General features: G+C 37.2%; 9 protein-coding genes and 1 long non-coding RNA gene across 27 annotated transcripts in view; 4 read left to right on the plus strand and 6 right to left on the minus strand.

Moving 5' to 3' along the window:
* The first annotated feature begins 418 nt into the window (after window positions 1-418).
* si:rp71-23d18.8 lies at window positions 419-33,192 on the plus strand. The gene is made up of 15 exons (XR_015522512.1): window positions 419-437; window positions 4,896-5,022; window positions 9,022-9,146; window positions 11,412-11,507; window positions 14,226-14,327; window positions 14,597-14,738; window positions 23,587-23,723; window positions 25,484-25,571; window positions 26,002-26,276; window positions 28,047-28,095; window positions 28,198-28,398; window positions 31,181-31,274; window positions 31,494-31,581; window positions 32,408-32,586; window positions 32,904-33,192. It is a non-coding gene; the product is annotated as a si:rp71-23d18.8 (long non-coding RNA).
* Window positions 33,193-48,241: 15,049 nt separating this feature from the next.
* On the plus strand, window positions 48,242-65,845 carry ssx2ipb (synovial sarcoma, X breakpoint 2 interacting protein b). 13 transcript variants are annotated; one of them, NM_001447153.1, is given in 14 exon segments: window positions 48,242-48,422; window positions 49,283-49,429; window positions 49,872-49,884; window positions 49,999-50,035; window positions 50,510-50,713; window positions 50,799-50,909; window positions 50,999-51,134; window positions 51,967-52,042; window positions 52,637-52,817; window positions 52,936-53,083; window positions 57,954-58,084; window positions 58,153-58,326; window positions 58,403-58,514; window positions 58,585-59,356. In NM_001447153.1, coding segments are annotated over 10 exon segments (1,212 nt in total). In that variant the 5' UTR covers window positions 48,242-48,422; window positions 49,283-49,429; window positions 49,872-49,884; window positions 49,999-50,035; window positions 50,510-50,632; the 3' UTR covers window positions 58,647-59,356.
* vtg1 (vitellogenin 1) lies at window positions 65,158-72,193 on the minus strand. 4 transcript variants are annotated; one of them, NM_001044897.4, is given in 28 exon segments: window positions 65,158-65,401; window positions 65,484-65,622; window positions 65,717-65,859; window positions 65,934-66,140; window positions 66,222-66,299; window positions 66,378-66,422; window positions 66,876-67,186; window positions 67,267-67,456; window positions 67,551-67,665; window positions 67,747-67,932; window positions 68,021-68,123; window positions 68,214-68,400; window positions 68,510-68,629; window positions 68,726-68,827; window positions 68,917-69,041; window positions 69,171-69,268; window positions 69,384-69,601; window positions 69,688-69,906; window positions 69,990-70,115; window positions 70,219-70,384; window positions 70,466-70,623; window positions 70,700-70,850; window positions 70,962-71,110; window positions 71,204-71,365; window positions 71,440-71,691; window positions 71,777-71,928; window positions 72,027-72,047; window positions 72,134-72,193. In NM_001044897.4, coding segments are annotated over 28 exon segments (4,089 nt in total). In that variant the 5' UTR covers window positions 72,174-72,193; the 3' UTR covers window positions 65,158-65,275.
* Window positions 72,194-85,097: 12,904 nt separating this feature from the next.
* On the minus strand, window positions 85,098-91,780 carry vtg5 (vitellogenin 5). The gene is given in 28 exon segments (NM_001025189.3): window positions 85,098-85,336; window positions 85,422-85,560; window positions 85,652-85,794; window positions 85,869-86,075; window positions 86,155-86,232; window positions 86,316-86,360; window positions 86,459-86,763; window positions 86,852-87,041; window positions 87,136-87,250; window positions 87,331-87,516; window positions 87,606-87,708; window positions 87,803-87,989; window positions 88,090-88,209; window positions 88,302-88,403; window positions 88,494-88,618; window positions 88,731-88,828; window positions 88,933-89,150; window positions 89,235-89,453; window positions 89,545-89,670; window positions 89,754-89,919; window positions 90,006-90,163; window positions 90,247-90,397; window positions 90,508-90,656; window positions 90,774-90,935; window positions 91,009-91,260; window positions 91,335-91,486; window positions 91,574-91,594; window positions 91,727-91,780. Coding segments are annotated over 28 exon segments (4,077 nt in total). The 5' UTR covers window positions 91,767-91,780; the 3' UTR covers window positions 85,098-85,216.
* Window positions 91,781-92,349: 569 nt separating this feature from the next.
* Window positions 92,350-96,442, plus strand: LOC147838509 (uncharacterized). Its single transcript, XM_087304830.1, has 2 exons — window positions 92,350-92,385; window positions 95,414-96,442. Exons 1-2 carry the CDS (start codon window positions 92,350-92,352, stop codon window positions 96,440-96,442), a joined length of 1,065 nt encoding a protein of 354 aa, XP_087160956.1.
* A 6,014-nt stretch (window positions 96,443-102,456) lies between these two features.
* Window positions 102,457-111,812, plus strand: LOC147838510 (uncharacterized). Of its 3 annotated transcripts, none has more exons than XM_087304467.1 (13): window positions 102,457-102,627; window positions 103,712-103,853; window positions 104,212-104,822; window positions 104,899-104,940; window positions 105,038-105,234; window positions 105,338-105,457; window positions 105,530-105,577; window positions 105,703-105,783; window positions 105,861-106,450; window positions 106,555-106,605; window positions 106,681-106,725; window positions 106,934-106,998; window positions 107,156-111,812. In XM_087304467.1, exons 3-9 carry the CDS (start codon window positions 104,672-104,674, stop codon window positions 105,951-105,953), a joined length of 732 nt encoding a protein of 243 aa, XP_087160593.1. In that variant the 5' UTR covers window positions 102,457-102,627; window positions 103,712-103,853; window positions 104,212-104,671; the 3' UTR covers window positions 105,954-106,450; window positions 106,555-106,605; window positions 106,681-106,725; window positions 106,934-106,998; window positions 107,156-111,812. The 3 variants fall into 3 exon arrangements, with proteins under 3 accessions (XP_087160593.1, XP_087160592.1, XP_087160594.1); XM_087304466.1 differs by lacking the exon at window positions 102,457-102,627 and adding an exon at window positions 103,442-103,632; XM_087304468.1 differs by lacking the exons at window positions 102,457-102,627; window positions 103,712-103,853; window positions 104,212-104,822; ... (3 more) ...; window positions 105,530-105,577; window positions 105,703-105,783 and having other exon boundaries at window positions 106,338-106,450; window positions 107,156-107,359; window positions 107,511-107,699.
* A 6,194-nt stretch (window positions 111,813-118,006) lies between these two features.
* vtg4 (vitellogenin 4) lies at window positions 118,007-125,494 on the minus strand. Its single transcript, NM_001045294.2, has 28 exons — window positions 125,441-125,494; window positions 125,292-125,312; window positions 125,052-125,203; window positions 124,678-124,929; window positions 124,431-124,592; window positions 124,189-124,337; window positions 123,927-124,077; window positions 123,693-123,850; window positions 123,446-123,611; window positions 123,214-123,339; window positions 122,914-123,132; window positions 122,611-122,828; window positions 122,431-122,528; window positions 122,211-122,335; window positions 122,020-122,121; window positions 121,809-121,928; window positions 121,523-121,709; window positions 121,330-121,432; window positions 121,056-121,241; window positions 120,861-120,975; window positions 119,807-119,996; window positions 119,408-119,712; window positions 119,264-119,308; window positions 119,097-119,174; window positions 118,791-118,997; window positions 118,575-118,717; window positions 118,342-118,480; window positions 118,007-118,257 (listed from the first exon to the last, which is right to left on the minus strand). Exons 1-28 carry the CDS (start codon window positions 125,478-125,480, stop codon window positions 118,138-118,140), a joined length of 4,077 nt encoding a protein of 1,358 aa, NP_001038759.2. The 5' UTR covers window positions 125,481-125,494; the 3' UTR covers window positions 118,007-118,137.
* A 3,656-nt stretch (window positions 125,495-129,150) lies between these two features.
* LOC100330641 (vitellogenin-like) lies at window positions 129,151-133,286 on the minus strand. The gene is given in 5 exon segments (XM_087304831.1): window positions 129,151-132,559; window positions 132,649-132,787; window positions 132,878-133,020; window positions 133,101-133,224; window positions 133,282-133,286. Coding segments are annotated over 5 exon segments (531 nt in total). The 3' UTR covers window positions 129,151-132,439.
* Window positions 133,287-133,337: 51 nt separating this feature from the next.
* Window positions 133,338-137,418, minus strand: LOC147838511 (vitellogenin-like). Its single transcript, XM_087304495.1, has 17 exons — window positions 137,254-137,418; window positions 136,988-137,138; window positions 136,737-136,894; window positions 136,472-136,637; window positions 136,247-136,372; window positions 135,945-136,163; window positions 135,636-135,853; window positions 135,420-135,517; window positions 135,168-135,292; window positions 134,987-135,088; window positions 134,769-134,894; window positions 134,474-134,660; window positions 134,281-134,383; window positions 134,006-134,191; window positions 133,813-133,927; window positions 133,538-133,727; window positions 133,338-133,451 (listed from the first exon to the last, which is right to left on the minus strand). Exons 1-17 carry the CDS (start codon window positions 137,358-137,360, stop codon window positions 133,369-133,371), a joined length of 2,460 nt encoding a protein of 819 aa, XP_087160621.1. The 5' UTR covers window positions 137,361-137,418; the 3' UTR covers window positions 133,338-133,368.
* Window positions 137,419-142,382: 4,964 nt separating this feature from the next.
* vtg6 (vitellogenin 6) overlaps window positions 142,383-144,179 on the minus strand; it is a 9,673-nt gene continuing 7,876 nt past the window's right edge. Inside the window, 1 exon segment of the mRNA NM_001122610.4 lies at window positions 142,383-144,179. This exon segment is cut by the window's right edge and continues 1,444 nt beyond it. The gene's annotated coding sequence lies outside the window, so the exon portion shown is untranslated.

Consider the following 144,179-nt stretch of genomic DNA (forward strand, 5'->3'; position numbering starts at 1 on the left):
ATATTAGTATATAATACAACAACAGTGACACTGGGTGATGCTTCATATCTACAAATGGATCTTTTTTGTTTTCATCATTTTAATATTTAAATGTAGAAACTATCTATAAATAACACAATATGTACAGCTTATTAAATACTTTTCTCTTTTTTTTTTCTAACATCGCCGGGTCCTTATTGAAGTTTTCTTTATAGAAATAACTCCCAGTGTGCATTGAACAATAATAATTGTCGAATTTTCTTTTGTTACGCAACCGTGAAGCCAAAACGAGCTGGTGCAGATCTCCACACCTGAGCTCCAGTCAGGCTCCTGCAGTTGCAACACAGTTTAATTACAGCATGACAAGCCTAAACTTCCAGGCGTGCTTCAGACTGTGAGTAACGGGAAACCTGCTTTTCCTGTTGATACTTTTGCAAATATGAGCTCGATGGCCACCTGTAGGTCCTCATGTCGGATGTATTCCAGCATAAACAGGATGATTTATTCTTCCGGTGTGGGCACTGATTACATACTGTATAGATAAACCACATTTGCATCACGGCGATTCAATAAGATAAACAGGACATGTACACGTTAACTTTATGTTTTAGAGACTCTTACACCATGATGAGATGTAATTAACTCTAAAAAATATTTTTTATTGCTTGTTCAATCTATTTATTTCAAATGAGCTGAAAAAATCTTAAGTGTTTAGGGAAGTACTTAATTGTTTTATTTTTAATGTGTAAAAACAATTAACTTCAAAACTTCAACATCAACCAAAAATCAGCCAATCAAAGACTGTGAGCAGTCACACAGCAGTATACATAATCAAATGAATCATTTTTAGTATTTAGTATTTTTATACATTATTCAAATACACAGGCTATAGAATTACTAAGGCAGGCATTGCATTCCACTATTTTGTTTGAATTAAGTTATAATTCAAAATGATCCTTTTTTTTGGTGTTTATTATGATTATTTGTTAGTTTATTATGCTCCAAATCATTACAAAATTAGCATCTAGAAGTTAATATTTACAGTTTCTCACATCTACCAATTAGACTCAATGATTTTTTTTAAAAAAGTCATCACAGTACACTTGATTTGCACAAGATCGTCCTATCAAACAAAGATATTTTCTAGTCTCTGAAGTGCCCTGACATGGCTGAAATCAGAGCAAATGTTTAATTTTGGTTAAACTTTCAAAGCCGTGGGTCTGGGATAGACATGAGCCCACATATAATTCTGACAGTATGATAACCTTTGATAATGCTTGTCCCCCCTCCCGTCTCCCCCATTACATTCGGGCCTGGGCACGCTTACGTCATCGTTCAGTAAGCGCTTTTGCTAAGCACAGTGGAGATTTCTTTATCGTTATATCGTTATAAGTCGTTTGATATGCAGTGACACGCTTTCAAATATTTCGTCGAACAGATCCGCTACATTTGACGCTCATAAAAAATCATTAAGTCCTCGTGCTGCAGGAATTAGGAGGTTTGCTGAAGGTGTAGCTGTCGTGCAGTGAGGGGTTTGCGTATTAAATAAACTACAGCAGTTTGCGATAACTGAACAGTAAGAATGATTAAATAATCCATATTAAACGGTCCCTTAAAAGTCACGTCTCGCTTTCAGTTTCAGGCTTAGGTGCATTTTGCACACACACACACACACAAGTACCGCGCCAAAGCCCAAGTGAACCGCGCTCAGGCACACTTCTTCCAACCGGGCCAGGGCCTGCCAAGCAAACTAAGCCCAATTCAGAGCACTCACACTTCTCAAACGATCCGGGAAATGGGCCTGGGCACTGTTCGGTTAGCATAGTGTGAGTACGCCCTTAGAATATCACTGTATTGTTGATTACTGCTCTAAAATATGTTCCTTTTTTAAATGTTGGGGTAAAAAACAACAATATTTTCACCAAATGAACACAATGTTTTTCATTTTAAGAAACATTGAAAACATTTTAGAACTGTAGCTTTTGATGTGGAGGTTCCTTTTTAGCTGGAGATATTGTTACCTTAAAAAATGAAATAAAACATGTAAAATCAACATATTCTGTAGGAATGTTATAATATAAAGTTTGGTAAACCTTGAAAACAGTTATCATCACATGCCTAGTCTGGGCCTGGTGTCACTGAAGAATCCTAGTCTATTCCGGAAGATCTGTAAAATTGCCATGGTCAGTTCTGAAGCTTTCATTTAAAATTTCAGCCAGTGTAAACTTTTTATGATATTCCCAAGCAACTTGACCCGTGGGTTCCACAGGGTTCAACCTTAGCTCCTGCTCTTTTTTTCTCTCTTTATATTTTTTTCCTAGGCTTAACTTTCAGGAAACACTGTGCATCATTATGCGGATGTGAAAATAAATGTGAACAGTTTCAATTTAGCATCTGGATATTGTCAAAATTGACTCTCAAAAAATATAAAATAAAAAAATAAGATAAAACAGAGATTCTTGTATTTGCCCATATAATGAAGGCCAGTGAGAAACATCTGACAAAAACCATGTGTATTAAAAGACTACAAATATTTTACTGCAGTAATCATTTTTTTGCAAAATATTTTGGTTATAAAAGCTAGATTGTTTGCACTGGTTTATTTTCAACCTTTTTTATACAGACTATTTACTGCATTCAGCTCCATGAACGATTTAAATGATATATTTTAGTGAATAACCTAAAATATTAACTGAAGTAGTTTTACAGACTTAAAATAAATAATTATCATCACTGATCCTGCCACCCTAAAGCTTTCTTAACAAATTAAGTTAAAGAAAGTTTGTATTAAATAATTATAAAATGATTTATATGATTATAAAATTTCAATTTTCTTTTATGTCAGGCCCTTTATACACAAGTTTTAAAAGTGACATTAATGTACCTACTGTTTTTGGAATTTTTCTTAAAGTATAGCTCACTTATTTTAGGAATGTTCCTTTGTTCAATCTATTGTGCTTTTTTGAAAATGCTTTCATCATCCAAAATAATCTTAATCATTGTTTAAGACTTCATTAAAACATATTGTTTTGGGTTTTAAACTAATATTTATTGGAAAGTTTTATATCTGTAAATGTAAATAAATAAAAAGCCCTTTTAGCAAATTTAAACAAGAAGTATTAGCCTAAAAAGTGACGTTTACACTCCTAAAATTTGTGATTATTGCTATTGCTTACAGCTATTTACATCCACTGTAAAAGCCAAGTCAACTTTATCAAATGAAATGAGTGTAGTTAACTCAAAACTGACTGAAAGTTAATTCTACTCATGTGAAAAGAGTTTTTAACTCAATGTTGAGGGTAATGTGTTAATTAAATACCTCATTACTTCAACTTAAATGGAGTAAGTTCACAGTACTCAAATAGATTACTTTTATAACTCGAATGGTTTGTAGCAATCGGTTTCCTCAAACGGTTTGAGTTGCCTCAACTCATTAAGTTTTACAATACTCAGTTGGTTTAAGTTATCTTCATTTATTGGTTATTACTATGCACAAATTGCTTTGTTTACACAAATGGATTAAGTTTACAGTACTCATTAGGATTAGTTTTTGAGTAATCTACTCAAATAGATTACTTTTATAACTCGAATGATTTGTTGCAATCTGTTTCCTCAAATGGTTTGAGTTATCTTAACTTTTTGGGTTTTACAGTAGTATTTTTTTAATGAATATAGTATCTTGTATATCCTGAGCTGCTGCTGCGCTGATGGTCGTGGGGAGTGGAGAACATGAGTCTGATTCCAGCGACGCTCCAGGGACAGACGAGTCTTCGCTGAGGCCATCTTCCAGCCTAAACCACGGCGAATGAAGCTCTGCACAAGACTTTAGGCCAGCGGAGAAATTAAAATGGTCGTGCCCAACTGAGTCTGGTTCTCTCAAGGTTTTTTTTCTTCACTCCCATCAGGTGAAAGTTTTTTTCCCTCTCCGCTGTCGCCACTGCCTCACATGGTTCAGGATTGGTAGAGCTACGCATCGATAAATTGGCTCTTCAGTGTTTGAACTCTCAGTAATGATTAAATCACACTGAACTGAGCTAAACTGAACTGAACTGAACTTAAACACTAAAAACTGAACTACACTGTTCCAGTTACTATGACCATTTATGTGAAGCTGCTTTGACACAATCTACATTGTAAAAGCGCTATACAAATAAAGCTGAATTGAATTGAATTGAATTGTATGAATCGTTTGAATAAATGATCCAATGAATCACTCATTAAGGCAGAGACTTAGCAACACTTGGTGGCTTTAGTTTCATACTTATAAATTCATGACAGGCTTTTAAGGAATAGTTCACCCCAAAATGAAAATTCTGTCATCGTTTTTTCATCACCTACTCATTACAAACCTGTTTGGTTCTCTATCTTCTGTTGAACACATATATGGCGGATATGCTGAAGAATACTGGGGGAAAAAACAGCCATTGACTTCCATAGAATTTTTTGCTCCTAAAATGTCAAAGACTTTGTCCAACATTCTTCAACATATCTTGTTTGTGTTCAATAAAAGTTTAAAATACTTGAGTGGGAAAGCTGAGTAAAATATATTTATCAGACAAGCCACAAACACACTTTCAATATGCTAATTATCATTAACAAATGAAAATCCTCACATCCCTGTATTGAGATTGATCCAGTTTACAAAATGATTAATTACTGGACTATTTTTAATGAACGATCCCTTTAAGAATTGATTATTATATCCTGCAAACACAAATTTCCAACTTAAAGGAAGTTTCTTAAACAGTAGTCCAACAAAATAGTGTTTATTTGGAAGTTGATTCAAATCAGTATTTAAACTGCTGTGGTGAGATCTCACTCAAGTGGATAAACATTTGTTTAGGATCATTTTGATATTTCCTTTCCTTCAAGGAAAGTTTAAAGACTTCACACCCACTTACACAATGTTTTCACAGGTTTAGAAATAGCTTGGGTTCAACGTCCACCAGAAAAGGTCACCGACGGGGAGGAGTTCAACGTTACTGTCACTGCCACTGATTCCTTTCATGAATACGCCGTTAAAAACAAGATTTTCCAGTTCAGGTGAGCACAACTCACAATGCCAGCCTTCTCAGATGTACTTTATTATGTTCAGAAACCGCTTTCACTCTTTTTTTAACATTCAGCATGCAGAGCTGTAACCATAATACTGCACTCCACTGTATTGTAAAGATTAACAGAAAAGCGATAGGCCATCCGAGAGCTATATGATGTTTCTTCAACAGAACTTTAAAGGGATAGTTCACCCAACAATGAATATTTACTCACCTTCATGTGCTTCCAGTCTTTCATGAGTTTATTTTTCTGTTAAACACGAAGAAGAAGGGGGGGGAAAGCATTCAGTGGTTACCGGTTTCAAACATTCCTCAATCTTTCAATCTTATGTGTCAACAAAAGAAAGAAACTCAAACAGGTTTCAGACAAGTGGGAGTAAATGTTAAAGGAGTTTACATTTCTGAGTAAACTATCTACTGAGAAGAGTTTAAGCTGAAATTGTGGTCTTTGGTAATTAAAAAAAACATATACACGCAATTAAGATTAAAAGTCTAGCTAATAATATAATATATAAAATAAACAACAACAAAAAAAAAAACATCTGGTAAAGTTTTTTGAAACCACTCTTCATCTAACTCCAAAAGACGATAAAAAAAAAACATGTTATATATTGTGTGATTCCTGTCTAAATGTGGGAAGACAAATGTTTAGCAGGGAGGCTTCAAATACGTTCTCTGTGCATACAGTGCTCAGCATATATAAGTACATCCCTCACAAATCTATCTTTTAAATTCACATTTTAATTAATAAGCTATACAATATTATATTTGTGCATATACATCAGATTAGTCAGTTCTGAAGCTTTCAATAACAGCCCAAAAACTACACTGTAAAACCCAACATTCAACTTTATCAAATAAAAAAATAGTGTAGTTAACTCAAAATTGACTGAAAGTTAATTCTACTCATTTGAAAGGAGTTTTAAATTCTTTGAAGGTAGAGTTAATTAAATACCTCATTACTTCAACATAAGTAAGTTCACAGTAGATTTGTTTTTTTAACCCAAATGGTTTGAGGCAATCGGTTTCCTTAATTGGGTTGAGTTGCCTTAACTTACTGGGTTTTACAGTACTCAGTTGGTTTGAGTTCTTCTTATTTATTGGGTTTTACTGTGCTCAAATTGCTTTGTTTACTCATATGGATTAAGTTCACAGTACTCATTAGGATTCGTTTTTGAACTTAAATGGTTTGTTGCAATCAGTTCCCTCAAATGGTTTGAGTTACTTTAACTTTTTGGGTTTTAAATTCAAAAAAAAAAAAAAAAAGAAAAATCAAAAGGAGCACAAAAAATAGCGGAAAATTTAGTTGAATTTTTGTAAAAAATGTTAAGGTTTTTTTGCAATAATTTGCTTGAATTTATTTGTATTATCTTTCAATTTCTAAATTTGCATAGTGACTAAGATATTATTTTAATAAATATATCTTTTTGATCTGTTTTGTTTAAATACACCAAAATACATTGCGTATATTTACTGAGAAAGGGATAAAAATATTCATTTTCAAAATGAGGTGTAGTCAATTATGCTGAGCACTGTATATTCAGTATTGTTGACAAATAGTTCAACAGTACAAATTGACTTAAAATATCCTGGAAAATGAAATGAAATGAACTAGAAATTTATAAGACATTTATTGCAGTATGTTGAAGTATTTCCAAAAGGCTACATGCATAGGGGGTTTTAATTTCTAATAAGCCCGCTCAGGCACTTTAGTCCATTTGAATGAATATATTTGAATTAAATTATATTATCAATGCTTTAAAAGAACTGTTAAGAAATTGAAAAAAGTCACATCCCAGCAGACACACAGTCATAAATAGGGTTGGGTACCGAAACTCCTTTGGAACCGGTGTGCGCCGGATCAAACCAGCATATTAATTTCGGTGCCTAATTTCGGTGCTGCAATAAGAACGTTAAGCAAGTCACGCACCGGAAGCGCCGCTCGGGAACGCGCATCGCCATGCATTTAGAATTCGCAAGTCAGCGACTCATGACTGTTCAATTTTCTGCCCTGCCACAGAGCGCCATCTGAATAGTTTCATTTTAAATAACATGCGAATATGTAAGTCTGGTGTGTGATGCTATCAACTTTCATGTGCGCTCTGTGTCGCGGCTCTGAGCGGTGCATCCGCTGTGTGACAAGCTTAAGAAGCATAAAGGGGTGCATTAAAGACACACATGAGTAAGAGTTGTGTCACATCATCTCTAAATGTTTAATTCTAAACAGCTTTGAGGGATACGAATGTCAGCGATGTCAGGGAAAGCGCGCAAAACGGCTCATGCGGCGAGAGACACACTTCATCAACACGCGACATGATCGCGTTCATCTAATTTGCTTAAACGAATCATTCTACAGTATGGCTATATTTTACAAGCAAGGATTCTGACACACCAACATGCAGCAGATGTTTTACAAAAGTTGCGTGTAAGAGAGAAACACGTCAAACTTATAAAATGTGAGGGCTCATTGAATCACCTTAAAGGTGAGGAATGGACCATCTCTGGCAGCTTGTGACATCATCTGACACATTATCTGAGTACATTTACATGGACACCAATACTCTGATTTTAATATGATTAAGACAATACTCTGATTAAGAGTCTACCACAAAAACAGTGATTTTTTAACATCTGAAAGGACCACAGACACAAACTGCAGAGGAAACATTTACAGGCTGGTGATGCAATGATGTTACTGATCTATGTGTTATAACATGTAGCTGGGAATCTTGAATGTAACATTCAAAAACCAACTCATGTAAACACCCGAATCATATTATTGTCTTATTCAGATTACGGCAAATCATCAGATCACTGATGTCCATGTAAAAGAAGTCACAAGCCCCAAGTGCACCCTGATTTTGATGACAGCCTTTCCACAGGTTAGTAATGTAATGTAATGCTAAGCTAATGTAATGTTTATAGCATAATGCAAATCTTGCATTTAAATGCAAATGATCAAAAGAAATGTATTAATGCAATTTAAATAAATAAAATATGAATTGATGTTTACTTTAAACTTATTATAAATAAATATTTATATTGTTCAATTATAATGATATATATATATATATATATATATATATATATATATATATATATATATATATATATATATATATATATATATATATAGTTTTTTTTTTGTTGATTAATTTTGTGGCTAAAAGGTATCGGTTCAGGCACCGTTTTGGCACCGGTAGTTTTAAAAGTATTGATTTAGTACCGGTATCGAAGAAACCCAAACGATACCCAACCCTAGTCATAAGATGTTAAAATTAGGTTAGGTTTAGGTCGCCAGCGTCTAAGGACACCGCCATTTTGATGTTAAAAAAAGTCATGAAATGACATTAATAATTTGTTGATATTTTTTTCTAGTTTTTCGGTAACCAAAATGCAACATCTGTCCAGCGTTGGACATTGACACTGGTCTGACATTGGGTTCTTATGTCAACTAGATTTTTATCTCAAAACAAAAACATCCTACGATGTTCAGGTACAATGTCAATCTGCCATCATGTTGACCTGCTGTGATCAGCTTTTCACAGAAAGCTTAAAGGTGGCAGAAAAACAGTGCATAAATGCCATGCATATAACCCACAAAAACGAAATATTGAGTATGTGTGGAGCTTTCTTTTTGTGCATCATTCCCCCAAACTAATGGTTAAAGGGGTGTGGTTAGGAATCTTGCGGCTGACATCATTGAATTATTTTTAGAAGAAGGAGCACCACTTCATACATGGAAGGAAAGTATGATTGAAGATTACTAAAACACACTTTTTTTTCCCCAGTGGATTCACTTACACAGATCAATTGTTCACCTAAAAAACAATAGGCGCAAACAAAATAAACAATTTGTGACTAATTAAAAATGTATATCGGATGAGGTTACAGTATTGCATCAAAGATTATGGTGTTCATGAGGAATGTGTAGGGATGTTATTGCGTCAGGATGGTTTCGAAATATATATTTCCCTTTCTCCCTCAGCAATGCTTCAGATGCCAGAAGATGCTGCCTGGAGCAGGAATGCCCCTCAAACTGGAACAATGTTGGCCAATGAAGAAAACTGTGTTCATCACGCCAACATCCACTCATGCCCTCTGGCTCTCAGGGTCAGTGCCATTCATGATAAAGGCTGCTCCAGATGCTTTTTGATTTTAGTCACACTGACGCTGTAAACGTTGAAGTAAAATGTAGGTTAAACATGGCAGATCTTGGCTCGACATCAGAGGCCACAAAATGACAGAACATGGAGCGATTATCATTGTCATAAAAGCCCCGTGGCGGCTGCATGTACAAGCGTGTGTCTGAGAGTTTGAGTCTTTCTGATGTGCCTGTGCTTTGGGGACAAATTTAATGGATCTAATAACATTCGTCAGGCAGTACACTGTCATGTTGTCATTTTAAAGTATGTGCTTTTTTATCTAAACATGCAGAAAGCTTTTAGGACAAGGATTAGATCTAGTTTTAATTAGAGATTTACTCAATGTAATTGTATTTAATTACTTGCTCACTATAACTCATTGTAAATAAATTTAAATTACGCTTTTTAACTCAGGGGTGGGAATTGGCCTTATTTGGCCCATCATTGGGTTATACCAACCCAGAACTTTTTTTAAGCAAAATAACAGCATTAATTGCAAAATAAAAAAATTAAATGACTTTTTAATAAGCCATATGTTTTTGTTTAGTCTAAAGAATTCTTAGTTGTTTAAGCACAGATTTGGGCTAAATGTGTAGAAACTGATCTTGTGTGTTACATTTATTAAATACGGTTGGGTTTCTTCATATTTGACCCAAAGTTGGGTTGAAAGGGCCCAGAAATGTTTGGGCTGTAGTTTTGATTGTGGGACTACTATACAGGAGTTATTATTATAAAATAGTGAAATTTAGTGTTAAGCACAGGCACGTGCACACATAGAGCTCAATCTGTGCAGTGCACATGCCCTTTTTAGTTTTTAGTCTTGGATAGAAAGTGGCCTTCCAAAATGATCTGAAGTGCCCCCGTGAGAAACCCCCCCAACCAAATATTTTATACGGCACATGCCCCTTTGATAGTCTTTGCACGGGGCTGGTTTAGCATGAAGTATAGATACGACACACGACCAGCCGGAAGTGTGATATGCACATCAATATCAAGCCCGTAGCCAAGGGGGATTTGGGTGGTTTGAAAGAATTTGTCCCATACACAAGCTCATTTGTCATATTTTGACTGCTATGCCATCAAAAAAGGTTTTAAGACCAAGTGGAATCTTCTGTCGGCTGTCTTCAGTGTGACTTGAGCTAATCAGTTTCGGCAAGTGCACACAATTATTTTGTTTAAGTGCAACATCCAGCTATGTAAGAAAACATACAATCTGATGAAAGTGGTCATCTTTTGCTACTGTATTGTTTTTTAATAGAAAAAAATATTTAGTAACTTTTATTTTAAATCTTGTAACAAAAAAATGAAAAATGAAAAGGTGTGAAGCACTAAAAGTGACCAATATTAAAATTAATTTGAATACTATTTTGGCTATTGTTCTAATCCATTAATTTTCAAATGTACTCCTTTGGTTATGTTGACCATCCGACAATCTATTTCAGTTAGAATATTGCTTAAAATGTCACTAAAATGCAGTATTGGAATCTCATCATTAAATAGTAGCCTAAATGAGGCCTAAAACTGCATAAAGGTCCACTTTTTGAGAAAAAAAGAACCACCTCTTTCACCCGGCTGGCTACGGGCCTGAATGTAGCACGATTATGACCTGTATAACAATAATTAATAATTTTACAGTACTTTGATGGTTGGGTTTAGGGTTAGGGTAGTGGTAGTACAATTCATTGGGTAATTAATTAGATAACATACGTAAATACTCTGTATAACTTCTGTTTTATGTTACTATAACTGTTGTGTTTAGGATTAATACAATAATACAATTAATGGGAAATTGAATAAATAAAATAAATTATTTTCGTTAGAACCATAACTGATCTTGCAACAACCTCGAAAATTTCCATTTCAGGGGCTATCTAGCCCTTCCCCTTAACCCTACACCTTCAAGCTAATCAGAATTGGGATAGGGGTAAGGGGAAGGGCTAGGGGTAGAATTGGCATTGTTGTATGTGTGTGTGTTTGTGTGTATGCATGACAATGAATGAGTGTCTGTGTTTGAATGTGTGTGTATATGTAAATTTATATGTGGGTTTGTTTGTGTCTGTGTAATGAGCAGACGTTTTCAGTGGAAGTGCTTGATGAGCGCTTAAACTGCTGCCATTAATTGCACAGTGTGGTAAAAGCTGTTATTAGAATTTGTATGTGAAGTTTGAGAGTCAATATTAGCCTATTAACCTTAACCTTTGAAGAGTCAGGTGATTGTGTTTTGTCTGTTTAGAGAGGTGGAGGGATTTGCGGTCTCTGGATTTCAGCAATGGCGAAATCGTCACTCATACAGTATCCATACAGTATCCAATTGCTCTGGACATCAAAGGTTTTATTATATATATATATATATATATATATATATATATATATATATATATATATATATATATATATATATATATATATATATACATATATATATATTTTGTCACCGACTCTGCCCCAGTCATTTCCCTTGCTGGCCAGCAGAGGTCATCATCACCGGACTTCTAACACATTACGTCACCCTCATTGACTGATTGTCACACACACCTGCAGCACATCTCATAATCACCTGGCACACACATATAAGCAGCACTCACACACGCTTCAGTGTGAAGTCTTGTTCTGCCCCGGCTAACACTACTGAGCGTTTCACATCCTTGCCTGCTTTCCCATTGATTATCTTGGACTGTATCTTGACCTGCCCTGAACCCTAGCCTGAATACCGACTTTGATCTTCGCTGCCTGCCTCTGACCCATGCCTGAATACTCACCTTGTGTTTGCCTGCCGCCAGCCCTTCGACTTGATACTACTGTGTTTGATGCGAGTTCGCACATGCAAAACATCTGTGTGTTTATTGTTATTAAACTCTGTTTAATAAATGTACTGCAAATGGATCCCTCTGTGTCAGACCCTTCATTGTGTGTGTGTGTGTGTGTGTGTGTATATATATATATATATATATATATATATATATATATATATATATATATATATAAGTTATTTAATCAGTAATGTTTTATGTAATTTTTATTCCAATGTAATTTTTATTCCAATTTCGACTTAGATTCCAACATGCACATTCAATACAATATAATTTAATTACTTTTTTTCTTTTTTTTATCACTGTAAAACCCCAAAGTTAAGGCAACTCAAGCCATTTGAGCAAACCAATTGCAACAAACCATTTAAGTTAAAAAACTAATCCTAATGAGTACTGTGAACTTAATCCATTTGAGTAAACAAAGCAATTTGAGCACAGTAAAACCCAATAAATGAAGAAAACTCAAACCAACTGAGTACTGTAAAGCTCAATAGGTTTGGGCAATGCAAACCATTTAAGTTAAAAATCTAATCTATACGAATACTTTGAAATTACTTAATTTAAGTTGAAGTAATGAGGTATTTAATTAACTCATTAACTTCAACACTGAGTTCAAAACTCTTCAAATGAGTGGAATTAACCTTCAGTACATTTTTAGTTAAGTACACTTATTTCATTTGAAAAAGTTGACTGTTGGGTTTTACAGTGTAGCAAGCTCAGACGTACTGTAATTTTTTATTTCATTCTATTATGCTTAAAGCGATTAATATAAAGTCAAATAACCTATTAATATTTATTTTTTTATTACAATATATTTGTTAGTTATATATTACAATATACATTTTATTTATGTCACATTATATGAACATGATGAATAACTATGCTCATTCAAGTTTGACGAATATTTTTGTTTAATATCCAAATGTGTGCACTACATGACAAAAGTCTTGTTGTTGATCTGAGTTGTAAGATCAACAAATAATAACTTAACTTCTAGTTGATCATTTGGAAAAGTGACAGAAGGTAAATTTTTCTGATGAATTATCTGTTGAACAGAAATATTGCAGAAGACCTATTAGAACCCGTATGGATTCCAGATGCTCACAGAAATCAGTCAAGTTTGGTGAAGGAGAAATCATGCTTTGGGGTTACATTTAGTATAGGGCCGTTTGAGTGATCTTCAGTGGATGGCAACATCAACAGCCTGACATATCAAGACATTTGTACTGCCCATTACATTACAAGCCGCAGGAGAGGACAAATTCTTCAGCAGGATAACACTCCTTCTCATACTTCAGCCTCCCCATCAAAGTGAAAGCAATGGAATGGAATGGAATGGTATGGAAGAGTCTATGTGGGGTGTGTTAGGTGTTCGCCTGATAGTCTGAGGGAAGAAGCTTTCCTTCAGTCAGCTGGTGTGTGACCGGATGCAGCAGAACCTTCTGCCTGAGGGTAGCAGAGAGAAAAGTCTATTGCATGGGTGGCTGGAGTCGCTGATAATTCTCTTGGCTTTCCTCATGCACCGCCTGGTGTAGATGTCCTGGAGGGAGGGAAGCTCACCTCTTACTACGCGTCCAGCGGTTCCCACAATCCTATGTAGGCCTTTACGCTTGCTGCTGGTGCTATTTCCATACCAGGTGGAGATACAGCCAGACAGGATGCTCTCCACAATAAGTCATCAGACATGAACATTACTGAGCATGTCTTGAGAAGATGGAGGAGGCATTGAAGATGAATCTAAAGTATCTTGATAAACTCTGGAAATCCTGCAACAATACTTTCTTTGCCATTCCAGATGACTATTGATAAGTTATTTGAGTCATTGCAGAGATGTATGGATGCAGTCCAAGCTCATGGGAGTCAAACACAATATTAAGTAGTTTTTTCACTGCACCATGACTATATTCAACACTGTATATTATTTCTGTTAAGTGACAAGACTTTTGTCTAAGCAAAGTCAAACCTTACTGTCCAAATTAAAGGAAAAAAATAAAAATAAAAATAAAAAAATCAAGGCATGATCATATTTTATTTTTGTATAAGCTTAATCTAATGGCCTCTGCCTTTCTTATAAGCCACTTCTGATACCAAATGATTAACTAGAAATCAAGTTATTATGTGTTCCTAATACTTAGATAGGCGACAAGACTTTTGTCAGGTAGTGTACATCTAAAGCACATTTATTAATTGTATTATTAGTTATTTTATTAATTGTCATTGAAATAATTTTCACCCAGGTGGTGCTTGTCCATTTAGGAATCACATCATTCATCGCTCATACCAAAGTGGGACAGATGCATGCATCGCTGGAGTCCAAAGTGTTGTAGTCAGCGCTCAAGGTTAGCATAGCATATTAAATGCTTAAGGGCTTTACTGAAAAATATGTGTGTAAACAACTGATAGAACAAGGATATAGACATATATAATACACCTATGCAAAACTAAGTATTTGATCAAACAAGGGTAATTGTTGACATTTCAACACTGGTCCAGGAAATCATATGTCATGTGACAACAAAACTAGCTTTGTCTAGGGATGTTTGTGTTCTGTGTGTGTGTGTGTGTGTGTGTATGTGTGTGTGTGTGTGTGTGTGTGTGTGTGTGTCAGTGTGTGGTGATGATGTCTGTGAGCTGGAGGAGAGCTGTCTGAAACCCCAATCTGTAGGGTTTGTCCAATACCTACATCCATTAAGGCAGCCAGTGGGCTTCCTGTGGTCTTGTTCTGCAGTGGTTTCATCTTAACGCTGGTGGTGAGAATGCCAGTTCAATACCTCCTCTTGTAACAAATCCAGTCAATAAACCTATAAATAAAGAATGAAATAGACCAAGAGAATTCCAGAAACATACACCGTAGTGCATATATAGGCCACAGTTCACTTCCAGAATGAATAATTAGTCATTTGAATGGTTTATGGTGACCTTCGACTTCCATTGTGGAAAAAAGAAAGAAAGCACAAGTCAATGGTGACCAATCATTGTGCAAGTGAATTGATCCTTTTTGGGATGGAATGATCTGGGGTGCCCGAACCTGCCCCTTGGTGGCCATGGGTGCAGCAGATGCAACGATTTTACACAATGCCTGAAAATTGGATAAAGTCACAAGGAAAAGTAGCAGGCACATTGAAATGTATGCGGTCATTTGGACACCTACTGTAATTAAAGGTAGTAATACTCGGAAGTTTTCTGTTAATTTTAATTAATAAAAATGCTAAAAAGAAATATTCACATATTTAGGAAAAGTAAGGGTATTATAGATATGTTGGTTTTATTTTAACAAAGTTATTCAATTACAAAATTTAAAACAGTCAAAATGACTGCCTCTGTACTTCTGCACAGTAAAACCTAACCGTCAAAATCAGTTAATCAAATAAACTAGTTAAATTAGAATTTTTTAAAAGGTTACTTTGACTCAATGAAAAGTAATTCATTAATGGATTATATTAAGCAGAACTCAAAACAAGTGAGTTATTAATCGATTCATTATTTTTGTGTGCTAACTAGAAGCAATACCAAATCATTTAGGTAGCTATATAGTTTTTTTTTATAATAATTTTTTTTTAGGGTTTTTTCACCTTTATTGTGATGGGACAGTGGAGATTTAGAGACAGCAAAGTATGGGGAGCAGAGATAGGGGAAGGATCAGCAAAGGACCTCGAGCCGGGAATCTAACTCAGGTGGCCGCAAACACCTCAGTGCTATATGTCGACACACTAAACACAAGGTTATTGGCACCGACAAGTAGCTATATAGTTGTTTGGACTTAATTTGTTGAACTCATAACTGAACTTAAATGTTTAAGTTACTAATACTCTAAAAGTTTGACAACACAAATGATCAACACAAATAATATATCTGTATATGACTCTATATTTATAGTCATAGTCAATGGTTTGCTGCAATCAGTTAACTGTACTTATCGGATTTTACAGTGTATAATACATTTATGAGTTACAATGACTCTTTTTTTATTGAGTCAAAGTAACTTTTTTAATTTTATGTTATCTAACTTATTTCGTTCACTTATTTTCGCTGTTTTGCTGTGTAGCAATAGGAAAATTATCACAACTCTTAAGTCTTTTTAATTAGGATGCTAATGGTCTAATCTGATTCGATAATTTATGCTAAGCTAAGCTAAAAATGTTCCCGCCAGACCCAGAGATTGCCTGAAAAGATTAAAATAAATGGTAAAACTCAACTGTTTAACTCTAGGGGAGTTGTAAAATAAGTGAAGTATTGAGTGAATATAAGTGAAGTAGTAAATAAAAAAGTGAAGCATTTAACTCCTGCTTTTTACTTGTAAAACTGTTTCCTTGAGAATTTTTGCTTGTATCTCATACTTTTTCTGTCACCATGTCCCCTTAAGCCCAGATCACACTGTATCTGCTTTTCAAATATTCCATAGAGAGACCAGCTCTAATTCATCATGTTCAATCTGCTAAAATCAGCAGAGGCTGAAACACTAATCTGACAAAACTAAAACACTGATCCAAGAAAAGGGTTTGGTTGCCTTCTGTCTGTGTCTCATTTTGCAGTGTGAATTGGGCTTTTGAACCCAAATATCGATCGTAAAATTGAATGTATTTGATAACACATGCAAATTTGTCTTAACACATGCAAGTAGAGAAACATAGTGCAAATAGCGCAGATCGCTACAGAATGTGCTGGGGGACCCCAAAATTGATACACCTCTGAAATCTGAGATGTGCATTTTTGTTATTGTTTATTTTAATGTTTTGCTGTATATTTTTATTTTATCTAAATGTATGATTCCTTGTTGTTTGAATATATATTCATTTCCAATAATCTGACGATACAATATAATAATAACTAACAGTTCAAGAGTTCACACTTAGATAATGCTCAACTATAATAGCAGGTTTGGCATGCTGTCCCGGGAGAGAACCCTGAGCTCGGGCATAGATGAGCAAAAGGTTCCTGCCTGGTCAATTAGCATTAGGAAGGATGCAAGATCAGGTATTTCTCAAAAGCCCCGTTTAAACATTGGCTAATATGGTGGTTCTGATTGATTTAGTATGTATGTATGCGTTAAGTGCTTGTGACTGTTATTACAATCCGTTTATGTACATATTTTTAGACAGTGGGAGGAAATTGGAGTACCCGAGTGAAAATCTATGCGAACACGGGGAAAACATGCTAACTCTGTGCCCTTCTGTTGTAAGGCAGCAGCGTTAGCCACTAAGTCGCCGTGTCACCCGATCATAGAATAAGGAGGGAGAAGAGATGGATAGAGGTTTTTTTTTTTTTTTTTTTCCAAAAACGAAGGTAGGGAGTGAAGTTTCAGCCGGAAATTTATAGTAGTTTGAGAATGATCTGATAGGCTAGCTAATGATTAGCGATAAGGTACAGCTGTAGTCAATCATATTACGTGCTCCTCTCAAAATTAGTTTGTGAAACTTCACTAAGCAGCCAGGCTTGTCACCTTTTTAAGGTCCTCAACGCATTTCTGTTGTAGTCTACGCGAGTTTCCCAACCCTGTTCCTGAAGGCACACCAACACAACACATTTCAACCTCTTCCTAATAGAACACACCTGAATCAACTCATCAGAACATTTGAAGAGATTCCAAAACCTGAAATGAGTCCAAAGGGAGACATCAAAAATATGTACCGTTAGTGTGCCTCCAGGAACAGGGTTGGGAAATACTGATCTATACTATTTGCAGCACATTTTTGTATTTGCATGCGTTATTAGAATTTGCGTGTGTTATCAAATTGACAATCTTTTTTTTATTTGTTTGTCTACAAGCGTGTTTTTTCTTAACTAGCAGTGCATTTGAGCTCTTTCAGCCACCCTTAAATGTTACCATCACTTGTTACTTAACACTTTTGTTCATTTAATATGACGCAATAATTGACATGAATTTTGTTCCATGGTATATTTTATTTTTGAACAGCATCTTTATCACAAAAAGGTCACAGAAATAAAACTGGTTAAGAACAATTTGCTCATTATGTATAATTGCACTTCAACTGAACTGAAGCTGTTTTGGGACCTGCAGGGAAAGTGTGCAACACATATGGAACAAAATCAATACTAAAAGTATTGAATTAAAAAGCTTGTTGAGTAGCACAAACTGAAAAAAAAGTAATACACCATATTATACAAGTTCTTGCATTTTAATGATTTGAATTCCAGGGTTTGTATTTTTAGGTCCTGAAATTTAACATATGTGTTTATTTAAGCTGTGAATATTTCAAGGAAAGACATTTTTAAACACGATTTCATACTTATAAATTCAAAAATTCATATTCAATTTCCAGATTTCACTTACAAAGTATTCAATACCCTTTAAAAATATGATGTAAAATATTCAAAAGGTAATTTTCAGTTAATTTTATTTAAAGATTCGCTTCCATAAATTCAATGGTTCAAATTCGACTGTTAAAATTCAACATTACATCCGGGAACTGCAGGAAAAGCAATAGATTACAGACTGAAGATCGCCAGCTGCTCTAGCTTTCACCAGCAGGTAGAGATGGTCCAGGATCAACAGTAGTGAATTTACTCTTTATTTAAATGATGATGATGATCCAGGATCAACAATAGTGAATTTACACTGTATTTAAATGATGATGATGATCCAGGATCAACAATAGTGAATTTACACTGTATTTAAATGATGACGATGATCCAGGATCAACAATAGTGAATTTACACTGTATTTAAATGATGATGATTCAGGATCAATAATTGTGAATTTACACTGTATTTAAATGATGATGATCCAGGATCAACTATATATAGTGAATTTACACTGTATTTAAATGATGATGATGATCCAGGATCAATAATAGTGTATTTACACTATTTAAATGATGATGATCCAGGATCAACTATATATAGTGAATTTACACTGTATTTAAATGATGATGATGATCCAGGATCAACAATAGTGAATTTACTCTTTATTTAAATGATGATGATGATCCAGGATCAACAATAGTGAATTTACCCTGTATTTAAATGATGATGATGATCCAGGATCAACAATAGTGAATTTACACTGTATTTAAATGATGACGATGATCCAGGATCAACAATAGTGAATTTACACTGTATTTAAATGATGATAATCCAGGATCAGCTATATATAGTGAATTTACACTGTATTTAAATGATGATGATTCAGGATCAATAATTGTGAATTTACACTGTATTTAAATGATGATGATCCAGGATCAACTATATATAGTGAATTTACACTGTATTTAAATGATGATGATGATCCAGGATCAACAATAGTGAATTTACACTATATTTAAATGATGATGATGATCCAGGATCAACAATAGTGAATTTACACTGTATTTAAATGATGATGATTCAGGATCAATAATTGTGAATTTAAACTGTATTTAAATGATGATGATCCAGGATCAACAATATATTTCCAGATTTCACTTACAAAGTATTCAATACCCTTTAAAAATATGATGTAAAATATTCAAAAGGTAATTTTCAGTTAATTTTATTTCAAAGATTCGCTTCCATAAATTCAATGGTTCAAATTCGACTGTTAAAATTCAACATTACATCCGGGAACTGCAGGAAAAGCAATAGATTACAGACTGAAGATCGCCAGCTGCTCTAGCTTTCACCAGCAGGTAGAGATGGTCCAGGATCAACATTAGTGAATTTACTCTTTATTTAAATGATGATGATGATCCAGGATCAACAATAGTGAATTTACTCTTTATTTAAATGATGATGATGATCCAGGATCAACAATAGTGAATTTACACTGTATTTAAATGATGATGATGATCCAGGATCAATAATAGTGTATTTACACTGTATTTAAATAATGATGATCCAGGATCAACTATATATAGTGAATTTACACTGTATTTAAATGATGATGATGATCCAGGATCAACAATAGTGAATTTACACTGTATTTAAATGATGATGATGATCCAGGATCAACAATAGTGAATTTACACTGTATTTAAATGACGATGATGATCCAGGATCAACAATAGTGAATTTAAACTGTATTTAAATGATGATGATGATCCAGGATCAACAATAGTGAATTTAAACTGTATTTAAATGATGATGATGATCCAGGATCAACAATAGTGAATTTACACTGTATTTAAATGATGATGATGATCCAGGATCAACAATAGTGAATTTACACTGTATTTAAATGATGATGATGATGATGATCCAGGATCAACAATAGTAATTTACACTGTATTTAGATGATGATGATCCAGGATCAACAATAGTGAATTTACACTGTATTTAGATGATGATGATCCAGGATCAACAATAGTGAATTTACACTGTATTTAGATGATGATGATCCAGGATCAACAATAGTGAATTTACACTGTATTTAAATGATGATAATGATCCAGAATCAACAATAGTGAATTTACACTGTGTTTAAATGATGATGATGATGATCCAGGATCAACAATAGTGAATTTACGCTGGATTTAAATTGTGATGATGATCCAGGATCAACAATAGTGAATTTACACTGTATTTAAATGATGATGATGATCCAGAATCAACAATAGTGAATTTACACTGTATTTAAATGATGATGATGATCCAGGATCAACAATAGTGAATTTACACTGTATTTAAATGATGACGATGATCCAGGATCAACAATAGTGAATTTACACTGTATTTAAATGATGACGATGATCCAGGATCAACAATAGTGAATTTACACTGTATTTAAATGATGACGATGATCCAGGATCAACAATAGTGAATTTACACTGTATTTAAATGATGATGATGATCCAGGATCAACAATAGTGAATTTACACTGTATTTAAATGATGATGATGATCCAGGATCAACAATAGTGAATTTACACTGTATTTAAATGATGACGATGATCCAGGATCAACAATAGTGAATTTACACTGTATTTAAATGATGACGATGATCCAGGATCAACAATAGTGAATTTACACTGTATTTAAATGATGATGATGATCCAGGATCAACAATAGTGAATTTACACTGTATTTAAATGATGATGATGATCCAGGATCAACAATAGTGAATTTACACTGTATTTAAATGATGATGATGATCCAGGATTAACAATAGTGAATTTACACTGTATTTAAATGATGATGATCCAGGGTCAACAATAGTGAATTTACACTGTATTTAAATGATGATGATGATGATGATGATCCAGGATCAACAATAGTGAATTTACACTGTATTTAAATGATGACGATCATCCAGGATCAACAATAGTGAATTTAAATTGTATTTAAATTATGATGATCTTGTAATAATAATAATAATTCAAATAATGAAAATATATAACCTATCCCAATCCTGACATAGCTGCATTTAAACAGCTCAAACACTTAGTCTAATAACCCCTTATGGTTATGCCATTTATTAGACAGTTCTGTATGAATAACTGAAGATGCTCCTTTAATGCACTCGCAGGTTATGTTAAATTATTTTCAATTACACGTCCCATCCATACACAACCTTAAATCATACCCGAACTCTCTGTTTACAGTTCCAAGTAAACTGTTTTGTGTGACGTTCTCATAAAACCTCTTTTGTATTTGTTTGTTCTTAATTGTACTTAGCCCTGGCAATGTTTGTCTATTTTGTATTATTATAATATGTCCTCTCCTGTTTCTCTTACGTTTATAACTTTAGCTGTCAATATAATACTTCACGTCCATGGAAGAATGAGTTAATAAAGATAGAATGTGTAACATCATATTCATCAAAAGACGGTTTATGTGCATGTAAGCAACCGGTCAGAGCAGGGAGTGAGCCGGCGATACCGGCATGGGAGACAAATGCTCAGAGGATGCTAAAGATTGCAGAACAACGTCTGTTGCTGGATCCAAGGAGTGAGATTTACACGATCACCAGCTGGCTTCCGTTACATAAGGGCAAATATGGATGACCAAAACATTATTTACTCATTTTACTCATACTCCTTTTATTATTTATAATGTCCAAGACATTGATATTAATATTTAATGCTACTTTTGTGCCTTTATTAGCTTTTTTCTAGCCTGTTTACTGGGTTAAAAATCTTAAATAGTTTCAAATCTCATACCACAGCTATGCTGATGACACTCAGATCTACCTAGCCTTACTGCCTAATGACTACAGCCCCACACCCTCTACCAGTGCATTGATGAAATGAATAGTTGGATGTGCTAAAATTTTCTTCAGTTAAACAAAAAGAAAACTGAAGTCATTGCGTTTGTGAACAGAGATGAGGTTCTCAGGGTAAATGCGTACTTTGGCACTAAAGGTCAAACAACAAAAAATAAGGTCAAGAATCTTGGTGTGACTCTAGAGTCAGATCTAAGTTTAAATAGTCATGTCAAAGCAGTAAGTAAATCAGCATACTATCATCTTAAAAACATTTCAAGAATCAGATGCTTTGTTTCCAGTGAAGACTTAGAGAAACTTGTTCATGCTTTTATCAGCAGCAGGGTGGATTACTGTAATGGACTCCTCCCTGGTCTTCCTAAAAAGACAGTCAGACAGTTACAGCTCATCGAGAACACTGCAGCCAAGATTCTGACCAGAACCAGAAAATCAGAGCACATCACACCTGTCCTCAGGTGTTTACACTGGCTCCCAGTTACATTCAGAATAGATTCTAAAATATTATTATTGGTCTATAAATCACTAAATGGCCTAGGACCTCAATACATTACAGATATGCTCACTGAATACAAACCTAACAGATCACTTAGATCTTTAGGATCATAAAAAGAAAATTCCAAGAGTTCAGTCAAAGCAGGGTGAATCAGCTTTCAGCTACTGTGCCACTCGCTGCTCGAATCAGCTTCCAGAAATGGTCAGATGTGCTCCAACATTAGGCACATTCAAATTAAGACTAAAAATACATCTGTTTAGCTGTGCCTTTACTGAATGAGCACTGTAACGTCCGCCAGATCGCACTTTTATGTTTTTCTCTTCTTTTTCATTCTTTTATATCACATTTTATCTGTTTTTTTAATCATTTTTATTGTTTGTTTTTATTTTTCTGATACTTGTTTCTTTTATTCTTGTTTATGTAAAGCACTTTGAATTGCCATTGTGTATGAAATGTGCTATATAAATAAACTTGCCTTGCCTAAATTATTCCATCTCCACCTGCTGGTGAAAGCTATCAGCTGGCAATCTTCAGTCTGCAATCTATTGCTTTTCTTGCAGTTCCTGGATGTAATGTTGAATTTTAACAGTTGAATTTGAACCATTGAATTTATAAAAGCGAACATTTGAACTGAAATAAAATAAACTGACAATTACCTTTTGAATATTATACATCGTATTTTTGAAGGGTATTGAATACTTGGTAAGTTAAATCTGGAAATTGAATGAATTATTGAATTTATAAGTATGAAAACATGTTTGAAATATCTTTCATTGAAATATTCACAGGTTAAATAAACAGATATGTTAAATTTCAGGACCTAAAAATACAAACCGTGGAATTTAAGTCATTAAAATGCCAGAACTTGTTAATACGGTGTATTATTTTTTTCAGTTTGTGCTATTCAACTAGCTTTTTAATTAAATACTTTTGGCATTGATTTTGTTGCATATACACAGGTTTTTTGTAGCACCACAAGCCTTTAGACAGCAAAGAGGAACTCAAGTGTGAGTCGAGTAACAGACGTGACAGTCTGCACTGCAGTGAACATCAATGTCAAACCTCTCTACCTTTAGGCTGGCATCTTGTGCGTGTTTGTCCTCTCTAATCAATAAACTTAAGCTTACTTATTTGTTTATGTTTTGATCAAGGTTCAGCTTGATCTTATGATAAAACATAACTAATTTGCATTTTGTCAGATATGAAAGTGTACGATATTGAAAAGTAGCCATGGCACTAAAACCCCTACCCTCATTATGGGATGGGAAAATTTTATGAATAAGATTCATACGAAGCCAATAAATCAAAAAGTTAGATTGCCATTATAATGTTGCTTGGTTTGTTTGTTTGCTTCACTTTTTTTATTAGAACATAACACATCAGAAATAGTCACCACCACCACAACCAGCCTTAACCGTTGATATAAGGATACAAATGGATACTTAAAAAAAATAGGGAGAAAGGAAAAAAAAAGACATTAGTACAGTTTTATTTTAAAACAATATATATTGTGTTGCAATATATATATATATATATATATATATATATATATATATATATATATATATATATATATATAAATTAATTAATTAATAAAAAATAATAATAATTCAAAAGGAAAAGGGGGGCGGGCAATTGGGAGATGTCTCATATGCTTATTGTGTATGTAATGTAGCTGTTTATTAAATCTGTTTTTTGTTTAAAGTTTGGTTCCAACTTGCTTCAAATATATTCATCTGAAGTTTAAGGCAAAATGTATTCTTTCCATTTCACAAATTTTTTATTTTTTTGATCCATTGTTTACACATAGGTGAGTCTGATCTGAGCCAGTTAGACGTAATACATTTTAGTGCTGCATAGAGCAGTATTTGAAATAAATAAATACTGCTTCTTTTCCCCATGCTCTCAGGCGTCATAGGACTGCCACAGTTGGATCAAAGGGAATATCAATACAAAATATGTCTCTAAGTACCTTATAGATTTCATTCCACAATGATCACCACATTCTCTCCAGCATCTATTAAATGAGCCTTTTCTTATCTTTACTTCAATTTGTGGGATGGGGAAATATCTTGTAATGATTTTCCACTTGAATTCTCTCCATACATTTGAGTTTGTGACTCTATGGGCTTCTGAGCATTTATCAGTCCAGTTTTCTTGTGTAATATCTACCTGCATTTCAGCTTTCCACCATTCTTTATATGCGAAAGTATTATATATAGATGATATTATAACAGACTTTTATATAGTTTAGAAATAATTTGCTTGCCAGTAGCCCCCATCTGTATTTTCATCATTAACTTCTCTATTTCATTTGGATTGATGATATTCTCCTATTCTTTATGTTTTGTAAGATAATCTCTTATTTGTAAATATCTGTAGAAATCTGTTCTTGGTAATTGGAATTCTTCTACTAATTATTCGAATGATTTTAAATGATTTTTGTCGATAGGCTGATATATGAAATTTAGTCCATTATTTGACCATTTTTAAATCCAGTATCTGATACTGATGTTATGAATGCATTTATTGTACTTATACTAGATAATGGGGAATTGATTGATGGATTTTTACATTTGCTTTACTTTTGTGCTTTTCTGTTTTGTTTTGCCTTGCTTTCATTTTTGTTTTTCCTTTCATTTAGTTTAGCTTTGTTTAGAGTTGCATTGTTTGCATTTTAACTTGAATAGCTTGCTTTGCTTTTTAACTTTTTTTTGTTTAGTTTTTTCTTAACTTTTATTTTTCTTTTCTTTTGCTTTGTTTTATTTGTGTTGTGTTGTGTTTTGCATTATTGGTTGTGCTTTTCTTTGCTTCATTTGTTTTGTGCTTTGTTTTTTTTTTTTTCAGAAATGGAAGAACTGTAGCGGTAAAACACGTCCAGAAGAAACACTTCACTCTCAATAAAACAATCAGAAAACAGGTCAAGGAGGTCCGGTAATACCCACAATATCCATATACAACTATACCCACAACTCTTAAAAATATTGTATACGCATATGTAAAATTATATTTAAAATGTATAATACAATGTGCAAGTGAATTTAAGGCTCAGTATGTCATTTTTGCTGCATATTCACAACAAACAAAGGTGTAGTTTGATGATGCTTGGAATCATGTGGAAGTTGTAGTCTTCATTACATTCTGGACTCCTGCAAAAGTGAGCTAAAGTATTTAAAGCATATTAATAATATAAACAGAAATCATGTGCTGAAGCAATTGCTGATGAGAGATGAGCACAATGCTTTTTTTTATGCCACAGTCCACCGCTGCCAATTCATCATTCATGAATTTACATTCGAGTTTCTTGAATGTAAATTTATTGTATTTAAATGTATTTACATTCGTAGTTCTCAAGACCTACCTGAGCTCAACTTCCCTCTCGCCCTGCAGATGGAAGGGAGCCCAGGGCTCCAGGATCTTATGAGCTGAGAGGAAGGCTTGTTTATTCAAACATGAAATATATTCTCAGTTATGAACACGTATTTAATAATACAGACTATGGGTTAATGGCGTACAAAAAAGAGGACTTTGAGAACATGAGCACCAGTGACCAGTGCCAAAACATCTATCGCATTTATTGTGCTCCTGAAGTCCTGTTGAGAATCAGTGCAAACTTCACAGCTGCAGCTGATGTGTACAGGTGGGAGAAATTAATGAATAAATAATATAATAAATTATAAATAATAAATTAATGAATAAATAAATTATATATACACTACTGTATACACTATTGTTTTTTATTTGTTATTCTGTTCATTAAGACGACATTTATTAAAAGTAAAAAAAAAATATTGTTAAATACTTATTAAATTATTATTATTAAATAATTTATTAAATATTTATTTTTTACTTACTGTATTTAGTTTCTTATTATTACTCAGTCATTATTGTTTTTATTACCATTAATAATAATAATAATAATAATAATAATAATAATAATAATTAGCATTAGAATTATTTCTAAAGGATCATGTGAAGACTGAAATTTAGCATTATAATCACTGGAATAAATTATTAAATTGAATTGTAAACTACTTTTGAACAGTGCAATAAATATTTTTATAGTGCAATAACATTTCACAATTTTTACTGTCTTTTTTATTAAATATATGCAGCCTTGGTGAGCTGGAGAAGTTTATTTTAAAACATTTAAAAGTCCTACTGACCCCAAACAAGTTTTGTGTGTGTCTTTGTGTATGTGTGTGTGCGTGTGTGACGAAACAAAACACCATTAAAACACCATTAAAATAAAACATTGATAAGAAGAGTTAAATTAATTTAAAATAAATGCAAACCTTTACATATTTAATTTTAGCTAATTAGTAACAAAAAACATTGTATATTTGATTTATTATTATTTACATAAGAAGTACTGTAAATAGAAGTATTTTAAAAATGAATATAGGACCTGAATTTCTTTTGACCACTAATAGTGACTATGTGATGATATGGTAAAATTGGGGATAAATGGTTGATCTTTTTTGCCATCTTTTAAAGTGTCGATATTATATCATATATTAAACAGCATATATTTGGAATATTTTTAAGTGAGTTATTAAAAAAAGGTACTTGAAAGGCGCTTACAAGGAGTGTAAATGTTTAAAGTCTACTGAATTTTGTGTTAAGTTAATTTAGGGAAAAATTAAATGATATTAACATATAAAGACAGACTTGGGTTATTAGTTAGGAAAAACATTTAAAATAAATTTGTACTTATATTTACATTTACATGAATTAATTTAGATGCTTTTCTCCAAAACAACTTGTGAATGTAATACTAAAAGAGGAATGTCAAAACGAACAAAAACATTTAAAACCTTTATTAAATAAATGTTAACTGAAGAACTTATTTTATTTCAGCTAATTGGCAAGAAAATATTGCTTACTTCTGTTTATTAATCCTTGATGTTTTAAAATAACTGATAAGCACCATTTGCAAAACTATACAGAAATTACAAAAACAAAACAAAATTGCTAAAACTTTACAAACAATTAAAATAACATTTAAAAAAATTAACACAAATTAAAACTTGCTCTGAAAATGGTGTAAATAGTTCTAATATTGTTTTTTAAAATGTATTTATTTATTTGGGATCATAGTACTATATCTCTAAATATGTTACTACATAACGCCTTAACCACCTCAAAGAAAGACGAATGAATGACCAATGCTATTAAGGTCTGAAGTTGGTTCCACTATAATTATATGAGTGAAAAAGAAGTGCAGAAGAACCATTTTCTGTGTGCGTTTGTCTTAATAAAAGCGACATTATTATCTCTGCAAAACCAGAATGCCCTTGCTCTTATCTTCATGCACATGCAAATGTTTTGTATATTTTACAGAAGCGTCCCAGACAGGCAATTTGTGGAAGCATGAAATAAACATTTGTCTTTTCTTGCCTTTCTCAAGCTACTCTATTATCTTGCTGGAAATCGCCACTCGCTGCAACCTGCTTTTAGTAAGTACACAAGGATCAGGAAGATTTCAGAAGATTTAGATGTTTTTGCATAAGATGTGATGATTAGACATGCAGGACATGCGTATTGTGTGTTTTGTGCAGGAACAGGCAGAATCAGTGAAGCTTGATGTCACATGGCGTCCATCACTTCTCAAACTGAAGGCTGGGAAATCAGACAGTGATTGTCCAGATCCCGATGATTACTGCGAGGTCTGTCCTTCCCTAATTGATGCTAATTGCTGTTTACCTAAGCATGTTTCCTTTTGTGGCTTCATTACTTCAGTGATTGTGAACATTTACTCTGCTTGATTAAGGCAGGACACTGGGGGTGAATAGGGTAAAATTAACTAATGTAGTTCTTAAAACTACAGTTGACGGATGACATGAAGAACTGCAAACATTACATTACATTCTCAACTGTTATTTTTAAATATTCACTAGTTTTATGTCCATTTCTACCTTAAAAAAGCTCAACATTGGATAGTCTGGTTAAAATTCGGGTTAAGTCGGGTTTTGACCAGAATTTTAATGTTGAGCATTTTGGCACTCACCGGCCACTTTATGGTACACCCTACTACCGGGTTGGACCCACTTTTGCCTTCAGAACTGCCTTAATTCCTTTATGGTACAAATTCAACAAGATACTGAAAATATTCAGCAGAGCTTTTGGACCATATTGACCTATTGCATTGAGATCTGGTGACTGTGGAGGCCATTTGAGTACAGTGAATTCATTGTCATGTTCAAGAAATCAGTCTGAGATGTACATGGTACTAATAGGCCCATAGTGTGAAGATAAAATATCCCCCACACCATTACACCACCACCAGCAGCCTGAACTGTTGATACAAGGCAGGATGGATCGATGCTTCATGTTGTTCATGCCAAATTCTGAGCCTACCATCCAAATGTTGCAGCATAAACTGAGACTCATCAGACCAGGCAACGTTTTTCCAATCTTCTATTGTCCAATTGTGGTGAGCCTGTGCCAATTGTAGCCATAGTTAGGTCTTCTACTGTTGTAACCCATCCTCCTCAAGGTTTGATTCGTTGTGCATTCAGAGATGCTCTTCTACATACCTCCTTTGTCACGAGAGGTTATTTGAGTTATTGTTGCCTTTCTATCAGTTGAAACCAGTCTGGCCATTCTCCTCTGACATCAGCAAGGCATTTGTGCCCACAGAACTGCCGCTCACTGGAAATTTTCTCCTTTTCGGACCATTCTCTGTAAACCCTAGAGAGGGTTGTGCTAGAAAATCCCAAAAGATCAGCAGTTTCTTAAATACTCAGACCAGCTGGCACCAACAACCATTCCACATTTAATGTTACTTAAATCAATTTTCTTCCCCAATCTGATGCTCGGTTTGAACTGAAGCAGATCGTCTTGAATATGTCTACATGCCTAAATGCATTGAGTTGCTGCCATGCGATTGTCTGATTAGAAATTTGTTTTAGCGAGCAGTTGGACAGGTGTACCTAATAAAGTGGCCGGTGAGTGTATATACTCTATATGATGCAGGAATATAGGGAAAAATATATATTTTTATTAGAATAGATTGGTATTTTTTGATATATAAATATATTTTAGTATATTTTTATAATATACAGAAATTAAACATGACGAAAACAAATTTCCTAAATCTTGAACTGAAATTAAGATAAACTGAAAGTTTAGTTAGTCTGGAGTTCTTGAGATCTACCTGAGCTCAAACTCCCCTCTCGCCTTGCAAACTTGAGCGAGCCCCGGGGTTGAGGATCTTATGAGCTTAGGGCTCTCTCCCGGGACAGCATGTCAAACAAGCTTTATAAACAATCATCAGCTAAGTGTGAACTCTTGAAATAGGCAATTGATTTATTTAAATATCAATTATTGTGCATGCATTTCTACCATAAAACTCTGGATATATAACATTCATGTTTCTTTTGTTTTATATATGAATGGTATTTATATTTAGACATATTTTTTGACTAGCAGTTTTTAACTGTTTTTTTTGGAATCTCTTTTTATCACTTCATCATTAGTAAAATGTTGTAAATAATCAAATTATGATCAACCACATTCTTCTGTAAAACGTTTCAATATGAAGATATGAATAAATATGAATAAACTTATATAGTTTCTTTGTGTATAAGAGAAGTGTAGATTCAGGAGAAAAAAATCATTTAAAAAATCACCTTATATATATGTATATGTACCTTATCTAGACAAGTCTTCATACCAATTTTGCTGATTTGTTTTATTAATTAATATATATTAAACTATATATTATATTATATAATATAACTACTATTTGAGTTTATTCAGGTCATATATATATATATATATATATATATATATATATATATATATATATATATATATATATATATATATATATATATATATATATATATTTATGACCTTACAGGGTCCCACTTTATAATAAGTGTCCTTAACTACTATGATTACTATGTACTTACATAAAAAAATAAATACAATGTTACTGTGTTCATAAAGTATTTGAGAACACTTGTGGTGCTCTTGAGTTGGGATAGGGGTTAGGTTAGAGACAGGTTTGGTGGTGTGGTTAGGTTTAAGAGTGGGTTAAGGTGTAGGGAATGGTCAGCAGTGTATTTGTAAATGTAATTACAAATGTTAATTATAGATGTAATTACATACAGGTATTTAATCAAGCATAAGTACACAATAAATATATTTGTACACATGTATTATACAAAATAAGTACATTGTAACAAACTATTAATTCCTGTGTAAGTACATATTAGTTAAGGTCACTTAATATAAAGTGGGACCATATACGGTATTATTAACTTCGTTAATAACTTTAGATTTAGATGTATTCTGCTTATTAAAATATATCAAATTACAAATATTTATACTTGCACAATATAATTCGTAATATGTTGTTGAGATGTTTAATTCAGAGATTATTACTTTTTTACAATTACACAAATATTATTTTGATTTATAAATGTAGTTTTATACAAATTAAATATATTTAAATGTGTGTACATGTAATATTGAATGGCATAGCATGTTAAATACAATATATAGTTAATTTTTTTTAATTTAATTTTTAACTAGATGGAAAAGTACAGTAAACATCTGCAAAGCATTGTAGCTGAGAAAACACAGGATCGTCTTCAGGAAAAGCAGAAGACTGACCATTTACTCTATGGTATGAACGTGTAATTACAGACTGATAACAGTGCTCATGAGTTCATTGTTTATAATCAGCACATGGACAGAATAAACACATTTATTGTTATTCAAATGGTTCCACCTACTGGACGTATAAAAGCATTAGAGACATTGAACTTCCAGCTTGAAACTTTGGTGCAGTTTCCATTGTACACAATTAATGTTTTTATTAATGAATTTTTACTCTTTGTGTCAGGCATGTTGTCGAAACCAGAAGCTGATGATCTTCTTTATTGATGCACAGCAGAAGTTCAGAGTTACTCCAATGCCACTGTACATTTTAGGCAAGATTAGAGAGAGAGAGAGAGAGAGAGAGAGAGAGAGAGAGAGAAAGAGAGAGATTTTCACTAAAGGAAAACCCCAGATGTGCTTTTAATGTCCCAATAATTCAGTACTGTGTTGCAAGCCTTTGTTTATATATTTTTTTGTCAATTAATATAATTTGCTGTTCATTAGTTTTAAAAAATGCACCCTTTTCAACCAAAACAGTCAGGTTCTTTTTAGCTTGATCACCACTAAAATGATCAGAAAATAAAATAAAAAATAAGAAAAGTCTATAAGAATCCACAAATGATTAAAGAATAATAGAATTGATCCTTCTTTATAGATATAGATCACCCAAAACTTAAAAATCTGCCAACGTTTACTCACCCTTCACTTGTCACAAACTTGTATGAGTTTGTTTTCTCGTTTGAACACAAATTTTGGAAACCAGTAACAGTTGACTTGGTTGTTGGTTTCCAACTTTCATCAGATTATCTGCTTTTGTTTTTAACTGAAAAAAAAAAAAAAAACTTGATGATGATTAAATTGTGAGCAAATTTTTATTTTTGGGTAAAATTTACCTTTAAACCACAGGTATCGAAGTCAGTTCCTGAAGGGCCACTGCTCTGCATGGTTTAGTTACAACCCTGCTTCAACACACTTACCTGTATTTTTGAAACAAGTCTGAAGGACTTAATTAGTTTGATCAAGTGTGTTTAAATAGGGTTCAAACTAATCTGTGCAGAGCTGCGGGCCTCCAGGAACTGGCTTTGACACCTGTGCTTACAAACATGTAAAGCATCAGACCTTAGGAACACTCCTCATATTGTAAATTAGTCTTTTCAGTTACATACAAAATTCAGTGAATGCTCCAAAAGTTACCAGTAATGTTATAAACAGTCCTTTACAGTACTGTATGTTTTTAGGACCTGTTGTAGCTGGAGTGGTTGGCACCAAAATGCCCTGACATTGCTTGGTTGGTGACACTGTAAACACAGCATCCCGTATGGAGTCGACCAGTGAAGGTATTCAGACAAACAAAGCTGTTTACTCAGCGTCAATTAGTAACAGATCCTGTCTGGTGCTTCCGGGCAGATGGAATCTTTCAAATATTTGTCTTTGAGCACTGTTTTATTGGCTATAATGGGGTAAAATTGAATGCTGGTTATAGTTAGTATGCAAATATTTCCTTTTCAAGACCTTCTGTGTAAATCAAAATATGCCAAAGCTATCAATCTACTGTTTTATTATTAAAAGTAGCTAGAGTGTCATGGATCCCTATAAAACTACAAAACATTTTGGGCCTCCCTATTCCTATCCAAAAAAATTACTTTATTTACAGCTTTAAAGATCCAGTGTAGTGACTCTACAGCAGATCTTCTGCAGACTCTTGCTGATGTGTCGTGGGTCCCTCAATCTGAGGGTAAAACGGTCAGATCACTCTTTATACAGCACATGTCTGTGTATGCAAATAAGCCACCCGCAGAGCTATTATTTAACCTGTCGTAAATCTTATGTTACAAAATAGCTTGTTCCCTCATCATGGTTTCCACGGAGAACTCACCAGTTTTAGCTCAAAGCAATGAAAGAGATGTGATTGTGAAAAATAAATTTGGATTTTTACTTTCCCTTGCAAAACTTTTGCGATGAAAGTAATACAAGGTGAGAGGAGAAAGTATACTTCAATGATTTTTGCAAACAAAAACACAAAGTCTTCCAGAGGGACACTGCACTTTAGCAAAAGAATGAAAACATTTTGCAGAGGATACAAAGTTTCACAGTGTAACAAAAATCTGAGAAAGGACAGTAAGTTTCTCAGGAAAAGGCTATATTATTGTGAGGGAATGCAGGTTTAAAAGAGGAACATAATACCGTTGTGAGAAAACAAATCAAGGAAATAGGAGTTTACGAGAATTGACAATTTTGTATAAATGTATTATTTTTCATGCAAAACATACTGTTTTTTAGGAAAAAGTTAACTCAGGGGCCTGCATAACCAAGATAGGCAATGACTGTTATACAGTATATTTTAAATGAATTTCATTGTTAACAATTATTTTTATTATATTAAAGGCACAGTATGTCATTTTTGCCACTAGGGGGCTCATATTTATAACAAACAAATGAGTAATATGAAGAAACCTTGACTAAGTGTGGAATCATGGGTAATCATTCATTAAATCCTACAGTATTTGCGCAGAAAAGCAGCAGAACTTTTTATGCCAAAATCCAGCTCTTTTGCTCATGATCACATGAAGAAGTAATGCTGTTTTATCATACTAAATACATTTTAGGGTTCTGACATAATGCTGCTCTGTGTTGTTTATTAAAATACACAACATTGGACTTCCGGTTTCGATATGAGCGAGTAGCACGCACGTCAAGACAGCTCCGTGAAAAATCTAATATAACTTTGTCAGAACATCTTGTACAAGATAGTGAGCACTAATATACTTATAGTCTCACATTCTAGAAACTACTAACCGACATCAGGATTTAATTTGTCCAGTTTTCTTATTATGCCGGCAAAATCTCGAAAAAACCCGGACCAGGCCGCGACAGCCTCCGGCTCTTGTGTGGAAGAAACGCCTGAAGAGGATGCTCCAGAGGCGGCCAGCTCAGTCATCCTTAATGCGATATCTTCTCTCCGTGCAGAACTTCACTCAATTAAATCAGACATTGGGGAAATTATAGATTCGAAGATCGAGCAACTTGCTGTCACTATCAGAGGAGAACTGTCAGCATTTAAAAACGAGGCCAACTCGGCAATTTCGGAGATTAAAGCTACGGCGGATGATCATGCCGCGAAATTAACAACCCTGGAAAGTTACGCTTCTACTTCGTCGGACACAATGGTTAAGATGGAACAAGATCTGGTTAAACTGAAGCTCACCGTGGAGCAACTTACTGAAAAATGCATAGACCTCGAAAGCCGCAGCAGAAGGCAAAATATACGCATACTGAACATTAAAGAGGGTGCTGAATTCGGAGTGAAGCCTAGAGATTTCGTTGCTCAACTCCTGACAGAAGCCTTGTCACTTGAGAAACCTCCACTTGTGGATCGTGCCCACCGAGCTCTACGCGCCCGCCCTGGAAATGATGAACCACCTCGCGCTTTCATTTTGCGCCTGCATTATGTCCACGAGATGGAAGAAATAATGCAAAAAGCGGCTAGGATGCAACAGATTGTCTTCAAGGCACAAAGAATTAATATCTTTCCGGACTATCCACCTGCTGTGGTAAAACGACTTTTCAAGCGCGCGAGGGAGTTGCTGAAGGATAAACCAGGAGTGAAATACGGACTGCAATACCCTGCTAAACTGAGGGTATCACACAACGGCAAAGAGTTCTACTTTACCGACCCCGACAAAGCGGTTAGGTTTGCTGAAAGCAACTTTGAAATACCAGGAACAGTGTAAAGGATGTCAGACTCAAGATAAGTCAAGATAAGAATAACGTAACTGTTGAACTTTAATTTTGAGCATTATTCTCTAAAGGACTCTTGTTTCGTTATGTTATATTGAGATGTTCTTCAAAACTCTTTATTACGGAGCTGTGCTGCTGATGCGAGTTTGTTTTTAGAAGTTTAAGGTTTGATAATTTTGAAAGTAATTGTCTGTTTTTGACTAACGTTTATTGTTTATTTTATTTTATTTATTTATTTTTTTCGTGTGTAATTCCGTATCGTGCCGCGAGTTCTGGTTTGTCGGTTAGATGACGGGGTTAATGTTTAAGTTTCGGGAAAGGAGCCTGTTTAAGATACCTTATAGTAAACGAACAGTGAAGATTATTGATTTGATCTTTTTTAAATCAAGAAAAAATAACAACTAAATGTAGTAGGAAGGGTCTCAAATTTGTCTCGTGGAATGTAAAAGGATTAAATCATCCGGTTAAGAGAAGCAAAACAATAGCGCATTTAAAGTCTCTTTCCTCAGATATAATATTTTTGCAGGAAACTCATCTAAAAAAAAGATTCCAAAAATAAACTGAAGGGTAGCTGGATAGGACAGATATATCAATCCAATTTTTCAGTTAAATCTAGGGGGGTTGCTATTTTATTTAGAAAAGGGGTTCCATTTAAACTAAACAACCTGGAAACAGACAGGGAAGGACGCTACATCATTCTATCTGGTGAGATCTGTGGCTTACCAATTACGTTAATAAATTTGTATGGTCCAAACCATGACGAACCAGAATTTTTTAGAAAAATATTCTCTTTAATCCCCAAACTGTCCCAAACCAATCTTGTCATAGGCGGGGACTTTAATTGTGTCCTTGACGGATATCTTGATAGATCCTCGATTAAAATTGCCCCACATTCTAATTCAAGACATTTTTTGAATGCTTTTATCGATAATTCTAATTTGGTTGACATATGGAGACTTATGTACCCAACTGAAAGGGATTATACATTTCACTCACATGTGCATAATGTATATACCCGTATTGATTTTTTTCTAGTCGACAGCAATCTCATTTCTAATGTTTTAAACTCTAAAATTCATGACATACTGATTTCAGACCATGCCCCTGTTTCATTTGAAGTCATTCTTGATCAAACATCTTTTACTCGTCCATTGTGGAGGATGGACCCTCAGTTAACAGCTGATCCTAAATTCATAGATTATATGAATTTGCAACTAAACATATTTTTTGATTGTAACGATAAGCCAGAAACATCACCAGCATTACTCTGGGAAACGTTAAAAGCGTATATAAGAGGTTGTGTTTTATCATATCAAGGGTCCAAGAATAAACTATACAAAACAAAACTAAGTGATTTAGAAAAACAAATCCACCAGCTAGACATTGAAAATGCAATAAACCCCTCATTAGATGTTTATAAGAAAATTTTACAGTTAAGGTACGAATACAATAATATAGTCTCTGCTAAAATTAATAGAACTTTTCATTATGTAAAACAGAAATATTTTGAATTTGGAGAGAAACCCCATAAATTACTAGCTAGACAGTTGCGCAAAATTAATAGTGAAAGAACAATCCATAAAATAAAAACCAAACATGGGACTCACTGTATCTCAAATAAAGAGATAAACAAATGTTTTAAGGAATTTTATTCAAAGTTATACTCCTCAGACACTGAGTTTGACTCACAAACAATGGACTTATTTCTACATAAATGTAATCTCCCCAAGTTATCTCCAGAGGACAAAGCATGTCTTAATAAAAACATTACTTTGGAGGAATTAAAGATCACTATAAATACTTTAAAAAACTGTAAAACTCCTGGTCCAGATGGGCTGCCTGCTGAACTATATAAAAAATTCGGCCACATACTTACTCCATATTTGCTTAAAACCTTTCAACAGGCATTAAAAACTGGACTACCTCCAACTTTCTCTGAGGCTATTATTACAGTAATTCCTAAAAAAGATAAAAATCCAGAAGAAGTTGAGGCGTATAGACCTATCTCTCTCCTCAATGTTGATCAAAAAATATTGTCTAAAACACTCGCTAATAGGCTCTGTAAATTTATCAATAAATTGGTTAACGTAGATCAGAATGGATTTATTCCAGGAAGAAGCACTATCCATAATATAAGAAGATTATTTAACATAATTTATCACCCTAAGGCAATCCGAGACAATTTGATTGTAATATCATTAGATGCCGAAAAGGCATTCGACCGAGTCGAGTGGGGTTACTTGTTCGCTGTCCTGGAGAAATTTTATTTGGGTGATGATTTTATAACTTGGATAAAAATTTTGTACAATAGTCCATTAGCACGTGTTTTAACAAATAGAACAATTTCAGACTCTTTTTATCTTAAAAGAGGAACCAGACAGGGTTGCCCTCTCTCGCCTCTTTTGTTCGCATTGACGGTAGAGCCTCTTGCAGAAGCCATTCGATCCAATTCTTGCATACATGGCTTTCATACTTCAAATACTATTAATAAAATATCATTGTATGCAGATGATATTTTGCTTTATATCACCCAACCACAAGTGAGTCTCCCAGCTGTACTCAAGATTATTAATACTTTTGGGAAGTTTTCCGGCTTTAAAGTTAATTTAGAAAAAAGTGAACTCATGCCCATTGGTTTAAAAGACCTATCTATAATACATACTTCTCCATTTAAGGTGTCCACAGAAAAAATTGTATACCTTGGAATTGTAGTTACCTGTAAATACTCTCTACTCTTCAAAGCTAATTTTAACCCCTTATTGTCTAAACTACAGAAGTGTATAGACTATTGGAAGACGCTCCCAATCTCTTTAATTGGCAGAATAAATGCGATAAAAATGATTTTTCTTCCTCAAATATTATATTTATTTCGTAATATTCCAATACTATTATCCAAGTCCTTCTTTAAGCACTTGGACTCCATTATTCTTCCGTTTCTGTGGAACTACAAAAGTCATAGAATTAAAAAAAATCATCTTTGTAAACCCAAACAGGAGGGGGGTTTAGCCTTCCCAGATTTTCGTCTCTACTACTGGGCTACACACATACAAATCTTCACATTATGGTTGGAACAATCGGCTACTGCCCCAGACTGGCTTCAGATAGAGCGAGATTACTGCCATCCTTATGATCTTGGAGCAATGTTATTATCTCCAGTGATAACAGACCAAACAGTAGTTAATAGTATTGTTACAAAGAATCAGTTACGAATTTGGAGACAGATAAGAGAATATCTTAAGATAAAATCACTTTCTCTCCTAATCCCAATTGCAAATAACCCATCATTTCTCCCTTCAAAATTAGATACAACCTTTAATCAATGGAAGAAGTTGGGTATAAACACAGTTAAGGATCTTTATATAGATGGGGTTTTAGGTTCCTTTACTCAATTACAACAGAAATATAACCTTCCAAAAATACATTTTTTCAGATTTTTACAAATAAGAAATTACCTGCGCACACATAATGTTTCCCTAGAGGAGGTGCCGCCCTCAATTGCTGATGACTGTCTCACACAGTGCAGGGGACAAAAACATCAATTATCTCTAATTTATGAAAGGTTATTTGCAGCTAATGCCACCACTACAAAGATGATCAGAGAATGGGAACGAGAGTTTGGCATCAAAATTTCAGAAGAGATTTGGCAGAATAGCTTAGAGGACATTGATAAACAATCAATCAACACTAGATTATGCCTCATCCAGTTCAAGGTCTTACATAGGCTACATTTCTCCAAAAAGAAATTACATAGGATTTTCCCCAACATATCTCCCATTTGTGATAAGTGCAAATCAGAAGAAGCTGATTTAGCTCATAGTTTTGTATTCTGTCATAAAATACAGGGATTCTGGAATGAGGTCTTTAAAGTGCTTTCAGATGTTCTTGACCAACATATAGATCCTGACCCAATGCTTATTATATTAGGACATTCTGATTATACATATTCATTGAGCAGTCCACAACAGAAATTCCTTGCATATTGTTTGATTACAGCCAAAAAGCTGCTATTATTGTATTGGAAAAATGTTAATCCTCCAACTGCCAAACTATGGCTTGAAGAATTGACATCTACTCTGCACCTGGAACGAACCAGATTTATTTTAAAAGGCAACATTGGACAATTTCAGAAAATTTGGGGCCCTTTCTTTTGTTACTTCATGGGGAATTCTTCCCCCCAAAGCAATTTCAAGAGTTCACACTTAGCTGATGATTTACAAAGCTTATTTGGCATGCTGTCCCGGGAGAGAGCCCCGAGCTCAAGGGCTCCTTGAGCCCGGGGCTTCCTCCCGTTGGCAGAGCAAGAAGGGAGCCTGAGCTCGGTGGATCTCAGAACTCCCCTGCCGCTGTAGCTAAGGGAACGTAAGGAATTAGACCAGCTTGATTGTTAAGTATGTTGAATGTCTTTGGATGGTGGGAGGAAACCGGAGAGCCCGGGGAAAACCCACGCGGACACGGGAAGGACATACAAACTCCCCACAGAAACACTCACCGGTCCTATCGAACTAGGACCGGCAGTATTCTTGCTGTGTGGTTCACAGTGCTAACCACTGGACCGCCGTGCCGCCCAATTACAGGTAAAGGAGGAGAATAGGGGAGGAGGGGGGTTTCTTCCAAACGAAGATAAAGTGAACTGAAAACTTAGACTATTTATGGTGCCTTAGGGCTCATATGATTGGAAGATTAGTGATTAGCAAATGCGAGACTGGACGTGATAAATCATAAGCACGTGATCCTCTCGAAATTAGTTTATGAATAAACTTCACTTCAAGAGTTCACACTTAGCTGATGATTTACAAAGCTTATTTGGCATGCTGTCCCGGGAGAGAGCCCCGAGCTCAAGGGCTCCTCGAGCCCGGGGCTTCCTCCCGTTGGCAGAGCAAGAAGGGAGCCTGAGCTCGGTGGATCTCAGAACTCCCCAAAACGCAGAAATTAATCGCTCGGGACAGCAGCCGCGTATTCGAAGAAAAAACCCCCCAAAAGGCAGGAAATTTAGAGCTATATCCGGCTGCTGGATATAATAGAAGGAAAGAGGTTAAATGCATGGGCATTAATTAGATAGGATTAATAAGGGTGAAAAGAGGATTCTAATAACTCTTGCTGGAGTTAGAGTTTGAAGGAACCCCTGCGGGGTTCATGGTTTTCGGGGTTAAGAAGAAGGGGAGAATAGGTGGTTTGAAGCAGTGAAAAGAGAACTTTGAGTGAATCTTGTGGGAGTTGGAGCTCTAAGTGACCCCTGCGGGGGCCAGAGTAGAGTGAAGGTATGGAGCAGAGAGTGGAGGAGAGTAGCTCTTACGAAAGATGGAGCTTTTGTGAGAGTTTGAGTTTAGAGCGGCCTCTGCGGAGGTTAGAGCTTGAGGGTAGGGTGTAGATAGGAGTGACCTCTGCGGAGGTTAGAGCTTGAGGGTAGGGTGTAGATAGGAGCGACCTCTGCGGAGGTTTGAGCTTGAAGGTAGGGTGTAGATAGGAGTGACCTCTGCGGAGGTTTGAGCTTGAGGGTAGGGTGTAGATAGGAGCGACCTCTGCGGAGGTTTGAGCTTGAAGGTAGGGTGTAGATAGGAGTGACCTCTGCGGAGGTTTGAGCTTGAGGGTAGGGTGTAGATAGGAGTGACCTCTGCGGAGGTTTGAGCTTGAGGGTAGGGTGTAGATAGGAGTGACCTCTGCGGAGGTTTGAGCTTGAGGGTAGGGTGTAGATAGGAGTGACCTCTGCGGAGGTTTGAGCTTGAGGGTAGGGTGTAGATAGGAGCGACCTCTGCGGAGGTTTGAGCTTGAAGGTAGGGTGTAGATAGGAGCGACCTCTGCGGAGGTTTGAGCTTGAGGGTAGGGTGTAGATAGGAGTGACCTCTGCGGAGGTTTGAGCTTGAGGGTAGAGTGTAGCTGGGAGGAGCAATGAGTGGGAGGGAGTAATTCTTGTGAGAGTTTGAGTTTAGAGCGGCCTCTGCGGAGGTTAGAGCTTGGGGGTAGAGTGTAGCTGGGAGGAGCAATGAGTAGGAGAGAGTAACTCTTGTGAGAGTTTGAGTATAGAGCGGCCTCTGCGGAGGTTAGAGCTTGAGGGTAGGGTGTAGATAGGAGCGACCTCTGCGGAGGTTTGAGCTTGAGGGTAGTGTAGATAGGGGCAACCTCTGCGGAGGTCATGGCTTGGAGGTAGCGTGTAGATGGGAGGTGCTGGTTAGCGGTGAGGTAGGGGTTAGCCGTGAGAGGTTTTAAGGGTAACTCTTGCGAGAGTTGGAGCAAGGAGCGACCCCTTCGGGGGTCAGAGCTAGGGGGTAGAGTATAGATTAGGGGGATAGGGAGCAGTGGGTGGAAGAGCGGTTTTAGGGTAACTATTGCGAGGGTTGGAGCTTGGAGCAACCTCTGCGGAGGTAAGCGCTAGGAGGTGGTAGAAGGCGGTGGGTGGAAGAGAGTAACTCTTGTGATAATTGGAGCTTGAAGCGACCTCTGTGGAGGTCAGAGCTTGGGGGTAGAGTGAAGATAGGGGGAGATAGGTAGCATTGAGTGGGAGAGAGTAACTCTTGTGAGAGTTGGAACTCGGAGCGACCTTTGTGGAGGTCAGAGCTTGAGGGTAGATTGCGGATAGGAAGAGATAGATATCTGTGAGTGGGAGAGAGGATTTGTATAACTCTTGCGAGAGTTGGAGCTCGGAGCGACCTCAGTGGATGTCCGAGTTTGGAGGTACTCTGTATAGCAAATTGAGGTTGCTGAAATGCTAACTGTAATGGCCTTTGGGGGCGTCCTTGGCAAAACCTGTAGGGGTGCCATGGGTGGACGATTAGGCTTCTGCTGAGTTTGATTAGGATGACTCTAGCGAGAGTTGAGGCTCTATTAGGTACCTTTGTGAGTTGGAGCCGTGTGAGGAGTTGCTTGGGGGTTGGTTAGAGCCTGTTGTGCTTCCTTGAGGTGGTATTTACTGAGGCGTATGTAAGATTTGAAAGCTTCAGAAGACCAGCGACCAAGGACCTGGATCTGATTGTGTGAGAGCCCGTTAGAGGCTGCTGTAGTGGCTGCGCCAATCCTGAATGAGTGGCTGGAAAAAGGCTCTGGGGAAAAACCTGATAGGCGAAGAATTTCTTTAAGGTGTTTTTGGAACCAGAATCGAGATACTGGACGGTTAGCGTCATCAGTAAAAAGCGGGGCCATAGGGTTAGCTACTTGAGATTTTCTTGGATTAAGATAGGCTAGGAGGGTTTGGAATGGGCCAGTAGGTGAAGGTATATCGAAAATGAGGATAGAGTGTCCTTTCTGGATTTGATCTGTTTTGCTTAGTTTGATAAGGAAAGAGATAGTTTCCTTATCTTGCAAAGCTAGATCTGAGATGGTGGGGTGGAGTAGAGGGTTAAATTTAGATGTTCCGAATTAACAGTTACATCTAAGAAACCCAAAATGCTAGATTAAACATAGCATCTAAGGTGCGGGCTGTATAGGAGGAAATATACCCTTTACGAAGGGTGTAGATGCATGAGGTAAGGATTTTGAGTGTGATGGGTTGTCTAGCATCAGGGCTGGTGGGGTGGTTTTTCTGAATACCCTTGATAAGAAGGGAGGTTTGCGAATTTGTGATGGCGTCGGAAGGGGACCCATGGATTAATTTGTGAAAGAACTGGATCCCGCTAAGGTAGCTCTTTATTGAACTGGCTAGTAGGTGATTTGCGGTGTGAAGGTGGGATATAAAGGAAGTGATAGAGAGAAGAGAAAAATCAGGGAAGGGAAGTTGGTGTAGAATATGGAATTGTTTGAACGAATTCCATGCTGTGAGGTATGCATTGAGGGTTCTAGGAGCTATTGCTTGCAGGATGAGAGATAGAGAAGTTTGGTGAAGATTATGAAGTGGGTGGTTTATGGCAATATCGTTTCTGAATACGGAGGTACAGGCGTTGGGTGAGGGTCTGCTTCCGAGGCCAGTTGCCAGAATTTCTGTAGAGAGAAGCGAGAGAGAGAGTCAGCCATTTGGTTTTGCAACCAGGTACATGTTCAGCAATCATGATAAATTGTTTTTTAGCAAATATCCAGATAAGGCGTCTTAAAAATGGCATAAGTGCTTGGGAGTGAGAGCGCCTTTTGTTAATGCAATGCACTGTGGCTTCATTATCGCAGTGAATGAGAATGCTAGACGTAGGCCTTTCGTCCCCCCACAAGATGGCTGCTGCGACAATGGGGTAGAGTTCAAATAGGGCTGAAGAACATTGGTCTTTTGGGATGGAATTGAATTGGGGTGGCCATGTTGAGGCAAACCAGTGTCCTTTGTAGTAGCCGCCGAACCAATTGAGGGGGCAGCGTCTGTGTATAGGTTAATGTCGATGGGGGATGTTGTTAAGTCGCTATAGAAAAAGGAACAGCCGTTCCATTGCTTAAGGAAAGATATCCATAAGCAGAGTTCATCGCGACTTGGTTTAGAGAGAACAATTATTTCTTCTAAACCTTGAACTGTGGTAGATAGTTGAAGGAGGTGGGAAATAAAGGGGCGGCCCTGTGGAATGATGCGCGTAGCGAAATTTAGATGACCGAGAATTGATAGGAGTTCTCGTTTTGTGCACATCTGTTTTTCGAGGAAGATTTGGGATAGAGAAATGATCCGATCGATTTTCTCTTTAGGGAGGGATGCTTGAAATTTATGCGAGTCTAGATTAATGCCCAGAAATTCGATTGAAGTACTGGGACCTGAAGTTTTTTCCTCTGCTAGAGGAATTCCGAGATCAGCGAAAACTTGTTGGGTGATCGCTAAGTGTTTGGCTGGAGGAGATGTCGGGGGAGCATAATGAGAAAATCGTCTAGAAGGTGGATGAGGTATGGAATTCCGTAATTATTGTATAGAATCCAGCATAATACTTCTGACATCATGTCAAATATTTTTGGGCTGCTTTTGCATCCGAAAGTTAGTCGGACTGCAAAATAGAATTGATTGCGCCAATAAATGCCAAAAAGGTGCCAGAAGTCTGGGTGGATTGGCATGATTTTTTAAAGTAGAGGAATATCTACTTTGGCTAGCCAGGTGTTACGACCGGCTATCTTTATATGAGAAAGAGAGAGAGAGAGAGAGATCACTTGATCAATGTCATGGTAGTTAAGCGAATATTCGTCCGATGGGATTGTGCTGTTAATGCTAGGAAAAGAGCAATTGTGTTGGGACGAAAGGTCGACTATAAGGCGTTTTTGCCAGAAAATTTTTGAGTAGCGACACCAATGGGCTAATGCGCGAGATATTAAATGAAGGAGCCTTGAATGGTCCAATCATAGGGTTGTTGTCGATTTCTTTTTAATAAGATAATCGACGGTTTCAGGTTCGGAGATCGCAGACTGCGGGTTAGTATAGATTAGATAAAGTGAAAATGGAATGTATCCTTTGCGAAGAGGATGTAGAGTGTAATAGGTTGGATGAGGGTCAGCTTCTGGAGCCAGCAGTCATGATCTCTAAAATAGAAAAACAAAGAGAATCAAAAATTAAATCTTTGCAACATAATACAAGTATGGCAGACATGAAAATGTTTTAGTTGATATCCATGCGAGGCATCTTAATAAGGTCATGGGCGGCTGTAAATTGAAGCACTTTTGTTAATGCATGGTCCGATAGCTTCATTGATACACTGTGCAAGGATGGTAGGGGTGGGTGTTCGTCTCCCCACGGGATGGCAGATGAATGGAGAGCTGAGGATATGGGGTGTAGTTTGTCCTGTGGTCCTGGAAAACTGGTACCTCTTGAAGACTGAGCATGTGAAGTGATAGTGAAGTTTAAATTTCTATTTATAACAGTCAAGTGGGAAGTTTGTATCTTTGCCGTTTTCACATCCGACTGGCTTGCTATATAATCTTGTATGACGCTTTGTATATCAACACATGAGTCGCTGGCATATTACAATTGGACTTCTGTGCTTGATGGCATAATGTTTTCCAATAGCTGTCTAATATTTACTAGTTGGGTAATAATCTTTTCAAAAGTAAAAATTTTTTTTTTTTTTAAACTTAACTGAATTTACAAGCGTGTCTGGCCTATTCATTCATAAGGTCTTTGCAACAGACTCAAGAGAGAGGGCGGGACCATCTCCAGTCTTTTAGCTCATTGGATGGTGACGCTTCTCTTTACAGCTATTGGCTTAAAGGAGTTTCAGTCAGGCCATGCAAAAGGTGCAAAAAGCCTGGCGGCCATTTTGTTGATCAAATTCAACTTGTTTATGGCTGGAGCTGCTGCTCTGCTGAACACATTCCAGCAAACAATCTGTTAAACGATGGATCGCATGTGTACTGCTAGAAGAAGGTGAGGGTTCAGTTTCATTGCAATAGCTTTGGAGTTTTGGCTGATATCTTGCTGGGAACTAGGTTGAAGACACAACAGATGCGTTGTGGATGCTCTTTGAAGTGGAAGGTTTTGGTGTTGTTGTTGTTGTTGTTGTTGTTTAAGCTGTTGGAGTTGTAGTTGTTTGAAATAATAGTAATAGTAATTGTTGTTGTTGTAGCTTGTATATTGTAGCATGTAGATTGAAGCTTTTAGATTGTATATTGTAGGTTGAAGCTTGGAGCTTGTAGATTGAAGCTTTTGTAGCTTGTAGCTTTTGTAGCGCTTGTAGCTTTTGTAGTTGATGAGCAGAGCAGAGCGTTCTTCCAAACGAAGATCCTGAAGATTGTAGCTTGTAGCTGCTTTGGTTGTCCATGCAGGTTTAGAGTTGGTTCTTCAATGGAGCTGGCTACGGTGAAGCTGCTTCTTCCAAACGAAGATAAAGTGAACTGAAAACTTAGACTATTTATGGTGCCTTAGGGCTCATATGATTGGAAGATTAGTGATTAGCAAATGCGAGACTGGACGTGATAAATCATAAGCACGTGATCCTCTCGAAATTAGTTTATGAATAAACTTCACGTATTGTAACTAAAAGTTGTTTTGATTATCACTGTAGTGTATACTTACAGGCTGGGCTTGGGGTGTTTGGTTTTTTTATGTTTGTTTGTTTGTTTGTTTGTTTTGTTTTTGTAAATGTATGCATATCAGAAAACTAATCCTGTGATTATTGTAAGTTTATTCAACGACCAAATAAAAAACTTATTTGACAAAAAAAAAAATATACACAACATATTAAAGCATCTTGGTGTTTCCCTCTTTCCAGTTGACCTTATTCTTAAATGTGGAAGTGTGTTTGTTTTTGTGACTGTCTTGGAACTTCTATTCCAGTTACCTATGGGAGAAAAGACTAGGAATAATAAACACACAAAACGGTCAAACTACTTGCATAAACTAGTGTTTGCATGACTATACAGACAAAGAAGAATAATGTAATAAGAAATAATCAGTTTGCAGCATCAAACAGCATAATTGGATGTTTTGATGTCTAAAAATGAATGGAACCAAAACAGCAGAATTTCTCTGGCCCAGCTTTGGCCCACACAATCAGGTTTTGCTTGTCCTACATCGCGCAGTGAATTACGGTGCATGACTGGACCAAGTCTGGCTTCCAGACAAGGGCCAAACATGGCAATAGTATCTGAATGCAGCCTTTATGATGCAAGCTGAGACTGCATCACTCAGCGATGCAATGTCAGACACAATGCACTCAAATGGAGCTAGTGACATCACTGTGATAGGTAGGGTTAGGGGTGGGGTTAGATGAGCCCATTAAAAGCATTGGATGCAGCTCAGATTGCACTGCACCAGGTCTGCAGCCAGACCCCTCTCAAACATGGACCTTATCTGGGTCAAGTCATAACTGGGCCAGATACAGTAGGTTGGTGTGTCACAATTGCAAAGAAATTGATAAACCCATGAAGCATTGACGACCTGATTTCTTTACTCAAAAAAAATTATATTGTATTTTAAATGTGGGTCAAGACAAGCCAAAATGACAAAACCCACATATCAGTTTTTATTATCTGGACCAAATACTACATTTTATATCTGGCCCAAATCTTTTGTGCAACCTTAAAGACAGTGCCACCTCTGCCAAGTTTGGCCCACATGCTGTATGACAGTGCCGGACAAATGCCTTCTGTGCCAGCTTTAAGCCAAATCTGGGCCAGAATTATTTGCTACCTGGAAAGTGAATGAGATTGGAAGTATCAGGCTAAAAAGATTCAAATGGCTGTGCCTGCAAAACAGGTGAGTAAAAACCAGACTGGGAATCGAGGGTGTATGGCATTATAAGCATGGCCACAGAGGACATGATCTGTGTCACTAAATGGCTTATTTCTCTGTATTTGAGTATTAGTTCAAATATTGGTGAAAATGTAGGCACATAAGTCAGCAAAATATATACCACTGTTCTAGTGATCTTCGGATATTTTAATGATTATTATTATTTTTTTTTACGTATTGTGCCGTTAAGTCATAATATTTGTAAAAGCGTATGTAATTTTATTCATAAGCTGATCCCGTGTATTACACACCCTTCAACCAAATCGATCCACTATTGATCTTTTTCTCCCTGAAATGATTGTATAATCCCTAGAGAATGAACTCAAGAGCCCAGCTCAGCTGTGCATGTCTCAATTAGGACTCGGCCTCAGCTGGCTTTTGCGTTTTCACTTAAGTGATGTCTGTTCATTATGCACAAGCAAATACACACCTCTACTCTGTCGCTCTCTCCTCTGTTCCCTCTTTCTTTCTCTTGTACAATGCTGTCTTTCAGAGCATTGTGTTTAGGATAGGCTGAAGAAGATTTACAGATTGGCGCTCTTTGTTAAACAGGGGAAAGGTGAAATGACTACTTGGTGGCTGGAGTCAAAAAGAGGACAGACAGACCCCTTCAGCAAGACAAATCGTGGGACTTTCCTATTCCTGTTAGCAGATGACAGAAAATAAAACAAATGATAACTAACTGCAATGAAGTGTTTGTATGCTATTCAATTTAATTGCTGACATACTTAAATGTTTGCTGCTCATTGCTGTGTATCAGAAAAAAAGACAATAACAAAATGTTGAATATGTAAAAATGGTCTTTGTGACATGATGCATTCATAGTATTTCAGTCTGTAGGCTATAAACGTATTTCAGTCTTTTATCTTTATTCTTCAGTCAATATGTGTTATTTGAAAGATATGCTGTAAAATGTACTTGACTGAAATATTTGCTTGTCAATTTTATAAATATTTAGTACACTAGATCAGTGACAGCCGACATTTGGTATATTGATGTTATAAGAACTAGCCTGTTTTGTTTTTCTACTTAGCACCTGCATTGACTGCGACGAGTCTTATTGGTTGATTTCCGCGGAGGTGCGTGAGCAGCAGCCAATGACACGCCCTCGTCTTCGTATCCAAGCAACGCATTTGCTTGAGACTGTTTTTTCGTTCAAGGTTGAGGGCTGAGAGGAAAGCGCCTGCATCAATGTAACGTCGTGCCAAGATAAGAGGCTTTATTACGCAAACTTCCCGGATAAAATGTTTTAATTTTCGCCACATGTCGGGAAATGAAGCTGGCAAACCTCACGTACGAGTTCTCTTAAATGCCAAAAGATACGCAGTAAGTAAACCTCTGGCGCTTTACAAGTTTAAGGCTTAATTTATTGAGCACGAAAGATAATTCTCATTACAATATATGTAAACATCCCTGTTATGTCGCATTATCATTATGTAAATGTGTAAAAATCAGCCTCACAGGGTAGACATCCTTCTGTTCACCTTAACCTACTTTACATCTTATCTAACGTTAGGTTTTAATAACAGGAATAGAGCTTCCTCTTCTTCATCTCGTTGTTTTCGCAATATTGCATGTTTTTAGAATCTTATTTCTATTTATAACTAATTCACATATATTATATTAGTTGTATAGATTTATAACACTCTATAATCTGCCTGCTGTGCTATTATTTTATTGTGTTATTTTTACAGTAATGTCTTGGGAAAACAGAATATTCCAGAAAAATGTTTCTTTTGGAGTGTTTTATCTATGATATTTTACCTTCCAAAATAATGGAAATTTCCATAATGATTTTAAGCCAATAAATATATATGTTATAAAAAGTAACATAATAATTGCTGTCTTTTTAAATAATGCTTAAATAATGGCAGGTGTTTTTCTTTCCAAAATATGTCTTTTAAATCAGCTTCAGTGAGTGCATTATTCAAGAAGTAGGTGATAGAAGAAACAGCATTAAAGCCGTTGCTCCAGATAACCGAAATCTCATGGGAAAAGGAAAGATTATGTGACTGAAAATACTGTGGAAAGTTATTTTAAGGACAAGTTCTCCTCCTAACCTCATTTAGAGCAGGGTTCACTTTTACTCGTAACCATATATATAAGACGACTTTACATTTATTAACACTATTGCTTGTATTATTTTATATGCAGCACACATATATGTTTTTAGCTTTATTTTCCAGGACGTTTAGGCATTGTTGATTAGAATGTCTCCTTCCAGACTATACACAGCATCTGTGGTGCCTCCTCTACCATTAAATTCTTTCAATCTTTCAAGCAACTTCTGCACAGAAGAGAATATCTCAGAGTGCATTCAATACATCAATCAGGTAGGTGCTCTCATATGTTTATGAAGCTTGATTTGTGGATAGTAATGCAACGATTCGCTTATTTCACAGAGCAATATGATTTTTTATGATTTTACGAAAATATTTTTTTATGATATTTTATTATTTTTTATGCTTTATAAATGATGAATTATTGATTTAATATTTCTCTGATTAAATGCTGCACATTTTTACTCAGCTGACTAAGTGTGATATGATTTTCTCATTTTTCTTTGTCACATGAGTTTTCTGATTATTTTCAAAATGGTAAAGTGTTTGGTTAATGTTTCTCGGACAACATGCTGCACACTTCTTTCTAAAACTGAAATAAATGTCAAATAATACATTCATTCATTTATCTTTGGCTTAGTTTTTATTTATTTATTTATCAGGACTCACCATAATGGAATATATGCCTAATTATCCAGCATATTTTTTTTCACAGCGAATGCCCTTGCAGCCGCAACCCAGTACTGGGAAACACCCATACTCACTTACATTCACCCTCATACACTATGGCCAATTTAGCTTGTTCAATACACCTATAGGGCATTCCTTTGGACTGTAAGGGGAAACCGGAGCACCTGGAGGAAACCCACGCGAACATGGGTAGCACATACAAACTCCACACAGAAACGCCAGCTGACCCAGCTGGGATTCGAACCAGCAACCTTCTTGCTGTAAAGCAACATTGCTAACCAACCTCATATAATACAACCTATATAAGTATAGCATTAACAAGTGTAAACACACAAATCCGATTAGTCACAATTGAAAGAATATGTAAATGTTGAATGTTCAAAAAAGAAAATCTTATACAAGCATTAAATTGGAATTGGGCATCAGGACTTGAAGAGTAAACAAGGCCTTTCATATGTGGTATTAAATCTAATCAGATGTTTTGCAAATCAACCACATTGAACAGTTAAGTGTGTCAGAATTCATCAGACTTTTTGATCATTTTCAATGGACATTCACCACCAATCATCATGCAGCGTGTTCTTCAAACATCCTCTTAATCCTCTTCCTGCCTGTATAATAATTGTGTCATCTGTTAGAACATTTTCCACTTTACATTCACAGGAGTTGTCGTCTCTGTGCTTCCCGCCAATTTTCCGTAACTCAGATGACATCCGTGATCTGGATGCTGTGGTTGCTTTAAACAACATTTATGACTTGCTTCAGCTACACCGTCGTGCTGTGGGAATGATGGAGGAGCTGGAGGTGGAGCAGCTCAAGTCCAGCAGTGACCTCCATTACCAGCACCTCACCAACTCCAGACTGAAGGTTAGGCTTTTTTTCCCCCACATATAAATACATAGATTTTCCAATAAACAAAACAAAACTACTATAAATTCTCACTTGTTTGTAGGACCAGCTGGAACTTTCTAAGAAGGAAAACATGCGCTTGCACGAAAGAGAGCGTCAGCTAGAAACCAACTTAAAGACTTTGCAAAACAGCCTGAAAGATGCAAAAGAGGAAGTATGTACAATGATTTTCTTTGTTTTGTTTCAGCAGTGAACTTAATTCTCAGTTTTTTGTCATATGCAAGGTCATTTTTATATTACTAGGTACAAAGGCTGCAGGGTATCATTGCGAGTCGTGCCACACAATATAATCATGATATTAAGAGGAGAGAAAGGGAGCACAACAAAGTAAAAGAACGCCTCAGTCAAGTGCTTATTGCCAAAAAGGATAACAAACAAGGTACTGTGTATTACTTAAATATATCAACTAGCATAATGAATGTACTATCTATAATATTCTTATCACATCCTGCCCTCATAATTTTGATAGAAATGTTTATTGTGTGTTTGCATAAAAATTATCTATGAAGACCCACAAAAATGTCCTTTGTGTTTTTGCAAGTTTCATGTACAGATGGCAGTGTTGTCAAGCTGAATTTTAGTAGTCATTGCTCCAGTTATGTCACATGGTTCAGAAATCATTCTAATATTTTGATTCGAGATATGATGTAATATATACTTTTTTGTTAAACCATTGCTTTTTTGTAAAGAACAGCATTTTTGTAACAATGTATGAATGTTTTATTGTCACCATTTCAGATTAATACATTCTTTCTGAATAAAAATAATGATAACAAAAAAAAACCTTTTTAATTCATCATAGTTGTTTGCTAATGTTGAGAGAGAGTTATGTCCATAAATATTTGGACATTGACATAATTCTAATATTTTCGTTTTTTGTTCAGTTGTTTCCGTGGTCTTCTCAGTCTTTTGGTGTTGCTGAGCTCACTGGTGCATTCTTTCTTTTTAGGAATGTTCCAAACAGTTGTTTTGGCCACGCGGAATGTTTTTGCTATCTCTCTGATGGGTTTATTTTGTTTTTTTAGCCTGATGATGGCTTGCTTGCTCATTGGGTCTCATCTTGAGAGTTTACAGTGACAGATTCTAAATGCAAATAGCACACTTAAAATGAACTCTGCACCTTTTATCTGCTCATTGTAATTGAGATAATGTGGGAATAACACACAACTGGCCATGGAACAGGAAATGCTTTACTTTGTACTCTATTTCAGGAATGGATGTTTTGAATTATGTTGGAAGGTCGGATGGGAGAAGATGTCTTTGGAAAACTGGAAAAACTGAATCCAGGTAGTAGAGATACAGTTAAAGTCAGAATTATTAGCCCCCTGTTTATTTTTTCCCCAATTTCGGTTTAATGGAGAGATTTTTTCAACACATTTTTAAACGTAATAGTTTTAATAACTCATTTCTAATAACTGATTTATTTTATCTTTGCCATAACAACAGTAAGTAATATTTGACTAGATATTTTTCAAGATATTTTTCTACAGCTTAAAGTGACATTTAAAGGTTTAACTAGGTTAATTAGGGTAACTAGGCAGGTTAGGGTAATTAGGCAAGCTATTGTATTACGATGGTTTGTTCTGTAGACTATTGAAAAAAAAATGGTTAAAGGGGCTAATAATTTTGTTCTTAAAATGGCGTTTTAAAAACTAAACACTGCTTTTATTCTAGCCAAAATAAACAAATACGACTTTCTCCAGAAGAAAAAAATATTATCTGACACACTGTGAAGTTTCTTTGCCCTTAATTTGGGAAATATTTAAAAAAGAAAAAAAAATCAATAATTCTGACAATTCCTCAACTGTACATTATGACTGTTGCAAATGAATGTTTTAAATAGTTTCCCTTCATAAAGACTTAATATATGTTTTTTTTCAGACATGAGGGAGAAATGTACAGAATACTTCTCAATGAGTTTGATAATCGTCAGAGAGAACTAATGCAGGAAAACATAGAACTGAAGAAAGTGCTTCAACAAATGAAACGAGAGATGGTTGGACTTTTAAATTCTAAGAAGATATGCCAAAAGGAAGAGAAACAAAGCAATAATATGGATCAGGTTAGGCTGTAATGTCATTTTACACAACAAATTTTACCTTGTATTATGAAGCAGCATGCTTTGCTGGATATTTGAAGATACAGTATTACAATATTATTTAATTACTTTTTTTATTCAGATGACTTTACAGACAAATTCAGATGATGAGGACCCTTCTAAGGGACCTCCTGAAATGTCATGTGATCATGCTCGGGAGAAACTCACAAACAGCATTCGTCAGCAGTGGAGGAAACTCAAGCATCATGTTGAAAGACTAGACAGCCAAGGTATAGGATGTCACTCACATACGTTTAAGACAACATATACTTATGTTTTATACAAGAGTAGAAAAGTCATCCTAGCATTGATGCTGCCATCTTTTGAACTGGAAGTCTAAGGGGTCATTCACACAGAACGGATCTTTGCATCTAAAAATGTGGGATGCAACCCTCAGAAATGTTTTAATGTTGTTATTAGCTCATCCGCTTGTTAAGTGTGACGTCACGCGAAGCGGCTTCCGGGTCCAAGCGCTCTATTCAACTGATTGGGGAGACTCATGAAATGGTAATAATAAACGTTTACAAAGCGATTTAATACTTTCGAAAATCACAATCGCAATATATGTATCCATGCCTAATATCCAATGACCAGAAAGTGATTCATTTTTTTATAATTTGTAAAAATGTTGGTATTTGTTATGCAACAAGCCCAGAGATTGTTGTGTACACTATGACTTTATGTAAAATTAACTTTAAAATGTGATATGAATAAAAAGAAATCATAAACGAATAATTTCTCAACTCAAATGAATGGCGGCTTGGACCCGGAAACAGTATTACATACGTCACCATTTAACAAGTGGATACAGTTAGCTTATCTAATTGTATAATTATAGGCTATGAAAGACTAAAGCAAAAACTCTTTCTCAGGAAAAAACCTTGCTAACTTTCATTAAATGTAAAATTTGCTAAGATTTAAGTCTATTTAAAATTGCATACAAGGATTTTTTTAATGGAAACGCAGTAGCGCAGTAGGTAGTGCTGTCACCTCACAGCAAGAAAGTTGCTGGTTCGAGCCTCGGCTGGGTCATTTGCCGTTTCTGTGTGGAGTATGCATGTTTTCCCTGTGTTCGCGTGGGTTTCCTTCGGGGGCTCTGGTTTCCCCCACAGTCCAAAGACATGTGATACAGATGAACTGGATAGGCCAATTGTCCATAGTGTGTGAGTGTGTATGGATGTTACACAGAGATGGGTAGATTAACTATTTAGGCATATAGTTTACTCAGCAGATGCCCTTTAAGCCAAAACCCAGTACTGGGAAACACCCGATTACAATCTTAAAGATGGTCAGTCAAGAGGGAGGAGAGTAACATTAATTTTGGATGAAACACATAAGCAAACACACAATATCAATGAGTAAAACAAAATACCATGACTAACTGAATGCAATAAAGTGAGTTTTATTTACAAAAGAAAGTGATAATAAGTGCAACAATATGTATATATAAAGAACAATACATTTAAAATATATATATATATATATATATATATATATATATATATATATATATTGTAAATCACAAACAACAAGTAGGACATAAAATGTTTAAACAGGTAGATGGGCAAGTTGGAGAGGTGAGATGCGGGCGGTCTCCAAACAATAGAAATAGATAAAACGAAACAAGCTATTCTATTGGCCCAACTTCTGCCTTAACTATCCAAAAAAATGTATATATCAAAATAGAAAAGACAATATTTGCGTCTCTGATGCACTACCTTACCTACACAAAGATTACAGAAAAGCAAAAGTACAGCGGGTGGAGCGGATGTATTGATTCACAGATACACAACACAGAAATTCAAAGTGTCCCAGGGCTCGCGAGTAGTGTCCTGTCACCACTTTTATGCTACGGTGGCAGTGGCTGGATAGGAGACAGTGTGATGACGTCAAAGTGGGACATGGCAAACAGCTGGGCAAAGTGAGCCAATAGGAACCAACTGTAGGAATAGAAGGGGGAGAAGCACGAGAGAGACTGGCAAAAGAAAAAAGAATTCATGATCACACAACACGAGGAGAACATGCAAACTTCACACAGAAATGCCAACTGGCTCACCCAGGACTCGAATTAGTGACCTTCTTGCTATAAGGTGACAGTGCAAACCACTGAGCCACCGTGACGCCCCAAGGCTTTTATAATAATAATAATAATAATAATAAACAAAACAATTAAAACCTTTTTGTCAAATTACAGTGAAAGTAAACTCACAATGACTTTAACGGGTTGTTTTCAAGACGGTTTATTTCACTATTTAGTTGTACTGTTTATTTGAACATGTATTCATAGTTTTTTCATGTTTATTTTCAATATAAAGCACTCGCGATATAGGGTTACATTCTAGTAATTTCGGCCTAATGGGTTTTTAACTGGCCACACTCACAATAGACGGACCAAAAGTTTGTTTCCTTCATATAGTTCATATCTTCATTTATATTCTGAAGATAAGTGTGGTTCATTTATAAACAAATTTTGAGAGGATCACGTGCTTATGATTGACCATGGCTGGTAACGCATTAGCTACGTATATTGCACCAATCGGATGAATACTGACACACTATAAATAACCAGAGTTTTTTTACTCTAGTCATCTTCGTCTTCAATAATAATAATAATAATACATTTTATTTAAATGCGCCTTTTTGGCAATTCATGGACACCATACAATAAAGGAGGGCAATAAAACAACAAGAAAAATAATAAAATATACACAGCAATAGTGCAGATAAAATTAATTAAGTATTAAAAGCCATCTTAAATAAATGGGTTTTATGTCTTGATTTGAATAGTGTGAGGGAGTCAGTGTTTCTGATGGCAGGTGGTAGTGAGTTCCAAAGCCGCGGAGCAGAGCGGCTAAATGCTCTGTTGCCCATGGACAGACAAGTGGAGGGAGGAAAAAGATTGCAGGGTGCGAGAAGAAACAGTAATGTGGATGAGGGCAGACAAATATGGAGGGGTGAGACAGTTGGTTCGGCCCCTCAGCAAGCTGGTCTGCATTTCTGTGAGGAGTTTGCGTGTTCTCCTTGTATTCGCATGGTTTTTCCCCGGGGTTTACTGGTTTCCTCCCACTGTCCAAAGACATACACCATAATTAAACTGACTACTCCAAAGGAGCATCTTAAGACAAACTCTTAGCCAGCTATACCTCAGCACGTTCACAAGCAGGGGAGTTCTCAAGACCTACCTGAGCTCAAACTCTCCTCTCGCCCTTTAAACGGGAAGGAGCCTCAGGCTCAATGGTATTCTGAGATCAGGGCACTCTTCCGGGACAGCATACTAAATATGCTTTACTATCAATCATCAGCTAATAGTGAACTCTTGAAACAGCAGTCCTATGGACATGAAACAACCTCAGGCAGAGCAAATGATTGAGTATTATTTTTGGGTGAATTAGTGTTGGTACTTAACTGAACTGAACTTAAATTTTTAAAATTTATCTGACACTGTTTCAATTTACTATGATCTTTTATGTGAAGCTGCTTTGACACAATCTACATTGTAAAAGCGCTATACAAATAAAGGTGAATTAAATTGTTTCAATTTGATTATTTTTTTCTGATTTATTCCATGTGCTTCTTTAGCATTCAGTTTGTATTATATGATACATTTACAGTTTTTTACAAAGGCTATGACAGTTTTTTCAAAATATTTAACAAGTTTGCTAAACTCTTAACGCAGGAACACACCTAAAATACACAATTAGCAAAACAGTTAATTTCATGCTCAAAATCACACATTGTAAACTAAACTTCTAAACTTCTTTTCAAAATACAATAATAAACTAACACAATACACCATGTTTAACAAAACACTGCAAACATGTTCCAAAATGACATAATTGTTCAAAACACTAACACATGTTCTCTTTCAACAGAAACATTCAGTCAATCAGAAAACACTGACAATAAAAACACTATCATCAGCTAAAATTACAGAAACTGCATTAGTTTATGTGTCAGCTCTGTCCTTATATTTTAAGACTCTCTACATTTTCATTTTGTTTTCTGGCATTTTCTTTCTTTTACTGCAAAAATTCAATACAAAAATAAAGAAATAAAATGCTTTATAAAATTTACAGTTGATGTAAAAAAATACAGACACAGAATTTTTTATATTTGCAAAAGGACATCACTGCAAGATATACAAACAGAAAAAGCATTGCAATTATAATAAAAAAACAAAGTAATTTTCTATTCTGCCTGGTCTTCTGCATTTTCCTGACTTCTTCTCTGGCCCGGCATGGTAACGATGGCCCTTTGGCCTATTATGTTTCTCCTACGGCAATGCCTTTTCGCCAAGTTGAAGCCAGTCTCGTCACCATAGATCATTTCATGTGGGACTTGATTGACCTCCAACTTCATGACTCTAAAAGTAATTAGACAGTGTAAATGGTTCACTGTACTATAGCTAATGTATGTACTAATGAATGCCAGGTTTATAGAGTCGTTTACTGCAAAACACACTGTGCATAAAGTAATCACTGTATTGCATAACCTTATCTGGACGTATTAGTGACGGAGTTCTGCAATGTGCTCACTGTTCCTCAAAAACCTCATGAGTCCTTTTTTAGAACATACAGTATGATCACGTGATTTGAAAAATCTCAACACATGAGTGTGCTTTCTAGATGAGAATCATGTTCATATGGGAGATGGGAGCTGCCATATACACACACACACACACACACACACACACACACACACACACACACACACACATATATACAGGGAATATATTTGTGTTTCAATTGACAGTATGAACAGCTGTTCACTTCGGCTTGAGCCTATATAGGTTCTGTTTAAAACATGATGTTATCTGTTCTGACATACTGTGTGAAAGCATTGGTAAATTGGACTGTAAAATTACATTGTTTTGGTTTTGGTTGAGTTTGTTTGTAAAAGAAGTTCAAGCATTTTAAATTTGTGTTAACTGGATGCATTTTGTGTCAAAGCAACAAGAAATGTGTAAATTGTATAGCCCACGAAGACGGATGTTGTGCTAACCATGTTAAGAGTTTAGGAAACTTGTTAAATGTATTGAAAAAAGTGCCATAGCAATTGTAAAAAAAACTGTAATCAAGGCTTATGTGTTTTGTGTTGCAGCATCCTTGGTGCAAGCTGGAGAAACTGAAGAGGTGATCCCCAAACAGCTTCATGAGGAGGAGACAGAGAGGCTCAAAGTAGAAATACAACAGTGCAAAGAATTCATTCAGACTCAACAGCAACTTCTGCAAGTGAGTAGAGGCATGATTTCACCCGTAAGTCCACTCAGAGCAAGAGAATGAGAAGTTTATGTTTACAGCAACAGCTCAACACCCCATGTGATGAGGAGACAGCAGCAGTCCTGAATGATTCCTACATGCTGGAAGAGAAGGAGCGCTTGAAAGAGGAATGGAAAGTGTTTGGAGAACAGAGGAAAAACTTTGAAATGGAAAGGAGAAATTTCACGGAAGCCGCCATCAGATTGAGCCATGAGGTTCTGCCTTACAATTGTTTCTTTTTGTAGACGTTTCTTGATCTTGGTTCTTAACCATGCTTTTCTTTTCTTTCAGAGGAAATCTTTTGAGGACGATCGCGCATTGTGGCTCAAACATCAGTTTCTGAACACAACATTTGCAGACCAGATGAAACCACAAAGTCGCATGTCTGATGAATTTTCAAAGCGTAAGTGATCATTCATTCTTGTTGAATTTTTTGATAAAATAAACTTCAGTTTTGTTTTTTAATGTTGCAGACTCTGGTCATGAGGAGAAACTTATCTCAATTTCTGGTAAAGTCAGCAAATCCCATCTTTAGTCTGTCCACTCATGGAACTGCTTACCGATGAACTTATATTCTTCCACCTGGAGTCAATATAAACGAGTGTCCACAAGTAAGAATGTCCAACATGCGCACATGTATGTTAAGCAAAATAGTGTCAATTTGTGATAAGTCTGGCTGCTAAATCTTAAGCCTTCAGATTTTTTAATGTTTTATAAACCATGCTGGCATTTTCTAACATTTTGCATTATTTTCATTTAGAAATTACATAGAGATATTCATATGTTTGTTTTTGCACAAAGAATTGAACTGTTGTATTGGTGTAGCTTGTTATGGTTTACTTTTAGCTATTGACATATTATGCATCACTTTCAAAAGTTACACTTTTTTATTTATTAACATAATTTTTGTCACTGAAAGAAATGTCTAGTCCCTTCATTCTGAACTGTAAGAAATAATGCATTTTATTTATTGTGCATTTGGATCTTTTAGACTTTTCCTAATCAGTATTACCACCATTATAGTTTATATCAAGTTTAAACCAAGTTAATATGGTGCATATGAAAAAGAGCTTATTATATACTAAAATAGATTGACACCAATATGCATTTTAGATTGAAAACAACTGAGTGTGCTTTATTCATTTAAAATGGCAAATATGAAAAAAATGGAATAACACTTTAATAAGAAAGTTTGCAAATGTTTTCTTTTATATGCATATTCATTAAAATAAACCAACAAGTGTAGTTACTGTATGAATTTATTCTTGTGGAGATGATTAGCATCATGCTGTTCTTACATTGCAATGGCCAAAATTTAATTCAATACTTAAATGAATAATATAACTATTATGTGTTTTTATTTATTTATTATCTGACACACAGTTGAAGTCACAATTATTATCCCCCCTGACTTATTAGCCCCCGTTTATTTTTTTCTCAATTCCTGTTTAACAGAGAGATTTTTTCCAACACATTTCTAAACATAATAGTTTCAATAACTCATTTCTAATAAAAGATTTATTTTATTTTTGCCATGATGGAGTAAATAATATTTTACTAGATATTTTTCAAGACACTTCAATACAGCTAATTGTGACATTTAAAGCCTTAACTAGGTTATCGATTAACTAGGCAGGTTAGGGTAATTAGGCAAGTTATTGTATAATGATGGTTTGTTCTGTAGACTATCAAAAATATATATAGCTTAAAGGGGCTAATAAAAAATTAAAAACTGCTTTTATTCTAGCCGAAAAAAAAAAAAAAAACAAATAAAATTTTCTCCAAAAGAAAAAATATTATCAGACATAACTGTGAAAAATTCCTTGCTCTGGTAAACATAATTAAAAAAAAAAAAAAAATCAAAATAATTCTGACTTCAACTGTGTGTGTGTGTGTATATATATATATATATATATATATATATATATATATATATATAAATATATATATATATATATATATAAATATATATATATATTTTTTTTTTTTCATTGATTTTCTTTTTGGCTTAGCCCCTTTATTAATCAGGGGTTACCACAGTGGAATAAACCGCCAACTTATCCAGCAAATGTTTTATGCAGGGTATGCTCAACACTGGGAAACACCCATACACTATCACATTTACACACATACACTATACATTCACTTATAGTGCATTTCTTTGGACTGTTGGGGAAACCGGAGCACCTGGAGGAAACCCACATGAAACACGGGAATATATATATATATATATATATATATATATATATATATATATATATATATATATATATATATATAATATTATTATGTCCATTTATATATCATCTTTTATGAATTATTTGTTTTAACATGGATTTATTTCTACATTTCTTTGTCGACTAATAAAGAGCGTCTTTTACCTCAGGAATAGTAATCAAGCCAGAGTTTGCAATGATGCAATGACACCTTGTGGTGCATAAATGAAACACAAGAAGTGCAGCTGCTTGCATAATATAATGTGCCAGTTGATAGTAAGATACAGTTTTTCTCGATTGCTTGGATGCAGTTGTCAACTGAAACTCCACCTTTTCAAAACAGTTAACACACAGGCCTAAACACCAGCACTCATGGTCAAAATGACACATTTTGCTTGCAAAAGGCACATATCGTGTCAAAACATTTAAAATATGCAACAAAAGCTAGTTTTACCTTCAAGCAACACAACTTGCAAACAGGTATATGAGCTCTTTCAATTAATTATTACACAATGGACAACAAAATACAAAATGCAGAAGTCAGTGCAGCACCATTGCTTGTCATTGTAGCCTATTGCCAATGCCATTTGTTGTCTTTCTATTTGGGCTGTAAAATTAGCTTTTTTGCAAAGAATTGGATCCAGAATAAGAAATGCTTTGATTAAATTTATATTGAATTCATGACAATTTTCAAACTGTGGCTAAAAACTGAAATACTGTAAAAACAGACAAAAGCAATAAAATACTGCAAATATTAAAGAAAACACATTTAAACCAATTTACAGTCAAATCTATTGGGAGTATAGGACATAGCCACTATTGACCTCCTCCATCCATGCTGGCACAGAACTACACAGACCTTCTATCGTTTATATAAGGTTTGCAGACTGATTGCTAATTGAAGATTTGTGTAAAGGAGTGTCAAACTGCTGCTTCAGTGAATTCAAACTGATCTTGGTAGTGTCTAATAGTTGGGAATAGATAGTTTCTGTTTGGTTACCATAGCTAAACAATGGAGTTTGGACTGCTTGAATGACATTCGTGTTAACTGTTTTGAAAAATGGTGAGGAAAATGTGTCAACCCAATGAGAAAGGGTTTACACATTTGCAAGACCTGTCTTCTGCTCTGCTGGGATAATGAAAATGAAAATGAAGTAGAACCTAGTTTATTTAACCAGGTCAAAGCAAACAAGAAAAACTGTAAATGATTTTTACACCCAATATGGCCAGAATCTTAAATTAGTTAAGTCATTTTAACATCACCCAAACTGTAAAAGTATACAGAGTGAGATATAGTGGACAGGGTTAAGATTTTTGCATTTGATTAAAACTTTAGACCAGATCAACACACGGAGACGAATCACATTACAGTCCTACATAGCAATTTTTTTTGTCCCAGCATTGGGCCAAACAACCATTTTTTCCTCTACACAAATAATACATAAGAATTATTTCTTTGCAGTAGGCAAGTTCTAGACTTATTCAGAATATATTCAGAACTTACTCGCAGGTCTGTTTTTTTTTTTTTTTTTTTTACTTTTTTAAACTTTGTTTTACCTTGAAATCATATTCTTTCATCTTCAGGTCATCCTTAATTAGAAAATTGCTTGTGCTCTCTGCGAAAAAATTCTAGTGATGAATGAGATGTCAACCAGCATTAACTACTGACAGAAGCTAAAATATTGGGGTGGCAACCTGGGTGGCCAATTAGATGCCTGGACCCCCTCTGGCTCTGCTTTTGACATTTGTAAATCAATGTAGAATACATGTCTGCATTACAATGGAATTAAGAATCACACTTTTTCTCTGCGTCCTGCTTATAGTAGGAATATTTGTGAGAAGATGGGGTAGTGGGGGGAAGCTGGAAAACTGCTGTGTTTATACAATATACAACTATGAATTAGGTTGATACTATTTGTGCTCATCTTGTAAGTAATAGTAATGTCCTGGTTAAATCCATGATTCCACCTGAAGGGCAACTAATGCACATTTATATAGTGCATTTATATATTTCCATACACTTGAAGTGCTTTACAAATCTACCCACCACCACCAGTATCCACCTATATATATGCAGTACATATATAAGACCTCTGAAAGTGTTATCACACATTATAATGCAATTTGTTTCATTTATACTGTATGCTAAAGGACGCCCTCACACACAAACTCCCCATTTAATGCAATAAACACATCATTGTGGCAAAATCTTGATTATTTCTATTCTTCGAGCTATGCTATTTAATAAGCAAACTTCAATGAGAGGAGAGAAAATTGGGAAATAGGAAATTATTTGAAAGGTGGGGAAAGCAGAGAAACATTGCTTGCAGTTGTAGGTCATGGAAAAGGGATGAGGTATGTGATGTAGTGATAAACTTGTGTGGCTAGTGTAAGCAGCCTCTTGCTAAAAGGAATAGGGAGGAAAACTTTGAGAAAACTTGTAATGCAAGCAGAGGCTGTAGGCCAGGGGTGGGTGTTTTGTTTTTCCAAGGGGCTACATTAGAGACTGGTGGTTTTAGAGGGTCGAACCAATACACTTAGCAATTCTGTTCAAAATGTTAAAAAAAATAATTGTAAAACATTTTAATGAGACAATGAAGTCACTAATTAATAATTCAATAATTAGTAAAGTTAATTATATTTATTTATACATTTTCTTTTTGGCTTAGTCCCTTTATTAATGTGGGGTTGCCACAGCGTAATGAACCGCCAACTTATCCAGCATATGTTTTACACAGCGGATGCCCTTCCAGCTGCAACCCATCCCTGAGAAATATCCATGCACACTCATTCACTACGGCCAACCAAATTCACCTTCAGGACATGTCTTTGGAGTTGTGGGAGAAACTGGAGCACCCGAAGGAAACCCACGCAAACACAGGCAGAATATGCAAACTCCACAGATAAACGCCAACTGACCCAGCCGCGGCTCAAACCAGTGACCTTTTTGAAGCCCTAATTATGTTTATTAATTGATAATTAATTAGTCTACTCTTGTTATTATGTGTATTCCATGCAAAGTATGAAGCTGCTTGGTTATTCTTGTCACATGACTCTTGGTACTCTGAAAATTTGAGATATTTTCAATTCACTGCACCTGGAAAACTAAAGTGTGTCTTATCACATGTGTCTTCCTACTTGTGTGCGCAAGCTGTTTGTCTCTGTTTGAAATGAGGAGATTCAGCGCGTCAAAGACACGTGAACAGCCCCTTACTGATTTACTTGTTAAATCATACCTGTGCATTCCATGGCACCTGTTACATGTGGTTTTAGCTCCTGCCCTGAATTATTACTTTCAATTGATCTTGTTTTGTTGTTTTAACTTTAATTTTCTATTGGTTGAATTAATGACGTCAGGCATTAAGAAGCAGAAGGAAGAGGATCTCTTGCACTCTTGCTCATTTCTCCAAACCAACCATAGTCTCCGGTGGCTATGTTGCGATTTTCTCTTTTGTGCTTTCTTTTTCTACTTTAGTTTGGAGTGGGTAGTGTTTGATCTTATGTCACGGAGGGCAGCACAGCTCAGTGGATAGCACTGTTACCTCACAGCAAGAAGGTCACTGGTTTGAGTTGTGACTGAGCCAGGATGTAAATTAGGTGAACCAAACTGGCTGTAGTGAATGAATGTGTGTGTGAATGAGAGAGCTTATGGGTGTTTCCCAGTGCTGGGTTGCATAAAACATATGCCAGGGTAATTGGTGGTAACAAATTAGGGATTAAGCTTAAGTATAGTAAGTAGTGGAAGGAAAAACGGAGAGTCTAACTCATATTATGCTATCTAAACCATGCTTAGACGTGTTTCCCGGTTTGTTTGAGAAGAGTGAGTGCTCTAAATAGTGCTCAGGCAGGATTCATTTGGCTGCCAATGGCCCAGTTGGAAGAGGTGTGCCATGGCGCGGTTCACTTGGGCTTTGGCATGGTACATATGCCATATATGACGTGAAGTCACTTTCTAGGGACTGTTTCATATGGATTTATTATTCATTCTTAATTTCCAATAAACGCAAACTGTCGTACTGTAGTTTATTAAAGACGCAAACCCTACACTGCACGACAGCTGCATCTTTAGCAAACCTCCTAATACCTGCAGCACGAGGACTTTTTTGATTATTTATGAGTGTCAAAAGTGCCTGATATCTTTAATCTCTTCTCATCAAATGACTAAAATGATATAACTAAAAAAAAATCCACTGTGCTGAGCGATAGCGTTTCTGATCTGTTAAACAGCGCATTCTCAGTGACATAAGCATGCTCTGGCTCAGATGCATTGTGAGTGCAGGCCGTCTGGGGAGAGGGGAGGGGGGACAAGCGTGCTATGGCACAGTTCCAAGGAAGCACTGGCAGGCTCTGTGCTGATGGCAAAGGAGGAGGGCTGGATCTTGAGTAGGAGAATGCAAGCTTTGCTTGTTAATTTTGAGATAGAAATGCTTGTCCTTTTAAAAAAAGTGCGGCATAATACCATCATATGCATAATACATTGCATAATAATAACATGTCAAAACTTATAATCTGTTAATGGTGATATCCTATTTACTTTTAAATCTAATTTAGTTTTTAAATAACATTCTAATCTTGTTAGTTAACAGTGACGTAATTCTTTCTGACAGGAAAATGAGCAGCAATGCACACTGCTAATACTCCTACTACAAATTTTTATGCATACACAATTTTAATTCATTTTTATCTTAGTTTTACTCTTTTGTAATTAATAGTAATGTGCAGTCAACTTTTACTTAATAATGTGTTGAGTATTTCTATTATTACATGGATTTTTTTTTACTAAAAGATCACTAAACCTTAATAACATCACAAATAAAAACAATTCACAAATTAACTTGCAGGAAATTTATTGTTAATTGCAGTACAGCAGTGGTCTAATTAAAATGTCAAAATTCCACATGAACATAGGCCATATTTTCTTGTGGAAATTTAGAATATAATTCATTTCTTATTCCTCCTTGATATATTTCTGGATCCAGGCGAGAAAGTCTTCATAGGTCTCAATGGAAAAAGTTCCGTCTGGATTGATGGGAACAGCGACAGGAAGATAAATATCCCTTTTTGACATTGTGATCTAGAGAAACAAATCAAAAGAGTTAGTTGTATTTTCTTAATATACCTTTGTATGATTTCAGATTAGAGAAAAACAATATCACCTCTGGAATCCTAGCAATGATATTCAAGGACCTCTGAGATGGCAAGGCTGCAGTCAGTTCAATCTCTTTCTCGCTGTTCGTTGCTCGTTCAAACCTGAATCCTGTGTCGTAAGCTGCTGTAAGGATGTGTTTACCCAGCCTAATTGCAAGGGCAAGAACAAAGAAGAGCAGATAATTAAAGCACTAGCATTTTGTACATTATAAATGTGTTGTTCAGTGCTGATAAATATTACTTTTTGGCATAGGTGGTGACAATTATTGGCAGTCTCTCCCATTCCACTTCTAGACGTGCAGCAGGGAATTCACCCAGGACACCAGCTTCAGCTTTAGCAAAGACTGCATACTGTTTGCACTCCGCACCCCAAGAAAACTTGCCCTGAAAAGAACATTTTTGTTCAAAGCATACCAAAGGTACTGAAATTGAGAAATTAATTTTTCCAAATGTCTTACAGTAACTTTGTGCTTGCTCAACAGAGCACCATCAGCACAGATCTTCATGTTGTCGTTTTCAGCAATGGAGGAAACTATCAGTTGCACTCTTGCAGTTGGTTTGTCAAAGTAAGCAGCCAGTTGGTAGCCCAGAAGCTTCTGGTCAGCTCTAACAGCACGGGCGATGATAGCAAAAACAGGTGGAATATCATTTCCAAGGAATCTATTCTGAAAGGATAAAACGTAAAACATGAAGTTTGGCATATTTCATATTTGGGTTTGCTTCAGGGGCAAATAGCTGAGACTAACCTGTTTCTGCATTTGTTCAAAGCTAGCTGCAGCACTTCCACTGCTAGTATCCTTTGTGGCGCTATGGTGTGCCAAGTACTGCAAGCAAAACATTTTATAAGTTTTGGAAAAGAAAAAAAAGTAATTATAATATAATTATAGGTTTATTAATGTTACCCGATCTTTGTGGAATTTCCTGAAAGGCTCAATGATGGTGGCAGTCTGAAAAAAAATGTTTAGAATTCATTCATTCATTTTCTTTTCAGCTTAATCCCTTTATTAATCCGGGGTCGCCACAGCGGAATGAACTGCCAACTTATCCAGCACGTTTTTACACAGCGTATGCCTTTCCGGCCGCAACCCATCTCTTGGAAACATTCACACACACTCATTCACACACATTCATACACTACGGACAATTTAGCCTACCCAATTCACCTGTACTGCATGTCTTTGGACTGTGGGGAAAACCGGAGCACCCGGAGGAAATCCATGCGAAAGCAGGGAGAACATGCAAACCCCACACAGAAACCCAGCCGAGGCTCAAACCAGTGATCCAGCAATCTTCTTGCTGTGAGGCGACAGCACTAACTACTGCGCCACTGCAGTGCCATGTTTAGAATTTTCAGATGCATTTTGGCTACTTGAATAATACAGAACTTTAAGTGTTTTTACCTTAGACATACGAGAGCTGGACATAGAGGAGCTTGAGCTTGAACTTGAACTTGAACTTGAGCTTGAGCTTGAGCTGGTGCTAGTGCTGGTGCTGCGGCTGCTGCTGCTGCGACTGTTACGACTGCTGCTGCTTTCAGAAGAAACAGGTGCATTTTTAGCTTCAGTGTCCAGGATTTCCCTCAGTTTCAACAAGAAAGCCTGTCCTTCTGGAGTATCATCATCAATGATGTTGATTTGCTTAACAAGCCTCTCAGCAGCTCTAGGACCAACTTGAACTTCAAACTCCAGTCTTTCAACTGCAGGACCTTCAGCTACAGCCAGAACAACAAACAAATTATTTAAGTTTTATCTGAAAAAATAAAAACAAGTTTTATTAATGTTGTTGTCTTACCTCTTGCCACTGCAGCACGGACTGAGTGGTGTCCAATTATGTAGAAAAGAGTGGAATTTCTGATAAAAGCAGCATTGTGAGAGTGCACCTCAACACATCCCTTGATTTCAATGTATGGGACAGCATAACAGAGGGTTCTGTCAAATGGAGCAGGAGCTCTTACTGAAGCAACAGATGACATCTCAGATGACTGAAAAGAAGAAGAAAAAAACATATTTACACTTTGTAGTTTGAAACAAATGTCTACATGTTTCCATATGTCTATGTGTGCATTCAAAGCCTACCAAATCACCAGCATAAGATGCCTGGGAGTTTTGCAGAGACAATTCAGGTACCAGGGGAACAGACCTTTCAGCACTGTGATCTTCAATGTTTCTGACCACGGCATAAGTCTCAAAGCTGTGAGAGCATGATAGTTATTAATAATTTCATGAAAGGGTGTTAACAACAACAAAAATATTGTTACAGATATGTCATTACCTTGCAGAAGCAATGTGTTCAGGAAGTTCAACAGGCAGAGCCTCCACCTTGTAGTTGCCCTTGAGAATGTCTGCTCTTGCTGCCACTTTTCCGGGTGCAATTGTACGGATCTTTCCTCTTGCCATAACAGCAGCTTGGATGAAGGCAGTGTTAACTCCCATCACAGCAAATGTCTGGAGAGCAACACTGAAATAAGACAATAAGGAGATTCTTTGTAGAATTGTTTTTGTGTACATTAAATCTCATCTGAATGAATTTAGCTGTAAAACTGTACCTTGGTCTAGCTTCAGCTTGGAACTGAACATCAGTCTTCTTTAGTTGCTCATAAGTCATGGACTCCAATTTCTCAGGGAGAGCAGGTGTAATGGTGGCCTGAACTAAAATAATCAACAGAACAACATTAAACCTAAGAAGTGACCCCCATATATTGGAAAATAAGATATGGAAATTCAAAGGCATAGCCGTACCATTGACACTTGCAGCAGCAACTGCAGCAGTGTACCAACTGAACTCCATGGGCACACCAACTGCAGTTGGCAAGATGCGACGCACTTCAGCTGCAAGCAAAGGTTTAGCATACTGGAAGGCAACTCCTTCCTGCAAAGCTTTAAGAGCCTCCTTCAGCAGTGCACGTGGTTTGGGTCCAGTAGCCATCTGAAGAAAGTGTTTATTAGAAGCTTAATTCCAATTGTGAGTATCAGTCACAGTTCAAGTTCTTAGACTTCAAGCATATGGTAGGAAGAGATAAATGACAACACAATACCGGTATGGCTTCTTCAATGATGGTCTTGTCAAAGTTGACATAAGCCACTTCTTGTCCAAATACTTTGAGATAGGCTGATGCTAGTGGTTTATCGGTTGGCAAAGCCTTCCAGTTTGTGAGCTTGAAGAAACAAATCATTTTTAAGTCAGTTTTTTCTTTTTCAATTTTATAATTAAAGTGTAAAATTAAGATACTATGGACATAAAAAAAACTTACTGCTCTCAGTGTACGCTTAATCTTTGTGATACGGTCAGCACTTTCATCTGCAGCAGGAGATTTTAGGAGAGCTTCATGGATTCCTCCAGTTCTCACACCAAACTGTTTTAGAGGAACAATTTAGTGATGCATTTTAAAATTGATTTAAATAGTAAGTCAAATATCTAGTAAGGAAATTTTAGATGGTTCACCTCAATAACATCAGCAGCAGCTCCAGCCAGGTAAGCACGAGCTTTAGCTACAACAGCTCTGGGCAGGATGGTGGCAGCATCATTGATCATATAGGCACTACCAGCAGCTCCAATCATAAGAGGAGCTTAATGGACAAATTTAAAAGATACATTTAAAGAATAAATTTGCAATACTGTATGTCAGACAAATTTTAATGCAGTTTAAGAAACATCCGATATAATTTCTTAGCTCTTAAGAAATTAGAAATTCTTACTATAATAATAGTCCATCTGAAAAGCTCTGCTGTAACGGTAGTTAAGTCTGTCCAGTTTGCGGCTCATAAGCTTGATTGCAACATTAGCTGCACCAGCACTGAAAATAAATAGCCATGATTACCTAGGCTTGTACTCGTTTCATGTGTAAAGTGTGAAAAACATGGAGAATTTAATGTAAAAACACAAAACTGAAATATATTGGCTTTTCTTACACAGATGCCATATCAGGAGCAGTGATTCTGGTCAAGGACTTGATGTGGGAATAGGCAAAGCTTGCAACATGCATGTTTGGCTCAATCCTTAGAGCTCCAGCAAGACTAGAGACAAGTGCCACTGAAGGCTCAGCCTCAAACAGCACAATACAAGCAACCATGCGCACCTCGGGGTGGAGAGCTCTGTCCAAAACAAGCTGCAGGGCAACAGGCTGAACCTGATACAGGAAACAAAGTTTTTTTCATTGGAAGAAAACATGCATAACATTTACAGCAGTTCATATCTAAAATACCTGAATCTTACCAGTTTGGGCTCTTTCTTAGCAATGTTTCTCAGGGCCAAGATGGCATCAACCTGGACTCTAATGGGCAAAGCATTAGCTGCAGTTCTCAGTCCAGGAAGGAGCTTCATGATTGGCTTAAGACTTGAAGGGTGACCAGCATTGCCCATAACTTTCAGAGCCAAAGTGATTTCAGGAATGTCATTCTTAGAAATGGCCTCTGTGGCGATCTCGTGGATGGGCTGAGGAGTTTGAGATGCATACAAATTAGACTTGTGAAGAACAATTTAATTGTATAAGTTTTTATTTACTAGATGTTTTTTACCCTGAGGAGCTCAGCAGGGCAAGTGGGAACTGCAACACAGTATTTGGCAATCAGGGAACCATATCCAAGCATGACAACTTCACGCAGAGCTGGGATTGTGGCAAATTTCTCATGAGTAGCCAAACTCTGTTCAGTGGGATACATAAAAATATTAATTTAATGCAAGCCCTTTGAATACAGTTTGATTATTGTTTAGTATATTTGATGAACAGCACTAAGATATACCCACAGCTGTCATTTTAATGGTTTCAGGATCAGCAGTGACCATTTGCAGAGCAATCACAAGAGTCTGAATGAACTCGGGAGTGGTAAATTCACCAGCCAGGAACTTCTCCTTGATGAATTTTATAATGACTGGTGTACCAACAGCAGGAAGAGCATCCAGAAGCCAGCGCCTAATACATTCATTGTTTAAAATATATGCACAATAACAAATTGTGCTTAAACTATATTAAAGTATTGCTTACAACTTGTACCTGTAAACTGGTTTGTCCTTGAACTGAGACCAGATAGCCTCAATTTTCTCCAAGGAGGCAACACGCAAGAGCTGGACAAGCTGAACAAACTTGAATGGAGCATCATCATGGACCATGTCTTTATTGTTTGAAACCAAGTGCTTCAGGACCTCGACAATCTAGGAAAATTACAAAAAGGATCATATATCAAGTGCATTAACTAAGAAATTAAGCATTTTATGCTGTGAATTATACCTGGGCAGGTGCATCACTGATCTTCATGAGTTGAATGGGGGTCTGAAGAATCTCAGTTGCAAACTCGTACTGCAGGGATCCACGGGGCATGTAATCAGCTTTGATTGGAACGACAGGGGTCTTCTCAATCTCAACAAAAGCCAAGGTTTGTCTGAAACAAATCATTAATTTTGAAACTTTGACTTAATTTTCTAGTTGAATGTGTCTAGAGTGTTGTTACTTTGCATTAAAAAATGAGATCTCAATAATCACTCAATCATACTTTGCTTCCATCATTGCAGCACCATGAATCTCATTGAAGGGTGAGAACTGATACACTTCCTCAACTGTTGCCTCAGCGATCAGTGCACCATTGTCAGCTGGTTTCATGATGTAGTTATAAGTTGCAGTTTCAATCAGACTCTTGACCCTCTGTTGAGAGAAAGTTAAGTTATTTGAGTCTTGACATTTAAATTGGGTAAATTTCTGAATTCTATAAAGTGACTGCTATCCAGTCCTTATTACCTCTGTGCATTCAGCACACCTCTCAGTGTATGCCAAGCCAACATCCTTCATGATTCTCTCCTGGCAGTGGCTCAGATCTTTAGACTTTGTCACAATAATGTGGTTGGCCTTTGGATCCTCATTGATGACATAGTGTGTTCTGCACACTCCCTGAGCTCCAGCCTTGAGGAATAAGTCAAACGATAAGATTGCAGAACTCAAAACACCTCAGAATTGTCCTAAGGAAATTTTCTCACCTCTTGCATCTCGTAGATGTTCTGGGTCTTCTTGAGGTTGAGCTGAAGGATGTTGAGGATACCTCTGTGCAAGTTCATGACTGTAGGAGAGACTCCTGCTGGGGCAAAAACCTTGCCAACCACACCATTAGCATACTCAAACTTGATGGGAATCTGAAGCTGAGCAGCCAGTGCTGAGGTGAGCTTAGTAGCAGGAACAAATGGATCCTTGGGCCAAGTGCCAGCATACTCGTAGAGTAGAGGATCCATAAGCTGTAAGAGAAATATAATTGCTTTTAACAGCCATTGCTTATTAAGTGTTGCTTCAAAATATTTCTCTGTTCGTAATAGTCATTACCTTCATCAGGTAGGTATTCTCTGTCGTGGCACTGATGAGAACCTTGCTGCTGACTTTAATACCTGCTCTGGCCAGACCTTCTTGAGGAAGACCTCCCAAAAGCAGAGCCTCATACTTGTACACATAGGTCTTATCATGGGCAAACTCAGGAACTGGAATGAATGCATTGTTTTTTAGTGGATTTTGTTGTAAATTTCATTACTTTCAAGCAATTACAACCTAATACCTGTTTGCCATTTATATTACTTACCAAGGTTGAATTGTTGACATGCTGAAAAAAAAAGGGTTTTTAGATACAATTTTTAAAGCTTTCCTAGAGAGATAAAGAATTTAAAAATACATATATATTTGACTTACCCACGAGGGCTACAGTCAAGGCAAGCACAACAGCTCTCATGGCTGGTGGTTTGTGAAGAACTTTTGAGAGTATCGGGTCTTTTATAGTGATTTTCTTGCTGACCAAGTGTTAGTTCTTAAATTAATTATTAACATAAGTCTTTAAACAAGTAAAAAAAAAACTGCACACAGGTTAAGACTTGGTTATTTGAACAAAAATATCTCCAGAGGTTAGGTTAACCTGGCCTGTCATGATGTCATTATTTTTGCCAATGTACACAGTAAAATGATCGCCAATCTTTTATATATAAAAAGGTGATTATTTTTCAGTAATAAAATAATACTGATGCAGTAGATGTTTTATACATAGATACTTATAAATAGATGTAATTAATTAAAAAAATATTTTTATGTATACATTTAAGGCCAGATTTAACTAAACAGGCAGATTTACATAATTTTTGGTGCATTTTTTGTTTTTAAGTTTTGGTGCATGATTTTCTGATAACAAACAAATTAAAGAACATGCTGTAGATGTAACATCTCATTTACATAGCAACCAATGCATAAATCCCATTGATGGTATGGGTATGGAACCAGGCACTGTGCAATTATTTTTCTACCAGGGCTAAGGCAAATATGTATGAGTTTTAAGAAATTATTTTTTATAAGTGATGTCAATGTTAGCCTAATATTTTTTTATTACTTAATAATTGGCCAAGGTTTTGGCATATACACAAAATAGGCCTAATATAAGTAACAACAAGACAACTACAATAACCTGTTATAAGCAAAGGTGAAAGAACACAGCTGGGCAGCATGCCTTCTTTACTTTTATTTACACCAAGTCATATTTGACTGTATTTATAGTCCACATAAAGTACATTTTGACAACTGTTTGTGTATTTGGAAAAAATAAAAAAGGGGTGTAAATGGTTTGGTAGACCTGGTATTTTGTGACTGACCCTTGTTGTTTGTTCCAAGTTGTCTTAAGTATGATCTTTTAATGGCATGCAGGTAATTAGTATGTGCTGGTTTTGCTGGATATTAGTGTAGATTTTGACAATGTTGATCACTGCACTTTAATAAAGACATTGCATTCTCTGGTGGGAATAGTGGGACAGCTCTGGTTATCCTCCTATCTTGGTGACAGGAGTTTTTCTGTGTCCATAGGAACTCACATGTCAGACTCTGTTCCTCTGTCCTGTGCGTGCCTCAAGTTTCTGTGCTAGGCTATCTTCTGTTTCATTTGTATACACTTTCTCTAAGCAACAATACTAGCAGCTTTAAATTTGTGTCTTATCATTGCTATGCTGATGATATGCTATTGTACTTTTCTTACAGTTCTTGCAGGATTGTTTAGTCACCATTAACAAATGGATGGCTGACAATTTTCAACTTAATCCTGACAAAACTGAGATGTAGATTTTTGCATTTTTATAATGTCATCCCAGAGATTGAGTATTATTGGATCTGTCACCCTTAAATTGCAGTGGAAACAGAAATCTGGATGTCATCTTTGATAAAGTTCTATGTTTTAATCTGTGTTTGCAAGTGTTTTCCATCTTAGGAATATTGCAAAAACTAGAAATATGGTTTCATAAGAAAAGATGGAGATGCTTGTCATTCCTTTATCTCTTCACGGTTGGACTATTTAATGTTCTGTACACTTGTCTAAATAGTCATCTGTAGATTGATTGCAAGTTGTGCTGAATGCAGCTGCAAGGCTTTTAACCAGTTGGTTGCACATTGCTTAAGGTCCTTCGTTGGCTTCCTATTAGTTTTAGAGTTCATTTTAAGAATCTGGTTATTACATATAGAGCTCAGCACGGTAAGGCTCCTCCTTATATCCAAGAATTTTAACACTATTGTGTATTTGGTCTATTAATGCAAAAGTTGACCGTGCCTTGTGGCTCAAACGCTCTGGAACTCTCCCCCTCAGGCATCGACAATTCTGTGCACAGTTAAAACTAAGACCTCTCAGTTAAACCAAGACATTTAAGACATCTTTTTGCACAAGCTTTAACAGTATGGTGATTTAATCTGTAAATAAATTCCTCTCCTCCCTCTTTAGCGCTAATTATTCTCTTTGTGTGTTTAGTGAAAACCAACAGTACTGTTTTGGAGCAAAAAATACATTTTGTGCTGCCGCACAACTAAATCTGGTCAATAGTGCTCTTTGTTAACAGTTCTGCCATGAAGGCAATTCTAAGCTATCAGTTTTGGGTTAGGTTGCCCTGCCCCTTAATCTAAAAACTTGTTAAAGTCCATATTAGCTTATTTATTTTAATGAAAGACTGATGTAATAACATTAAATGAACTTTGAAACTACATGTGGAGTGTCTGTTGAAAGTTGGAAAAATGTTCACACATGATTGTAATGTAATTAAACTGTTAGCAAGTGTTTTATTCTTCATTGCATAAACAAATCGTCACCTTAGAATTATAAGGTTGTATCTGCATTCTGAATGATTCTGAGATATTGAGCTTCAAAGTTTTTGCATTCCATAGCAAACAGTATGCGTGTAACATTTTGTTTTTTAAATAAAAGTTCTTAAAATGTAAACAACTTAAAAAAAAAAAAAAAACTTCCCATAATGTAAATAAGTTGTCAGTTAATAAGAATATGTCAATAACAAAATTTTAACAAAAATCAGATAGTACCTTATAATTCTAAGGTGACAAAATGTTAATATCCAACCAACAAAGAAAAACTAAAAAGTATGGTGCCTCACATTTAAAAACATATGTAAATGAATTGAAAGTTTAGTTTTTTAGATACTGAATAATATTTTTCATCTTTAATAGTTTGAAATCAATTGAGATTAATATACCATATAATGGGTTCTTGAAAAATGACTTTTCATGCTTTAAGTGAATAAAAACATCCAGCTGATGATTAAATGTTCACAGTCAATGTTCATAATAGTTTTTGCGGCTGTGTCAATTAATGAATATCGAATTTATGTCATTGTGTCACTACATTGCTTTAATAAGTTCTTGCTTTGGGCTCACATATACAGTTGAAGTCAGAATTATTAGACCCCCTTTTGAGCTTTTATTTTTAATATTTACCAAATGATGCTTAACAGACCAAGGGTATTTTTACAGTATGTCTGATAATATTTTTCCTCTGCAGAAAGTCTGATTTGTTTTATTTCGGCTAGAATAAAAGCAGTTTTTAATTTTTTAAAAACCATTTTAAGGTCAAAATTATTAGCCCCATTTAGCTATATTTTTTGATAGTCTGCAGAACAAACCACCATTATACAATAACTTGCCTAATTACCCTAACCTTCCTAGTTAACCTAATTAACCTAGTTAAGCCTTTAAATGTCACTTTAACCTGTATAGAAGTGTCTTGAAAAATATCTAGCAAAATATTATTTGCTGTCATCATGGGAAAGATAAAATAAATCAGTTATTTGAAATGAGTTATTAAAACTATAATGCTAAGAAATGTGTTAAAAAAAAAATCTGCTCGCCGAAATTGGGGGTAAAAAATAAACGGGGGCTAATAGTAATAAGCCAATAATTCTCACTTCAACTGTATACACTGTACCATATCTGCTGTTGCTTCAACACTGTCTAGATTATCCATGATGGGTGTTTTGTTTCCTACACGCGCTGTGCATCACATCACATCACACATTTCACCACAGATTAGCTTCACGGAAAGGAAGGGTTTGGAAATATTTATTGCTGAACAAATCAAATGAGAGTCAAAGGGCCTGTTTACACTTGGTCACTTCATGCGTTCTGATTGGATAGTTTTCTGATTTGTGAAAATAGCTTTTTTGATGGGTTGTGAAGTGCTGAGCTGTGAGTTCCTGGATAAAAGTTCTAGATGTTTCATGTGAGTCTCCTAGGGCAGTTTCTAGAAAATTACACCTATCTCTAGAGAATTGATAGATAGAGGTGCATGGATTTTCGGAAGGAGGTTTACTTTGGAGTTTCCTTTTTTTAACCATACACCTCATTTGCAGGTTTATAGGGGTCTGAGATTGTTCTGTAGTTGCCAGAAGCATTAGTCATGTCCTGAGTCAAGCTATGGTCATGTCCTATGCACCATTATTCCGAAATTATATATCGGGTTTCCTCTCGCTACAGTCTGTTTACGTTGAATTTTATTTGGGCAGTGCAGAGTGTGAGACAGAGTTGAAAAGCATGTACAGGGCTTGAAATAACTCTTTTAATTGGTAGAACTTAAAAAATTTAAGAGCACCAACCAAAAATGAATGAGCACCACTGCAAATTGTATAATACTGGGTTTATTGCATTTGAAAACAGCAATTAGGACTAACAAAAATCAGAAACAACTAACACTAATTCTGTGATGACTTATTGATATTTGCGTATTAATTCCAAAATGAATTTCTAATTATAAAGTATTAATCGTGAAGATGATGTCAATAATACTTACAATGAATAACATTTCTGATGATCATACTGCCTTAAATGTGCTTAAATGTGAGTTATATAGTGATTATGATTTAATTATGAAAATGAAGCATTGCAGTAAGAACTGTCGATTTTGCACTATTGTTTGTATACGCATGTCAATTTAATAAACAAATAATATTTCTGTTACAACAATAATGTAAGATTTATAATAAATCATTCAATTCAATGCTGAAAGCTGCAAAGCAGTCATCAGTAAAAAAAAAAAAATTGAAAAATAATATGCATGTCAAGAAAGAATGGACAAAAGGAGGAAAAGTCTCACTTCTACCACTCTTTAACAGTTTTGGTTTCGGTTTGTGTCATCTTAAATACTTAGTCTCATTATGCTCTGATTTTCATTTTTCTGTGTTTGGAAAAAAGCAGGTGAGACAGCCAGCCCAATATATGAGCGGGGCAGAGCAGGATTCTCGGTGCAATACTGTTCTTTGGGATGAGTCGCAGTTTTACGTTTTTTTACGTTTTTTTTAAACTTAAAGGTGAGCTTCTTTGGCGATGATGTGTACAGTGTTAAATAATAATAATAATAATAAACTTTATTTGTATAGCACTTTTTCAACATACATGCAACTCAAAGTGCCTCACAAACAACAACAAAAGCATTAAAATAGACCACAAAAACTTATCACATATACTGAAATAAAAGCATTCATGTACACAAAATGTAAGTATATATCCACATGATCACACACACAATAGTCCTTACATATGCAGGCACACACCATACATTACATACATAAACCTACAACAAAATAGATAAAATGCGTACACCTAACAAACTTGTTTAATCATACGCAATTTTAAAAAGATGTGTCTTAACACGCTTTTTAAAAACATGAATACTTGGGGATTCTTTCACTTCAAGGGGGAGACAGTTCCAAATTTTTGGAGCATAATGGCTAAAAGAAGTGCCGCCAGATCGCATCAGGTTTACAGGATAAAATTCTAAAAGTCCAGCACTAGAAGAGCGTAGTAAACGGTTTGGATTATATTTTGTTAAACAGTCGGAAATGTAGGAAGGTGTCATATTGTGTAGTGCTTTAAAAACTAATAAAATAACCTTAAAATCTATCCTTTGGTGCACAGGCAACCAGTGTAATTCTATTAATACTGGTGTAATGTGCTCTCGTTTCTTTAGTTTCATTAAAACTCTGGCTGCTGCATTTTGTATCAATTGCAACTTCATTGTAGAACCCTTAGGTAGACCAGTATAGATAGCATTGCATTAATAAATCCGAGAGAAAATAAAAGCATGAATTAATTTCTTGGCATCATCAAAAGATAGGAAAGAACAAATTTTGGCAACATTTCTTAAATGATAAAAACATGTTTTTGTAACTTGATTAATATGAGATTTAAAATTAAGATCACAATCGAAAATAACACCCAGTTTCTTCAATTCTTTTTTTGATTGTAAACCTAAAGAACACAGTTCTGCTTCAATCCTCTCTCGCTCAGGTTTTTTGCCCACAATTAGAATTTCTGTTTTATCTTTATTCAACTTTAAAAAATTTGCAGTCATCCATTGCACAATATTATACATGCAGTTGGACAAATTTTCCAATGCAGCAGTGTCTCTTGGCTCAACAGAAATATATAAGTGTATGTCATCAGCATAACGATGATAATTCATGCCATTTGTTTTTTTTTAAAGTGGCTTTACCACGGCTTTTTTAAAAGCATTAGGAAAAATTCCTGTCATTAATGAATAATTTAATATGTCAAGGAAATAGTTAATCAAGCAATTTGAAACCTTTTTAAAAAATTCTGTTGGAATAGGTTCAAGACAGCTAGAAGAGGACTTTAACTGAGTTATGATTTGGATAATATTTGCTTTACTAATATTTCTAAACCTTTCCATTTTATTTTGTGGATAACTTCCCAATTCATCTACAAAATTTTGGTCAATCTGTATAATATCGGTTCTAATCTGCGTTATTTTGCTATTAAAAAGTATAGCAAAATCCTCACACATAATAACAGAAGCCTGGTCAAAATAATTAGCTGTTTTTTTGTTTAAAAGACAATCTATAGTAGAAAAGAGAAATACTACATTTAGCTGCCATTTGCGCTGAACATGCAGTGAATGCAACGCATCGAGATTTGGGCCATTAAAACAGCTGATCCACTTCGAGTCTTTCTACACCCTCTCCGAAAACACTTGATTGATCTCGGCTGGCGGATCAACATTCACAGCATGATCGCTCTCATCAGCCCATAATTTGTAACTTTAGTAGGTTTGTACTTTTCATCTTCTCATCGCGTCTTTCTCAAAATTTGGCTGTTTGCATTTACCGCGGTCATAAATGCTCCCTGTCATCTGACAGCGTAAAGCCTTGAGTGATTGACAGCTAATATGAACCAATTTAGCAGCAGGGAAGAGCGATTTAGCACGTATTTAGAAAAAAAATCAAAACTGGTCACACTACAACCATTAAATGCAATCGTACAAATGCTCCCAAATATATTATAGGATGGTATAGATTAAATTTCGGATGCATAATGGTTGCAATTTCGAGCTCTCCATGCGGTTGTGTAAATAAGATATTACATACAGCTATGTAACTTATTAAAAGTTGCGATTTGGCTCGAAAAAAATACTTTCACTTGACTTCAAGGGGGGCAGGGAAAGCCATTACGAGGGTGCCCCTCTACTATAATGGTAGAGGAAACACTGAAGACTTCTGAGTAACCAGTCTTGTAGGCTAGAATATTTATTTCCCAATAATGTGAAAATGATTCTGTTTTCTCAATTAAAGAAAACATTATAATGAACAACAATTTAAGTTTGTTTTGGGTGATTTCAGCTCTATGCGTGAATGACAATATGAATAATTGACTACCTTGAGATACAAAAGACACTGCCCCACTCACCCATCAAGGTAAAGCAATGTCCATCTGCAAAAGTTAGCCCAAACTAAATGTTTGTAGAAATACTTGCTGTATGACTATGTAGACACTCTGGGTAAACAATTTTCAGTGCTCAACATATATAAGTACACACTTCACTAATCTCTTATAAATTCAGATTTTTTAATAGAAAGCTATACAATATTATATTTGTGCATATACGTTAGATCTGTCTGTACTGAAGCCAAACCTGGAGCTTAACCAACATCTATTTTGATCTATTTTTATCCCCAATTTCTGTTTAATGGAGAGAATTTTTTTTAACACATTTCTGAACAAAATAGCTTTAATAACTCATTTCTAATAACCGATTTATTTTATCTTTGCCATGATAACAGTAAATCATATTTTAATAGATATTTTTTCAAGACACTTCTATTCAGCCTAAAATGGCATTTAAAGGTTTAACTAGGTAAATTAGGTTAACTAGGCAGGTTAGGCTAATTAGGCAAGTTATTGTGAAATGATTGTTTGTTCTGTAGACTATCGAAAGAAATAAAAAACAGTTAAAAGGGGCTTTTTGTCTTTAAAAATGGTGCTTAAAAAATTTAAACTGCTTTTGTACTCAATGGAATGAAACAAATAAGACATTCTCCAGAAGAAAAAAAAAAATTATCATACGTACTGTGAAAATTCCCTTGCTCTGTTAAACATCATTATAGAAATAGCTATAGCTATAGAAATAAAAATCAAATAATTCTATAGGGCTAATAATTCTGACTTGAACTGTAAATTTTAAATGGTATAAAATGTGTTTGTAAAACTGTTGTAATAAAAACTTTCTTGTGCATTAAACCAGCATTTAATAATTCAAGAGTTCACACTTAGCTGATAATTGATTATAAAGCTTGTTTGGCATGCTGTCCTGGGAGAGAGCCCTGAGCTCATAAGATCCTCGAGCCTGGGGCTCCCTTCCATTTGCAAGGCGAAAGGGGACTTTGAGCTCAGTTGGATCTCGAGAACTCCCCTGCTCTTGTAGCAAATGAACAGATAGTGATTGCTCTTAATAGATAACTACTAAAGGCTGATTTATACTTCTGCGTCAAACACCTGCGTACAATACGGCGCTGACGCATAGCCCTTCGCCGTGGCCATCGCCGTCACTGACGTGCACCTCTCAAAAAATGTAACTACACGTCGCAACTACACGTAGCGCAAGCTCTGTGATTGGTCGGCTTGGTTAGCGCTGACGAGTCGAGGCGGGACCGAGAGCCGCGCGAATGGCGCAAACCCAATGTAGCGATTGTTTACAAGTGTGGAGTCCCGTGAAGGAGCTCCGGATGGAAAGTTTTGTTTTGTGTTTACCTCATAGTTAAAGTTGCTGCACGTCCGCCAGTTCCTGCCTCAAAATGAGCGAGTTTGAGCTACTTGTACATCCCAGAAGTGCTCAGGAAAAGCAAAAAAGCAGCAAAGAAACTCGAAACAGAGGAACATTAACACCTCACTGCCAGCTAGCGTTTCGGAAGTGTTAATGCAGACTAACAGAGACAGTGCGCAGAAGTATAAATGCACAGCCACGCGCGTTGCCTGCACTGTGGGTTACACCAGTCACTTGACGCAGAAGTATAAATCAGGCTTTACTAGTAGCATGTCTATGGTGCCGATTTGGATTAGTCAATTAACTTAAGTTGCATGTTTTTGGACAAGGAGGAAACCGGGGAACTTAGGGGAAACCCACGTGAGCACAGGGAGAACATGTAAACTCAGCACAGAAACATTGACTGGCTTGGTAAGGACTAGAACCAGTGAGGTTCTTGCTGTGAGGTAACAGTGGTAACCACTGGGCCACCGTGCCACCTATCTAAGAAAGGAGGAGGAGTAGTGGTGGAAGGGGGGATTCTTCAAAATGAAGATGGCTGTAAGGTTTACTTGCTTTATTCGCACGTCAAATTCACTTCACAACAGATGCCGATTTGCTTGATAGGCAGGGCTTCGGTCTGTCCAGTGATCCTAGCTTTGTTGCTAAATGGTTAACATGGATTTTATTGAGAAAATAACTGTTTATGTGTTTTATGAAGGCTGTAAAACAGCGTCAATACGTTGGGGGCAGCATCTGAGTTCACTAAATCCTTTCAGAGGTGCACCCAGATCTTTGAGCTCATAAACTCCTCCAGAAACTTAACCTGGATGATGGCAGTGCTTCTGACTGAGCCGAGCTTAGTTTAATGAACTTCATTCATTTCCCACCCGGGACACCAACAACAGGCACCACGTCATAATCACGCCCCCACAAGAGCAAGCTCCTGATTGGTTAATGCCATTTGCGTCATTCGCGCCGCAGGATGTCTATTTATGTTTTTGCATTGACTTAACATGTAAATCACCCGCGCTTGACGCTTCTTCCTCATCTGGTGTGAATGCAGCATTACAGGTTTGATTGATGTATGGCTCTTATCTTTACGCTCAAAACTAAAAATTGTAATGTAAGTTTATTTAGCCGTTTTCAGGAGAAGACGCCTTAAAACGCGTCTACGTGGTCTTCAACCCCTGGGGTTTAAGCAATGTGTGCCTGTTTTTGACCTGCATAGGCACATAACTAACACGGTCTGTGCTGGACTAGAGACCAGGTTTTATTTGGTCAATTCATACATCATAAGTCTCCCTCAAATGCATAGAGACTCGCGGTTGCCCGTAAGTTAATGATAATCTCCCAGAAATCAACTCACCTCCACTGCTCTTCAGATATGTCGCTTGCAACTCACCCCCTCCGCTCTTCAGGTATGTCGCACGCAACTCACCCCCCCGCTCTTCAGGTATGTAGAGCGCACATTCAGATACGTCGTTCACCATCATGAAACAACCCCATTCCCCACTCTCCCGCAAATCAACTGTCTTTTTAAAATGACTTTGCCCAACTTGGGATGTCTGTCAATGGCACAGTCTATTTCAGTTCTTCGAAATAGCAACATGCAAACAATGTGCCTTAACAGACCTCCTTTTTAGACCGGAGCATCCACAAGTCCACAAAGTGGTGCAAATAGGTTTGCTATTTAAACAAATTTAAACAACAAAGAAGGGTTGCATTGGTCTGAAAATAGCAACAAATCACGCCAAACACGTTTTGTGCCTTATTGTGAAAGGTGGAAAACAATAAAATATATTGTAACAAATGTGTAGTTACCTTGTTAAATATTTTAACTGAAGTTTTAGTGAGGTTTATTTTAGCTTTAATCCACTATCTTTAATCCACTAGAAAAAAAGTTATTTTTTTACCATTAGTCTAAGTTGTAATTATACTCAACAATATAAGGTCAGCGATGTAAGGATGGTGGATGAAGGTTCACTGCGTGTTTGACTTTTCCATTGCATAAGGTTGTTTCAGTTTAACTTTAACCCATATCTGACCCCAATTTGAATATGAGGTGGTTTAGAATATTAATATATTTATCTTTTGTTTTATCTGACTCCAATCATAAAGCATTAAGAAAATTATATAAATATATAATTTAGATAAATGATTGAACCTTCAGTCTTCACACATAACTACTACATTTGCTCATCCCTCATACCAGGCATCCCTCCTGGTAGAGCTCTCGTCAGTCTTGATTATTAAACAGAGGTAAAAGACTAATACTTTTACATGGACGCTCCTATTCTTGCTCATTCTAAAATATTTTTGATTAGTCCCTCTTAAATGTACACCCTTGAGTGAAGACAAAATAATTTCTACTCAGAGGTCAAGGCCATTATTATAAAAGTAACCAACTACTGTACTCTATAATAATTTAGTTTTAGCCAAGCCCATGGTTTCTTATGTACACTTTATTTAGAATAATATTACTTTCCAACAAGGTTTGGGTACCCTATCTAGGTTAGCTGTGCAAGGCCTTGTTGCCCTGAATGGAATTACCCACTTTCCACCTATACACTTGAATCAATATCAAGAGTCAGTCGAATCCCTAATATACAATTAGTGTGCCCAATGCTCCATCTCAACTGGACTTAAGTTCGTCTACTGACCTGACGCAAAAAGTGCGGAAACAAGGATACAGCATAATCTACTAAAATGAATAATTACAGAGGAAGCAGAACGCGTTTAAACATAACAATGCAATAGTTAGGTAAATATGTATTATGCCAACTATTCCGTAAATTCATAAACAATCAATACAAGACATTAAATTCTCAAAGATAGACCCAAGATTAAAAGACGCATACCTGACTTCAAAATATACAAAGTATAGAGCAGCGGACACCAATTTCTGTCCTGGAGGTGCCTGGATGTTTTAAGTATACTTAGGAGACCTTGATTAGCTTGTTCAGGTGTGTTTGATTAGGATTGGAGCTAAAAATCTGCATGACACCGGCCCTCCAGGAACAAGTTTGGTGACCTCTGCTATAGAGCATAAGAGCTCCACATTGAGGGCTGATCTGGTTACAAAATTGTCCCGAACATCTTGTAACTGTCCCTTAAGTAGTCAAACCAAGAATCTACTCGAGGAAGGGTGTGTTGAATAAAAAAAAGCATTTACATTTAGTGGCATGTTAGATCTGAAGAGTTTCTGCCTATAGGGAACAAACAGTCATTTAAATAGAAACCACCTACTGTAGGTAAAGGCAGACCCTTAGCAGTGGCTCGAAAAATACCTGAAGTTATATATCTATTATTTTAATTATGTCTATTTCTGAGGGAATGAGACCGTTGTACCAGTCGCACTAGAACATTTAAAATTTTATCAAAAATGATGCAAAAAATCACTTGGATTGATACAGAATATTCATAGTTTAAGATAATCGATCTCTGTGAGTTAAGATGACCTTTCTGTGAGTTTGGTGAGGGTAAGGCAAGAGAGTGCGGGAGAGAGGTTCATGGGGTGTGAATGTAGATGTTTGCTTTGTGTTTGCATAAAATAATCTGAGGCAATAAGCTTGTAACTACTGTGAATTTACACCGTGGCCATATTAATCTATGTAAAAACAGCATTAACATGTTGTGGGACTACCATACAAGAGTTATTATTAGGGACTATATTTAGCGAAATTTAGCTTTTTTTTTTTTTTTTTTTGCTGGTTTTCCTACCCCTTGGTTTTGAGTATGGTCCTGAAAAATCCCCCTTCTGCCTAGCCCTACGCCTTCGAGCTAAAGATAATTGGGACACCCCTACCCCTTCATGTGAATGCGCAAAACGAGGGGTGGGGGTAAGAGAAAGGGCTAAGGGGTGGAATTGGGATTGGGCCTTGTACTCTTTATTAGTCATTTTTATAACAAGGGGCTCTTTGAAGTAGCCAGTTCTAAGCACTTTAATTTGAAACCCTTTTTTTTTTTTTTGGTGCTAGTTCATGGATTGATAAACTGTTGCCTGTGTATTTCTACTTTCTTATTTTTAAACTTCAAATACATTTACTTGCAGCTTCTCATTTGTTGTTATTTTTAGTTTTTCAGATATCACACGAAGGCAGAATAAAACAGCAGATGAGCAGTTAATTTAGTTTTTTTTTTTTTTTGGAGATGGCGGATCTATAAACAATCCATGGATAGAGACAAAAAAAAAACTTTTAAGTAGGATATATCTTGTATTTCATTAGTAATCATTGATAATGGTAATGCTGTTTTGCCTATGAAATATATTATCTTTACATTTTTATCATGAAATTAAAGCTATTTAACACTGCATTTACTTGCTGAAAGGATGTTTATTGTATTTACATTATGTTCAAGGATTCAATTAAACATTCATCACACATGAACACAGCTCATATTTTCTTTTGAAAATGTAGAATGTAATTCATTCTTCATTCCTCCATGATATGCTTATGGATCCAGGAAAGAAAGTCCTCATTAATGGAAAAAGTTCCATCTGGATTGATGGGAACAGTGATGGGGAGATGAATATCCCTTTTTGACATTGTGATCTAGAGAAACAGTAACACAAAGAGTTAGTTATATTTTCTTTCAATATCTTTGAGTGAGTCATAATCTAGAGGAAAACTGTTTCACCTCTGGAATCCTAGCAATGAAATTCAAGGACTTCTGAGATGGCAAGGCTGCAGTCAGTTCAATCTCTTTCTCGCTGTTTGTTGCTTTTTCAAACCTGAATCCTGTGTTATAAGCTGCATTAAGAATGTGTTTACACACCCTAATTGCAGGGGCAAGAATAAAGAAGAGCAGATAATTAAACCACTGATGTATTGTACATTATAAATTTGTTTTTCTGTGATAATCATTACTTTTTAGCATAAGTGGTGACAATTTTTGGCAGTCTCTCCCATTCCACTTCTAGACGTGCAGCAGGGTATTCACCCAGGACACCAGCTTCAGCTTTAGCAAAGACTGCATACTGTTTGCACTCCGCACCCCAAGAAAACTTGCCCTGAAAACAACATTTGTGTTCAAAGAATGGTACTGAAGTAGAGAAATACATGTTACCAAATGTTCCAGTCTTACAGTGACTTTGTGCTTGCTCAGCAGAGCACCATCAGCACAGATCTTCATGTTGTCATTTTCAGCAATGGAGGAAGCTATGAGTTGCACTCTTGCAGTTGGTTTGTCAAAGTAAGCAGCCAGTTGGTAGCCCAGAAGCTTCTGGTCAGCTCTAACAGCTCGGGCGATGATAGCAAAAACAGGTGGAATATCATTTCCAAGGAATCTATTCTGAAAGGATAAAACAAAACAAAAATTGGAACTACATCATATTTTAGGTTTGCTTAATGGGCAAAGAGCTGAGACTAACCTTTTTCTGCATTTGCTCAAAGCTAGCTGCCGCACTTCCACTGCTAGTATCCTTTGTGGCACTATGGTGTGCCAAGTACTGCAAGCAAATGTTTTTGTAAGGTTTGAAATAATCAGAAAATTAAGTACAATTAAAGTATCAAAAGATTATTTAATGTTTACCCGATCTTTGTGGAATTTTCTGAAAGGCTCTATGATGGTGGCAGTCTGAAAATCAATATATATATATATAAAAAAAAAAAACATTTAGAATTTTGAGACACATAACGGCTACTTGAATAACACACTACTTCCAATGTCTTTACCTTAGACATACGAGAGCTGGACAACGAGGAGCTTGAGCTGCTGCTGCTGCTGCTGCTGCTGCTGCTAGTGCTGGTGCTGCTGCTGCTACTGCTGCTGCTGCGGCTGTTGCGACTGCTGCTGCTGCTTTCAGAAGAGACGGGTGTATTTTTAGCTTCAGTGTCCAGGATTTCCCTCAGTTTCAACAAGAAAGCCTGTCCTTCTGGAGTATCATCATCAATGATGTTGATTTGCTTAACAAGCCTCTCAGCAGCTCTAGGACCAACTTGGACTTCAAACTCCAGTCTTTCAACTGCAGGACCTTCAGCTACAGCCAAAACAGCAAACAAATAATTTAAGTTTAATCTAAAAAAAAAAAAAAAGAACCATAAGTGTTATAGTCTCTATTTTCTCACCTCTTGAAATGGCAGCACGGGCTGTGTGGTGTCCAATTATGTTGAAAAGAGTGGAATTTCTGATAAAAGCAGCATTGTGAGAGTGCACCTCAACACATCCCTTGATTTCAATGTATGGGACAGCATAACAGAGGGTCCTGTCAAATGGAGCAGGAGCTCTCACTGAAGCATCAGGTGACACCTCAGAGGACTGAAAAAAATAATCAAATGATATTTTTCCAACTTGGAGTTTGAAGCAAATGTCTGCATGTTTCCTTATGTCTATGTGTGTATTCAAAGCTTACCAAATCACCAGCATAAGATGCCTGGGAGTTTTGCAGAGACAATTCAGGTACAAAGGGAACAGACCTTTCAGCACTGTGATCTTCAATGTTTCTGACCACGGCAAGAGTCTCAAAGCTGTGAGAGCAAGATAGTTATTGAACATTTTAGGAAAGGGTTTTCATAACAACAACAAATCTTTACAGAAATGTCATTACCTTGCAGAAGCAATGTGTTCAGGAAGTTCAACAGGCAGAGCCTCCACCTTGTAGTTGCCCTTGAGAATGTCTGCTCTTGCTGCCACTTTTCCGGGGGCAATTGTACGGATCTTTCCTCTTGCCATAACAGCAGCTTGGATGAAGGCAGTGTTAACTCCCATCACAGCAAATGTCTGGAGAGCAACACTGAAATAAGACAATAAGGAGATTTTTTTGTAGAACTGTTGTTGTGTACATTAAATCTCATCTGAATAAATGTAGCTGTAAAACTGTACCTTGGTCTAGCTTCAGCTTGGAACTGAACATCAGTCTTCTTTAGTTGCTCATAAGTCATGGACTCCAATTTCTCAGGGAGAGCAGGTGTAATGGTGGCCTGAACTAAAATGATCAACAGAACAACATGAAACTTAAATGACCCCACATATCTGCCAAAAAAATATAGAAATTATATAGAAAATGAAAAAAACCTTACCATTGACACTTGCAGCAGCAACGGCAGCAGTGTACCAACTGAACTCCATGGGCACACCAACTGCAGTTGGGAAAATACGACGCACTTCAGCTGCAAGCAGCGGTTTAGCATACTGGAATGCAATTCCTTCCTGCAAAGCTTTAAGAGCCTCCTTCAGCAGTGCACGTGGTTTGGGTCCAGTAACCATCTGAAAAAGTGTTTATTAAAAGCTTAATTGTAAGTTCAACAGAGTTAAAGATCTTAGATTTCAAGCATATGGTAAGAAGTCATAATCTACTGCACAATACCGGTATGGCTTCTTCGATGATGCTCTTGTCAAAGTTGACATAAGCCACTTCTTGTCCAAATACTTTGAAATAGGCTGAAGCAAGTGGCCGGTCAGTTGGCAGGGCCTTCCAGTTAGTGAGCTTGAAGAGACAGAAGTCATATATATTTTTGTCTATTTCAAGCTTGGAGTAAATGGGTAACAATCTTTGATACACTGCACAAGAAAACTTACTGCCTTTAGGGTACGCTTAATTTTTGTGATACGGTCAACACTTTCTTCTGCAGCAGGAGATTTTAGAAGAGCCTCATTAATTCCTCCAGTTCTCACACCAAACTGTTGAAAATTAATGTTTTAGTGATACAATTTTAAATAAGATTTAAACAGTAATTCAGATATCTGGAAAAGAAATGTTAAATGTTTAACCTCAATAACATCAGCAGCGGCTCCAGCCAGGTAAGCACGAGCTTTAGCTACAACAGCTCTGGGCAGGATGGTGGCAGCATCATTGATCATATAGGCACTACCAGCAGCTCCAATCATAAGAGGAGCTTAATGGACAAAGGATACATTTGCAATGTTAATTCCAGAAGACATTTTACTTCATTTTAAGTATCATCAGATACTATTTCTTAGTATTTTTAAGAAATTCGAAAGTCTTACTATAATAATAGTCCATATGAAAAGCTCTGCTATAACGGTAGTTAAGTCTGTCCAGCTTGCAGTTCATAAGCTTGATGGCAACATTAGCTGCACCAGCACTGAAAATGAATGACTGTGATTACCTCTGGCTTGTGCTTGTTTCATGTGATGGTAAAATAAAACATGAAACTAAAATAAATGAGAAGTGATTTGTTTTTCTTACACAGATGCCATATCAGGAGCAGTGATTCTGGTCAAGGACTTGATGTGGGAATAGGCAAAGCTTGAGACATGCATGTTTGGCTCAGTCCTCAATGCTCCAGCAAGACTGGAGATGAGAGCCACTGAGGGTTCAGCCTCAAACAGCACAATACAAGCAACCATGCGCACCTCTGGGTGAAGAGCCCTGTCCAAAACAAGCTGCAGGGCAACAGGCTGAACCTGAGACAGGGAACAAAGTTTGTTCATTGGAAGAAAACACGCATAACAGTTTCAGCAGTGATCTCTACAATACCTGAATCTTACCAGTTTGGGCTCTTTCTTGGCAATGTTCCTCAGAGCCAAGATGGCATCAACCTGGACTTTAACGGGCAGAGCATTAGCTGCAGTTCTCAGTCCAGGTAGGAGCTTCATGATGGGTTTAAGACTTGAAGGGTGACCAGCATTGCCCATAACTTTCAGAGCCAAAGTGATTTCAGGAATGTCATTCTTAGAAATGGCCTCTGTGGCAATCTCATGAATAGGCTGAGGAGTTTGATGCATACATTTAGTCTTTTTGGAATTTTAAAGAGCAAAAAAATGGTAAAAATTTAGATATGACTAGATGTGTATTTACCCTGAGGAGCTCGGCAGGGCAAGTGGGAACTGCAGTACAGTGTTTGGCAATCAGGGAACCATATCCCAGCATGACAACTTCACGCAAAGCTGGGATTGAGGCAAATTTCTCATGTGTAGCCAAACTCTGTTCAGCAGGATACAGAATCTATTAATTTATTGCAGATCCTTTAATATTATATTTGATAAACAGCACTAAGATATACCCACAGCTGTCATTTGGATGGTTTCAATATCAGCAGTGACCATTTGCAGAGCAATCACGAGAGTCTGAATGAACTCAGGAGTTGTAAATTCACCGGCCAGGAACTTCTCCTTGATGAATTTTATGATGACTGGTGTACCAACAGCAGGAAGAGCATCCAGAAGCCAGCGCCTAAATAATCAATTGTTTAAAATATATTCACAATAAAAACTGCTTATGAATTACATCACTATTAATTTATTGTTCACAAATTGTACCTGTAAACTGGTTTGTCCTTGAACTGAGACCAGATAGCCTCAATTTTCTCCAAGGTGGCAACACGCAAGAGCTGGACAAGCTGAACAAACTTGAATGGAGCATCATCATGGACCATGTCTTTATTGTTAGCAACCAAGTGCTTCAGGACCTCAACAGTCTAGGAAGATAAAGGAAAATGTTGTTTTTTTATGTGTCATGTGCATGACTAAGAGATTCATGATTTATTGCTGTGAATTATACCTGGGCTGGTGCATCTTTGATCTTCATGAGTTGAAGGGGGGTCTGAAGAATCTCAGATGCAAACTCGTACTGCAGGGATCCACGGGGCATGTAATCAGCTTTGATTGGAACGACAGGGGTCTTCTCAATCTCAACAAAAGCCAAGGTTTGTCTGAAAAAAAGGTATTTTTTAATTACTATCATCATTTTCAAGTTAATGACTTGTGTATAGAATATTGTTAAACAATTATAACTGAAATCTCAATGATTGCTCAATCATACTTTGCTTCCATCATTGCAGCACCATGGATCTCATTAAAGGGTGAGAACTGATACACTTCCTCAACTGTTGCCTCAGCGATCAGTGCACCATTGTCAGCTGGTTTCATGATGTAGTTATAAGTTGCAGTTTCAATCAGACTCTTGACCCTCTGTTGAGAGAAAGGTAAAGTAGTTTGACTCTTCTATATTTTTTTTTCTATACTTTTATAGTGGGTAATTATTTTTTTTTAAATTCTATCATGTGGTCATTATCCATTCTTCATTACCTTTGTGCATTCAGCACACCTCTCAGTGTATGCCAAGCCAACATCCTTCATGATTCTCTCTTGGCAGTGGCTCAGGTCCTTAGACTTGGTGACAATAATGTGGTTGGTTTTTGGATCCTCATTGATGACATAGTGTGTCCTGCACACTCCCTGAGCTCCAGCCTTTAAGAACAAGTCAAATGATAAGATTGCGAACTCGAAATTGATCATAAATAAAATAACCAGATTTTCTCACCTCTTGCATTTCGTAGATGTTCTGGGTCTTCTTGAGGTTGAGCTGAAGGATGTTGAGGATACCTCTGTACAAGTTCATGACTGTAGGAGAGACTCCTGCTGGGGCGAAAACCTTGCCAACCACACCATTAGCATACTCAAACTTGATGGGAATCTGAAGCTGAGCAGCCAGTGCTGAGGTGAGCTTAGTGGCAGGAACAAATGGATCTCTGGGCCAAGTGCCAGCATACTCGTAGAGTAGAGGATCCATAAGCTGTAAGGGGATATTAGCATTTAAAAAAAGCTTTCCTTCAATTTGGAAGACCTACAATTTCCTCAGTTCATTACCTTCATCAGGTAGGTATTCTCTGTCATGGCACTTAGGTGAACCTTGCTGCTGACTTTAATACCTGCTCTGGCCAGACCTTCTTGAGGAAGACCTCCCAAAAGCAGAGCCTCATACTTGTACACATAGGTTTTATCATGGGCAAATTCAGGAACTGCAATGGGTAGAGTATTTAATTTAGTCCGCAAGGATGCAATAAATGTAAAGTTACACCACCAAAATGTCAAAGGGCTTTACTTACCAAGATTCATCTGTTGACTCGCTGAAAAGAAACAGAATATCCTTTTATAATATTTTTCATTGTTTAATTAATTTTAGGAGGTTTTAAAATAACCTTTTACACAGAAATCCTTTAAGAAACAATAAAGTATCTTAAGTTCAAAATGAAACTTACCCACAAGGGCTACAGTCAGGGCAAGCACAACAGCTCTCATGGCTGGTGGTTTGTGAAAAACTCATCTGAGAATCAGATCTTTTATAGTGATTTCTTGCTGACTAAGTAATCATTCGTAAGTGAATTATTAACAGCTTGGTTACGTGTGTGTCAAAAAGTACGTACAGTACATTGTGGCTTTTTAGAGTCAACTGTGAACATCAGTATCAATTAGAGGTTAAGTTACCCTGGCCTATCATGTCATTTTCCTGAACACTGTCCAATGTCACTTTTCAGAAGAAAAAAAATCATCCTTTAAACCTTTTTTTAATCCTTCAAAAATATCCTTTGACCTTTTGTCAGCAAGTTTTAAATGTTAAAGGTGTTAAATATATATATATTTTTTTTACATTAACTACTTTTAAAACATATTTTACTAAGTTCAGGTCAGATCAAGTATGAGGTTTAATTATTAAGTGTTTATATCTTGGTAAACATATAACTTAATTTTTAAAATGTATATAAAATCACTTTTTGTAAAGTGCCAAAATAGGATTACAAAATTAGTTGTCAAAAATGTACACATATATAGTATATGTGCATTTATACATTATTTGATCAAATGTCACGCTGTCTCTTCAGCCATGTATGCCGTCATTGCTAGACAATGGGATTGCTATGTTTTTTTTTTTTTTTTTTGTAGCAGCCATTTTGACACTGTCACCAAGGTGTGCAAATGAATGTGAATGGTCAAAAATACAGCCCTAAATAACCTGCTACTAGTAAATGAAAATAAAATAACAAAATAAAGCATCAAAATTCCTTTATAAATCATTATATACATGGTCTGGTGGGAACACTTTTAGCTTAGCTTAGTTTAGATCAGGGGTGCCTAGTCCTGTTCCTGGAGATCTACCTTTCTCCTGAGTGTAGTTAACTTTATCCGTTTTAACTTCATCCTATGCATTAATAGACTAATCCTTGCATTAATAGTTTAATTCTGTTTATAACTAAATACATGAACTTATGCTGATGTGTCTGCATGTTCTCCCGTGTTCGCGTGGGTTTCCTCCGGGTGCTCTGGTTTTCCCCAAAAGTCCAAAGACATGTGGTATAGGTGAATTGGGTAAGCTAGATTGGCCGTATTGTATGTGGGTGAATGGAAGTATATGAGTGTTTCCCAGTGATGGGTTGCATCTGGAAGGGCATCCTCTGCATAATATGCTGGATAAGTTGGCGGTTCATTCCGCTGTGGCAACCCCAGAGTAATGAAGGGACTAAGCCAAAAAGAAAATGAATGAATGAATTTTGCTGATGTGTTTATCTTCATTTAACCTTATGTGCTTAACCTCATATAATTTTGACCTATAACAGCTGTGACTTTGTGTGACTGATAACCAAGAAGTTAACTCCTCAGTACTTGTTATCAACGGAATTTTACATCTCTTCTTCCAGAGTGTGCTCGTTTACAGGAACAATCACTGACAGGAGGGGCTCAAACTCACTCTCTTGCAGGCTGATCATGAGGCTGTTTTTGTGCCCAGTTTGAAGTAATCGATCACAGAACAGGAGAAAGTGCATTACTTCGTTAATTTTATATGGCATATTAATAATGAAATCCAAAAATTATAGTATTATATTGATAATTATATTATTATATAGTATTATATTGTATCTCGTGGCCCACCTGTAGGATCACTGAGGCCCACTAGTGGGCTGCGGCTCACAGGTTGAGAATCCCTGCTCTATCAAGTAGGGTGAGGCTGCAGGCCCGGAGACCCAAATGCACGATCAGACCTGCACGCTCAGACCAGCACTTCCAGACCTATCATTTTCTCAGACAGTGCCACCTGCTGTTGGGTTGGGTGAAGCGGCAGGTATCGAGACCCACGCTCAGACCAGCACTTTCTAGGAAGTAGCAACATCGGACTAGTGAGTAAGGTTATTCATTTTATTAAAGCGATTCTTGAAATTAGCAGGTTTTATGGCAAAAATCAATGTGACATCTTATTACACTAACAAACAATATTTCAGTGTTTGATTTGAATTAGTCAAAATATAGCATTATTTTATGATATTTACAGCGTGCTCTTATTTTCTGTTATTGTACCATTCTGGGACACTTTTCTAGCAATGATTTCTGGCAAAATAAAAAACTTTAAAGTAAAAATGTTAAAATAAAATGTATTGTGTATATAAAGCAATTATTAATTGTAACATATTAAAGTGCTATGTAGGTCTACTCAACGTATTACTGTATTATCTATCTGAAAGTGGTACAGACAATAACAGTAACACAATAACAGTTAACAATTGTAAATAAGATCTCTGGAAATCAAAATATCAATTAATCTGCATAACATTTACATTGTGAGCTCTCTTAGGTTAAAACAAATATAGTTTGCTTGTGACTTGTGTATTTTTTTCCTAGATGGATATTACAATTCAAAAAGGGGGGTCTCTGCCAGTACCTGTACAGTGCACCAAATGCTGCACATATTTTCATTGTCCATTTTGTGACGCCTCGGTTTTCCAACCAACACGATTAAAAAAAGTGCAATCACATCTGCAGGCACATTTTAATAGATCAGTCCAGCATGAAGGTAATATTTGAAAATGTACATCTTATTATAGTGAAAAATTGTAAGAAAACTTAAAGTGCAATCTTATACTGCTTTTTTTTTCAGAATTTACAATACACAGATGTGGACGCCTCTGCAGAAGTCAGCCACATTATCACTGCCTCTTCTGCAAATCAACCATTTTAAGAAAACCTGATTTTGTTAAACATTTAGGACTCTGCAAACAAAAACAACAACCACCATCCCCTCACACTAAAGCCACCACAACTTTTGCCACGGCTCTGCCCGCCACACATGTGCCTCTCTCCACTGCCACGGCTCTGCCCGCCACACATGTGCCTCTCTCCACTGCCACGGCTCTGCCCGCCACACATGTGCCTCTCTCCACTGACACGGCTCTGCCCGCCACACATGTGCCTCTCTCCACTGCCACAGCTCTGCCCGCCACACATGTGCCTCTATCCACTGCCACAGCTCTGCCTGCCAAACATGTGCCTCTATCCACTGACACGGCTCTGCCCGGCACACATGTGCCTCTCTCCACTGACACGGCTCTGCCCGCCACACATGTGCCTCTCTCCACTGCCACAGCTCTGCCTGCCAAACATGTGCCTCTATCCACTGACACGGCTCTGCCCGGCACACATGTGCCTCTCTCCACTGACACGGCTCTGCCCGCCACACATGTGCCTCTCTCCACTGACACGGCTCTGCCCGCCACACATGTGCCTCTCTCCACTGACACGGCTCTGCCCGCCACACATGTGCCTCTCTCCACTGACACGGCTCTGCCCGCCACACATGTGCCTTTCTCCACTGACACGGCTCTGCCCGCCACACATGTGCCTCTCTCCAGTGACACGGCTCTGCCCGCCACACATGTGCCTCTCTCCACTGACACGGCTCTGCCCGCCACACATGTGCCTCTCTCCACTGCCACGGCTCTGCCCGCCACACATGTGCCTCTATCCACTGCCACGGCTCTGCCCGCCACACATGTGCCTCTCTCCACTGACACGGCTCTGCCCGCCATACATGTGCCTCTCTCCACTGCCACGGCTCTGCCCGCCACACATGTGCCTCTATCCACTGACACGGCTCTGCCCACCACTTCTGGCATTTCTAGGCCCTTAAAAAAAATTGTCGGAAAAAACCAAAGGAACTAAAGAAATGTCCCAAATGTGATTTGATATGCCACTATAAAAATTTAAAAAGACATATAGAACGTAAACACACCCCAAAAATGATAGACATCACTTCCTCATCTCATCTTAACAGTGAGTGCATAGACCCTCAGAATGGAGTCTATATGGTCCACAAAAGTTTTCATGGAGCTTCTACTCCACTCCATGTGCAAATAAAAATATGGGGGGAACCACATCGTGTTTCATGTGAATTAAATGAGTGCCAGACTAATATGGAGTTGGCTTGGAGAAGTGGACTGCTGTCATACCAATGTGTTCACCTCCGGTCAGTTTCATACTGCAAAACATTTTTAACCTCACCTTCACTCACAGAAGAAAGTTTAAAAGAAATGGTTAAAAGCAAGTGGTTTGGGCAGGACAAAATAAAACAGTGTGTAAATCGTCAAAAACTAGCCCAAGAAGAAAATGCACCACTGTCAGTTGAATCCAAGATTGGAGTCCCACCAACAAAAAGGTTCATATCGGTCTACGAGCCTAATATATCATATTATAGTAGACTGGGCAGAGTCATGGTATCATATTACACCAAGAAGTATTCATGGCACTGTCCCTGTGCAAAAACCCAGAGATCATGTACCCATAAATGCATAGCAAAATGGCACCTCTTTCAAATTCACCCTGAACTCTTCCGAAAAGTGCGGAGCACTGAAAGCGCTGAAGAATTTCAGGCAGCAGCGATGGAGGAAAGTGATGAAAGTGAGAATTACCCTCCAAAGGACATTACTAAAGTAAAGAGCATGGTAGAATACATCTTAATGAATAAAAAGCTACCATCTACTATTCCCAGTCATTTGAGGCTTTCTTCAGACTATAAGGACTTTCCAAAACACCTAATCCCTGATGAGACAATGTGCTACCACTGCTCAGACCGCACATTGCTCAGTGATCCTGTCTGCATTACACGTAAAGCGAAAATTCTTACAACTACAGGAATTGTCCAAGGTGGATAATTGTTACTTACATATTTTATTTTATTTTAAGTATGAAAAAGATACTAAACCATTTATTTTACATTCTGTATCTGCAGATATTTCAACCCATTAAAAATTTTGTCCTTTCTGTGGAATGGTGTACCGTTACCAAGAGTGGGCTAATGGTTTGCATAACTTCAATGACCATGTCCTCCTTGAACTCTCTCTCTGCCTCACCATAAGAAACCTGTTGCAGGTAATCGTTATACAATACATATATTATATGTTATACAATATATTATTTTTTACAACAATAGGATTTCTTCATAGTGTTGATTTTACGTTAGGCAACATTAGGCACCATCAAATCAAGACTTAAAACACATCTGTTTAGCTGTGTCTTTACTGAATGAGCACTGTGCTACGTCCGACAGTTCACACTATTATGTTTTTAACTGTTTTTTAAATCATTTTTATTCTTTGTTTTTATTTACTTATACTTGTCTCTTTTATTCTTGTTTATGTAAAGCACTTTGAAATACTATTGTGAATGAAATGTGCTATATAAATAAACTTGCCTTGCCTTGCCTATATAAGTACTGATTAACTGTGATTTCTTTACCATAGGTGCATACAGCAGTCAGCAGAGTAGTGGAGTACTTGGAGGTAACTACAGGTTTTCCCCTCAGCAGTTACTCTTCTCCACGGCTATCTGCATTTTGAGGCCCTAACTGACCATGAATACGAGTATTCATGTGTATCTTGTGGTGACCATCCACCTGTGGTCATAATGGACCTCCACAAGAAGGCATCCTTTCATCTATCTGGTAAATATCTTTCCTTTTTACTGCAGAGAGGTAAGTCTTATTAGTAAAACTATTAGTAAGTTTATAGTATGTATTTATTTTCTTTCAAGAGTTCACACTTAGCTGATAATCAATAAAGCGTATTTGGCATGCTGTCCCGGGAGAGAGCCCTGAGCTCGTAATATCCTCGAGCCCGGGGCTCCCTCCCGTTAGAAGGGCGAGAGGGGAATTCGAGGTCAGGTAGGTCTCGAGAACTCCCCTGCTTGTCACCGTGAGAAGTGTAAACTCAGGTTGTATTAGGTGATAATTTGTTTTAGTCGATTGCTATGGTTTATGTTTTTGGACGGTGGGAGGAAACCGGGGAACCCGGGGAAAACCCACGCGAACACGGGGAGAACATGCAAACTCCACACAGAAACACCAACCAGCCCGATGGGTTGGACTAGCGGTGTTCTTGCTGTGAGGCAACAGTGCTAGCCACTGGGCCACCGTGGCGCCCGATCAGAAAAAGTGGGAGGATGTAGGGGTGGAAGGGGGGGAGCTTCAAGACGAAGATAACTGGAGTGGAAAACTCAGGTTATTTATAATGCTTCCGTAATCATCTAATAGGGCTGATTACGGAGCTAACAAGGAGCCAGCCGTGTTTATTATAAGCACGTGATCCTCTCGAAATTAGTTTATGAATAAACCACACTTCAAGAGTTCACACTTAGCTGATAATCAATAAAGCGTATTTGGCATGCTGTCCCGGGAGAGAGCCCTGAGCTCGTAATATCCTCGAGCCCGGGGCTCCCTCCCGTTAGAAGGGCGAGAGGGGAATTCGAGGTCAGGTAGGTCTCGAGAACTCCCCAAAAGGCAAAGGTTTTCATCTCGGGACAGCAGCCGCGTATTGAAGTGCCCCCCAAAAGGCGAGAGGTCAGTGCCATATCCGGCTGCTGAATGTCAATTGAAGTGAGATAGGTTACTGCAGGAGAAAGTTGAAACTGATTCTTAGGAGAGGCTGGGGACTCTGTTGGAGTTGGGTTCGGGGAGGCAGGGTTGGGGAGCTTAACGGAAGAAAGGAGAGTAGCAGAGGGATTTGGTGCTAGAAATAGGAAAGTAGCGGAGTAACTCAACGCTGAAAGAAGAAAAGTAGCGGAGGAACTCAACGCTGGGAAAGGGGAATGTAGTGGGTAGGGGAGAGGGGTTGTAGAGGGGGTGGAGAGAAGAGCGGAAGCATTCGACGCTGGAAGGAAGTAAAGAGGATGCGGAGGAACTCAACGCTGGGAAGAAGAGAGCATGAGATGCGGAGGAACTCGACGCTGGAAAGGTAAAGAAAAGAAACCTATGGGGATCAGAGCTCTGGGTCAACTCCGTGGGAGTTAGAGCTGTAGGATTGGACTACTACAGGAGTCTGGGAAGGGAGGGAGAGGTGGAGACTCCTGTAGGTGGTGGGCTGAGCAGGACTCCGGGGGAGTCAGAACGTGGGAAGACTCCTTGGGAGTCAGATTGGTGAGTGATGTTTTTGAAATATAGAAAGAGTAGCGGAGGAACTCAATGCTGAAAATAGTAAAGTAGCGGAGAAACTCAACGCTGAAGAAAGAAAGTAGCGGAGAAACTCAACGCTGAAAGGGGGATTGGGAGTTAACGGTGGGGAGAGGAGAGAAGTTGTAAGAGGGGGGAGAGGAAAGAGCGGAAGCATTCGACGCTGGAAGGAAGAGAAAGAGATGCGGAGGAACTCAACGCTAGGGAATATAGGACAGGAGATGCGGAGGAACTCAACGCTAGAAGGTAGGAAAGATGCGTATTTGGCCGGGGCGAGAGAGAGAGGGGAGGGGGGACTCCGTGGCAGTCTTAGCTCTTGGGGTAACTCCGTGGGAGTTAGAGCTGAAAGATTAGGCTCCTACAGGAGTCTAAATGGGGAGGGGGTGGTGGAGACTCCTATAGGAGGTGGGCTGGGCAGGACTCCGGGGGAGTCTAAGCTTAGACTGGAAAGGTAAGAGTAGCGGAATACTCAACGCTAGAAGGAAGTGATAGTAGCGGAGCAACTCAACGCTGAAAAAGAAAAGCGGAGAAACTCGACGCTGGAAAGGGGGTAGGGAGTAAAAGATATTGAGGAGGTGGGGGGAGAGTGGAAGGGGATGGAGGAAAGAGCGGAAGCATTCGACGCTTGAAGGAAGGAAAGGAGGTGCGGAGGAACTCAACGCTTTAGAACATAGAATAGGAGATGCGGAGGAACTCAACGCTAGAAAACAAGAAAGTTGTCGATTGTGGAGGGGGGGGGGTTTGGGGTAAATGATTGACTCCGGGGGAGTCAGGCCTTGAATGGTGATACTTAGGCTGAAGAGATGAGAGTAGCGGAAGAACAACACTAGAAGGAAAAGATAGTAGCGGAGCAACTCGACGCTGAAAAGAGAAAAGTAGCAGAGAAACTCGACGCTGGAAAGGGGGTAGGGAGTAAAAGATGTTGAGGTGGTGGGGGGAGAGTGGGAGGGGATGGAGGAAAGAGCGGAAGCATTCGACGCTTGAAGGAAGGAAAGGAGGTGCGGAGGAACTCAACGCTTTAGAACATAGAATAGGAGATGCGGAGGAACTCAACGCTAGAAAACAAGAAAGTTGTCGATTGTGGAGGGGGGGGGGGGGGGGTTTGGGGTAATTGATTGACTCCGGGGGAGTCAGGCCTTGAATGGTGATACTTAGGCTGAAGAGATGAGAGTAGCGGAAGAACAACACTAGAAGGAAGAGATAGTAGCGGAGCAACTTGACGCTGAAAAGAGAAAAGTAGCCGAGAAACTCGACGCTGGAAAGGGGTAGGGAGTAAAAGATGTTGAGGTGGTGGGGGGAGAGTGGGAGGGGATGGAGGAAAGAGCGGAAGCATTTGACGCTTGAAGGAAGGAAAGGAGGTGCGGAGGAACTCAACGCTAGAAAGGAGAAGAAGGAGGTGCGGAGAAACTTGACGCAGGAAGGAAGTGAAGACTGAAAAGATTTTATACTGGTAGCCTTGGGGAAAAAAGTTTTGCTCCTGTTGGGGTCGGGGTTCAGGCACTCTTGGGAGAGAGATAGGGGGAGATTATTTGCTGAACTGGGAGCGCTGAAAGGGGGGGGGGGGGAACAGGCAGAATTAAATTTCAGTCCTTGTATTCAAGATAGTGGATGTCGTGAGTGCGAGCTGTGAGAATGAATTGATATCCTCTCCAAATGTATACATGCATCACGCTGAGGCTGTTACGTGTAATTGGGCTAGACGATAATAACGAGTAAACGCTTTTATGGAGGCGTTTAAACTGTTGTGAAGTGTCAATAGTGGTATGTTGAATGGAAGTGTATGTGAGCTCAGGCAGAGCGTCACTGCTGCGACAGTGAAGCGGGGGGGAAAAGAAGCTCTGCAGCTTCTCTGCTGTTGCAGAGGTGTGGTGGAAGTCAATGTCGGGAGGCGGGTACGCTTTCCCGAAAATGTATAACTGCTGTGCAGTGTTGGGGAGTGGGAAGGAAAGGAGCTGCGCTGTGACAGTGGTGCAATGGGAGAATAAGGCTTGGCTGAGCATCTCTGCTGTTGCAGGTACGGTGGTAATCAGAATTGGAGCATTATAGGTGCTCCCACAAAAATATTAAATATCAGAAGTGATGTGTGGAGATGAAAGTAAGTAGGGGCTCAGGTAGAGTGTCACTGCGGTTGTTGTGATGCTATGGTGAGTGAAGCTCAGCGGAGCGCTACTGCTATTGGATAGGTGCAGTAGTGATCGGTATTGGAGAGTTTTGAATGCTCTAGCAAGAATATAAATACTGTTAGTAGTGATATGTAGAGAGGAAGTGAATGAGGGCTTAGCTACAGGTGCAATGGGTGAGTATGGCACAGTGGAGCGATTCTGCTGCTGCAGAGGATCAGTATGGAGACAATGTGTGCTCCTGCAGAAGCATTTACTGCTGTATTAGTGCAGGGCAGTGTGACGAGTGTTATTGGACTTGTAAGTGTATAGAGCTTGCTTAGAGCATCCCTGCTGCAGTAATAGAAAAATTTAGGCAACCCCTAAATAAGTTGGAACTGTGGTGAGTGAAAATGTATGGGTGTATGGGATAGTTTAAGTTGTGCTTACACTTAAAACATTTGAATTGTGTGAGTGGGGGAAGGGATGTCGAAAAATGTATATAGGACATGCTTTGCCGAAATAATCGGTTTGCTTGCTTAATGGAGAGAGATAGTGTTCCTCCAGTCAGATCAGATATGGTGAGGTGGATTGTGGGATTGCAACTGATGGTAATTCAGAGAATCTCAAAACCCGAAGACTAATGTGAATATGGCATTGTGGATGTGGGCTGTATGATTGGAAATGCATCCTTGTGTAGATGGTGATTGCATTTGGAATGGGTGTGGAGTGTAATAGATTGGATGAAGGTCAGCTTCTGGGCCGGCTGTCCTAATGTCTGGAATGAGAAACAAGAAAAAAAAATCAGAAATTTAATTTACAACATGATACATGTGTAGCAAACATGACAAAATTGTTTTAGCTGATATCTAATGCAAGGCATCTTAATAAGAGCATGGACAATTGTGAGCTTCGTTGTCGCAGTTTGCGAGGATGATCGAGGTGGGCATTTGTTCCCCCACAGGATAGCAGGTGGATGCAGAGCTGGGGATATGGGGTGTAGCTTGTCTGGTGGTCCTAGAAATTCTTCTTGAAGATTTATTTATATGTCCTATTCATGCAGTCAAGCGAAAAGTTAGTTTCTTTACCATTTTCACCTCCAGCTGGCGTGCCATTATAAGTTACATATGGCACTGTATATGCAAGTATGGGTCATTGACGTATTACGATTGGACTTTGTGTTAAATTCTCACTGGTTGGGTAGTAGTCTTTACAGAAGTTAAATGCTATCATATCTGGCAGAGGTTTTTATTTATTTTATTTATTATTATTTATTATTATTATTATTATTAATTCATTCATTTATCATTATTATTATTTGTCAATTTATTTATTTATTATATCAAATCCCAACATCAAACGCTTAATACACTACTTAGTGGAAACTGTATGAATGGAATGTTAGTTATGGGCTTTACTTAATTTGTTTAAATACATGTTAGGAATCTTAACTTCTAAAATTCTTAATCTTAACTTAATTCGCAAGCATGTCTGTCTCAGTTCATTCACGAGTCTTTTATGGCTGGGTTCATTCATGAATTGTTGAGAGGGCGGAACCATATCGAGTTTTAAAAGCGCATTGGATGAGGGCGCTGCTCCTTCGCTATTGGCTCGATGGGGCGTCAATCAAGATCGGAGGCCAAGTTTGTTTACCAGTGTTGTGTGAAGACACTGCGGCACACCAGCGACTAGTTTGGATAATAACAGCGCGGTCCATCGATGTATCAATATGTCGTGGATTAATGTCGTGATCTTTGCAGTGATTTACTTATGGATTTGTGGACGGGCTTGAAGGGTGAGTTCTTATGAATCTTCTAATCACGCAAGTCTTGTTTTTAAAAGATTTGTAAATAGGTTTAGTCTTTGATGGAGATTAGTTGTTTCCGCGATGCTTCCCCTTAAAAGCGTACTATACGTTACCGAGGGTGCACCGCTAGGAAGCAGTGAGTTAGGCTTTTGCGATGTTTTGGATCGTCGACGCCTAGAGAGTTTAGGTGGAGTTGTGGACTGCGTTTGCGTGAGGCAGTTTGAAGTGGAGATGGAAGAGCTGGTGGGCAGCACCGGCGTTTTTGCGGGAATTCAGGCTCGATTTTGGCGAGGCTACGGCTGAATTCTCAGGGAGAGTGGAGCTCTGGCTGGAGTTGTTGTTTGTTGTTGTTGTTGTTGTTGTTGTTGTTGTTGTTGTGTGTTCTTCCGTATCGATAGGTTAAATGGTGCGATGCTGGAGCGTTTTGTAGCGGGAAGCGAGCTTCAAGACGAAGATAACTGGAGTGGAAAACTCAGGTTATTTATAATGCTTCCGTAATCATCTAATAGGGCTGATTACGGAGCTAACAAGGAGCCAGCCGTGTTTATTATAAGCACGTGATCCTCTCGAAATTAGTTTATGAATAAACCACACTTAGTGAGTGATCTTTCACAGCCTCCACAAGATTTTAATGGAGAGGTGGATTTAGATATGTTTTGGAAGGCACTGACAGAAGAACGAATTGCTCGAATATAAATTTATTATATCAGGAATGGCTTGTCATCATTATTTATTTTCATAAGTGTTTTCAGGAGTGCAATCTAAATCCACTAATGTACTAACATGTTTGTTTGTCCTAAAGGTCAAAAAAACATTCCATTTTGTGTTACACCTAGTTACAACTTTTGGGCACCCTGGATCGGGAGTAAGACTCGCATAGCGAATGTTGTTCTCAACACTGAATTTGAGAAAGTGCACAAAGCAAAAACTGCAGAACGAACAGAAATAACTGTCTCTGAAGATCGCTTAAAGGACGTACTTTCAAAACAGAAAGTAAAATATTTAATGCTAATTATATGTATTATTTGTCAGTGTTGGCATTTCATTTAACATGTGTTTTTTTATGTGATAGGTGGGAGTGATAAGAAGACTGTGTCAAGAGTGTGGTTTAGATGCCAAAGGCTCTCGCACAGATCTACTCCTGCGACTTTCGGAGGAGATGAGATCAAGGCAGGCCTATGACAAGGTTTTTGAAAAGATTTGGGCTGCTTCAGGTAAACCTCAATGTTGCACATTAAAATATTACAAATAAATCAGAAATGTACAAAGTCACATAGACATAATGGGTCCTGTTTTCTGCTTGGCACTGATTGGGGAGTGACTGGTGGTGTACAGCTCTGGGGGGTGTTGGAGGTGGCCTCGTCTGACACCAGGGTGTATTGATGCTTTCCGTGTGGGGGAGTGTATTTACATCTCTGAGGCACTCCATCTTTAAATTTTTTAAAAGTATACTTTGTTAAGGTTAATGCCACTGCCCTCCATCATAACCTATGGTCATTTAAGTCGCAATGTCATTAATGGGATTTGATTATGTTTTCTTAACTATTTGCTTATCTTTTTTGTCTGTTCCAGGAGGTTGGGCTGTCATCATGTGTCCTTGTGGCATAGTTTACAGTATAAAATGTAATCTGCGAGCAGAAAGTCCACGGGATTTTGCAGATATGCTTCTGTCTTGGAAGCATCTGCCTAATGTTGTTATTTATGCCTTTGCCCGTGGACTGTCCACCCACACAAATTTAAGGCAACCCATAACTTTCACACCTTTCGAGGGAAGGTTACTCGAACCAACCACTGAAAATATTGCAAAAGCAAAATCAGGAAAATTACAACTGCAAAAAAGCCAGATCCGCATGGTCATCCAATAACTGGTTCTGCAGAACACTATGTTCTGTATGACCGCTTTCACGAAGACAACACAAAAGATCCTCGTGATTCACTGAGGAAGCTTCGTCTTGTGCCTCAACTAGCTGGCAAAGTTAACAGTCAGGCTGCAGAACAGCTTTTTTCAAAGCTAAAGAAAAATAACTACTTTATGAACATGGCATTGCCATCCACACATGTTTTCCTCATGCGAAACATCTTCCACCATTACAATGTCAGAAAAAACGAGAAACGTCTTCATGACATAAAAAAGGAATTCAACAAAAACATTCACATGAATGACCGTAGCCAGGTTGTGTTAGGTAATGTTTCCCTTACTTTGTAACAAATACATCACTATATCCATAACTGTACTTATGTGTATATTTGTATTTATAGAAAATCCATCCTCCACAGAGAAATGCATGGACATGTCACTTGGTAATTTGACTGTTCTTTCCAGTTGCTCAGTGTCAAGTTTCTGTTCTCTAATTATTATGTGTTATTTTCTAATTTTGATGCTTTAATGTACTCTAAGGACCACTGACAGCACTGCCAGAAAATATTGTGACTTTACAAACGACCGCTGCATCACCAGGCATAACATCACTCACATCTCCTCTGTCATCAGTACCAATTACAGAAAAAACAGCTTGTGAACCTACCACTCTTCTGAATTTTTTGAAACCTACTAAGCCTTGGGAGAGGGACTGGCATCTATTACAAGAGAAACTGGTGAACAATTACCATTACATACAAACGCACACACACACACACACACACACACACACACACACACACACACACACACACATATTTATTGTTATTATTATTACAGCTTGATTATGTGCTGGACCGAAATTGCCCTGGCAGTGAAATAATTGTGAAGGAGGGGCAAATGTGCCTTATTCGAGAAGAATTTTGGAGCCTTGGATTGTTGAGGGACATGGACTCCCATGTAAGCAGTCTGTTTTTTTATTATAACTTTTTTTTTATTAAAAACATTGACTTATCAAAGTATTTATTGCAGATTGGAAACGCCTGCATGAAGCTTCTTTGTGAAATGGCTCGACAAATTGTATGTACTATAAAACATAATATTTATATACATTGTTTTAACTTGATCCAAATTTAAAAAAAAAAAAATCTAAACTGTGTGAAAATGTTCATGTCATTGTCAACAGTTTCTTTTTATTCATGTAGGGCAAGGACATATACATTGAGGACTTTTATGTTGTCCCTGTGTGGAAAGAAACTCCTAACAACATTGTTACTGGATTACCGGTGCGTGTATGTACTGTATTTACTGTGTGAGAAGTACAACCTAAATTAAACGACATAACTGTCCTGATCAATTCTAGGAAGATGCAGACTTGAAAGACCTGTTAACCTTTCCAGCATGGACAAATGCCAATGGATCAGACCACTTTGTTGTCTGTGTAAGAAAATATTGAAATGTCTAGTGCATACATTGATTGGTATTGCAATGTGTGTGTTTCTAAAATAAAACACTGAAAAATCTTGGAAGAAGCAATAATGTTCAAATGAAATATTTTTACACCTTTAACATTGTAGATAATGATGCCGCTTCGAAGAGAGATGGTGTTTTTAGACTCTCTGTACGCAGAGCATTAATCAGGATTTGGAGATGAGGAATACAGGGCAATTTTTAGGTCTTAGGTCAGCCTTTATGTGATATATGGCTACGTTCCTATAGCCATTTCTATTTATTTCCTAACCGTGTATTATAGTTCTGTCACTTTTGGCTACGTTTCTATAGCCGTTTCTTGAACTTCTGGCTATGTTCTTCTAGCCTTTTATATGCATGGTGTTCTAGAGTTGAGGTGAGCTGTAATTGTTAGTATTACTACTAATATGTTTAGTTTACAGGAAAATTGCTTACCAAGTGGATCATGGGACATGGACTGAAAAGACTGGATATGATTTTTCAGTGAGGAATCAACTTTAAAAAAAAATATATTATTTGGCTTTTACAACAATTAAACTTTTTGTACATTATTCTAAAATAAAATTGATTTGCTTTGCCTATTTTAGGCGTTGCCACGTCAGACAAGAGGGAATGATTGTGGTGTTTTTGTACTCATGGTAAGATATAAATTGAGTTAATTGATTTAAAGATTTTGTAAACATTGTAAATGACTGTGGCTTCTCTCTTTTCAGTACACCCTCTCAATGGTGTGTGGCATTGGGTTTCAATTCCAGGAGGTATTATTTTATTATTTATGTAACTTTATTTTGTTGGTGCTTTTCTTAATCATAGCTAAAATGTAACTATTTTAGTGTATATTATCTTGCTTTCTTCTAAGCAACATATCTTTTAAAAAAAGGGGCATGGTTATTGCAAGCACACCCAACATCATGTATTAACAAAAACATGTTGGTTAACTGTCAGACTAAACAGTCTTTCTTTCAGATGGACATGCCTATCATCCGTCAGTGGTGGTGCCTTCTACTCATGGAACAATTTCAAATTGATGGGTATGTCAGTATTTTTTTTTTTTCTTGTAAATCTGTAAAATTTAAAATTTATATTGTGTCAATACAACAACTTGTAACATGAATAACAAAACATACTTAAAATCTCTCTTACCGGTGACCAGTTGTTATGGATTTTGTCTTGTCTTGTTATTAAAAGCTACAGTATGGGCACAGATTTGCTTTCTGGACTGAGGAGGCAAGAAGTGTCTTGGATGGAAAGATTCTGCCCCTTTTTAGGGTGAAAAGAAAAACCACATCCAATCTTCCAGCACATGTCCAAGCAGTTCAAGATCGGGAAAGGAATGACAAAAGATTAGTGGACTTGATTATCACATCAAAATCAGCAGAGCAGCATTTGGTGGTACAGATGGTTCCACTTTAAATTACTCCTCTAGACTCTGAGTATGGTTGACTTAAATATAGTCAAGTGACAATTTAACTATTATTTGCCAAATATAATTAATTACTTGTGCATTTACATATGAAATATAATTTCCTTCTATGGCCCAAAGGATATACTCGGTGGGAAAAGGTCAAATTGGTTTCCACTAAAACCCCGTTCTCAAGTGCCTGTCTACATTAAGAATGAGCAGTCCCAGTCAATCATTTGTGACTACATCAGAGGAATTCTTAATAAAACCAAAACACAGCTGACCTTCAATGATGAGGTGGAGTTCATTTGTGGATGTCTCCTCCCAGAGGTAATCACAAAACATGTATGTACATGAGCATGCTTATGTTCTGCAGTGTGTGTTTTATTTTATTAATTGGTTTATCTGTATATTTGTACAGGCCATGCCAACTCATGCGGGTTGGATTGATTAGACAGAAGATTGGTTAGATAAACAGGAGCTAGATTATTTAGAGCTTTATAGGTAAGAAGCTATATTTAAATTCGGTAACACTTTACAATAACAGTACATGAATAATGATGTATTAATATGTAAACTAAACATTACTTTGTTATGAATTAATGATGAGTTAAGGTATGCACTAATCATGAATTAACTTTAAGTACAACACGAGTCACATAAGTTCATGTGTGAATAACGACTACCTTAATTACTTGTTAGTACATGTTGTTAATTAATGTATTAATTAAAATTTAAGTTTAGGCTAAATGTAAGCAACATGAACTCATGAGCTGTTAATGTATAGTTATGTCATGACTTTACTTGGAGGGGCACATCACTATTAACTCATCCTTAACTACTTATGAACTCCTGTTTATGTTGATGTTGACAGAACACTTTTCTATTGTTATTCAGTGTAAACTCACTAGTTGGACGTGCATGAGGAGTTCATAAGTAGTTAAGAATCGGTTAATGATGATCTGCCCTCCAAGTAAAGTCACAACATAATTATACATTAACATATCATGAGTTCATCATGGTTAAATTAAGCATAAACTAATGTGGTAATTAATACATTAACAAACAATCATGAACTAACAAGTAATTAAGGTAGCCATTATTCACACATGAACTCATGTGAATCATGTTGTAGTTAAAGTTAATTCATAATTAGTGCATACCTTAACTCATCATTAATTCATAATAAAGTAATGTTTAGTTTACATATTAATACATCATTATTCATGTATACTGTTATTGTAAAGTGTTACCTTAAATTCAATACGAAACTGAACAGGCAGCCAGTGTAAGGAGGATAAAATTGGGGTGATATGATCATATTTTCTAGTGCTGGTAAGAACTCTGGCTGCTGCATTTTGTACTAGCTGAAGTTCGTTAATAGAGGATGCTGGGCAGCCAGCAAACAGAGCATTAGTTATCCAGTCTTAAAGTCATAAAAGCATGGACTAGCTTTTCTGCATCTGAGATGGATTGCATACTTCGTTACTTTGCAATATTTTTCAGATGAAAGAAGGCATTTTTTTGACATGGGATGTATGCTGTCTAATATGACACTCAGATCTTTTATAGTAGAGCTATAACTATTATAGCTATAACTAACGTAAAAGTAAATGTTGCTATTTTCTAGGCAAAAGATCAGACAAAATACACAAACAAAATATATCTAAGGCACTGCAATACAGTACTGATAAATAGTGAGACCTAGTTTACAGACAAGTAGTTTATATGTTCACAAAACAACTCTTGAAGTATTATTTATGTATTGAAGTACTTAGCTGTTATTAATGTGCAAGATTGTCAGCCTGTATATTGATGAACAAATAATTCCTCAGGAATAGCATGCCAGAAACAATATCTGATGCACCATAATGCAACCATGTACTCTAGAAGACTTCCTGCTTGAACTGAAGACAAAAACTTGAATAACTACAAGTTGGCAGTGTACCAATATAAAATTATTTCAATATAAAAGTCCTCGGGGTGACGTGGTGGTGCAGTAGGTAGTACTGTCGCCTTACAGCAAGAAGGTCGCTGGCTCAAGCCTCAGCTGGGTCAGCTGGCATTCCTGTGTGGAGTTTGCATGTTCTCCCTGTGTGGAGTTTGCATGTTCTCCCTGCATTCACGTGGGTTATCTCCAGGTGCTCCAATTTCCCCCACAGTCCAAAGGTTAATTGGGTAAGCTAAATTGTCCTTAGTGTATGTGTGTGAATGAGAGTGACAGTGGCTGTTTCTCAATTCCAAGAACGCAGAGAACGGACTTGCATTCTTGTGGAGACCGGTCTTGCCAGGTGTCCTCGGAAGAACTAACTCACGAGACCGCGAGGGCAGAGAACGCGTCCTTTGAGAAATGGGATGCTGCGTTCTTCCTGATGGTCACGTGACCTTCATATGTTTTAAATGGAAATTATTTAAACATTACAGCCTTCATACACCGATTTATTGTTTTCCCCCTCTTCAAAATATATACTTTGCATAAAAACATTATAAATATACTCTGCATAATATAAATAAATCAAATTTTAATATGAATTTCAGCAAACAAACAACCCTTATTGTGTTTATTCCTTTATTAAGATATTTATGTTAATGTTTACTTTCACCGTTTCATTTAGGGAAACTCCTGAGGTAAATAAGTTATATCTCTGAACTTTAAGAATAAATCTAAATAAAATGCTGCGCTTCCCACCTCCAGTCGCAATGACTTCTGGGACTTCCAGAGCAAGTTCGGTGCTCAAGTTTGCATCAGTGCGTCCTCGATATCAAGATCATATCCGGGAAGTTTCACGCGTCCTCCATACTTGCGGTCTTGAGTATTGGAACTGAACTTAGGCAGCTGATGATGACGTTGCACGAGAACACGAGGACGCAAGACCGCTGAAGAACGCATATTGAGAAACAGCCAGTGTATGGGTTTCCCAGTGATAAGTTGTGGCTGGAAGGGCATCCCCTGCGTAAAACATATGCTGGATATGTTGATGGTTCATTCCGCTGTGGCGACCCCAGATTAATAAAGGGACTAGGCAGCAAATTAATGAATGAATAAAAGTCCTCAAAGAAGGCAGCACACTTTGGATGTGGCTGACAAGATAGCTGAGGTCTTTGGTGTGGCACCCCTGACGATTGTTACAAGCATAATTTTTTGTTCAGGTTGTGATGCAGTCAAACAGCATCTTTAAGAAATCTATGTGAGTCTGCATGAGTCTAATTTAGTCTACACAAGTTTAAATTGAGCAGAGTTATCCTGTGTATATGTTATTGGGAGGGGGCAGTGTTAAGGTGGAGATGGCAAATCAAGTCATGCAAATTCAATTAATCTTCATTTCTATAGCATTTTTACAATCTAAATTGTGTCAAAGCTGCTTAACATAGAAGTTCTAGTAAATTTAAGCTGTCAGTCCAGTTTTCAGAGTTGAAGTTCAGTTTAGTTCAGTTCAGTGTGGTTTAGGGCATACTCACATTAGGTATGCCTTGAAACGTGCCAACCGTGATTGTCCACTATCCCCTCTCCCGCTCGGCCTGTACTCACATTGCATTTTTACCTACTGGACCTGAGCACACTTACATCATCGATGATGTGACTGTTCAGTTTAACAGGAAGAGAAGCGCTCTTAGCACAGTGGAGACTGCTTTAGTTATATTATTTTGTATTATTTTTAGTCATTTGATATGCAGTGCAGTCAAACACTTTGCTGAACAGATTCACAAATTTTTAAGCTCAGAAATTATCATAAAAGTCCTCATGCTACAGGTATTAGGAGGTTTTCTGAAGGTGCAGCTGAAGTGCAGCGAGGGGTTTGTGTCTTTAATAAACTACGACAGTTTGCGTTCATTGAAAATTAAGAATAATCATTAAATTCATGTGAAACAGTCCCCTAAAAGTGACATTGCTTCTTCAGTTTCGGGCTCAGCCCTGCTTTGCATTCACACAACAAGCATACTGCGTCAAAGCCCAAGTGAACTGCTTTCTGGAAAACCTCTTCCAACCGAGCCAGGGCTGGCCAACTGAACTGCGCCTGAGCGCGATTTGGAGCACTCACACTTCTCAAACAAATCGGGATAGCATAGTGTGAGTGTGCCCTTAATTGTCCCTGCTGTAAGTCCAAACATTGAAGACCAAGTCCATTGATGCACAGCTCCACAAGTCCCAAACCAAGCAGGCCAGTGTCGAGAAACTTCACCAACTGACGAAAGTGAAGGGAAAAGGCTATTTATACACAGGCTAACACGGCAGAGAAGAAAGACAATGAATTTGCACTGGAGCGAACAGGGAGATGGCATATGGAAGCAGATCATAGTTTTTAAATATATTACTTTACTTAAATTTGCATTCTCCTTGACATATGTGCAATATGAAAACAATAATCAAAATATTGATTTGACACCCCATTTGTAAAATGCTCACGTACTATTTGTATGCAAAATGACATTAAAATGTAACACAGAAATAGAATTTGATTTGTTGAATGTACAAGCAGAATAATAATTTTTATGTTCTTTGCCTGAATTGCATTTAGACTCACAGTTGCATTTTCAACTAACTGTGGTTTGTAGCAAAATCCAATGTGTATTTCAAAATGCATTCCGATGCCAAAAGAATAGCAAAAAGGTAGCAAATTGGTGAGTTAAATGTATTGTTAATACATTTACACTCACACCATTGTCAATTACTACAGCATATCACAAGTCAAAAAGGTTTTGAAAAATGAAATCTCATTTTTTTATATTTATTTGTTGAGTTTTTGCATTTACATATAGTTATACACTATAGTTATACAATAGTTATACACATATACACATCATTCCAGAGTTCCTGAGTTGACAGTGAGAAAACAGAGTGTACCATATTTGTTCAGTCCATATGTTGCCATTTAACATGAGAGGCTTGATAACATCTAAAAGAGGGAATATACAAAAGAGGTGCATCTTAATACAAAAAGAAAAGAAAAAAATGATGAATAAAATGGGAGAAAAAAATCAAATTAATTAATAATAATTTTAATTAAAAAAACAAAACAAAAAAAAAACTGTCGTATTCTCTTGAATCACAAAACCTTCCAGATATATCAAAGTTGACAGTGAGAAAATGCATTGTCTATTTTTAGTCAATATTATCTCATTTGACATGAGGAGTTTAGTAACATCCAAAGAGTATAATAGAAATAACGTATGAGAAACTAGAGAAACTTGCGTTTCGATCCTCGAATCATGTATTTAATCTTTTCAATTGAATGTAAGACATCACTTCCTTTATCCAGCCAGCATGCGTTGGGGGGTCTATCTTTTTCCACTTGAATAATATTAAACGTCTTGCTAGTAGTGTAGTGAAGGCAATAACTGAAAGTAAGTCTTTACTGAGATCAATATTCTTAGGCACGACACCCAAAAATGCCCATCAATGGATCCGGGTCTATTAAAAAGCTATATATCTGTTCGTATGTTTCAAAAATCCCCTTCCAAAACTCTTCTAACTTGGAACAAAACCAGAACATATGAGCAGTGGTAGCGGGTGATTGTGAACATCTACCACATGCAGGGCTAACATTTGGCTTAATTTTGGCTAATTTAGAGTTAGTAAAGTGTAGCCTATGGAGAACTTTAAATTGAACTAAACCATGTCTACCACATAGTGAGGATGAATGCACCTGAGTTAAGGCACCTGCCCATTCTAGATCTGAAAATTCTCTATTTAAATCACTTTGCCAAGCTTCACGAATAAACTCCAAGTTCTGTGGGTTTATAGATGTAATAATTGAATAAATGCTTGAGATGAATCCACTGCTTTGTGCGTTCAGCTCAAGCAAATTCTCAATGGGTGATCTAGGGGGTATTTCTGGGAAGGAAACAAATACCTTCTTGATGAAACTCCTAATCTGCAGATACCTAAAAAATTGAGATCTGGGTAACGCAAAATGTCCTACAAGCTCTTCAAAAGAGCAAAAAGTATTGTTTAAGTATAAATCTTTTACAAACCTAATGCCCCTTTCCTCCCATGTAGAAAACGCAGAGTCCATGTAAGACGGTGGGAATAGAATGTTAGAGACTACAGGACCCAAAATGGAAGCTGAGTGTAGACCAAAATGTCTACTAAACTGGGACCAAATTTTTAAGGTGTGAATCAATACGGGATTAGGAGAGGAGAAATAATTATTTCCCATTAGAGAGAGTGAAGAGCAAACCAGGGAACTAAGTTTGAATTTAGAGCAAGATTGTTCCCCTTGTACCCACACAGGGGTATTTGGGGGATCCACACTAGGTAACCAGTATATTACTTTCTGAATATTACTTGCCCAGTAATAAAATAAAAAGTTAGGTAGTGCCATCCCTCCCTGACTTTTTGATCTTTGCAAAAAAGCCTTCCTGATGCGAGGAGTTTTGTTCCACCACACAAAGGAGGAGATTAAACTGTCTAGCTTAGAAAATAAATTCTTCCCAATAAAAATAGGTATATTTGAAAACAAATATAAAAACCGTGGTAAAACAGACATCTTTATTAGGTTATTACGACCCGCTAAAGATAGGGGCAGAGAGGACCACCTCAAAAAGACTTTTTTACAACGATCCAAAAGTGGACAAAAATTGACCTTAAACAAATTATTAAATGATCTGGTGACTTTTACACCGAAATATCTAAAACTCTCAGATACAATTTTGAAGGGGATAAAGGAAGAGTCTGTAAAGGAAGGTGGAGTGATTGGGAAAAACTCGCTTTTGTTAATGTTTAGGTTAAAACCAGAGAATTTGCCAAATTCTTTTAATAATGACACAATTTTAGGTATGGAAATTACTGGGTTTGATACATATAGCAAAACATCATCGGCATATAGGGAAATTTTATTCTCTGTACCATGTCGCATAATACCTTTAAAGTCAGGGGACTGGCGAAGTGTAGCAGCTAATGGTTCAATTGATATTGCAAATAACAGCGGTGAGAGGGGGCACCCCTGTCTGGTGCCCCCATGCAATGGAAAATATTCAGAGTGTACATTGTTTGTGCATACTGAAGCAACCGGAGAGGCATATAACAGTTTGATCCATGAAATAAAGTCTGTAGGAAAGCCAAACTGTTTAAGGGTGTAAAAAAGGTATTCCCACTCTAGTCTATCAAATGCCTTTTCAGCATCGAGAGATATTATTGCTTCTTGTTCACCTGGGGTAGAATGTGTGTATATAACATTATATAAACGTCGTACATTGTTAAAAGAATTACGTCCACGAATAAATCCAGTTTGGTCATTAGAAATTACAGAAGACATGAAAGGTTCTAAGCGTAATGCAATAATTTTTGATAAAATTTTAAAGTATACATTAAGAAGTGAAATTGGCCTGTATGATTCGCAACAAGTAGGATCCTTGTCTTCCTTTGCTAAAAGAGAGATAGAAGCCTGTGTAAGTGTAAAGGGAAGTGTTTCAGCAACAAAGGACTCGTTATAAACTTCCACAAGAAGAGGGCCCAGTAAACTTGCAAACATCTTGTAAAACTCTATTGGGAAACCGTCAGGTCCTGGAGCTTTACTGCTTTGCATTGCTGCAATAGCCTCCAAGACATCTGAGACTATAACAAGTCTTCCCAGATCAGAATTAAAGTCAGAACTTATAGTGGGTAAGTCAATTAAAAAAAAAAAAGAATCTAAAAATGTATGATCATTGGGATATTCTGAGGAGTATAAGGTAGAGTAAAAATGGAAAAAGCTATCATTAATATCCTGAAGAGTATATGCCATAGATCCAGAAGGAGCCTTAATGCTAGTAATCATCCTTGAATTACTTAATTGACGAAACTAAATAGCCAATAGTTTACTCGCTCTGTCCCCAAATTCATAAAATGTATGTCCCATGAGTTTTTAATAACCTCTTCTCTTCTTGTGATGTTGATAGCAAATTATATTCTGCTTGAAGACTAACTCTTTCCTTATATAAATGAGGGCAAGGAGAGATGGCATACCGTTCATCCAACGTATTAATAGCCTCTGAAATATACCTAAGCCTAGCAAGTTACTTCTTTTTCACATATGAAGAGAAAGCAATTATTTTGACACACAGGTAAGCTTTTAATGCCTCCCATAATATAGATCAGGATACATCAGGTGTGTCATTTATCTCCAAATAAATCTTAATCTCATTGGTTAAATAATTAATAAATTCTTCATCTGCCAAAAGCAAAGAGTTTAGTCTCCAGGGCGTAAAGGGGGAATGCTTAATTGGTATTTTAAGGACAAAAGAAGAGGGGGCATGATCAGATATAATAATGGTATGATACATACTAGATGAGACCAGGGGAATGAGACTCTTATCCACTAAACAAAAGTCAATGCGGCTGTCCGAGTGATGTACCGGAGAAAAAAAGGAAAATGTTTTGGAGGAAGGGGAAAGAAATCTCCAGGGGTCTAATAGTCCAAATTGATCACAAAGATTCTTGATATTTATAGCTGCTTTGGAGGGCTGTATAATTTTAGAAGAGTACAGGAGTCCAGGAGTGCGTCCAAGACGCAGTTGAAATCCCCACCTATAATTAATTCGTAACCATCAGCTATTGGAATAGATTTGAACACTTTATTGAAAAAATTGCTATCGTCAAAGTTTGGGGCATAAATATTAACAAGAATCACTTGCTTGTCTAGCAGACAACCTACAACAATCACATAGTGACCATGAGGGTCACTGATAGTCTTTTCACTGGTGAAATTAATATTTTTCCTGATGAGAATAGCCGTACCTCTGCCCTTTGCATTGAAGCTAGAATGTAATTCTTGTCCCCCCCAGCTCCGCCTAAGTTTAATAATGTCTGACTTTAGAATGTCAGTTTCTTGGAGAAAAATAATGTCACCTTTTAATTGCCGTAAGTGAGAAAAAACTTTACCTCTTTTTAAAACATTGCTTATGCCTCTCACGTTCCATGTTATGAAATTAAAATTACATTGATTAAACCTAGATATGATACAAAAAAGTAGTTGTAGATAAATGACAAATTACCGAGTTTATGGCAAACAACACAAACATTTTGACTCCTTTCATGATGTGATCAGTGCAAGGTTCAAATATAAGAGAGAAAAACACCGTGTAACCACAACCCCTCCCCCCACCCATGTCACAACCCACATTGAATAAAACCTGTCTGCTGGTATACAAACAACCATAACTCACCAGCTTGTGTTTCTGCTCCAATGAGACAATTTTTTTACAAATAACAGAAACAAGGGACATTTGAACTTGAACTTAAACAGAGTGTGTGACAGAATAAGCCTAAATTTAAATTAACTTAAAGTTAGTCTTTCCAGCTCTCCATCCTCTGGAACGATTAGGTATATTTAACTCTCCGCTGAGACTGGATGAGTAAATAAATATACCCATTTCCTATCACGATGTGCCTCTACTCATTTGGTGACGGGGGAAGAATTCCTTTAACAAATCCCATAGCCTGCTGCTGACAGTCAAAGAAATGTCTTGTTCTGTCGTGATTTATCCATAGCCGTGCAGGGAATAGCAAGCCGAATTCAATGCTCGCGCCTCTAGTTAAACGCCGCTCTCCGTTTCGCTACCTCAGCGCTGACATCGGGGTAAAAGTGAATGTGCGTTCCTTTGTACAACACATGTCCCTTTTCCCTGGCCAAACGAAGAATTAATTCCCTCGATTGGTAGTGATGCATTCGCACGATGAAGGGCCTGGGGGCTTGATTAGGTTTCGGCGGGGGTGCTAGAGAACGATGGGCTCTATCCACCTCCGGTTTTCTAGTAAAGTTTTGCTCTCCGAAAACCTCGAGTAACATAGTTTCAATAAATGCAGACGGCTTCGGGAATGCCAATCACACGTATGTTGTTCCTCCTGGATCTGTTCTCCAAGTCGTCAAGTTTGGTCTTCAATTTATCATTTTCTTTCGACAGCACTGAGCACAAAGATTCCAGGGAAGTAATGCGGCCGGCAACGTCGGAAAGGGTTTTTTCCACATCCTTCAGTTTCTGTTCTTGCTCTAATAGTGATGTTTTTACCGCGGAGATAGATGATTTAAGCTCAATTTCCACTCTGAGCACGGCTTCCTCTGATCTAATACCGCCGAGGAGTTTTCTGATATCTCCCTGGTCCGACATGGCGCCGTCACCACTCTGCGTGTTGCTCACATCCTCTGTAATATCAGCTGCTTTTTTTATTTCTCGGCATGTTGTTTACTAAGGATCGAAAATGGGATTTTTCAAGTCACTTCACTCAATAAGTGCAAAGAAACTTTCCGACCACTCACGCCGCCATCTTTACTCCTCCGAAATCTCATTATTTAAAGAAATGAAGTTGTTTGGGGTAATTGTCATCAGAAAACACTGCAAGTTAGATGTGAATATGGGTTAAAAAGAAAACTCGCACCTTCAAGGTGATATTGTTTATCTTTAAATCATATATTTTGAATATGTTTGAATCTTATTTTGTAGGACAAAAGAAGAAAAAACTAAGAGTGAAAATTGTTTGGTGCAAAATGAAAGCAGTTCATTCCCAGTGATGGGTTGCAGCTGTAAGGGTATCCGCTGCATAAAACATATGGTGGATAAGTTGTTGGTTCATTTTACTGTGACGACCCCTGATAAATAAAGGGACTAAGCAAAAAAAAAAAAATGAATAAGTGAATGAATAAAAGCAGTTCACACGATTCTTACACTTGCAGGGAATTTATTAGCATCATGTTACAAACATCTCAACAATTAGCAGATATTAGTTAAACTGACAGTTCTGCATCAACACATCTCATATTTTCTTGTGAAAATGTAGAATGTTATTAATTTTTCAATCCTCATTGATATATTTGTGAATCCAGGAGAGAAAATCCTTATCAATGGTGAAAGTACCGTCTGGATTGATGGGAACAGTGACGGGGAGGTAAATATCCCTTCTTGACATTGTGATCTAGAGAAATAGTAACACAAAGAGTAAGTATTTTCTTAATAAATCTTTAAATCTAAATCTAAATTTTGAGTAAAACTTTATCACCTCTGGAATCCTAGCAATGACATTCAAGGACTTCTGAGATGGCAAGGCTGCAGTCAGTTCAATCTCTTTCTCGCTGTTCGTTGCTCTTTCAAACCTGAATCCTGTGTCATAAGCTGCATTAAGGATGTACTTAGACACCCTAATTGCAGGAGGAAGGGCAGAGAGGAGCAAATAATTATACCCAAGACATTTTCTACACTATATATTTGTTGTGCAGTGCTGATAATCATTACTTTTTGGCATAGGTGGAGGCAATTTTTGGCAGTCTCTCCCATTCCACTTCTAGACGTGCAGCAGGGTATTCACCCAGGACACCAGCTTCAGCTTTAGCAAAGACTGCATACTGTTTGCACTCCGCACCCCAAGAAAACTTGGCCTGAAATCACATTTGAGTTCAAAGAATGGTACTGAAGTAGAGAAATACATTTTGCCATATGTTCCAGTCTTACAGTAACTTTGTGCTTGCTCAGCAGAGCACCATCAGCACAGATCTTCATGTTGTCGTTTTCTGCAATGGAGGAAGCTATGAGTTGCACTCTTGCAGTTGGTTTGTCAAAGTAAGCAGCCAGTTGGTAGCCCAGAAGCTTCTGGTCAGCTCTAACAGCACGGGCGATGATAGCAAACACAGGTGGAATATCATTTCCAAGGAATCTATTCTGAAAGCAAAAGCAAAAAAAAAAAAACATTAATATAACATAAAATGGAGCATACATATTATTTGGGTTTTGTTTCATAGACAAAGAGCTAAGACTAACCTTTTTCTGCATTTGTTCAAAGCTAGCTGCAGCGCTTCCACTGCTAGTATCCTTTGTGGCACTATGGGGTGCCAAGTACTGACAGAAAAAAAAAAAAAAACTTAGTGAGTTTTGAAGAAACCCAAAAATTAAGTATCAATAGTAACAATAGAGTTTTGAACAGTTACCCGATCTTTGTGGAATTTCCTAAAAGGCTCCATTATGGTGGCAGTCTAAAAATACATACAATTTTTATTAATTTATTTTATTATTATTGTTTTTTTTTTAAGACAGATTTTGGCTGCTTTATACAATACTTCCCATGTCTTTACCTTAGACATGCGAGAGCTGGACATGGATGAGCTTGAGCTGCTGCTGCTGCTGCTGCTGCCGCTGCTGCTAGTGCTGGTGCTGCTGCTACTGGTGCTGCGGCTGTTGCGACTGCTGCTGCTGCTGCTTTCTGAAGAGACGGGTGCATTTTTAGCTTCAGTGTCCAGGATTTCCCTCAGTTTCAACAAGAAAGCTTGTCCTTCAGGAGTATCATCATCAATGATGTTGATTTGCTTAAGAAGCCTCTCAGCAGCTCTAGGACCAACTTGAACTTCAAACTCAAGTCTTTCAACTGCAGGACCTTCAGCTACAACCAGAAAAACAAACAAATTATTTAAGTTTTATCTAAAAAAAAAATAAATAAAATTTTAATCATAAGTGTAATAAGCTCTATTTCTCACCTCTTGAAACGGCAGCACGGGCTGTGTGGTGTCCAATTATGTAGAAAAGAGTGGAATTTCTGATAAAAGCAGCATTGTGAGAGTGCACCTCAACACATCCCTTGATTTCAATGTATGGGACAGCATAACAGAGGGTCCTGTCAAATGGAGCAGGAGCTCTCACTGAAGCATCAGGTGACACCTCGGAGGACTAAAAAAAAATAATCCATTGATATCTCTCCACCTTGGAATTTGAAGCAAATGTCTGCATGTTTCCATATGTCTATGTTATAGATATATACACTAGATATCGCACACGAACCCTAAGCATGCATAAATAGCACCGCCACATTTGTACAGTGCTCCCAGGACAAATGTCTTTTAACCACACTAGTCAAGACAGTGTGACAATGTGAAGATGCTGCACTCTAGCGCTGTGTACGGGTGTGGTATTGAGCAAACAAGAAAAACATAGCTCAAAGGCATATTTCATAGGTAAGATTTAGTTTCATTTCGAACTTTTAAGCTAAACAAGTCACGTTATTGATGATAATACAGTCAGTTACTGCATTCACCATATGGCAAAGTAGCACCAACTTGCACTAAATTCTAGGCTTTTGCTAGTTTTGTTGAATAAAATAAACAAACAATGAAAAGGACATATGACAATTAGACACTGCTGTTCCAGAAACCTGTATTATTGTTGGCTAAGTGAACGAGTCATTCATAACAGGGATTCATTTACAAACAAATAGCTCCATCAGAATGGATTATATTAAATTTAACAAGGAGGGTGGATAATACATTTCCATGTACACAAACACACACTCTTTGTTGGAAATGCCCACTGACGTAGAAAAGTGATGTAACGTGATAATTTTTGTTATTAAAAAAAATGTTTGAATATCGATAATCGGGAAAATTCCCAGTCATAGATATATGTAGATATGTGTATATATCTCTTTCGTTGGTCACAGTACAAAAATGTCGGCTCTATTGACACATTCCTTCCAATAGACAACAACAGTGTAGGCGACATCTAATGTGAATATCTATGTGTGCATTTAAAGCTTACCAAATCACCAGCATAAGATGCCTGGGAGTTTTGCAGAGACAATTCAGGTACAAAGGGAACAGACCTTTCAGCACTGTGATCTTCAATGTTTCTGACCACGGCAAGAGTCTCAAAGCTGCAAAAGCATGATAGTTATTGATCATATCAGGAATGGGTGTTCACAACAACAACAAATCTTTACAGAAATGTCATTACCTTGCAGATGCAATGTGTTCAGGAAGATCAACAGGCAGAGCCTCCACCTTGTAGTTGCCCTTGAGAATGTCTGCTCTTGCTGCCACTTTTCCGGGGGCAATTGTACGGATCTTTCCTCTCGCCATAACAGCAGCTTGGATGAAGGCAGTGTTAACTCCCATCACAGCAAATGTCTGGAGAGCAACACTGAAATAAAAAAATAAGGAGATTCTTTGTAGAATTGTTGTTGTGTACATTACATCTCATCTAAATGAATGTAGCTGTAAAACTGTACCTTGGTCTAGCTTCAGCTTGGAACTGAACATCAGTCTTCTTAAGTTGCTCATAAGTCATGGACTCCAATTTCTCAGGGAGAGCAGGTGTAACGGTGGCCTGAACTTAAAGGGTAAACAGAATGACATCAAACTTAAGAAGTGACCCCCACATATTTGACAAATTAAAATAGAAATTCTAAAACAAAGCCTTACCATTGACAGATGCAGCAGCAACAGCAGCAGTGTACCAACTGAACTCCATGGGCACACCAACTGCAGTTGGCAAGATACGACGCACTTCAGCTGCAAGCAGAGGTTTGGCATACTGGAATGCAATGCCTTCCTGCAAAGCTTTAAGAGCCTCCTTCAGCAATGCACGTGGTTTGGGTCCAGTAACCATCTGAGGATAGTGTTTATTAGAAGCTTAATTCTAATTGTGAGAATCAGTTAAAGAGTTAAAGACATCAGATATCAAGCATATGGTAAGAAATTACTATACCGGTATGGCTTCTTCAATGATGGTCTTGTCAAAGTTGACATAAGCCACTTCTTGTCCAAATACTTTAACATAGGCTGAAGCAAGTGGTTTATCAGTTGGCAAGGCCTTCCAGTTTGTGAGCTTGATGAGAGAGAAATCATGTATACTTTTTGCCTAGTTCAAGTTTATAGTAAAAGTGTAAAATTAAGATACACTGGAGCTTAAAACTTACTGCTCTCAGTGTACGCTTAATCTTTGTGATACGGTCAACACTTTCATCTGCAGCAGGAGATTTTAGAAGAGCTTCATGGATTCCTCCAGTTCTCACACCAAACTGTTTAAAAGGAGCAATTTAGTGAAACTGTATTAAACAGATTTAAACAGTGATTCTGATATCTGGAAAATAAATCTTAAAGGGTTCACCTCAACAACATCAGCAGCGGCTCCAGCCAGGTAGGCACGAGCTTTAGCTACAACAGCTCTGGGCAGGATGGTGGCAGCATCATTGATCATATAGGCACTACCAGCAGCTCCAATCATTAGAGGAGCTTAATGGACAAAGATAAGAATAAGTTTGCAATGTTTTATATCAGAACAATTTTAATGCATATGTTAATTTCCTCATAGAAATTGAAAGTCTTACTATAATAATAGTCCATCTTAAAAGCTCTGCTGTAACGGTAGTTAAGTCTGTCCAGCTTGCAGTTCATAAGCTTGATGGCAACATTAGCTGCACCAGCACTGAAAATGAATAAACATGATTAAATCAGGCTTGGGCTCATTTCGTGTGATGCCAAAATTAGAAATTATTTGTTTTTCTTACACATATGCCATATCAGGAGCAGTGATTCTGGTCAAGGACTTGATGTGGGAATAGGCAAAGCTTGCAACATGCATGTTTGGCTCAGTCCTCAAAGCTCCAGCAAGACTGGAGATGAGAGCCACTGAAGGCTCGGCCTCAAACAGCACAATACAAGCAACCATACGAACCTCTGGGTGGAGAGCCCTGTCCAAAACAAGCTGCAGGGCAATAGGCTGAACCTGAGAAAGAAAACCAAGTGTGTTTATTGGAAGAAAACATGCATAACAATTACAACAGTTCATATCTACAATACCTGACTCTTACCAGTTTGGGTTCTTTCTTGGCAATGTTTCTCAGGGCCAAGATGGCATCAACCTGGACTCTAACGGGCAGAGCATTAGCTGCAGTTCTCAGTCCAGGTAGGAGCTTCATGATGGGTTTAAGACTTGAAGGGTGACCAGCATTGCCCATAACTTTCAGAGCCAAAGTGATTTCAGGAATGTCATTCTTAGAAACGGCCTCTGTAGCAATCTCATGGATGGGCTGAGGAGTTTAAGATGTATAAAAATTAAGCTTTTGAAGAGCAATTTCATGGTACAAATTTAGATGTAGAGATGCTTTTACCCTGAGGAGCTCGGCAGGGCAAGTGGGAACTGCAATACAGTGCCTGGCAATCAGGGAACCATATCCAAGCATGGCAACTTCACGCAGAGCTGGAACAGTGGAAAATTTCTCGTGCATAGCCAAACTCTGTTTAGTAGGTAACAGAAATTATTAATTTGGCCCAAGCCCTTTGAATGCAGTTTGATTATTGTTGAGAATATTTAATCAACAGCACTTAGTTAGAAATACATACAGCTGTCATTTGGATGGTTTCAAGATCAGCAGAAACCCTTTGCAGAGCAATCACAAGAGTCTGAATGAACTCGGGAGTTGTAAATTCACCAGCTAGAAACTTCTCCTTGATGAATTTTATAATGACTGGTGTACCAACAGCAGGAAGAGCATCCAGAAGCCAGCGCCTGAGGAAATTATTATTTAAAACATATTCACAATGACAAATTGTGCTCAAACTGTATTAATTTATTGTAAACAAATTATACCTGTAAACTGGTTTGTCCTTGAACTGAGACCAGATAGCCTCAATTTTCTCCAAGGTGGCAACACGCAAGAGCTGGACGAGTTGAACAAACTTAAGTGGAGCATCATCATGGACCATGTCTTTATTGTTTGCAACCAAGTGCTTCAGGACCTCGACAATCTAGGAAAATTACAAAAAGGATCATATATCAAGTGCATAAACTAAGAAATTAAGCATTTTATGCTGTGAATTATACCTGGGCAGGTGCATCACTGATCTTCATGAGTTGAATGGGGGTCTGAAGAATCTCAGTTGCAAACTCGTACTGCAGGGATCCACGATGCATGTAATCAGCTTTGAATGGAACGACAGGGGTCTTCTCAATCTCAACAAAAGCCAAGGTTTGTCTGAAACAAATCATTATTTCTGAAACTTTGACTTAATTTTCTAGTTGAATGTGTCTAGAGTGTTGTTACTTTGCTTTAAAAAATGAGATCTCAATAATCACTCAATCATACTTTGCTTCCATCATTGCAGCACCATGAATCTCATTGAAGGGTGAGAACTGATACACTTCCTCAACTGTTGCCTCAGCGATCAGTGCACCATTGTCAGCTGGTTTCATGATGTAGTTATAAGTAGCCGTTTCAATCAGACTCTTGACCCTCTGTTGAGAGAAAGTTAAGTTATTTGACTCTTGACATGTATAGTGGATAGATATTTGAATTATTTCAAATGTTCATTATCCAGTTTTCATTACCTTTGTGCATTCAGCACACCTCTCAGTGTATGCCAAGCCAACATCCTTCATGATTCTCTCCTGGCAATGGCTCAGATCCTTAGACTTGGTGACAATAATGTGGTTGGTTTTTGGATCCTCATTGATGACATAGTGTGTCCTGCACACTCCCTGAGCTCCAGCCTTCAAGAACAAGTCAAATGGTGAGATAGCAGAATTCAAAATACCTCAGAAATGTCCTAAATTGTTTTTTTTTTTTTTTTTTTACCTCTTGCAGCTCGTAGATGTTCTGGGTCTTCTTGAGGTTGAGCTGAAGGATGTTGAGGATACCTCTGTGCAGGTTCATGACTGTTGGAGAGACTCCTGCTGGGGCGAAAACCTTGCCAACCACACCATTAGCGTACTCAAACTTGATGGGGATCTGAAGCTGAGCAGCCAGTGCTGAGGTGAGCTTAGTGGCAGGGACAAATGAATCCTTGGGCCAAGTGCCAGCATACTCGTAGAGTAGAGGATCCATAAGCTGTAAGGGAATATATCATTGCTTAAGTAACATTTTTATAACTAAGTTTATTAACATTTTATTTTTAAGTGTTCCTTCATTTTGGAACACCTACAATTTCCTCATTTCATAATAGTCATTACCTTCATCAGGTAGGTGTTCTCAGTCACGGCACTGAGGAGAACCTTGCTGCTGACTTTAATACCTGCTCTGGCCAGACCTTCTTGAGGAAGACCTCCCAAAAGCAGAGCCTCATATTTGTACTTGTAGGTCTTATCATGGGCAAATTCAGGAACTGCAATCGGTAGAGTATTTTATTTAGTCAGAAAGAATGCAATAATTGGAAATTACCATTTTACAAGTTGCCAAATTGCTTTACTTACCAAGGTTCATCTGTTGACTCGCTGAAAGAAGGAAAAAAAATACACTTTTAAATTATCTTTACTTGTTTAATTTAAAATGGTTTGAAATAACTTAAGAGAAGTATTTTAAGAAAAGTGAAAGGATTCTAAGTTAAAAAATCGTAACTTACCCACGAGGGCTACAGTCAGGGCAAGCACAACAGCTCTCATGGCTGGTGGTTTGTGACAAACTTCTTAAACCATTGGATCTTTTATAGTAATTTCTTGCTGACAGTTTTAATGTGTATGTTAATTATTAACTGATATTACTGTATGTGCGTATCAAAAAGTACCTACAATGTGAGTCAACATCATTATCAATTAGAGGTTAGGTTACCCTGGCCCAGCATGTCATTCTCCAGAACATGTTCAATATCAGTTTCATGAAACAAAAACTTTTGTCACTTTACTTTAAAACCGCAAAATTAATTGTTTAAATACTTCTTAAAAAAGATCAGAATAATATGCTTTATTTTACATAGACGTTTAAAGTGAGTGATGATTGATTTTTTTTTAACCCAAATTTTTGAATGAATAAAATCACTATTTGCAAAGTGCAGAATCAGATGTAACACCTTAATGCTGCCACACGTTTAATACCACAGTACATTATTACTTTATTTTAAATGCAGCAGTATTCTTTATGAACTTGCCCATGATTTAGAAACTTGCCATAATTCCTAACTCCAATAATTTTGATGCCTATAAACTTAACAAGTCCCGATTTTCAATTTGATTTAACACGTTGGTCACCCATTTCTTTTTATGACAACATTAAATGCTCATTGCTTTTATTTTTAATCATCTTTCATTATAGTTATTTTATTATTCAGCATCTACCTGTTAAATACTCCAGAGCTTAGTAGAACAACAAACATGTATTGTACATTGAATAAAATGACCATGAAGTTTTATGATTTTATTGGTTTCTATAACATTTTTGGCAGAAAAGCACACACCATGTTATGTTGCAGTGTTACAAAATTAGTTTTTTAAAGGGCCCAGTGCTGATGACATTGAGGTCAAGGACTATTTCTGTGTTGGTACAGGGCAGACAGACAGTTCAGAGATTTCTTTTAATTGTGTCAGGTCAACCATAGATGACCAGCAATGGCATCTATGACTATTCCAGAACAGGTGAAGAGTCCAGTGACAGTCCCCATGTCAGAATGGCAAAAGGTTCATATTTGGCCTCTCTGAATGTGATCAAACAGGTTGAGGTTTCACCAAACTTTACCACATTTGAAAAAGCTGTATCAGACTTTCTATACTGACCTCATGATGTGTTGCTTTTAATCAGTATGTCTGAAAATTAAGTACTTACAGGAAGTGTGGGAACCTTGATATGAAATGGCACTCCAATTAATTCCTCATAACCCTTCTTGATTTTCATTTAATTCTCTGGTGTTGCTTATAAACATGGTTATTAGGGGTTTGACGAGGCGCTTAATCAATGAGACATGAGATTGGGTTCACGATACGAGATTTTTACAGAATTTTTTAAGAAATCTTAATAATGAAATATATGATTTGAAAATATTTTATTCAACTGAAAAAGAAAATAAAAGTTGCAAAACCATTTATGTGCTTTTTAAAAATCAACTTGTTATGAATGCTATTTTACTTCATTTTGAATAAATTCTATGCAGTAAAGGATATGCAAACACTGCTAGATATTTTGCGATTATATGAATGGAAAATAAATATTTTATTCTACTGAACAAATATCACAAAATGTAAAACAGTTCAGGGGATTTTTTAAAATCAACTTGTAATGAATGTTATTATGGTGAAACAGTGGCGCAGTAGGTAGTGCTGTTGCCTCACAGCAAGAAGGTCGCTGGGCTGTTCTTCCTGTGTTCGCGTGGGTTTCCTCTTGGTGCTCTGATTACCCCCACAGTCCAAAGACATGTGGTACAGGTGAATTGGGTAGGCTAAATTGTCCGTAGTGTATGTGTGTGTGAATGAATGAGTGTGTGTGTGGATGTTTTCCAGGGATTGGTTGCGGCTAAAAGGGCTGCGTAAAAACGTGCTGGATAAGTTGGTGGTTCATTCTGCTGTGGCGACCCTAAGGGAATTGGGTAGGCTAAATTGTCCATAGTGGGTGTGTGAATGTGTGTGTGGATATTTCACAGAGATAGGTTGCGGCTGGAAGGGCATCCGCTGCGTTAAGACTTGCTGGATAAGTTGGCGGTTCATTCCGCTGTGTCGACCCCAGATTAATAAAGGGACTAAGCTGACAAGAAAATTAATGTAATTAATTTATCTAATCTAAAAATTAATCTAATCTAAGAAGCAATATTTTGAATTCAATACAAGGAGGGTAAAATTGGGGTGATATGATTATATTTTCTAGACCTGGTAAGAACTCTGGCAGCTGCATTTTGTACTAATTGAAGTTTGTTAATAGAGGATGTTGGGCAGCCAGCAAACAAAGCATTACAGTAATCCAGCCTAGAAGTTATAAAAGCATGGACTAGCTTTTCTGCGTCTGAAATGGATAGCATACTTCGTAATTTAGCGATATTTCTCGGATGAAAGAAGGCAGTTTTAGTGACATGGGATATATGATTTTCAAAAGTTAAATTGCTGTTTAATATGACACCCAGATCTTTTATAGTAGTGCTAACGCTAACTTTGTATCCCTCTAATTGTAGATTGAGTTGTGAGATCTGCTGAGTTTGAGTTTAAGAGAAGAAAATTGTTGGTCTTCCAGTCTTTAACATCTCTAATACACTCAGCTTAGACAGTTCAGATATCTCATCAGGTTTAGTTTAAATATATAACTAGGTATCATCTGCATAGCAGTGAAAGCTGATTCCATGTCTTCTAATAATGTCTCCCAGTGGTAGCATGTAAACAGCAAAGGGCCTAAAACTGATCCTTGAGGCACCCCATACTTTACTGGGCTGACTTGTGAAGGCTGTCCATTAATATTCACAAATTGGTAACGGTCAGTTAAGTATGACTTAAACCATTGTAGAGCCTGTCCCTGGACACCTGTAGACTTTAAGCGATTTATAAAGATATCGTGGTCAATGATGTCAAATGCTGCACTAAGATCGAGTAAAACTAATAGCGAGGTGCACCCTTGGTCAGCAGCTAAGAGTAGATCATTGGTTATTTTCATTAATGTGGTCTGTACTGTGATCAGGCCTGAAACCTGACTGAAACATTTCAAAAACATTGTTCATCTGCAGAAAGGAGCACAATTGGGTGGAAACAACTTTTTCTATTAATTTAGACATAAATGGAAAATTTGAAATAAGCCTATAGTTAGCTAAGTTGCTGGGGTCCAGTTGTGGTTTCTTAATATTAAGCTTAATAACAGCTCGCTTGTAAGAATTTGGAACATGGCCTAAAGATAAAGAAGAGTTGAAAACGTTAGAAAGAGGTTCTCCTATAGCAGGAAGCAATTATTTCAGTAATTTTGTTGGAATTGAGTCCAACATACACGTAGCTGGTTTGGAGCTATTTATAATTTTATCTAGGTCTTCCTGTTCTGCAGAAAGTTTAACATCTCCTATTTTCTGTCCAAGCCTTCTATTTTTAATCACTGAAAAAAATCATGAAGTCATCACTACTAATTTGCGGTGGAACATTTTGTTTTCAAAGATGACCGATTATTTGTTAATCTAGCAATGGTGTTAAATAAAAATTAACTAAATAAAACCCTGACTGGGAGATCTGGCAGAACAAAAATTGTATTCTATATAATAATAAAAGATAGAGTTCTGATATTGTCATCAGCCTGTCACAAAACAGACACAAAGGTTTTATGTTTTTACATAAATTTAAAAAAAATTTTTTTTTACATTTTTTGTTTTTAATTTTTGACTTGCAGGAGGCAGAATGTGGCTGTGTTGATGGTTTGGTGCTTGTGGAGGATTTAGCAGAACATGGCTGTGCTGATGAGGGAACTGATGCTTGTGGGGGGTTGGCAGACAGTACCAGGAGAGGCTGCTTTAAGTGCATTTGATTATGCATTACATAAAGGGTGGTGCGGTGGCACAGTGGGTAGCACTGTTGCCTCATGGCAAAAAGGTCTCTGGTTCGAGCCTTGCTCTATAGTCCAAACATATGCAATATAGGTGAATTGGGTAGGCTGAATTGTCCGTAGTGTATGTGAATGTTTGGGTGTTTCCCAGTGCTGGGTAGCAGCTGGAAGGACATCCACTGCGTAAAACATTTGCTGGATAAATTGGTGGTTCATTTTACTGTGACAACCCCAGATTAATAAAAGGACTAAGCCAAAAAGAAAATGAATGATTATGCATAGAAGATGTTGACAGATGTTTGATATCTCTGCCTTTGCTGATTACTCTTTTGCACACATTACATACAGTATCACTTTGGTTTTATCTGCAGCACTGTCTGTAAAATGCTTCCACATAACTTGAGCAAGTTTTTTTTTTTTTTTTTGGCTGGTGGAGGACCAAGAAATGGCTCAGCAGCAGCCTCACTTTTTTCTATTAGGGTGCCAAAATCCATGTGACGAGTTTCAAGTAAGTGGCGGGCAGATGTGCTTAGGGTTACTAGCCTATAGCATATATCTTGCTGTCTGCAAAAGACAGTAATTTAAACGTACCATATAACTCCCACATGTGCATACAATTCGACAACTACACAAGCATTATTTTAACCTTTATAACCAAACGTTAATCTGTCAAGTCTATTGTCCAAATTATCGCACAACAGAGCTACGTAAACAGAGCACCCGATTGCAGATGACAATATTAGCAGTGTAATGGAATAATATCCTGATGAAACTCCGCTTCAACTCTACTACACGATTATAGACTGCCTCCGGGACCCAGTTAAGGTACAAAAATAATCATACAGTGAAGTATTTTTTCGTTCTGGCGAGCCTTCTCTGTTGCTGTGTGGAGCAGCTTGTGTGTCACCTTTTACCAACCCCCAACTCCTAAACGTCTCACTCTTTGCACTGCGGTCTCAAGAGGAAAGGCAGCTTTTTGGCTGCATCTACACTGTACTGTTCAAGTGACTTAGTTCCAATTTTTTTTCTCCCATGTGGCACAGACCGGATATGGCACATGTACGAGTAAGCAGGAACAAACCACATGGATTCCGATTTACTAAAATCAGATTTAGGCCTTGTTCATATGTGGAAATGTTTACGATATGAATCAGATCTGTGTTCTCGTGTCTGCAGTGTATTGGTGTCTGCAGTGTATCGGATTTTCACCTGTCAATGCGAGTCGTGCCTCATTACCATAGCGAATGATGTCAAGTCTGACACTTTCTTTTCAGAACAGACTTCAGCAGAGTCCCAATGTCAGGGTTCTGCCACTCTGGTCTTGTAAATTCTTGTTTTGGTAGCAGAGCTCGGACACTAGTCCTGTCTGGTCCTGTTTCTGTCTCTGTGTGTGCGCTCGCTGTCATGAGTGTACGCAGAGTGTGCGCGCAGAGTGAGGCAGCCGCGCGGGCTCTGCATCCCTTGGACGCGCACGCTCTTGTACTCGTGTTTGTGTTTTCGTCTGTCTGCAGCGTTGTGTTTCATTCCCAGCGTCTCAGTCTAGTTGGTTTCGGTTTTGGTCGGCGCTGGGATGAAGCATGCATGCTGCGTGTGTGAGCGCACAGTGAGTGTTTTCATTCATCGTGTGCTCGTGTCTTGCGTCTGTTGTCAAAGCACGTGGCTCTGTGTTTACATTGTGGTCACGTGCTTTTGTCGTGTGCTTCAGTGTTGTGTTTGTGTTGTCATGAACATGAGGTTAATGAGTTCTCTCATTGGCTGCATGTTCTTGTCCTGTGTTATGTGAGCGCATGGCTTGTGTTGTCTATCTGTGTCATGCGCTCTCCCGTCTATTGTCTAGTCCAACCCTCTTTGTTAACTCATTATTAGTATGTCATGTTCACCTGTTTGTGTCAATTTACTTTTGCTTTATAATCCCCTCATGTTTTCAGTCCTGTGCCAGTTCGTCGTCTAAACTCCCCATGTGTTCCTGCTCTTGCTCTTGTCATGCCAGCAAAGTTTGTTTGTTAGTGTCATATTTTTCCTCTCGGGTGGTTTTTGTTTTTCTTTTGTTTTATTTTTATTATCAATAAATCATCCTGTTTGCACTTGAGTCCTCGCTCCCTCATCCCTCCTGAACCCTGACACCCAAACCCTAAATTTTATTTAGGAGGACTTAAACAACTTTTATATTGTCATATAGCACAGGTATTTAAGCATGTTAACGAGAGTAAAAGAGCGCAATGTCTGCCACATAACCAATATAAACTAATATAAAATTAGTGCATCACATGCATAAATCACGCCATGGACATTACATTAAGATGCCTAAAGGTTTAAAAAAGCCTATGTATAAAAAGAACATGGACAAATGAGAACCTTTTTGTCATAAATTTTAGTAAAACAGCTTGTCAAAAGCTGTGAACAGATTACATATAGGAACAGAGAAAAGAGCACTCTTTAATTATCAGCTGTTAGTCAGCACTTGCTCTTTTTTTCTTGTTCATTGCACCTTTGCTGTGTGCTGTGTAAAAGCAGACGATCAGATACGAGTCATTTTTAAAAGATGATGTAAGCAGGTCATCAAAAAAAATTGGATACAGTCACAAAATCTGAATTGATCTGCAGTGTAAATGCAGCTTTTGAGACAACATTTTTCTTGTTACCGAATACAAATATTTTTTTCAAGTATTAGTTTGTAAAAAAACACACTATTCATGCCTTTCCATGTATATAAAGAGAGATCATCTGCACATGATAACATTATAAGCTGAAATTATTAATTTTGTTACATTTATTTTTGGTCTGTTTACAGCAGAGTATATGAAGTAAACAGCAAGTAAAATAGAAAAATAAAGTCATAAAGACCAGACAACACTACAAGCCGGATTTGAGCTAAACTATTTGGACTGAAAAAAACTTCACTGTTAACCCCCTTTATGGTTTATATTATTTTTAATCTTAGAAGAGCATAAAAAGTAAAAAAAAAAAATATGTGAGTGTAAATTATTTGGTGTAAAATAAATCAGTTCACACAATTAGTACACTTGCAAGGTATTTATTAGCATCACATTACAAAAAGATACTGATTAAATTGAAAGTTATAGATGAACACATCTCCTATTTTCTTGTGAAAATGTAGATTGCATTTCATTCCTCAATCCTCCTTGATATACTTGTGAATCCAGGAGAGAAAGTCCTCATTAATGGAAAAAGTTCCATCTGGATTGATGGGAACAGCAACGGGGAGATAAATATCCCTTTTTGACATTGTAATCTAGAGAAACAATAACACAAAGAGTTAATTGTATTTTCTTACTATATCTCTTTGAGTGAGTCACAAGGAAAGAAGGAAAACTATTTCACCTCTGGAATCCTAGCAATGAAATTCAAGGACCTCTGAGATGACAAGGCTGCAGTCAGTTCAATCTCTTTCTCGCTGTTCGTTGCTCTTTCAAACCTGAATTGTGTCTCATAAGCTGCCTTGAGGATGTGTTTAGAAAGCCTAATTGGGAGGCAAAGAATAGAGAAATGCAGATAAACCAGTGACATTTTCTACACTATATATTTGTAGTTTAGTGTTGATAATCATTACTTTTTAGCATAGGTGGTTCAAATTTTTGGCAGTCTCTCCCATTCCACTTCTAGACAGGCAGCAAGGAATTCACCCAGGACACCAGCTTCAGCTTTAGCAAAGACTGCATACTGTTTGCAATCCGCACCCCAAGAAAACTTGCCCTGAAAGGAACATTTTTGTTCAAAGCACACTGAAGGTACTGAAGTAGAGAAATAAACTTTGCCATATGTTCCAGTCTTACAGTGACTTTGTGCTTGCTTAATAGAGCACCATCAGCACAGATCTTCATGTTGTCATTTTCAGCAATGGAGGAAACTATCAGTTGCACTTTTGCAGTTGGTTTGTCAAAGTAAGCAGCCAGTATTCTGAAAGGATAAAACAAATAAAAAATAAAATGGGGCACATGGCATATTTTGGTTTGCTTCATGGGCAAAAAGCTGAGACTAACATGTTTCTGCATTTGCTCAAAGCTAGCTGCAGCACTTCCACTGCTCGTGTCCTTTGTGGCACTATGGGGTGCCAAGTACTGCAAGCAAAACAACTTGACCAACTTGAACTTCAAACTCCAGCCTTTCATCTGCAGGACCTTCAGCTACAGCCAAAACAGCAAACAAATAATTATACTTTTATCTGTAAAAATAAAGTTTCATCAATGTTACAGTCTCTCTCTCTTCTCACCTCTTGCCACTGCAGCACGGACTGAATGGTGTCCAATTATGTAGAAAAGAGTGGAATTTCTGATAAAAGCAGCATTGTGAGAGTGCACCTCAACACATCCCTTGATTTCAATGTATGGGACAGCATAACAGAGGGTCCTGTCAAATGGAGCAGGAGCTCTCACTGAAGCATCAGGTGACATCTCAGAGGACTGAAAAAAAAAACTCTTTCCACCTTGTAGTTTGAAACAAATGTTTACATGTTTCCATATGTCTATGAGTGTATTCAAAGCTTACCAAATCACCAGCATAAGATGCCTGGGAGTTTTGCAGAGACAATTCAGGTACCAGGGGAACAGACCTTTCAGCACTGTGGTCTTCAATGTTTCTGATCACGGCAAGAGTCTCAAAGCTGCAAAAGCATGATAGTTATTGATAATTTCATGAAAGGGCACTCACAACAACAAAATTGTAACAGAAATGTCATTACCTTGCAGAAGCAATGTGTTCAGGAAGTTCAACAGGCAGAGCCTCCACCTTGTAGTTGCCCTTGAGAATGTCTGCTCTTGCTGCCACTTTTCCGGGTGCAATTGTACGGATCTTTCCTCTTGCCATAACAGCAGCTTGGATGAAGGCAGTGTTAACTCCCATCACAGCAAATGTCTGGAGAGCAACACTGGAATAAGACAATAAGGAGATTTTTTTGTAGAATTGTTTTTGTGTACATTAAATCTCATCTGAATGAATTTAGCTGTAAAACTGTACCTTGGTCTAGCTTCAGCTTGGAACTGAACATCAGTCTTCTTCAGTTGCTCATAAGTCATGGACTCCAATTTCTCAGGGAGAGCAGGTGTAATGGTGGCCTGAACTAAAATGATCAACAGAACAACATTAAACCTAAGAAGTGACCCCCACATATTGGAAAATAAGATATGGAAATTCAAAGACATAGCCGTACCATTGACACTTGCAGCAGCAACTGCAGCAGTGTACCAACTGAACTCCATGGGCACACCAACTGCAGTTGGCAAGATACGACGCACTTCAGCTGCAAGCAAAGGTTTAGCATACTGGAAGGCAACTCCTTCCTGCAAAGCTTTAAGAGCCTCCTTTAGCAGTGCACGTGGTTTGGGTCCAGTAACCATCTGAAGAAAGTGTTTATTAGAAGCTTAATTCTAATTGTGAGGATCAACAAAGTTAAAGATCTCAGATGTAAAGCAGATGGTAAAAAGACTTGAAATACATCACAATACCAGTATGACTTCTTCAATGATGGTCTTGTCAAAGTTGACATACCTGTAAGCCACTTCTTGTCCAAATACTTTAACATAGGCTGAAGCAAGTGGTTTATCAGTTGGCAAAGCCTTCCAGTTTGTGAGCTTGATGAGAGAGAAATCATGTATACTTTTGTGGCTCTTTCAAGTTTATAGTAAAAGTGTAATATTATGTTACACTGGATCTAAAAACTTACTGCTCTCAGTGTACGCTTAATCTTTGTGATACGGTCAACACTTTCATCTGCAGCAGGAGATTTTAGAAGAGCTTCATGGATTCCTCCAGTTCTCACACCAAACTGTTTTAGAGGAACAATTTAGTGAAACTATTTTAAACATTAAGCTGGATATCTGGAAAAGAAATCTTAGATGACTCACCTCAATAACATCAGCAGCGGCTCCAGCCAGGTAGGCACGAGCTTTAGCTACAACAGCTCTGGGCAAGATGGTGGCAGCATCATTGATCATATAGGCACTACCAGCAGCTCCAATCATAAGAGGAGCTTAATGGACACATAAAAGAATAAATCTGCACTGTTTTATATCAGAACATTTTTTGTGTATTTTAGGAAACATCAAATACCATTAATTAATTTTATAATTTCTTCACAGGAAATTTGAAAATCTTACTATAATAATAGTCCATCTGAAAAGCTCTGCTGTAACAGTAGTTAAGTCTGTCCAGCTTGCAGTTCATAAGCTTGATGGCAACATTAGCTGCACCAGCATTGAAAATGAATGGCTGTGATTACCTCTGGCTTGTGCTTGTTTCATGTGATGGTAAAATAAATAAAACTAAAATAAAGGATAATTTTTGAAGATTTTGAAAAGATTTGTTTTTCTTACACAGATGCCATATCAGGAGCAGTGATTCTGGTCAAGGACTTGATGTGGGAATAGGCAAAGCTTGCAACATGCATGTTTGGCTCAGTCCTCAAAGCTCCAGCAAGACTGGAGGCGAGAGCCACTGAAGGCTCGGTCTCAAACAGCACAATACAAGCAACCATGCGCACCTCTGGGTGGAGAGCCCTGTCCAAAACAAGCTGCAGGGCAACAGGCTGAACCTGAGACAGGAAACATTTTTTTATTTTTTTTATTGGATGAAAACATGCATAACATTTACAGCAGTTCATCTCTACAATACCTGACTCTTACCAGTTTGGGCTCTTTCTTGGCAATGTTCCTCAGGGCCAAGATGGCATCAACCTGGACTTTAATGGGCAAAGCATTAGCTGCAGTTCTCAGTTCAGGTAGGAGCTTCATGATGGGTTTAAGACTTGAAGGGTGACCAGCATTGCCCATAACTTTCAGAGCCAAAGTGATTTCAGGAAGGTCATTCTTAGAAACGACCTCTGTGGAAATCTCATGGATGGGCTGAGGAGTTTGATACATGTAAACTAATTAGACTTTTGAGGAGCAATTTTATGACATTAATTTAAATGAAGAGATGCTTTTACCCTGAGGAGCTCGGCAGGGCAAGTTGGAACTGCAGTACAGTGCCTGGCAATCAGGGAACCATATCCAAGCATGGCAACTTCACGCAGAGCTGGAACAGTGGAAAGTTTCTTGTGCATAGCCAAACTCTGTTCAGCAGGATACAGAAATTATTAATTTGACCCAAGGCCTTTGAATGCAGTTTGGTTATTGTTGAGTATCAACAGCACTTAGTTAGGTATACATACAGCTGTCATTTGGATGGTTTCAAGATCAGCAGAAACCCTTTGCAGAGCAATCACAAGAGTCTGAATGAACTCGGGAGTGGTAAATTCACCAGCTAGAAACTTCTCCTTGATGAATTTTATTATAACTGGTGTACCAACATCAGGAAGAGCATCCAGAAGCCAGCGCCTAATACAATTATTATTTAGAATATTTACACAATAACAAATATGTACACAATAACTAATTGTGCTCTAACTGTATTATTTAGTTGCACAAAAATTATACCTGTAAACTGGTTTGTCCTTGAATTGAGTCCAGATTGTCTCAATTTTGTCCAAGGTGGCAAAGCGAAAAAGCTGGACAAGCTGAACAAACTTAAGTGGAGCATCATCATGGACCATATCTTTATTGTTTGCAACCAAGTGCTTCAGGAACTCAACAATCTAGGAAAATTAAAGGAAATACTGTTGTGTATTTCATATATCAAGTTCAGTTCTTTGACTAAGAGATTAAGCATTTAATAAAGTAAATTATACCTGGGCAGGTGCATCACTGATCTTCATGAGTTGAATTGGGGCCTGAAGAATCTCAGTTGCAAACTCGTATTGCAGGGATCCACGGGGCATGTAATCAGCTTTGATTGGAACGACAGGGGTCTTTTCAATCTCAACAAAAGCCAAGGTTTGTCTGAAACAAATACTTTTTCTGAAACTTCGACTTCGTTTTTAAGGGGCTAGGAGTGGAGTAACACTGCTTGTGTTACTCTACATATATACTGTAACTGAAATCACATAAATCATACTTTGCTTCCATCATTGCAGCACCATGAATCTCATTGAAGGGTGAGAACTGATACACTTCCTCAACTGTTGCCTCAGCGATCAGTGCACCATTGTCAGCTGGTTTCATGATGTAGTTATAAGTAGCCGTTTCAATCAGACTCTTGACCCTCTGATGAGAGAAAGGTAGGTGATTTGACTCTTAACATTTTTAGTGGGTAGATATTTTAATTCTATTAGGTATCCAAGATCCTTAGACTTGGTGACAATAATGTGGTTGGTTTTTGGATCCTCATTGATGACATAGTGTGTCCTGCACACACCCTGAGCTCCAGCCTTCAAGAAAAAGTCAAATGATAAGATTGCAGAACTCAAAATACCTCAATAATCTTTTAAGGATATTTTTCCACCTCTTGCAGCTCGTAGATGTTCTGGGTCTTCTTGAGGTTGAGCTGAAGGATGTTGAGGATACCTCTGGGCAGGTTCATGACTGTTGGAGAGACTCCTGCTGGGGCGAAAACCTTGCCAACCACACCATTAGCGTACTCAAACTTGATGGGGATCTGAAGCTGAGCAGCCAGTGCTGAGGTGAGCTTAGTGGCAGGGACAAATGAATCCTTGGGCCAAGTGCCAGCATACTCGTAGAGTAGAGGATCCATAAGCTGTAAGGGAATATATCATTGCTTAAGTAACATTTTTATAACTAAGTTTATTAACATTTTATTTTTAAGTGTTCCTTCATTTTGGAACACCTACAATTTCCTCATTTCATAATAGTCATTACCTTCATCAGGTAGGTGTTCTCAGTCACGGCACTGAGGAGAACCTTGCTGCTGACTTTAATACCTGCTCTGGCCAGACCTTCTTGAGGAAGACCTCCCAAAAGCAGAGCCTCATACTTGTACTTGTAGGTCTTATCATGGGCAAATTCAGGAACTGGAATGAGTAGAGTATTTTATTTATTCAGCAAGAATGCAATATTTGTAAATTACCATTTAACAAGTTGCCAAATTGCTTTACTTACCAAGGTTCATCTGTTGACTCGCTGAAAGAAGCAAAAATACATTTTTAAATTATCTTTATTTGTTCAATTTAGATATAAATAAAAAAATAACTTATTATCTGCTGGATTCATTGTTGAGTTGGTCGTTCCGTCACGTTTCAGGATTAAAACAGGAACAAAAACAGGTGTAGAATCCAAGTGCAGATCTTTAATGTGAAAGTGCAGCAACAGTGACAAAATCCAAAAATCAAAGTAACAAATTAACAAAATAAACAAACAAACGAGCAACTCAAACAGATTAAACTGGGACTAGACTTTAACACTAAGACAAGATACAAGAGCAAGAGCAAGAGCAAGACCAAGATCAAGATCAGGAACAACACACCAACAATGACAAGGACCAACTCACAAACAGAGGATGAATGACTGAATATATAGTCCAGGGGTCCGTTCTTCGTACGTGGATTACTCAGTTAGCTGGATTCGGATATTGACGATTTGACATGATCCAGGATCGTTTCGTTCTTCAAAGCTGATCCGAGAGTTGTTGTCATAGCAACAGTTCTGCTAGGTCAAACCTGATCGGGAGCAGGTTCAATTCATATAAACAGGATTAGATCGGCTTAATTCAAGCAAAGATAATACAGAAAGTATGTTCCCAATTCTGATATTTTCTTACAGTAGTAGTTATATACACTTGGGAAAATGGTACATATTTTTTAACTATATATATATAAAGTTATAGTCATTAATAAAATAAATTAAGTTATACATATTAATAAAACGTATGCAATCTTCACCCTCGAAATGAAAGTACAAAGACTGCCACCTGGTGGTGCAAAGAGAAAACTTATTGATATGAACTTTTTAGATCGCTTTAGTACAAATTGTGTATAATAGAAATGCAGAATATGTGACTTTTTTAAAGCAATAATAAATTTCAGCAGTCATAAACATGTTTTGATAGTTAATATGCCAGTGATTTGATGCTTCACAAAAGTTGCAGATGCCTTTACCAATATGAAAACGCTTTTGTAAACAACCAGTTATTATTTACATCGATTAAAAAACGGCTACTATTATAATGAAAATCTTTTCTAAATGTGGAACTAAATACATTGATTTGCATTGAAATACATGATGAAAACTCTTGACACATAAAAGTGGAAAGCCTGCAGCTCACAACAAATGTGGAAGGTTATTGCGTGTCATATTTAACAAGCCGTTTACTGCTAATTTGATGTAATTTTGCTCACATGGATAATTGAATATTAATCAGATGATGTCATTACGCTGCTGTGCCGTCAGCCAATCGTTGCATTGCTGATCATGATTTCGAGGATCGATAGATCTGTCCTTCACAACACGCAGCGATCTCAGATCAGTTTATCCAGACATTCTAATCTGATTCGCGAACTCGTTTGAACAATCAAATTAGCGAGAGATCAGTTATCAAGATGAAAAGATCCGGGATCTGCCAAATAATCTTAGATCATTTAAGCGAGGTACGAAGAACGGACCCCAGGTAATCACAGAGAACGGAGCAAGCTGTGGTTGTAAATCAGTGTAGATGAGAGACCGGGTGTGTGTGCGAAAGAAATGTATGGAAATGTAGTTCTAAAGCCACTGTAGTCCGCTGGGGGTTGCTGGCGAACACCAGTGGCATCTGGTGGAAAAACACAGTCATGACACTCATGGCTGGTGGTTTGTGACAAACCTTTCAATCATTGGATCTTTTATAGTAATTTCTTGCTGACAGTTTTAATTTGTATGTTAATAATAAACTGATGTTACTGTAAGTTTGTATCAAAAAGTACATACATTGTGATGTCAACATTAGTACTAATTAGAGGTTAGGTTACCCTGGCCTATCATGTCATTCTCGAGAACATGTTTAATGTCTATTATCTTTTGAATCACAAAATTAGACTTTTAATCAAGTCCTAAATGCAGTTAAGAATAATATACATTCAATGATATGCATTAATAATATACATAATATACAATAATATACATTATACATTCATATTTACAGTCAGTGATGATTGATTATTAACCCAAAATTTGACTATAGGAAATAGCTATTTGCAAAGTGGAAAATAGGACATGAAACTTTTTGCTGTTGTGCGTTCAAAAACATAAACCATTATTACATTTATTTAAAATGCAGCAGAATTGCCTATGAACTTGTCCATGACTTACAAACTTGTCATAATGCCTAACTTCTATAACTTTTATGCCTTTAAACTGATCAAGCCCTGTTTTTTTATTTCTTTGATCACTTTGGTCACCCATTATTTACAACATTAAAATTTACTTTTATTTTCTCTCTTTTATTATATTTATTGTATTATTCAATATCTTAACTGTTAACACTCCAGAGCTTAGTAGAACAACACAAATGTATTGTAAAATGAATAAAATGATTCTGAAGTTTTATGGTTTTATTGGTTTCTATAACATTTTTGGCAGTTTTTTTGATGAGACCAGTGCCGGTGACAGTGAGGTCAAGGTCTATTTCTGTGTTGGGACAGGGCAGACAGACAGTTCAGAGAGGATTTCTGTGATTGTGTCAGGTCAGTCATAGATTAGCAGCATTTCCCACTACTTTTCTTGATTTTCATTTAACACTCTAGGCAATGGAGAAGTTCTTATATGCCCTTACATGTGTGCTTTTTTTTTAGTTGCTTATTAATAAATACATGGTTTTAGTCTTATGCCACTTGTAAATGTCAAAGAGTTTTTCACAGAGTTGTGTATATTTGTGTTTCAGTTATGAACTCAAATTAATGTGTTATAATTTGTAAATTCATTTCTGTTAAAAACTCATAATAATGTGATCAGTGTTGCCAAATTGGGCAGTTTAGAATTTTTTGAAATAGGCGGGTGGTGAAAATTTGGGCGGTTTTATTAACCAATTATGACCCCTCCCCAAATCAGAAGTAAAATTTCTAATCTGAGATCAGGAAACCATTTGTTTGACTGTTCTATTTCACTCACACTGAGCTACCTTCCTGACCTTTTACTTCTCCACCAGAGTAGATCACACACATTTGAGCTTTTGCATCAGAGATTATATGCTGTAACATACTTTATCTATTTATAACTTTTTATCTTAGTGTAATTGATGTTGTACATTTCTGAATTTGTTTTTATTCTTTGATTCTGTAATTGGCATGATACACTTTCATCTGGAAAATAAAGTAAGTTTTGATTCATTCTGAATTCTTCTGAAATATTTTATATCCGTGACAGGATTACCTGGAGTTTACACTTCCATTATGTTGCGACATGAATTTTTAGATTGTCAAGGCGCATTTGACTGTATGGAGAAGTTTGGCAGGGCAGCACGAAGACCTTTTAATCATTAAATCACTGCTATTAACAAGATGTATGGAAATTAGTAAATTAACTACACTTTTAGTATGAGTGAGCAGGAAGCAACCGGACTATTTAAGTATTAGTTAACCCTACATCCTCTGACTAAATTCAGAGTGTCGAGATAATGAGAGTGATTGAAACATCAAGATTTTTTATATTGATTTCATCCATCTCCGAATATTATTGAAAAAGAACACAAAGAATAGACTTCTCAGCAGTTACTATATTCCTATACCATTGTGATCTGTCAAATGCATTTAATAGTTACTTTGAATGAAATATTATTTGCTAAGTTTAAAGCCGTTTTTATGCATATTTGATGTGATTTTTTTGGTGCGTTTATTGATTTTTTTTTTTATTTTATTTTGATTGCTTTCTTAAATAAATAATGGGAACACTTAAACAACACAATGTTACTCTAAGGCCTAATCCTAATTCTATTTTTTTTTTCCCCTACCCCTTTCCTTTTCCCCTTGGCCCTTAAAACAAAGTGTAAAGGGAAAGGGCTGCATTAGAACTGGGATTAGCACTACAGCACCTGCACATGTCATCATAGTCATCTCTTGTTTCATATGAGATCAGATGATCGTCACTGCTGTAGTTATTCCAGTTGTGTTAAATTTTGGTATTTATCTTCAGGAAATCACTGAAGGCTAGGAATGTAACGGTATCAGAATTTCACGGTACAGCAATACCTTGGTATGAATGGCACGGTACGGTATTTATTGAATAATTTACAGGAAAAACAAAACTAATAAAAAGACTTGATAAAAGTGCCAAAAGTGTTTATTTACCTTAGCACTGAACATATCAATGACATACAAATTAGCCATCTATCTGTAAGTTTTGAAACAGGAACTTCAATTTTTCAATTTTAATAACAAAAAAACTATTAAACCATGTAAAAAAAAAAAAAGTTTCAATTTAGTATTGTAGAAAACTCATCACATTAAACATTTAATCACTCACTCACTTAGATAGAGATGGGTTTTTTGAGGAAAATTATATAAATATAATCTGGTAAAAGCTGGGATCTCTGAGCATGTCCCCTGCAACAGAAAAAAACCCTCTCATTTGGGACTGAGGTTTCTGGGTCAGAGAGATATGATTTAGCCAAGGTTGACAGCAGTGGCTAACATTCTGCATTGTCTTTACACCACTTGAGAAGACAAGCCATGAGTGAGATAGAGGTCTCTGCGGTACAAGTCAATGTCTGCATCAATCTAACAAGTGTGCTATGTTCAGCTGTCCCCATGACTGTCTTTAGTCGTATTTCCTGACTTATATTTTACCACATTCTGGCAGTGCCTGCATACTGTTTTTTTCTTTGTCTGTCACCTTTACCCCCTTTTTGTATCTTCTTAGAAAGTAACCAAAATACCTCCACATATCCGATTTAAAACCCGCTTTAGGTTCGATCATTTCCAGCTACTAGCAGCACACTCCATTTCCGCATTACTGGATCTGTAGTGACAACAGACCTCAAAGGATGATGGCCACGCCTGGGCTGATGGGAATTGTAGTTCCCCCTACCTCCCGTTCGCTTCATTCGCCTAAGCAAACTTTTCTCAGAACTATAGTTTTATTGAGTCATGCGCCAACGGTAATATTGAAAAAAAATTACTATTGCGGTATGACGGTATTTACAACATTGTTATATCCCTACTGAAGGCATATATTATGTCATCACATGATATGATGTGGCAATAAGATCGTAACTGTACTGTGCATTTACACAGTGTCCATATTCATCTATGTTAACACACCAAAAACAACATTAACATTATAGCAGACACTGCAATAAGCTCATTCCCAGCCACTAGACTTTTCTGACAGGGTATTCATTCGAGTGTCATTGAGAGTCTGAATGTTGTTGAACTGCTATGCAGGGGTTATTATGGATTATAGATCGAGTGATTCAAGTGGTTATGAAAATGTTAAAAGATGTGCTTGTTTGTTGTAAAAATTCGTAATATTGACAAAAAATATATTAATTTGTGGATCTCCTTAATTCTGGGTGCAACTATCCTGCGGTTGTGGCTGGTATATTTTAGGAAATTTTCTTATCCCTTGGTTTCGAGTGTGGTCCTGAAAAATCTTCATTTGAAGGGGTATTTACCCCTTTCCTTTAGCACTACGCCTTCAAATTAAGAGAATTGGGACACCCCTTCACGGGAACGCGTAAAACGAGGATTAGGGGTAAGGGGAAGGGCTAAGGAGTAGAATTGGGATTGGGCCTAAGTCAATCATACTTCTACACTGATTGACAATTAGGTTCACATGCTGTTGTGCACATGGAATTGAAAACAGGTGAAAATTAAAGCCATTTAGCAAGACACCCCGATATATGAGTGGTTCTGCAGGTGGTGACCACAGACCACATCTTAGTTCCCATGCATCACTTTTGAATGCTGGGGTTGCTTTCACTCTAGTGTTAGCATGAGATGTAGTCTACCACCCACACAAGTAGCTCAGGTATTGCTGCTCATCGAGGATGGCATATCAATGACAACAGCCAAATACCAGCCCAGGATGTTTGGCATCTGCCAAAGAACACCAAGATTG

This window comes from Danio rerio, chromosome 22, assembly GCF_052040795.2.
Source record: "Danio rerio strain M-AB ecotype USA chromosome 22, GRCz13ab, whole genome shotgun sequence".
Classification (NCBI taxonomy): Eukaryota; Metazoa; Chordata; class Actinopteri; order Cypriniformes; family Danionidae; genus Danio; species Danio rerio.

Coding starts and splice junctions, on each gene's coding strand:
- vtg4 (NM_001045294.2), bottom strand. CDS start 125,480: ATGAGAGCTGTTGTGCTTGCCCTGACTGTAGCCCTCGTGG. Junction 125,204..125,291: donor GAGTCAACAGATGAACCTTG/GTAAGTAAAGCA, acceptor TACCGATTGCAG/TTCCTGAATTTGCCCATGAT. Junction 118,481..118,574: donor GCCTCCACCTATGCCAAAAA/GTAATGATTATC, acceptor TCCTGCAATTAG/GGTGTCTAAGTACATCCTTA.
- vtg1 (XM_087302335.1), bottom strand. CDS start 72,173: ATGAGAGCTGTTGTGCTTGCCTTGACTGTAGCCCTCGTGG. Junction 66,141..66,221: donor TTGAACAAATGCAGAAACAG/GTTAGTCTCAGC, acceptor TTATCCTTTCAG/AATAGATTCCTTGGAAATGA. Junction 65,860..65,933: donor TGAGCAAGCACAAAGTTACT/GTAAGACATTTG, acceptor TGTTCTTTTCAG/GGCAAGTTTTCTTGGGGTGC.
- LOC147838510 (XM_087304467.1), top strand. CDS start 104,672: ATGAACATGGCATTGCCATCCACACATGTTTTCCTCATGCGAAACATC. Junction 104,941..105,037: donor ATGCATGGACATGTCACTTG/GTAATTTGACTG, acceptor ATGTACTCTAAG/GACCACTGACAGCACTGCCA. Junction 105,578..105,702: donor GTGAAATGGCTCGACAAATT/GTATGTACTATA, acceptor TTATTCATGTAG/GGCAAGGACATATACATTGA.
- LOC147838511 (XM_087304495.1), bottom strand. CDS start 137,360: ATGAAACCAGCTGACAATGGTGCACTGATCGCTGAGGCAACAGTTGAG. Junction 134,661..134,768: donor TCATTGAAGAAGTCATACTG/GTATTGTGATGT, acceptor CACTTTCTTCAG/ATGGTTACTGGACCCAAACC. Junction 133,728..133,812: donor CATCTTATGCTGGTGATTTG/GTAAGCTTTGAA, acceptor TTTTTTTTTCAG/TCCTCTGAGATGTCACCTGA.
- LOC147838509 (XM_087304830.1), top strand. CDS start 92,350: ATGTATGCCGTCATTGCTAGACAATGGGATTGCTAT. Junction 92,386..95,413: donor CTAGACAATGGGATTGCTAT/GTTTTTTTTTTT, acceptor TGGCATTTCTAG/GCCCTTAAAAAAAATTGTCG.
- ssx2ipb (XM_087303255.1), top strand. Junction 53,084..57,953: donor TGAAAGACTAGACAGCCAAG/GTATAGGATGTC, acceptor TTTGTGTTGCAG/CATCCTTGGTGCAAGCTGGA. Junction 58,327..58,402: donor CCATCAGATTGAGCCATGAG/GTTCTGCCTTAC, acceptor CTTTTCTTTCAG/AGGAAATCTTTTGAGGACGA.